The 127,611-nt window shown below is 42.1% G+C and overlaps 5 protein-coding genes and 1 pseudogene across 6 annotated transcripts; 1 reads left to right on the forward strand and 5 right to left on the reverse strand.

Moving 5' to 3' along the window:
• Positions 1–3,313: 3,313 nt before the first annotated feature.
• Positions 3,314–67,020, reverse strand: LOC146986453 (protein NLRC3-like; annotated as a pseudogene). The gene is made up of 9 exons (XR_015036052.1): positions 66,974–67,020; positions 66,179–66,257; positions 65,819–66,044; positions 63,877–65,665; positions 63,590–63,763; positions 9,697–9,870; positions 9,432–9,605; positions 5,067–5,113; positions 3,314–4,460 (listed from the first exon to the last, which is right to left on the reverse strand). The product of XR_015036052.1 is annotated as a protein NLRC3-like (transcript).
• On the reverse strand, positions 25,790–27,739 carry LOC146986454 (cytosolic 5'-nucleotidase 1A-like). Its single transcript, XM_085780633.1, has 2 exons — positions 27,580–27,739; positions 25,790–26,369 (listed from the first exon to the last, which is right to left on the reverse strand). The coding sequence occupies exons 1-2, from the start codon at positions 27,679–27,681 to the stop codon at positions 26,130–26,132; spliced, it is 342 nt and encodes a 113-aa protein (XP_085636759.1). The 5' UTR covers positions 27,682–27,739; the 3' UTR covers positions 25,790–26,129.
• Positions 67,021–79,574: 12,554 nt separating the features above from the next.
• LOC146986455 (GRAM domain-containing protein 4-like) lies at positions 79,575–99,572 on the forward strand. The gene is made up of 18 exons (XM_085780214.1): positions 79,575–79,849; positions 82,429–82,537; positions 84,231–84,351; positions 85,219–85,301; positions 85,407–85,539; positions 86,819–86,844; positions 87,390–87,481; positions 87,622–87,713; positions 88,547–88,595; positions 88,709–88,780; positions 90,212–90,255; positions 90,362–90,471; positions 91,442–91,596; positions 93,380–93,527; positions 94,515–94,608; positions 94,727–94,817; positions 95,579–95,647; positions 95,791–99,572. Exons 1-18 carry the CDS (start codon positions 79,640–79,642, stop codon positions 95,896–95,898), a joined length of 1,806 nt encoding a protein of 601 aa, XP_085636340.1. The 5' UTR covers positions 79,575–79,639; the 3' UTR covers positions 95,899–99,572.
• Positions 99,573–100,061: 489 nt separating this feature from the next.
• LOC146986456 (cadherin-related family member 5-like) lies at positions 100,062–110,218 on the reverse strand. The gene is made up of 14 exons (XM_085780477.1): positions 110,128–110,218; positions 108,431–108,603; positions 106,214–106,303; positions 105,964–106,053; positions 105,730–105,831; positions 105,437–105,616; positions 105,202–105,292; positions 104,995–105,092; positions 104,699–104,899; positions 104,493–104,603; positions 104,344–104,410; positions 103,483–103,674; positions 101,833–101,999; positions 100,062–101,102 (listed from the first exon to the last, which is right to left on the reverse strand). The coding sequence occupies exons 1-14, from the start codon at positions 110,216–110,218 to the stop codon at positions 100,548–100,550; spliced, it is 2,208 nt and encodes a 735-aa protein (XP_085636603.1). The 3' UTR covers positions 100,062–100,547.
• A 3,010-nt stretch (positions 110,219–113,228) lies between these two features.
• Positions 113,229–118,719, reverse strand: LOC146986457 (cadherin-related family member 5-like). The gene is made up of 12 exons (XM_085780478.1): positions 118,632–118,719; positions 116,180–116,352; positions 115,140–115,229; positions 114,937–115,026; positions 114,702–114,803; positions 114,409–114,588; positions 114,177–114,267; positions 113,970–114,067; positions 113,674–113,874; positions 113,477–113,578; positions 113,319–113,385; positions 113,229–113,245 (listed from the first exon to the last, which is right to left on the reverse strand). The coding sequence occupies exons 1-12, from the start codon at positions 118,717–118,719 to the stop codon at positions 113,229–113,231; spliced, it is 1,299 nt and encodes a 432-aa protein (XP_085636604.1).
• A 2,263-nt stretch (positions 118,720–120,982) lies between these two features.
• Positions 120,983–124,040, reverse strand: LOC146986458 (uncharacterized). The gene is made up of 5 exons (XM_085780231.1): positions 123,688–124,040; positions 122,616–122,716; positions 122,298–122,405; positions 121,592–121,735; positions 120,983–121,220 (listed from the first exon to the last, which is right to left on the reverse strand). Exons 2-5 carry the CDS (start codon positions 122,687–122,689, stop codon positions 121,133–121,135), a joined length of 414 nt encoding a protein of 137 aa, XP_085636357.1. The 5' UTR covers positions 122,690–122,716; positions 123,688–124,040; the 3' UTR covers positions 120,983–121,132.
• Between the last annotated feature and the right edge of the window lie 3,571 nt (positions 124,041–127,611).

Genomic DNA, 127,611 nt, shown 5'->3' on the forward strand with positions numbered 1-127,611 from the left:
TGAAGCTCTCAAGCAATTGGATGCTGATCGTCTGACTACGTTTTTGGCTGAGAAGCAGTGTGACTTCAGCATGAACGCTCCGCATGCAAGCCATGCTGGAGGCGTATGGGAGAGACAGATCCGAACGGTGAGGAATGTTCTTCGTTCAACTCTTTCACCCTCATCAGGCAGGCTGGACGATGCCTCACTACGGACGTTCTTTTATGAGGCAGCAGCTATTGTGAACAGTCGTCCACTCACCGTTGACAACTTAAATGATCCAGATAGTCCAGAGCCCCTAACGCCCAATCACCTGCTCACCATGAAACCCACTGCAGCCTTACCACCTCCTGGCAGATTCATCAGAGAGGATATGTATGCTCGGAAGAGGTGGCGCCGTGTTCAGTACCTTGCAGAGCAATTCTGGGGCCGGTGGAGAAGAGAGTATGTGTACAACATTGCCACCAGACAACGCTGGCATACTCCAAGGAGAAACCTCAAAGTCGGTGACATTGTGATGGAAAAGACAGAAGATCAACCTCGCAACGAGTGGAAATTGGCTAAAGTTGTAGAGACGGTGACTGATAAAGATGGACTAGTGAGGAGAGTGAAGATTCGTGTTGGAGATCAGAAGATGGGAAAGGAGGGACAGCGTTCTGGCAAGCCATCCATCGTTGAACGTCCAGTGCAGAAGCTGATCCTGCTCCTAGAGACTGTTTAATCACCCCCTTCACTCCACAACCTATCCTTTACAGTATGAAGAGTTTATGGACATTTTTGACTCAAGCACTAAAGGTTAAAGGTCACATGGTTTAGAAATCATTCATGCTTTACATCTAATAAGGGGATGAAAAACCAGTAATGATTTGGTGGGAGTGTAAATGACCTTTAATATGAGCATAGTATTTCTATAAATGTGTTCTTATGTTTATTCATTAACATTCTTTAAAGCCAGGCTTTTACTTTTTATATATTAAGCAGACGGATATTCAGGGCTTTTATTTTGAAAGCGTCTCGCCGAGACCTCGTACACATCCGGTGCTTCGGACTTTACCGGCAGAAGGAAAAGTGTGTCTGCAAGGCTAAAAGAGTGTCTTCAATGCTAAAAGCAAGCAAGGTGTGCCTAACCCACATGAAACGCCCTAGCACCTGGCTAATAAGGGGCACAAGGTTTGTTTCGTTACCATTTCATGCTATATTTATGTCCGGCTCGAGTTTGGTTGCCGTGGATATTTTCATGTGTGGAACGTATTGTGGTTAGCGGTAGCTACTATTAGCATCGGCGAGCTGCCGTGTCGGTCTGTATTGAAGTGAGATGAAGCTATAAGATAACTCATAGGTTGTTTTATTAATGCAACAGGATGTATTTTGTCTGGTTTATATAAGGTCTGCTAAGGTTAAAAACTGTTTAGTGGGTTAAAAACGAACGGTTAAAAATGCTAATGTCATGTTAATTATTGTTTTATATTGCACTCTATGGGAGGTTGTCTTTCAGTTAAAATGTGAATTTTCCTTCATGACTGTAACATCAATCGTAGCAGTTAAAATATAATTCATGGAGTAAAACCTGTGAGTCTACAATAAGTTTATTAGATAAAAGGAGAGTCAACTTACATGATTGTTATGTGATAAAGGCAGTTAAAGGGTCATTTCAAGTAAGAGTAAAGGTAACTGTATTTTGTTTTCTTCTTTTCATAGCTCTTACGGTGTGTTTACATTGAAACGGTCCAAGGAATAAAACATTGTGAACCATCAGTTTGAGAGTTCGACCATCATTTAGCTGGGGATGCTACAGGGTGTTTAGAAATAATTAGGTCCCGCTCGTCAAATCGGCGTACATTATATAATCTATGAATTTATATTTTAATATTTAATCACTTTCTAATCTCTCCCGGTCTGATGGAACTTGTGCAAGATGAATCAGTTTGGATTTTAGTGCAACGTGTGGCTGCATGGATTTTATTTCTGTGCCGAATTTACCACAAGTCACTCACGTCTCAAACTATGAGCTTTAATTGATGTTTGCTTCAAAAAAGAACATTATTATACTTAAAATCATGATTATTTAAACGGAGTCTGGTGCACAACTCTGATAAACAGCCTCACTCCTCTGGTTTCTGTCGGAGTTCTTCTGCAGATGTGTGAAATTCAGATCTCTCGTTGTGTTTGTGGGTGTGAGACAGCCCATAATAACCTGCCTCAGCCCCAGGTGAGTCTCTCTTAACTTACCTGCTTCACGTCCGTGTTCTGCACCGTGGAAACCATGTCAGCTGCGGCGCCTTCACGGCCTCGACAGGTTAAAGTTTCTTTATCTTTACCTGTTCACGGACACAACGACCCCGTCACCACAGCAACAACAGCAGCAGCAGCAGCAGCAGCAGCAGCAACTGTCTGTTAAAGTTCCCCCAGAAACACTCAACTGTTTAGTTCACTTCCGCTTTTCTGACGTGTGGCTTTAATGCTGCGTTCAGGACAACTCGGAACTGGGAACTCTTTCCCGACCTCCTACTTGAAAACGTGAAATTGAACGCCACCACGCCACCTCATGTCGGAGCTTCATCCATCCAGTCGGGGGAAAAAATCTAGTCCGTCTTCTCCGAGAATCAGTTGTCTTCTTTACAAAAATAAACAGTTGGAGATAGATAGATCTGAGGTGAGTGGCTACATGCAAAAACACAAAGTTTATACTGTTTATAGACTATTGTACACACTGAACAGGGCTCCAGACTAACTTTTTTGACTAGGAGCACAGTGGCCCCTAACTTAAAATTTTAGGAGCTCAAGCAGAAAATTTAGGGGTGCACACCAAAATCGACTTGCAAAGTAAATTTTCACATTTCCTCTAATTTTCACTGTATTATTGATAAATACTGCATGATTGCAGAAACTATAATGTTTTAAATTCACATTTTATTGTTAAACAGTTTAAATATTGAAAATATAAAGTTAATGTTTAGGCTACACTGACCAATAACAGAACAAGTAGACACACTACTTGTGGTAAACTCATCCTAGAACCCCCCCCCCCCCCCACCTTGGGGGATAAGGTGCCTGTGTAGGCCAGTCCTAAAAAAAAACATGGTCTTCAACATGAGTTCATGTTTATTTTATATTTTATTGTGTCAGCTTGAAACCAGACAACCATGTGTCGTCAAACAGGAATGTGCACGGCCAATCAAATCCCAAACAATGATCACTAATAAACGAAAATGAAGTCCTGAGTGTTAATTGGCTCCAGTTTCCAAGAGCAGTTAGGTAATAATTATAGAAATATATAATAAAAAACAATCAGTCTCAAAGTCTAGATAAATTTAAATCTACAAACGTCATGAATTCAGCGTCATGGTAACAGAAAAATCATTAGCTGGTAGGATTAGTAGCTGATGGTTTTTGTGCTGCAGGAAATGCACATTACATATAAAACTGATTCAAATTGTTTTATTTGATTCAGTAAAACCACAAAGAAAAATAAATCACATGTAATTCATTATATTCAGCGTCTCTACAACATGATGTTTGTTTCCAGTTGTGTTTCTTGTTGTGTCTGTTTACCTGTGACCAGCTCACAAACAGCCTGTAAAGTTGAACATGAACAGTGAATTTGTTTAAAATGTGTTTTTCTCCTCAGTGACGCTGGCGGCTCAGAGACTTTTAGCTTGGTGATATTAGGCCTCGTCCTTCATCAGCAGCTGAGTAAAAGTCACCGTGGTTTTTGTCCTGTAATAATCGACGCTTCCATCTTTAAAGGAAGAGGAAGAAGTTTACAAGAATCATTGAGAAGAGTTTAAAAAATCAACTGATTCAATCCATGAATGTGAAAACGTGAGTGAGAGACAGAGACAGACATGTAGAGACTGAACTGTCTGTTCAACAGTGAGAAGGTTTCTGTGACAGGAGGAGACTCTGATTCACTCAACACAGAGACACTGAGGAACCAGGTTTGTACCAGGGGAATCCAAACCCAGGATACAGAGGTTGAGTGAAGGTGGTGTTGAAGGTGTAGAGGTGGATCAGTGAGTCAGAGGAGACTCTGTAGAAGGACAGAGAGCCAGCAGGACAGTCCACATACACTGCTACTCTGTTAGAGACAGAGGAGGAGGAGGAGGAGGAGGAGGAGGAGGAGGAGGAGGAGGAGGTGGTGACGTCTGTCTGTTTGCCATTGTGACAGACGTAGTAACCACCATCAAAGCAGTTCAGACTCCAGGACTGATCGTTCTCTCCAAACACACAGTCTCCTCTGTCTCCTTTCCTGCTGATTCCTCTGTAACTCACTGATATATCAACGTCTCCTCTCCACTCGACCTCCCAGTAGCAGCGACCAGTCAGACCAGTTGAACACAGCAGCTGAGGCCAGCGGTCAAATCTGTCTGGATGATCAGGATATGACTGATGCTCCACCACACGTGTTGCCTTCCTGTTGTTGTCAGACAGTTTGATCTTTGTGTTCACTGTGTTTGTGTCGATTGTGAGTCGACAGGAATCTGATGGAGAGAACAAGACACAGCTGCAGTTATTGATCATGTGATCAGTTATTGACAGTTTGATGAAGACTCATGACGTCAGTGATGTGACAGTGTGAAGATGGTTGAATGTGCAGCTCAAAGTTTAGTTAGTTTAGTTTATTTATTTATTTCATTCATTTATCGAGCATAAAAACAAAAAATAAAATAAACAATGACAATACTGTAACTCTTGAATGAAAGGGGCAGAAAGAAGCAAACTTATATTGTCTACCCCTTGTTACAAAGAATTAATTCACAAATTAGATAGTACCTACATCCAAGCAAAGAAGAAATGGAAGAAGAAGAAGAAGAAAAACATCAACAAACAACGTTTACAACAAAAGTGACATAAAATAAATTGATGTATTTTCACACATACATGTACACACGCAGATACTTATGCACATGTATGTGTAATACACCTTTACGTGTGGTTTTATTACATTTACACCAGGTCATATTTCTGAAACATGTTATTTTTAACAGTTTTTTTTAAATAAGTAGTAAAAGTAGTAAAGTAAGTAGTAAAAATAAAGTAAAAAGTAAAAATAAGTAAAAGTAAAAATAAAGTAAAAACACACTTACACTTCCTCGGACCTGGTGACAAGAATCTGACTCCAGCAGGCTGCACCCTGAAAGGAGGAGGGGGGTCAGAGCAGCACGTTCTCTGTCAGCATGCACACATGGACATTACATGGCTCTCACACACACACTGTTTTATCACTGTGTTCACATGGAGGCTGGTATGTATGGATGAACACTGAGCACAGAGAAGAAGGAGCTGGAGTCTTTATCTAGTGATGATACAGAGCAGGAGGAGACGAGGAGGAAACACTTCATCATGTGTTTTCTCTCCATGTGATGTCACTTCAGTGTGAGACACACACTTTCACTCTCTGACTCTCAAGCTGCAAAACACACGTCACAGCAAAGAAGATGAAGACACAACAGGTGGAGCTCACCAGCCCAGATATCCCACAATGCACCAAGAAAGGCACAGGAGAAGACACGTTTGTTAGAGCTCAGTGAAACAGTGAGTTTAGTGAGAAACACTGAGTGTGAACACAACTTGTGTTTGTTTGAAGAAAACTCCTGAGGAAGCTGAAGAATGAGGCTGTGAGCAGGTTTCCACAGGAGCCACAGTCAAGGGCGTCAGTTTACTTTGAAAAGTGGTGGGGACAATGACCATATACAACCCCCCCCCCCCGTACCACCGCACCTGACACCGTCTCCCAGACCGCCATAGACTACCGTTCTCAACCAGACTCTGGTCTCCTGGTGGACCGGGTCTGGCTCCAAGTTTGAGCAAATAAATGAGCAAAGACCCGACCAGGTCTGACCAGTGTTGAAGCCTGGACCCTGGACCCGATGCGGCTGGACTCACAGGCATTTTTTTTTTTTTCTAATTCTCCGCTGGACCGCGGCAAAAAAAAGAAGAATTGAATTGAAGTCATTGAATTGTTAGACTACACTACAGTAGGTAATTTCAATTTTAGCATCTGTGTTTTTTCCTTTTTATTTTATAACTTTTATGCACATCGAGAGTGAGTGAGCAAGCGCGAGAGAAACAGCGGGTGCACACCAGATGATTGCCAACCGGCAAAAACTGAAACGAGACGGTTATAGAGAAAAACACAGAATATACTGTATGTCCCAAAGATTTTGTCCCGTCGTCACGATGAGAGTGAGGAAGGATCGAATGGTCGCTCAGGTTTAGTGATGAGGAACTGTCACTGTCAGCAGCTGCTCCAAACAGACACGTTACAAACTTTATTTTGAAGGGACAAATTAGATGTTGATTTCGTTAACAGTGACTTTGCACCCAAACAGGGGCGGGGTTAGGGGATGGCTACTTGGGCTCAAGCCCCGGATGTTTTTACCAAAGCCCCGAATGTTTTATAATAGGGGCAAAAAAAATCTCAACGTGGTTTATGTCAGTCCCCCTCCGCTGACCGCACCAGTCTGAAGTGTCGCCTCATGGACGTCGGACCTGTTTATTGAGAGGGGGGATTTTTATTGGGAGGGTCGGGGGAGAGACGCACACTTAGCAGTGATTATGTGATTTGAAGTTACTTTATAATAGCATACCGCATTATTACATCAAATACAAGCCGGGTCAAAAAAACAAACAAACAAACAAACAAACAAACAAACAAAAAAAACTAATGTGTGGGCTGTCTGTGAAGACTGACGGGAGTGAAGCCTCGTCCTCTGCTTCAGAGAGGGACAGCTTTGCACTGTCGGATCTGGGTCTCTGCTTTGTGTCCGGAGCTGCTCGGGACCGAGCAGCATGGACGTATTATAATAGATTCATGGACCGAAGACGGACCGCAGCGCACGCTGTAAAAATGCGACTTGAATGGGATTGAAGCGATACAGCGTAACGGAGACAGAGACTCAGGTCCGACAGCGCAGCGAGGAGAAAAGCACATGAAGAAGATGAGCTAATGAACGACGAGCTTGGTCGCTATGTGTAAAAATAAAAGGAGGGATTTAAAAATAAAGGCTTCCCTCAGATAAAAGCCTGCCTCCCATGAAGGCCGTCGGCCGTAGCCTACGTCACACTGAGCTGTCAGATGCAGCCACTATACCAGGTGCCAGGCTGCTGTATGGAGCCAGGCAGGCTGCATATCACATAGATCTATGCATTATATGAGATGCACTACTCACAAAAAGTTAGGGATGTTTGGCTTTTGGGTTAAATTTCAGAATGCACCTAAAATGCACTATAACCTTTACAGGTGAACTTAATTTAACCTTCTCTAAACGTTTGAATGCACATGTCCAATTGTTCAATGTTTCAGTCCTTATTGAATAACATGCTGTTCTCTACCAAGGTGATTAACTACAGTACAAAAATCACAAGCACCGTCTGATTTAGTGGTTCAGTTGTAATGTTCTGGTTCAATGACAATTTGTATCTTCTTCTCTCTCCCTCTCCTCTCCTCTCATGAGACCAAGAAAACACAAAGTTATTGAGACATTGAGATTTTTGTTGGGCTATAACCACCACTGTTGTTAGCTTTTGTTTGAGATAAAGAAATGACAATTGCATCCTTCTACTTAAAAGGCCTCATGATAGAATATCACTGTAGCATGAACTTTTTTATAGGGATATTCATATCAAATATCCCTAACTTTTTGTGAGTTGTGTAAATGTAAGTCAGACAAATTGAGTTTAAATTCAGATTCTTACCTTTTTTTTTTAAAGGGTAATGCTGTGGGTCATGTTTTATATTTTATTTTTTTATGATGTAACACCTGTTTGTGGACCCTTCAGGACAATGCTTTTGTCTACCTGACGTTGATATGTTGAAATTTCCAGTAGGCCTATCACAGTCAAAGACAAAAAAAAAAGGCAGATCTTTGTCTTTCCTTCCTCTGGGCTAGGCCTCGGATCTCCCATGAACCTAGATCCGCCCCTGCACCCAAACATATTAAGCATATATCGGATGCTGTCTCATCCGGTAGGCTACAATCCACTGCCGCGCTTCAGTTCGGCGTCTGTTCTATTTTTCACGCGAGCCGCGTCAAGCTGGATAGAACAGCTCGTAACAGACAGGAAGTCGGGCACAGAAAAGGCGAGAGAATCCGGTCAATTTTCAAAATAAAATGATGATTACCGGTAATGAAGTTGTTGCTTGTCCGTCTATAAATATTTGTCAGTTGCGTCTGCACATGAGACACACACACACATCTATACGTACAAAGCTAGAGACAGACCTGTGTGTGTGTGGAAAACCGAGTACAGACGAGTGGAGTCGATGTTTTACCGGCGCGGAGACAGCATGAAGCATGCTCCCTTTGCTACCTGCCTCCTTGTGGTGGGGACAAAATTGTTCTTGACAAAAAGTGGTCGGGACATGTCCCCAGCGTCCCCGGCGTAAAAGACGCCTATGGCCACAGCAGCAGTGAGTGGATGAAGGAGCTCTAATAGAAACCATCTGATCACAGTGACAGGACGGATCAGGGTCTCAGGATCAATGACTCTGTTCTTCTCTGCTCTTCACACAGATAAGCTGCAACACACTGACTCACTGAGATCAGTCACATCATGTGGAACAAAGCAGCCGTCCTCAGGACCAGTCCTGAGCTCCATCAAACCTGTCCACACATTTTTACTGGACTTGAAGTCAGAGTCCAGAGGAAGCAGAGAAACTGTAGAGCAGAGAGAACCAGGCTCAGCTCAGAGCACATGGACTCAGACAGGAAGTGAAGCTCCAGCTGATGGAGACTTTCAATAAGGACCCACTTTGTGGCTTCATCTGATCTGGAGTCAGACGTGTTTGAGCAGCACACACACAGTCTGAAAACAGCTGTTTGATCACACACACATTCAGCCACAAACACTGATTATTACACTGTTCACTACACTCACTCTCTTCTGATTGACAGCTCAGACTTCTCTCTGAAGCCACGCCTTCACCTTTACGCATACGTGGGTGAAGACTCTGATCGCGCACGCGAGAGAGTGAGAGAGAGATGGCAGCTTGATTGGGCATAGGCAGAACCAGACATGAAGGCATCTGATTGGTTTTTCCTTTTCGGAGCGAAAAAGCAAGATCTCTTCTCCTGAATATGACACAGTGAATCATGATGAGACACTGAAGTCATGAGGAGAAACTCCTGATCCCAGTAGTTCATCACTGTGACTGATGGAAGCTGCACAGCTCATGTTGGAAACACTCAAAGATTTTGGCTTCAGTATAAACTGTGTTGGGACGAGTCAGACTGTGACAGAGGATGTCAGTGGAGTGGGCGGAGCTTCACTGTGGCCTACACCACCTCTGGATATGGTCTCAGTGATCAGATCTGATGTTATCAATGCATCAATCACCTGAGACAGATGTTAATACCAGGTGTGACCAGGTGTGAACGGGGCCATAGAAAATGTTCCTGCTCCTCCTCCTCTATCAGACAGTGTGTGTGGCTGCAGCAGCCTCTCCATACCTGAGAGAGTCCAGTCTCCAGTCTGGATCCTCCAGTCCAGCAGACAGCAGCTTCACTCCTGAGGCTCCTGGATGATTGTAGCTCAGGTCCAACTCTCTCAGATGGGAGGGGTTGGAGCTCAGAGCTGAGGCCAGAGAAGCAAAGCCTTCCTCTGTGACCAGACATCCTGACAGACTGAACACACACAACAACACACAGGAAACCACTGTCAACACCTGGAGGTGTGTTCAAGTATCATCAGATAAACAGCTGGATGTATCCTCACCTGATAGTCTCCAGTCTACAGTGTGGACTCTCCAGTCCACCAGACAGCAGCTTCACTCCTGAGTCCTTCAGTTCGTTGTTACTCAGGTCCAGGTCTCTCAGACTAGAGGACTGGGAGCTGAGGACTGAGGACAGAGCTTCACAGCTTCTCTCTGAGAGGTTACAGTCGCCCAGTCTGAAGAGATGATCATGAGGAATTAAAGAAGAAAGGGATTTATTTTCTGTCCTGTTGAAAAGACAGAAGTGTTTTTATACAATGATGAATAAATCCAACTATCTCTACACTTACAGAGCTTTGTTAGAGGCTTTGACCACTGGCAGCAGCCTCAGAAGAGCCTCCTCTGAAGCAGCGTATTTCCTCAGGTCAAACTCATCCAGATCTTCTCCTGATGACAGTAAGATGAAGACCAGAGCCGACCATTGAGCAGGAGACAGTTTATCTGTGGAGAGACGTCCTGATCTCAGGGACTGTTGGATCTCCTCGACTAGAGAACGATCATTCAGTTCATTCAGACAGTGGAACAGGTTGATGCTTTTCTCTGCAGAGGGAGTCTCTTCAATCTTCTTCTTGATGTACTGGACTGTTTTCTGATTGGACCGTGAGTCACTTCCTATCTGAGTCATCAGACCTCGTAGGAGAGTCTGATTGGTCTTCAGTGAAAGACCCAGGAGGAAGCGGAGGAACAAGTCCAGGTGTCCATTTGGACTCTGTAAGGCCTCGTCCACAGCGCTCTGGTAGAAAGGTGTAGATGTGTCTCTAATCGACCACCGAGATGTTGTTTGTTGCTGTGATATCAGGTTGAGTCCAGAGTTGATGAAGGTCAGATGGACATGAAGAGCAGCCAGAAACTCCTGAACACTCAGATGGACGAAGCAGAACACCTTGTCCTGGTACAGGCCTCTCTCCTCTTTAAAGATCTGTGTGAACACTCCTGAGTACACTGAGGCTGCTCTGATATCGATGCCACACTCTGTCAGGTCTGATTCATAGAAGATCAGATTTCCTTTCTGCAGCTCCTCAAAAGCCAGTTTTCCCAGAGACTCAATCATCTTCCTGTTCTTTTTACTCCAGTGTGGATCTGTCTCAGCTCCTCCATCATACTTGACCTTCTTCAGTTTTAGATAAACTACCAGGAAGTGGATGTACATCTCAGTCAGGGTCTTGGGCAGCTCTCCTCTCCTTCTGGTCTTCAACAGTTCCTCCAGAACTGTAGCAGTGATCCAGCAGAAGACTGGGATGTGGCACATGATGTGGAGGCTTCGTGATGTCTTGATGTGGGAGATGATCTCTCTGGCCTGCTCCTCATCTCTGAACCTCTTCCTGAAGTACTCCTCCTTCTGTGGGTCAGTGAACCCTCTGACCTCTGTCACCATGTCAACACACTCAGGAGGGATCTGATTGGCTGCTGCAGGTCGTGTGGTTATCCAGAGGCGAGCAGAGGGAAGCAGGTTCCCCCTGATGAGGTTGGTCAGCAGCACGTCCACTGAGGTGGACTCTGTCACATCAGTCAGGATCTCAGTGTTGTGGAAGTCCAGAGGAAGTCGACACTCGTCCAGACCGTCAAAGATGAAGACGACCTGGAACTGATCAAAGCTGCAGATTCCTGCTTCTTTGGTTTCAGAGAAGAAGTGATGAACAAGTTCCACCAAGCTGAACTTTTTCTCTTTCAGCACATTCAGCTCTCTGAAGGTGAAGGGAAATGTGAAGTGTATGTCCTGGTTGGTTTTGTCTTCAGCCCAGTCCAGAGTGAACTTCTGTGTTAAGACTGTTTTCCCAATGCCAGCCACTCCCTTTGTCATCATTGTTCTGATTGGTCGGTCTCTTCCAGGTGGGGCTTTAAAGATGTCTTCTTGTCTGATGGTTGTTTCTGGTCTGTCTGGTTTCCTTGAAGCTGTTTCAATCTGTCTGACCTCATGTTCAGCATTGACCTCTCCAGCCCCTCCCTCTGTGATGTAGAGCTCTGTGTAGATCTGGTTCAGAAGGGTTTGGTTTCCTGCTTTAGAGATCCCCTCAAACACACACTGGAACTTCTTCTTCAGGGCAGATTTGAGTTTACGTCGAAAAACTGGAGCAAAATGTTCTGAATGAAAACACAAGATATCAGACCAATAAGAAAATATAACATGATTATTCCTCTAAATAACGACTTTATGAACATGTTTCCCTCCATGTGTTGATATCAGTGAACGTCATTTGTCCATCATGTTGAATCTTTACAGAAATCCCCTTACTGCTCTGCAGACGCTCAGCCAGCTCCTCCTGCTTCCTGCTCCTCAGTAGCTTCACTGTGATCTTCACTAACGCCTCTCTGATGCTCCTCTGCTCTTCATCCTCACCGTCCACCACCTCCTCATCCTCCCTCTGACTCCCTGAGCATTTTGGGTAATCTGGACTCAGAAACTTGTGGATCTTCTTCAGCTCGTTCTTCACAAAAGTGACCATGTTCTCCTCCAGCAGCTGGAACAGAAACTCTATGAGTGACAGCATCAAACTAAAACCTGACAAACTGACAATCCACTGGTATCAAAGTGCAGCATGGAGATGATTGCGAACACAACAGATGTAACAGCAGCTGTTGGACATGTACCCACCATAAACATGGAGTCCAGGTGTGTTTGATGCTGCTGGGCAGACTGACCACTGGGAACCTCTGAGCTCTCCTGGTCCACTCTGTGGAGGAATCAGTGTCAAGTGAACATCAGTACAGAGAGATAATGCAAGATGGACTTAATATGTCCCCTGAGGACGTTCACAACAGAGACACTTTGATTTCAGACCTGGTCCAACAACACGTCATACAAACTGGTTAATTTCTACAATAACCTGAGTCTGACTGTCAGTTACAGCTTACATCTGATCAGCTGATCCACGTCCTCCTTTAAATTCAATGAGCTTTCCCATTGACCGGTCGCTCTTTAAAGACAGACAGCTGGGTTCAGGAGAGTCTGGTCTCTGCTGCTGGATCCTGAAACAACAACACAACTGATGTTAAAAAAAAGAAAGAAAAAAGAAAATGGACACAGCAAAAACATGAACCGAAATAAAACAACAATGCTTGATGTAGTGTTGTTAGAATTAGGTAGTATCCCTTTAAGAGACTGAGGAAGTCATGTTGTGTTTACAGTCTGTGTTAGTTGTTGCTGCTGCACGAGCTGAGTGAATGCAAGAAGTTACCTGTGATGATATCACTGAGAGTTTATTAAAGCTTCAAGTCCAAACACACGAAACAGTGAGGACATTGAGTTTCTACACTTGATTTGTTTCCTTACTCTGTGACCTTTCTACAACAACCTGAGTCTGACTGTCAGTTACAGCTTACATCTGATCAGCTGATCCACGTCCTCCTTTAAATTCAATGAGCCTTCCTTTTGACCGGTCGCTCTTTAAAGACAGACAGCTGGGTTCAGGAGAGTCTGGTCTCTGCTGCTGGATCCTGAAACAACAACACAACTGATAAATCTGCACGTTGGAGAAAAACTGATGAAAAATATCTTGAATCTTTTAATAAATACAACAAGTGACTTTTAGAGAGAAAAGTCTGACAGTTTTAATTCTGACCTTTGACCTCTGGTCTGGCCCTGATGTCCCCCACACAGAGTGGTTTTAGAGGGAGGGGCTCCCTCCTCTCTGTCCTCACACTGATCCATGCTGCTGAGGTCACATCCACATCAGCTCACACACACTTTGTAGCTTCACCTGCAGAGGAAACACACATCATTCATGTGCACAGCAGCTCACATGTCCATCATGTCTCCAGCTGCTCCTCCACTGATTGGCTCTTCTTCTCTGCTTCATATCAGTGTCAGCTGAATGCAGTCACACAGCAGTGAGGAAGAGGAAGCTGCCATCAGCTGCTGTACTTCTACTATCAGTCCACTAGATGGGTCATTCCGCCAAAAGAGTGCCATTTGCTCATTGTAACTCTTAAAAATTAAACTTCATTTTTCATTCCATTTCAGTATAGAATTTTTTAATATACACATTTACTCATTCAAAATGAGTACTGGTCAATCTCAGGTTACTTTATTTAATTTTTTGCTTCTTTTATCATTGCATTTTTGAAGAAAAAGTAACAGCAATGAGGGTAACAGCAATGAGTTTTTAGCATAAAATCAGCAATTGTGTGAAATCTAGCCAAATAGCATCTATACTAATAGCTTGAGCACACAGAGCACATTCTTAGGATTTAACTGAATATTTTACTTTTGATATCAACAAACACTGTCTAGAGATAATTTAGGTAACAGGAATGAGTTTTAAGAGTGACGGACCCTGACATAGCTACAATATCATTCAATTTCAGGAAAAATAAATTACAGAATTTAATTTTGGTCTTCCCATGACTTTCAAAAGACCTAAATGATGTCACTTCCTGCAGAACATGTCACTGGTGGAATGTTCCAAAACTTTTAGAGTGTAGAATGTGTCCGGGTAACAGCACTGAGTGAAAACCTGGGGACGGGACTAAAATGTGAATTTTAGCCAAAATATAATTAGGTTTTAATTTAAAAAATGTTATATAAGTGTAGATATAATATAAAGTCACACTAATATGCAAAAAAATGAGATTTTAGAAGGATTTTATTCATAATGCATTGTGGTAAACTATAGCGTTTGGCTCTGGGGACATGCAACAAAGGCTATGTTTCAGTGCTTTGAAAGCCTTTTTATAGTAATTAAAAATTATATATCTTTAATTTCTACAGTGATTCATGTGTATGGTGCTTTGTTTATTAATTAAATGCAATTTATATTATATTATTACATGTTTTTATACATTTAATATGCTGGGGACAGAAATGGCACTCTTTTGGTGGAATCGCCCAGATGGCGTCATGAAGCTGCAGTGAAGTGAAGAGCAGCCCAGCAACATGATCCATGGACGACTGTTTCCATCTGTAACAGGGTTGTAAATAGCCTACTATATGAAGTTCGTCAAAATTTGTTTGTTTGTTTGGTCAAGCAAGTTATTGTGCTGCTGGCTTTTATTTTATTTCCATGCGAGGCTTTTTATGTTATTTATTTTGACAGCTGGTGGTTGCTTAGCAACGGTAAAGCGTTCGCTCGTCCCCTTCTGTGTTTGTCCGCTGTGTGACCGGTACGTACTGTAAACAGCTCCGTGTGTTTTTATTGATTATCATTTTTTTAATCAAAATTGGAGGAAAAACTTTACATAATACGTTTTGGGATTGATTTTGTCACATTTTGTAATGGTTTTTAAGTGTTGTCATCTTTTATTTTGTGTGTTATATCAATGTTTATCATTTCAGCCGTTACAGTCAGTCCTACTGTAACGGTCAGCTGTTCACCGTTCATTTCATATGGTTTCAGTTTATTTAGGTTTATTTATCGTATTTTATGTAATGTTCAGGGGGCAGGAGCTGTGTGTTGGCGAAGGAAGTAACCATCAGTTTTTTCTGTCAGGTATGTTTACATTTTGTGTACACTACAAAGTATCGTTTTGTTTGGCCTCGGCATGTTAACGCATGTAAACGTGTATGTGTGTGTATTTTCTTTTCTCTGTTTAGAATAGGTTCATGGTTGTTGTTGTTGTCGTTGTTAATATAATAACATAATTAATGGATTATTGTTTTTAAATATATTTATTGTAGAAAAAACCCACTATACGATCAAATGTGTTCGCTGCCCCTTCTGTGTTTGTCCGCTGTGTGACCGGGGGCAGGAGCTGTGTGTTGGCGAAGGAAGTAACCATCAGCTTTTTCTGTCAGTAAACGCCATGAACCTGACTGTGCCTGTGTGGTGTCGATTCTTCTACCCATGATATACCGAACAAGAGGGGTTACATCTGGTGCCGTGACTCCGTGACTTCAGAAGATCAGCCTACCGCTAATCTGACGTGGGTTACAGTCAGACTCCACATGGACATTCAGGTTTCACTGCTGACACAGTGATTTGTGAATCAAAGAGTTACCACAGCTATTCCAGCGTTATTCTGTAGCTACAACTTTGTTGGTGACTATAGTTGTCTGTCACACATATTTAACAGTGATTTGAACATCCTGCTATATTATTTTTATTTTTATTTGTGAACATTGCTTTGAATCTATGATCAGCTATTGTGGTTAACAAATAGAAAAGAACTGTTTTATCTTGATACAGCACACTGTTCTGTGCATTTTGGTAAATATTTGTTTTTTTTAAAAAAAGGGGATTTTTTTTTAAAATATCTGTGACATTTGAATAGACATGACAGAAGAGACTGATATACAACTTGATAACACAGAACTAATGAACATGGACACACGTCCTAGAGTCAGTTTTGGCAGAGGAGCAATGTTATCCACTAGATCACCACCTTTGCTAAGTTATATGGGTTCTCCAGGTTATGGCAGGGGAATTCCTGTTAACACTCATGAATGTGGGGCTAGTTTGTTGGTTGGCCAGGAAGCCCAGACTCCTTATACGTCTTCCCCAATTCATCCCCAACCCAGTGAAACAGACGCCACAATGAAACATTTGGGTGTTTTAATCACAGAACTAGGGAAACAAATAGGAGATTCAGTCACAGCAAGGCTACTGTCAGACAAAGAAACAATTAACAGCCAGAGCAAAGAAGGCAAATGTGCACAAGCTTGTGGCGCTACAGTAGATCTCACACAGCTCACCATGGCCCTTAAATCAGATGTTAAAGAACCCCCCATCTTCCGTGGTGAGGCAACTGACAAATGCTCTGTGCTTGAATGGGTTGATCTGATGTCAATGTATCTGAAAAAGAAGAATGTTAACATTACAAATCAGCCTGATGAGATTATGGGCAAGCTAATGGGAAGAGCCAGAGATGTAGTGAGAATAGGCATACGCAGTGACCCATCACTAAGTGTTGAACAGCAAACTGATGCAATCTATACCATCCTTAAACAACATTTTAGTGACCTGTCTTACTCATGCATGCCTCTCGCCGACTTTTACAGTACACTTCCCAGAGCTCATGAGAGTCCCATTGATTACTGGGTCCGTCTGAATAAAGCAGCTGATATAGCTGAAGAATGTCTCCAGCGTCAAAGAAAGAGCATGGGGAACATCAACAAAGAGGTCGCTATGATGTTTGTGAGACACTGCAACGAACCTTCACTGTCAGTTGTATTCAAAAGCAAACTAGCCGACAGCTGGACAGCTAAAGAGGTCCAAGAGAGGATTGATGAATATCACAGAGAGTTGAAATCCAGACAGAGTAAACCTGCAGCAGAACGCCACTCCAGACAAGCTGTGGCAGTAGTGAGCAATGACACACAGGAAGTAGGGAGAACTGAGCCTGAAGTTATGTTACATTCACACAAGCAGAATGTGAGCCAGCACCAGCAAAGTGTGGAATTGACTGCAATACAGAACAGTATGGATAAGATGGCTGAAATGCTTGGTGCTGTATTGAGTAGTCTGTCTGCTTCTCCAAGGCCTGCTGTCCCCCGAGGCCACAGTCACTCATTCCAGAGAAGGAGGGTCCCAGGGCCTAGAGGCTGCAGTATCTGCAATGACAATTCTCACTCTACCATCGCCCACTGCCAGATGCATCGCTTGTGTTTCCTGTGTCACCAGCCTGGCCACATGAAACTTCAGTGCCCTAACATGTCACCCTCTGTGGCTCAGTCTACCCCAGCCCCCCCTCCCCACCAGGAAAACTAAACAGGCCACATTTTGAGAGGGACAATGTGGACCTTAGTGAGAATTCCCTCAGTGATGATTTACAGTCAGTATATGAGTCAGTGTGTGAGAGTCTTCCCAGCCATAAGACAGTCATTCTCCAGAGCACACAGCGTTTAAATGGCAGTGATAGTTTGTTTTACACACCTGTAGTTATTAGTGAATGTGTAACCGTAACTGCTATGTTAGACACAGGTTCTATGGCATGTTCTGTGAGTGAGGGTGTGGAAGAAAAACTCATTGCTGCAGGCACCTTGAGCAGTGATGTTGAGCAAGATTTAGATATTGTTCTAATTGGATGTGGAGGACAGAGAGTCCGTCCAAAGAGAGTCTGTGAGCTGCAGTTTGAAGTTTATGGATGTACAGTGTCTGTGCCCACATTAGTTGTTCCTGGTCAAGTGGATGAGCTCATCATAGGGACAAATGTAATTAAGTATCTGACACGTAAACTCAAAGAATCAGACAAATACTGGGAAATTATTTCTGAAATGACTGGTCCTAACACTGGAGGGCATGATGACTTCCTTGCCATGCTTGCCGGTGTTCATCGGTGGAAAGGTGAAGATGAGCCTGACATCGTGGGCACAGTCAAACTCACCAGCGCTGTAACACTCTTGCCTGGACATGAACACCTGGTGTGGGGGAAGCTCCCAGAAAAGTCACGTGGGGCCCCAGGCTGCACTGTGGTTGTTGAGCCAACACAGTCTCGTTCCATCCCAAGAAATGTTCTTGTTGGCAGAGTGGTGACTCCACTGTGGGGTGATGGATGGGTCCCGATGAAAGTCATAAACCCCACAGATAAATCAATCACAATCAAGAGAAATGCAAAGTTGGCTGATGTGTACCCATGCCTGGCTGCTGAGGAACTTCAGCTCAATGACAGTTCATATCTGAAGTCTAACAGTCTACATGTTACAGCTGAACAGACTTCAGATTTGTCTGACATGGTTGAAGCCCTGACAAAATGCGGCTTGAGTGACTTGGATCTTGATTCCTGTGAGGTGTCAGATAGCTGTAAAAAAGAAATGTGCAAGCTTGTTCTAAAATATTCTGACATCTTCTCAAAGCACAGACTAGACTGCGGTGAAGTGAAGGACTTTGTTCACAAAATCCACTTAGTGGATGAGAGACCTTTCAAACTCCCTTACAGGCGTGTGCCGCCAGCTCACTACCACAAGCTACGCATGACACTGAATGAAATGGAAGAAAAGGGCATCATCAGAAAGTCATGTAGTGAGTTTGCTTCACCACTCGTCTTAGTCTGGAAGAGAAATGGAGAACTGCGCATCTGCACCGACTTCCGCTGGCTCAATGCTCGTACAGTGAAAGACGCCCACCCTCTTCCTCATCAGGCAGACTGCCTTGCTGCTCTGGGAGGTAATGCACTGTTCAGCACTATGGACCTCACATCTGGGTTCTACAACATTCCCCTACACGAAGAGCACAAGAAGTTCACTGCCTTTTCCTCACCTGTTGGCCTTCATGAGTATAACAGACTACCTCAAGGACTGTGTAACAGCCCAGCAAGCTTCATGCGCATGATGATGATGATTTTCGGAGATCAGAACTTCATGAGCTTGCTGTGTTATCTCGATGACCTGCTGGTTTTCGCACCTAGTGAAGAGGAGGCTGTAAAGAGGCTAGAGATGGTCTTTGAGCGGTTGCGTGCACACAACCTTAAGCTGGCCCCCAAGAAGTGCCACCTGCTGCGCAGCTCAGTCCATTTCCTGGGCCACGTCATTGATAGCAGTGGTGTGTCAACAGATCCTGCCAAAGTAGAAGCCATAACTAAGGTGTCCAAGACAGACTTAATGTTTCCTGATGGCCAAACACCATGCCCTAAGAAAATCAAGTCCTTCCTGGGACTAGTCATGTGGTACCAACGCTTCATTCCAAACTGCTCTACTGTGGCAAAGCCTCTCTTCGCGTTGACATCTGAAACAAAGAAAAACAAGACAAACAAAGGCAGAGGTCGTAAGCGTGTGGGTACTTACAAAAAGCTGACTGCTGCAGACTGGACCCCTGAATGTAACCAAGCTCTACAAAACCTTAAACATGCCCTGCTCAATAATGTCATATTAGCTCACCCCGACTTCTCCAAGCCATTCATCCTCTCCACCGATGCTTCATCTGATGGCTTAGGTGCTGTACTATCCCAAGTTACTCCAGGTGATAAGCGGGCTCGTCCCATAGCCTTTGCTAGTAAGACCTTGAACAAAGCTCAGAGTAATTACCCTGCTCACCGATTAGAGTTCCTGGCACTGAAATGGGCTGTCTGTGAGAAATTCAGTCATTGGCTAAAAGGTCATGTTTTCACCGCTTGGACAGACAACAACCCCCTTGCCCATATCCTCACCAAACCAAAATTAGATGCATGTGAGCAACGCTGGGTGGCAAAGCTAGCTGCCTATGAGTTTGACATCAAATATGTCCCTGGGCCAAAAAATGTTGTTGCAGACGCCCTTAGTCGAGAGCCGTTTGCAGGGAAGAGAATCAGTGAGCGTCTAATCAGTGAGCCATACACATGTCTGTTAAAGGAGTCTGAGAGCCTATCTGGAGGAGATATTCAAGAGGTCTTCAGGTGGTCAAATGTCCGTCAAGCTGTCCAGAAAACTTCAAGGAAAGGCAAAGTGGCAACGCCTGAGAAGTCAGCTCTATCAGTCAGCTCCCTGTCTGCAGAAGAGGTGTCAGCTCTCCTAGACTGTCATAATGACTGGGATACAGCTGTGAGAATAAGATCTACAGTGCTGGTTGACCATATCCAGAGTGTGATGTCCACTGGCCAAGACGTGTTGCCATCTATCTCCAAGCAAAATCTCAGAGAAAGACAGCAGGAAGACGCTGACCTAGCAAGAGTGATATTCTACGTTGAACGGCATCGTAGACCATCAAGAAGAGAGAGGGCCAAAGAAACTGTGGGCGCTTTGAGACTAATGAGGCAGTGGGAAAAATTGGTGATAGAAGATGGTATCCTGTACCGTGTGTCTAAAGATCCAGTCACCAGGAAGAGGAGACATCAGTACATCGTCCCTTCGTCACTAAGAGAGGATGCTTTACATGGTTGTCATGACGAAGCAGGTCACCAAGGTCAAGACAGAACCTTCTCTCTCGTGAAACAACGGTTCTACTGGAGTTCTATGGAGAGGGATACAAGAGATCACGTTAAGCGCTGTGCCAGATGTGTAGTAGGAAAAACACCAGAGCCAGATGGCCGTGCACCACTGGAGAGCATAAAGACAACAGCACCATTAGAATTAGTATGCATAGACTTTTGGTCAGCAGAAGATTCCAAGAACCGCCCTATTGATGTGTTGGTCGTGACAGATCACTTCACCAAGCTGGCACATGCTTTCTACTGCCCTGACCAGACAGCCAAACAAGTAGCACGGAAACTGTGGGATAACTTCTTCTGCTATTATGGATTCCCTGAAAGAATACACTCAGATCAAGGTGCCAACTTTGAGAGTGAGTTGATAGCAGCCCTCCTTCAGGTTTCTGGTGTAAAAAAGTCCCACACTACGGCCTATCATCCAATGGGGAACGGATCAGCTGAGCGCTTCAACCGCACGTTGGGAAATATGATCAGAACTCTGCCACCACGAGCAAAACATGTTTGGCCTCAAATGCTGCACACCCTGACATTCATGTACAATAGCACCATCCATGAGACTACTGGATTTCCACCTTTCTATCTTATGTTTGGCCGAGTCCCCCGCCTACCTGTCGACGTCCTGTTCAAATCTGCTCTGAGAGACGACAGTGAAGTTTCATTCCCACAGTACATTGAAGAGCTGAGAAAAGATCTCCATGAAGCCATAATGATGGCAGAGAAACATACCAGTGATGAGCAAAAGCGGCAGGCCAAAATATACAACAGGAGAGTCAAAGGAGTGGAGATTGAAACTGGCGACAGAGTTCTCTTAGCAAACAAGGGTGAGAGAGGCCGAAGAAAACTGGCAGACAGATGGGGAGATGTGGTCTACACCGTGGTCAGCAGCAATCCTCAGACCCACACCTTTGAGGTCCGCCATCCCATCTCAGGCCAGACAAAAGTTGTCCATCGTAATTTGCTGCTATGTGTAAACTTCCTGCCAGTCCTGCCTGAAGCTGCTGAAAGTGCCTCTCTGATCTCGTCCTGTGCTTCAGATGAAAATCACGCTGTGGATCGCTCTGAGCAACACTCACAACCTGACTGTGCCTCTCTCACTCCCTCCCGTGCTTCAGATGAGAATGAAGATGTGAATCTCTCCAGTGAGAAACTCACACCTGACTGTACAGTGGATCATACTGCCCGCACCCAGCACTGGGTCTCCCAGATTCCTCTGGTGCACACGCATCATCTGCCCAAAGTTCTAGTACCAACTGCAGATACCTGTGCAACTGATAATATCTGTGAAGATGTGAATGCAGATGATTCATCTTCAGTTAGAGGTGTCCTCCTGAGTGACCCAGTTCACACTTCTCAGACAGCTGTGCATGACTTATGTCCTGAGACTGTTACTACTACCAGGACTAGAGCTGGCCGTGTTGTCAGACCTGTCAATAGGTTTATCCAAACTATGAACACCCAGACACTGCACACACAGACTAATAAGCTGAGAACATGGGCAAATTCTTTGTTTAGTGTGAACACAGTGTAATTTGTTAGACCTCCTCCCCAGTGAACGGTTGAATGTTTTTTTTAATGTTTTTCTCTGTCCCATATCTCTGAGTCATAATATTGTAGATTAGTTTGGGTTTGAATTGAATACGAGAAGTGTATTCAGGCACTTTTTATGTCATCTGTGATGGGTTTGTGATAAGCGCTGCACTACCCTCCTGAGTTCTTCATTGAACAGCCTTATGGTTTGACAGGGCACATTTTAGTTGTATGTGTGTTATTCATTCAAAGTGTCACTTAAGAGATATGATGGGACTCATTTGACATATTGAAAATGTTATTCTATGTTTCCCCACATGCATTGTGTATGTTTTGTAATTTTGCCGAATTCAGGGGAGGAGAATGTAACAGGGTTGTAAATAGCCTACTATATGAAGTTCGTCAAAATTTGTTTGTTTGTTTGGTCAAGCAAGTTATTGTGCTGCTGGCTTTTATTTTATTTCCATGCGAGGCTTTTTATGTTATTTATTTTGACAGCTGGTGGTTGCTTAGCAACGGTAAAGCGTTCGCTCGTCCCCTTCTGTGTTTGTCCGCTGTGTGACCGGTACGTACTGTAAACAGCTCCGTGTGTTTTTATTGATTATCATTTTTTTAATCAAAATTGGAGGAAAAACTTTACATAATACGTTTTGGGATTGATTTTGTCACATTTTGTAATGGTTTTTAAGTGTTGTCATCTTTTATTTTGTGTGTTATATCAATGTTTATCATTTCAGCCGTTACAGTCAGTCCTACTGTAACGGTCAGCTGTTCACCGTTCATTTCATATGGTTTCAGTTTATTTAGGTTTATTTATCGTATTTTATGTAATGTTCAGGGGGCAGGAGCTGTGTGTTGGCGAAGGAAGTAACCATCAGTTTTTTCTGTCAGGTATGTTTACATTTTGTGTACACTACAAAGTATCGTTTTGTTTGGCCTCGGCATGTTAACGCATGTAAACGTGTATGTGTGTGTATTTTCTTTTCTCTGTTTAGAATAGGTTCATGGTTGTTGTTGTTGTCGTTGTTAATATAATAACATAATTAATGGATTATTGTTTTTAAATATATTTATTGTAGAAAAAACCCACTATACGATCAAATGTGTTCGCTGCCCCTTCTGTGTTTGTCCGCTGTGTGACCGGGGGCAGGAGCTGTGTGTTGGCGAAGGAAGTAACCATCAGCTTTTTCTGTCAGTAAACGCCATGAACCTGACTGTGCCTGTGTGGTGTCGATTCTTCTACCCATGATATACCGAACAAGAGGGGTTACACATCCACTGACACACACAAGGACTGAGATCCACTGAGTTGATGTGACACAGTCTCTGTGTGGACAGCGTCCCTGTAGAAAACCACTGGATCAAACAAGCTACAGCTGATTGTTACACACACAACAACTGGGCCTCAACTCAGCTGCAGTACAAGCAGGAAGTAGCACAACAAGGAAATACTCAAGGAAAAGTACAAGTACCTGACAACTGTACTGATGATAGGCAGTAACAGTACTGATCAATAGACTGTAGCAGCTGTTGAAGCAGGAGCCTCTGTGGTGTTCACTGTCTTTCTGAACATCATATTAAAAACCCTGTGAGCCGCTCAGCCCGCCACACTGAGTCCACATCAGTCCTGTAGTGTAAATCTAATGACAGACCACTCACCACAGACAAAGTCACAGCTGTTCTCCAGCGGCTGTCCGAAGAGCTCAGGCCGCGATCAGTGGCTCAGACAGCAGGAGAGCAGCGGCTCATCTCCACCTCCTCCACAGGCTGATTCAGGCGGTAAAGTTGCCTCCAGCTGCACACAAATAACCACTCTCTTCATGTAACTGCCACAGGAGACAATAAACTGCGACACAACTGTTGGTGTTAAACTATGAACTGTGACTCACCTGTTGGATATGATACTGTAATCTTATCTGGATAAATGAATCTGCTCCGCTGCACTTTGCTCCATGAAATAAAATACCCAGTGTACAAAGAACTTTTATCACAGACAATATTACAGACCAAAGTTACATGAGGGAAGTTCAATCAGGACAGACTATTAAGAATGGAATAGACGGGATGTGAATCAGAAAGACAATTATTGTGAACAAATAATATTTTGGTGCTTAGGCCCCAGGGAGCAGATCAGCTCAGAAGACAGTTTGATGAATGTGAAGCTTCTATCTGAAGAGGACTTCCCCCGGGCCCAGACACTGGTGGTGGTAGGGATGATGCCTGCTGAGTTTTTTGCGGGCTGTTTGACAGCTGAATGGGAGTAGAGAGAGAGAGCACTTTTAAACATGACAGATGAAAGTTGATTGGAGGAGGAGAGAAGGTGGCGGATTGTGATTGGATGAGGACACGTGCTGAGGTGTGGATTTAAGAGGGAAGCGGGAGAGATGAAATAGACTCAGTGAGCATGCTTGGAGAGATAGTCTCCCTGACCGAACTTTTGCTAAGCTTCATTAAGCTACAGTAACAGAAAATGACATGTACCCAGGTGAACTAAACAATGTACTATGGAAATTATAAAGCAATAAACAATTAATGAGTAACAGGAAAGGCACCAGCTTCATCAACTGCTCCACCACCACAAGGCCAAAGTCCATCTGCTGATAAGATTCCTGATAACTTATAGTAGGTGTAATAAGTGCAGCTCAGGAACAAAGATGACTCTGATGTGATTGTTTTCCTGGGTTTATTCACTACAGAGGTGGTGAAAACACATGAAAATAATACATACAGTCTCCTTGGTCTACCTCTATAACAATGCAGCACAGCACTGTTGCATTGGTCAATAGCAGGGCTGTGGTGGCTGCACTGTCCCAATCACTGCTGTTTGGCCTTGGAGAGAGCTTCACCTCAGCCCTGACTGGTTTCCCTTTGCCCCGTTTTTAGCAGATTTTAACATTTTGATGAGTAATTGTCGTAATTTGAACCTCTGTCTCTGCCTAAACCCTAAGCTGTATGTCAGACCCGAGTGCTTTCCTTTGATAATATTCCTAAAAATTATGTCACAATGAATGACCACGTGAGTTTGCAGGTGAGTGAACAGGTGAGTGAAAAGTTGTTGCAGACCTCACCTGAAGTATCTGAGAAACACACCACACACACACAGTAATTTAATACAACCTTAATGTGACAGTTGAGTCATGTGTCCGTGTTTGTTTGTTGTGTAATTGTGACAATAAACAGTTCACAGTGACAAACACCTGGGGGGTTCCTCCATCAAGCTCGCTTAGCTCAAAGTCTGGCTTCAACGACCGAGTCTCGCTTATTTTAGTGAGAGTTCAGTTCCATCAACATTCCCAGACTCGCTGCAGCGTGGACTAAAATGTTTAAAACTATTTGTTTTACCCACTGAGCTATAAGACACACCTAGAGTAAGGATTCATATGAGGCTGAAATAGAAGGAACTTTGTGCCACTTGTGCATTGATCCTGTCAGTCGTATTGTTCTAGACCTCCTCTGTGATGCAGAGAGTTGGACATTTCTCTGAGTTTTCTTTTGTATAGTAGTAGGTACCCCAAGATAGGGATACTGGGGGCACGACTAACAAGCAGCTGTGTAACGTTACCCCATGCGTTACCCACACCATTCATGATCAGTCATTTTAATAGTTTAATCATTGTTTTAACAGACAATCCATCTAGAGCAGTGTTTCCTTTTCTTCTTGTACAGTCCTTATATTCATCGTAAGTCTCCATAAATAACGTTTAATACATAATCTTTAATCTCTGTGCAACAAATGACAGAAACAAATGTAACAGTTTGGGTTTAACCATTTGTGCGTGACCAAACGTCGATAATAATAATAATAATAATCAATTATTTGATTTTCCTAAAGCATTAACCTAAAATCTTCTGAGTTCAGAGTTAATTCTCTCTTAAACCAAACACCGATCATAACCTGATCAGACCTGAACTCATCAATAGCCCAATCACCAATCAATAGACGAACAGTGAAAGTGAATCAGAGTCAAACAGCATTGAGTTCAGACGTGAGGTCATCGATCAGTGACCTCATCATGAACAATAAACAGAAACTCTGAGGTTGAACCTTTGACCTTCAGTCAGACTGACGATCTGAACTTTCTCTTAAAGACACAGTGAACGTTTCTTTGTGAGGTCATGCGACGTTGTGATGTCATCACTCCTCCAGGCTGCCGTCGCTGAGCAGGAAATGAGGTCTGACCAGCGACAGCATGGGGCCCCTCGGGGCCCCGGCCAGACAGTACGCCTCGTCCGGCCCGACGCCCCGAGACCGCAGCGTCCTCAGCGCGGCGCAGCAGCTCTCTCTGCCGCCGCGCGCCGTCACCATGACGAAGCTGAGCGGGCTGTCGACCATGCCGAACCTCCGCCGCATCTCACCGAGCCGAGCCGACAAACTCTGCAAAAGGAGAGAGACAGTGAACGCAACCTCCAGGTCAGAGCAGAGGACGACCAGACAAGGCCGTTTTATTTGTATCGCCCGTTTTTACAAACAGTTTGTCTCAAAGGGCTTCACATCCCATCATAACAACATCCTCTGCCCTTTGACCCTCACATCCACTGAGGAAAAACTCCATGGAAAACCCTTTTAAAGGACAATTCCAGGCAAATTCAACTCGGGGGTGTATTTTCCTAACGTTTTAGGTCTAAAAGAAGGAATCTGAAGATTTGCAGTTTAATTGCTCCTGTTTTGTGGTAGTTGTGTCTGTCCCCGCATCGCCACGGCAGCAATGAATGGGAGCGGATGCAAGTTCCGCTGTTTAGGCTGTTTAGGCTGCACTGAGAAGTTTATTTACTTCAAGCAAGCCGACATGTTTGTAAAACTAGATCTAATTCAAAGTCTCCCAGAGTCTCGAGTTGATGCGCGCGGTGTGTTCAGGTACAGTGGGAAAAGCTACCGTTTGTGTCATAAACACAGGAATATCAACTCTTGACTTGCTTCAAGTGTACATTTTTTTCCACAGACAGCATCAGGTGGCTACTCAAACATGCGCTGATAAGTTTTTTTTACTTGAAGCAAGTCAAGAGTTGATATTCCTGTGTTTATGACACAAACAGGAGCTTTCCCACTGCACCTGAACACACCGAGCGCGGCAACTTGGGTCTCGCGCGAGACTCTGGGAGACTTTGAATTAGATCGAGTTTTACAAACATGTCGGCTTGCTTGAAGTAAATAAACTTCTCGGTGCATGTTTGAGTCGCCATCTGACGCTGTCTGTGGGAAAAAATTGCGGCTTTGAGGGATGTAAACAGCCTAAACAGCAGAACTTACATCCGCTCCCATTCATTGCTGCCGTGGCGATGCGGGGACAGACACAACTACCACAAAACAGGAGCAATTAAACTGCAAATCTTCACATTCCTTCTTTTAGACCTAAAATGATAGGAACATACACCCCCGAGTTGAAGTCACCTGGAATTGTCCTTTAAAAGGGAAAAACTGGAGAAACCTCAGAGTGAGCAACAGAGGAGGGATCCCTCCCCCAGGACAGGCAGTAGATGTCGTATACAGACAAGTTTATACTGTATACAAACAGTTTATAACATGGAATATGGGAAAGGTTAACAAGAGCTGATGAAAGAGGCAGCTGGCGGCGGCGAGTAGCTACCTGAGCGGCCCGTTGACACGCCGACGCCGGGCTGACGTCGGGCTGGACGACGGCGTCGCCACAGAATAAAACTCTGAGCTGCTCAGACGAACAGGAAGCCATCTGCTGGTCCAACAGCGCCGAGAGGACGCCTGGACCGAGGACAAGGAGGATTCACCTTCTGACACCACACTCACCAATACACCGTCAATACATGATTAGAGCTGCAACAATGAATCAACTAATCGAACAATAATTGATTATTAAATTAATCATCAACTATTTTGATAATCGAATAATCGGATGGGTAGTTTTTTTTAAAGGGACAGTTCAACATTTTGGCAAATAGGCCCATTGCCATAATCCCTTTAGTCATAGCAGTAGGTTCGTTACCTTTAATTGTCGGTGCAAGCTATTTTTAGAACGGCGGAGCAGAGCCGCGAGCTGCTCAAAGCTACGCTACGGAGGATCATGGGATTTCTTGGTTTCCCTCATCAACCTCATCAAATACACAATCCAACAACTCCAAAACGCTCTGGTGGACAAGTTGTGACCTGCACATTCACCACGCTATGAGATAATAACACAACGTTATGAGACAGAGTTGTTTTAGAGGTAAATGCAGAGACTGCTTGATGAAAAACTGTCCCTAAAGGCAACGTGCATCTGCGGTTTTGCATTTGCCTCGAAAACAACTCTGCACTGACAATTAAAGGTAACAAACCTACTGCTAATAAGGGATTATGGCAATGGGCCAATTCGCCAAAATGTTGAACTGTCCCTTTAAGAGAAAAAAAGTCCAAATTCTTTGATTTCAGTTTCTTAAATGTGAATATTTCTGGTTTATTTGTTCCTTTATGACAATAACAAACAATAAACTGAGTCTCTCTTTGGTTTGTGAAGAAAACAAGACATGTGAGGACGTCGTCTTGTGGTTTGGGAAACACTGATTTGGCATTTTTTAACATTTTATTGACCAAACAACTAATCGATTAATCGTTTATATAATCAACAGATTAATCGATGACAAAAATAATCATTAGTTGCAGCCCTATACACGATCAATCCATTACCAATATGTTAGCAATGGAGGGGAACTTCATCATATTTTAAGTTTTAATCATCCTGCTGTGAAAACGTGGCGTCGTCGTGGCGTCGTCGTGGTGACGTCGTCGTGGTGATGAAGAAGAGACGAAGCCTCCTCACCTTTCTGCGACGCCTGCGACGCCTCGTCTCTGTCCGTCGTCAGGAACAGCTGCACGTTGTTGTCCAGCAAACAGTCGGTGAAATCCTCCTCAGCCGAGAAACAGAAGCTGCCGACGTCCAGACCTGCAGCAGAGCGACGGTGACCATGACGATGACGATGACGATGATGATGTCACAACAGGAAGTGAACACTGACCCGTCACTGATCGGATAAACTCTTAAAAAGTTAAATTACCGTAGCGTCTGGTGCTGCTGATGATGCGGGAGCTCTGCTGCTGCTGCTGCGCATCAGTGGTCACCATGACGACGTCAAACAGCAGCGTCTCCGTGGGATTCGCCTCCAGCAGACGCTGATTCACTCTCTGCAGAGCCTGATGGAAAACAAAGTCCAGCCCTTCATGTGTCGTCTTCAAAACAACAGCTCACACATTGTTCCCTCTGTTGTCGGGGACTATTTTCTGTGGCGGATTAATTCACATTTGGTGAAATTTAGGTGAGATTCGGTGAGATCAACTTCAGAAACTGAGGAATTTTGGTTATTTATCTATTTATTGACTCGTTATTTATTCGACTGTGATTGTTACAATGTGGTGGTGCTTATAACCTCCTGTTGTCCTACTGGGTCAAGGAAGGAAGGACGAAGGGAAAGATGGGAGGAAAGAAGGAAGGGGAAAATGAAAGAAAGATAGATGGAGGAAGGGAACAGATTGGGTCAATTGGGTCAAAAAGGAAGGAAGAAATGAGGACGAAGGGAAAGAAGGAAGGAAGGAAGGAAGGAAGGAGGGAAGGAAAAGGGAAGGGAAAAAGGAAGGAAGGAAAAAAGATGGAGGGAGGGAACAGATTAGGTCAAAGAAGGGAGGAGATGGATGGATGAAGGGAAAGAAGGGAGGAAAGAAGGAAGGGAAAAATGAAAGAAAGATAGATGGAGGAAGGGAACAGATTGGGTCAATTGGGTCAAAAAGGAAGGAAGAAATGAGGACGAAGGGAAAGAAGGAAGGAAGGAGGGAAGGAAGGAAGGAAGGAAGGAAGGAAGGAAGGAAGGAAGGAAGGAAAAGGGAAGTGAAAAAGGAAGGAAGGAAAAAAAGATGGAGGGAGGGAACAGATTAGGTCAAAGAAGGGAGGAGATGGATGGATGAAGGGAAAGAAGGGAGGAAGGAAGGACAGAAAAATGAAAGAAAGATAGATGGAGGAAGGGAACAGATTGGGTCAATTGGGTCAAAAAGGAAGGAAGAAATGAGGACGAAGGGAAAGAAGGAAGGAAGGAAGGAGGGAAGGAAAAGGGAAGGGAAAAAGGAAGGAAGGAAAAAAGATGGAGGGAGGGAACAGATTAGGTCAAAGAAGGGAGGAGATGGATGGATGAAGGGAAAGAAGGGAGGAAGGAAGGACGGAAAAAAGGAAAGGAAAAAGGATTGTGGAAAGAAGGAAGGAAAGAAAGATGGAGGGAGGGAACAGATTGGTTCAATTTGAAACCAGAAAGACAACAGGAGGGTTAAAATACATCATGTATAATAAATACTGTGGTATTTCAATAATAAAACTGTAACATTCCCAGAATAACTTTAATATTTTGAGATAATGTAGTTGTACTTTGAAAATAAAGTCGTAGCATTTTATGATGAAAAATATATATTTTAAAAGGAGGAAGTTATAATATCTGAGGAATAAAGTTGTATTTCTGGAGTCGTAACATTTCCTGAATAAAGTCACAAGAATAAATTCATAATTAAAGGATAAACAAAAGAAATGAAGGAATAAAATCACAGAATTTCAGAAATAATGCAGCTGTAATTCAAGGACAAAGTCGTAGTGTTTCAGGAATAATGTAGTTGTACTTTGTATTTTAAAGAGATTTTTTATTTTTATCTTTTATTTATTTTTTTAGGGAAAAAATTCTAATATTTTTATAGTTGTAACATTTCTAGAATAAAATTAGTGGACACAAATATTCTGGAGATAAGATTGATTATCTATTCTTGTCAACAAAGTTCATATCTTGATACCACAGCTCACAAACCAATAATAATATTCATCATTTATGGACAAACTGAGGCGTCACCAGTACACGGTCTGTATGACGCTGCAGTTTCTCCGTCTCTAGTGAAAACTCTCTCTTATCTGTATAGAAAGAGAAGTGGAGGCTACTTGGTTATTACATGTGCTGCTCAGTGTTTTCCAGGTCTCGTCTATTTTTATGCGCTTGTCGTCTGTAATGAGAAACCTCAGACGACTCAGTGAAGGTTTAAATCGTTCACCTCCTGCTCCTCGGAGAAGCAGCTGACGCCTCACGTTCACATCGACGTGTCACTGAGTTTATATCATAGTTCAACCTGAAGGAGGAGGTGAAGAAGGTAGAGAGAGATAGATAGATAGATAGATAGATAGATAGATAGATAGATAGATAGATAGATAGATAGATAGATAGATAGATAGATAGATAGATAGATAGATGGATAGATAGATGGATAGATAGATAGACAGACAGACAGACAGATAGATAGAACGATAGATAGATAGATAGATAGATAGACAGACAGACAGACAGACAGATAGATAGATACAGTAGATAATAGATAGATAGATACTGTTGATAGATAGATAGATAGATAGATAGATAGATAGATAGATAGATAGATAGATAGATAGATAGATAGATAGATAGATAGATAGATACTGTTGATAGATAGATAGATAGATAGATAGATAGATAGATAGATAGATAGATAGATAGATAGATAGATAGATAGATAGATAGATAGATAGATAGATAGATAGATAGATAGATAGATAGATAGATAGATAGATACTGTTGATAGATAGATAGATAGGTAGATAGGTAGATAGATAGATAGATAGATAGACAGACAGACAGACAGAACGATAGATAGAACGATAGATAGATACTGTTGATAGATAGATAGATACGTAGATAGATAGATAGATAGATAGATAGATAGATAGATAGATAGATAGATACGTAGATAGATAGATAGATAGAATGATAGATAGATAGATAGATAGATAGATAGATAGATAGATAGATAGATAGATAGATAGACAGATAGATAGAATGATAGAACGATAGATAGATAGATAGAACGATAGATAGATAGATAGAATGATAGATAGATAGAATGATAGAATGATAGATATATAGATAGATAGATAGATAGATAGATAGATAGATAGATAGAACGATAGATAGATAGAACGATAGATAGATAGATCGATAGATAGATAGATAGATAGATAGATAGATAGAACGATAGATAGATAGATCGATAGATAGATAGATAGATAGATAGAACGAACGAACGATAGATAGATAGATAGAACGATAGATAGATAGAACGATAGATAGAACGATAGATAGATAGACAGATAGATAGAACGATAGATAGAACGATAGATAGATAGAACGATAGATAGATAGAACGATAGATAGAACGATAGATAGATAGATAGATAGATAGATAGATAGATAGATACATAGATAGATAGATAGATAGATAGATAGACAGATAGATAGATAGAACGATAGATAGAACGATAGAACGATAGATAGAACGATAGATAGATAGATAGATAGATAGATAGATAGATAGATAGATAGATAGATAGATAGATAGATAGATACTGTTGATAGATAGATAGATAGATAGATAGATAGATAGATAGATAGATAGATAGATAGATAGATAGATAGATAGATAGATAGATAGATAGATAGATAGATAGATAGATAGATAGATAGATAGATAGATAGAACCATAGATGATAGATAGACAGATAGATAGATAGATAGATAGATAGATAGATAGATAGATAGATAGATAGATAGATAGATAGATAGATAGATAGATAGATAGATAGATAGATAGATAGATAGATAGATAGATAGATAGATAGATAGATAGATAGTGTTGAGGCTCTTGTGAAACGTCTAAAATTTAAAACAGACAGGAAGTAGGAAGAGGAGTGAAGAAACATCTGGGAACGTCTCTTCAAATCTTATTTCTTCTCGATCATCTGGATTTAGTTCTGTCTGAGAAGCTGCTTGACTCAGAGTGTGAGTTTAGAGTTGGAGAGTTGTATTTATTTGATGTTTTTCCATGAATGTAAAGTGTTTAATCATCATATTGCTGAAAAAAGAGACAGTTTTCATTGTGCAACGAGTTCAGTTTCACTACAGCTGAGTGAAAATCTGACAGTTCATAGATGCTGTTGTATTAAATAGTTGAACAGCAGTGAGATCGATGATGAAATAAACACATTAACTCCTCCACACACCTGCAGCAGCGGGAAGGCCAAGCCCTCTTCGTACGCCTCTTCACCATCGGCTCCACCTTCCAACACCGACCGAGACGTCACGGCAACGACCACCGCACGATCAGCATCTTTCTGCAGAAGAAACACAGGACATGAGTTATATACGTATAGTGATAGGAAATGTAAATCATATTATTAGATATTGATTATTGATTAATTCCATAATGTGACAGTGAAGGTGAAATGAGCATCAGTACAGTTTCATCTTGTCTTGACCTACAAAAACACATCAAATATGTTTAGGCTATATGTTTTTTATTGTGTGTTGATTAAAACAAGTTTCTTATGTGCTGATAATATCTTGTTTTATATTATCAGATAAATGTGGCGAAGTCAAAACTTTTAGGATTAATTATAGTAGAGTATAAAGTACCAGAAATTGGAAATACAGAACTAGCATGGACATGGATTTTTTTTGTTTATTTATTTGTTTCATTCATTGAAGAAATAAAATTAAGAGTTTAACCAGAGACCTTCTATTTGGTTTAACACAAAAAAATAATGCAACTTCTGAATGAAAGGGGGCAGAAAAGCAAACGGACCTTTTAGACATCATTATAAAACATTTTAACTTCTGTTTTCTAAATCATAAAGATCTTAAAATATAATTCTGCTTCGTTTTCTCTCAGTCTTTGCAGAAACTGACCTGAATTTCAGCCTCTTATTCATCGATCCGGATCTCCACTAGAAAACGTGCAAGTTCACATTTACGTCACTAATCTGCGACAGAAGTGTCACAGGTAAATAAATGATTATGGGTGTTTAGAAATAATTAGGTCCCGCTCCTAAAATCGGCGTACATTATATAATCTATGCATTTATATTTTAATATTTTAATCACTTTCTAATCTCTTCCGGGTCTGATGGAACTTGTGCAAGATGAATCAGTTTGGATTTTAGTGCAACGTGTGGCTGCATGGATTTTTTAAAATAATAATAATAATAATAATAAATTTTATTTGTTGGCGCCTTTCAAGAACCCAAGGTCACCTTACATGTAAGAATGAGACAAAAACAAGAAACAAAAACAGGTATAAATACAATAGCACATACATGAATACAAAGAAAATACAGTGTGGTTAGAAACACAGATAAGGTGGATAAAATGGTTAGGGGACAGAGCGTTATAGGGAGTAGGATAATTTAAAAAGGTGTGTCTTGAGGTGGGATTTGAAGGTGTCGATGGAGTCCAGAGTGCGTATGTGTAGTGGGAGTGAATTCCAGAGTCTAGGTGCAGAACAGCTAAAAGCCCGAGCACCAAGTGTGGTAAGTGAGAAAGAGGGGGTGGAAAGCAGGGCGGCGGATGAGGAGCGGAGTGAACGGGGTGGGATATAAGGATGAAGCAAATTAGAGAGATATGGGGGGGCCTGGTTATGGAGAGCTTTGAATGTTAGCAGAAGGAGCTTGTAATGTATACGTTGATGAACAGGGAGCCAGTGAAGTTGCATGAGGACTGGTGTAATATGATCCGAGGACTTGGTACGGGTGATGATTCTGGCGGCGGTGTTCTGGATAGTTTGTAGGCGGTGGATGAGTTTCTGTGGTAGACCGGTGAGGAGGGAGTTGCAATAATCCAAGCGGGAAGTGACCAGGGCATTTACAAGGATTTCGGTGGAGTGCTGGGTGAGGGAGGGGCGGAGTCTGGAGATATTGCGGAGGTGGAAAAAGGCTGTGCGTGAGATGTTGTTGATGTGGGATGTGTATGAGAGGGTACTGTCCAAAATAACACCGAGGCTTTTAACTGCGGTTGAAGTGGAGACCAGACAGCCGTCAATGAGAATACTAGGGGGGTGTGATTTGGAGAGTGATGATTTGGATCCGATGAGGAGAATTTCACTTTTATTGCCGTTGAGTTTTAACTTATTGTTTGACATGCAGTTTGTGATGGTTTGCAGGCAGTCGATAAGGGCAGTAGGTGGTGATATAGTGTCCGGTTTGGTGGTGATGTAAATTTGGGTGTCGTCAGCATAGCAGTGAAAGTGGATACCAAAGTGACGGAAGATATTGCCAAGAGGGAGGATATAGATGATGAAAAGTAGGGGGCCGAGGACAGAACCTTGCGGAACACCGTGGGGGAGTGGTGAGGGTGATGATCTGGAATTTACTCCTTGAATAAACTGTGAACGGTCAGACAGGTATGAATGGAACCACTGAAGAGGAATACCAGAGACCCCAGTGCCGGCCAAACGCTCTAAGAGGATGGTGTGAGATATAGTGTCGAAGGCGGCACTGAGGTCTAAAAGTATGAGGATGGTGAGTAGGCCAGAATCCGCTGCTAAAAGAAGGTCGTTTGTAATTTGAATGAGAGCTGTTTCTGTGCTGTGATTGGGACGGAAACCAGACTGGAAAGGCTCAAAGAGGTTATTGTTTGATAGATGGTCTTGGAGTTGGCTGGCTACTGTACGTTCAATGATTTTTGAGATGAATGGGAGGTTTGAGATAGGGCGATAGTTATTGAATTCAGTGGGGTCTAAACCAGGTTTCTTTAATATGGGTGTGACTGAAGCGGTTTTGAGTAGGGAGGGAACAATACCATTTGACAGGGAGGAGTGCACAATTTCCGTGATGAGTGAGGAGAGTGTGGGGAGACAGACCTTGACCAATGTGGTAGGAAGTGGATCGAGTATAGAAGTAGCAGACCTGGAAGACATGATTAGTTGAGATACCTGTTGATTTGACGGAAGATGGAAGGCAGACAGGGTAGTGGTGGGCCGGACAGTAGCATTGAGCCAAGGCGTGTTTGACTGAGAAGACAGGCAGGGGGTGAGATGGTGATGTATGGAGTAAACTTTGTGATTGATAAAGTCCAAGAATTGCTGACACTGAAGGGCTGATGTGAAGCGTGTGGCAGTTTCTTTGGGCTTGAGAAGTTTGTTTACTGTGGAGAAAAGAGTCCTGGTGTTGTTTCCGTCGCGGTGGATGATGTTGGAGTAGAAGGCAGATTTGGCAGCATTTAGAGCAGTCTTGTAGGAGGTGATGTGGTCCGAGTACATTTGAAGGTGAACAGTGAGTCCGGTTTTCTTGGCAAGGCGCTCAAGGCGGCGGCCATGAGTTTTAAGCTGGCGGAGATCTGAGGTGAACCATGGGGCAGTCCTAGGGAAAGTCACTGTGCGGGTTTTTATTGGAGCCAGGGAGTCCAGTGCGGTGAGTAGTGTGCTGTTGTAGTGGTCGACAAGTTCAGTAACAGAGAGAGGGTGTGGATGAGAGATTGACATAGAAATTAGACTGTTAAGTTCTGTGGTGTTGATGTTCTTAATGTTACGGAAGGACATGATACGGTCTTGACGGAATTTGGAGACAGGAAGGTTGACATCAAAAGTTATGAATTTGTGATCTGACAATGGGAGTTCTGTACCGGAAAGATTAAATGGGACAATACCAGAGCAGCAGATCAGATCTAAAATATGGCCCTTATTGTGTGTTGGAAATGTGACATACTGTGTGAGGTTAAAGGGATAGTTCAACATTTTGGCAAATTGGCCCATTGCCATAATCGCTATAGTCATAGCAGTAGGTTCATTACCTTTAATTGTAGGTGTAAGCTATTTTCAGTACGGCGGAGCGCAGCAGCTGGCTGCTCAGAGCTACGCTATGGAGGCTAAGGGAATTTCTTGGTTTCCCTCATTAAACTCATCAAATTCAACATCCCAAAACTCCACAGCGCTTTTGTAGACAAGTTGTGACCTGCACAACCACCACGCTATGAGATAATGACGGAACGATACGAAACGGAGCCGTTTTCGAGGTAAATACAGGGTAAATACGGAGACTGCTTGCTGAAAAACTGTCCCTGAACGCAACTCGCATCAGCGGTTTTGTATGAATTTACCTCGAAAACGGCTCCGTTTCGTATCGTTCCATCATTATCTCATAGCGTGGTGGTTGTGCAGGTCACAACTTGTCTACAAAAGTGCTGTGGAGTTTTGGGATGTTGAATTTGATGAGTTTAATGAGGGAAACCAAGAAATTCCCTTAGCCTCCATAGCGTAGCTCTGAGCAGCCAGCTGCTGCGCTCCGCCGTACTGAAAATAGCTTACACCTACAATTAAAGGTAATGAACCTACTGCTATGACTATAGCGATTATGGCAATGGGCCAATTTGCCAAAATGTTGAACTATCCCTTTAAGACTATCCAGTGTGGAGATAAAGTCAATGGAGAAAATGTCCTTAGGATTGTCAACATGAATATTAAAGTCCCCTGTTAAAATGATATTTGGAGTGATGGCACATAGATCTGCTAAAATAGATGAGAGTTCAGTGATGAAGGTGGAAGAGGCCTTAGGTGGACGGTAAACAGACACAATAATGGTGGGTACAGGTCCCTTTAACTGCACAGCCAGCACTTCAAATGATGGTGAATCATTCACAGGAATGGGGAGTATTTTCAAACTCTCGCGATAGATCAGGGCCAGGCCACCGCCCCTACCGGAAGTGCGTGGTTTAGCAACATAAACATACCCATGCGGCAAAGACTGGTTTAAATGAAAAAAGTCACTAGGCTGCTGCCAGGTTTCCATGAGACAGACAATGTCCAAATTAGAGTCAGCAATAAAATCGGAAAGAAAGGTTGCTTTGTTCGTGAGAGACCGAATATTAAAAAGGGAGAGCTTGAGAGTGACGCTGGAAAGTTTCTGAGTCCGTAACACCGGGATTAACACAGAGTGGTCAACCGACCTCCTAACTCGGTTTGGCTCACGTGATCTCGCCGTCCAAAAGGGGGAAATGGCGTGGCTGTTATCATCCCCGGAGCAAGGAGTGATTGTTCGATGATTTATTATGAGTGTGGGAGAGAGAGAAAAGGAGAGAGCAGGCGGACAGGTGTGCCGAATTGAACACAAGTCACTCACGTCTCAAACTATGAGCTTTAATTGATGTTTGCTTCAAAAAGAAACATTATTATACTTAAAATCATGATTATTTAAACGGAGTCTGGTGCACAACTCTGATAAACAGCCTCACTCCTCTGGTTCCTGTCGGAGTTCTTCTGCAGATGTGTGAAATTCAGATCTCTCGTTGTGTTTGTGGGTGTGAGACAGCCCATAATAACCTGCCTCAGCCCCAGGTGAGTCTCTCTTAACTTACCTGCTTCACGTCCGTGTTCTGCACCGTGGAAACCATGTCAGCTGCGGCGCCTTCACGGCCTCGACAGGTTAAAGTTTCTTTATCTTTACCTGTTCACGGACACAACGACCCCGTCACCACAGCAACAGCAGCAGCAGCAGCAGCAACTGTCTGTCAAAGTTCCCCCAGAAACACTCAACTCTTTAGTTCACTTCCGCTTTTCTGACGTGTGTGACGTAGCCTACCGCTTTAATGCTGCGTTCAAGACAACTCGGAACTGGGAACTCTTTCCCGACCTCCTACTTGAAAACGTGAAATTGAACACCACCTCATGTCGGAGCTTCATCCATCCACTCGGGAAAAAAAATCTAGCCTGTTTTCTCCGAGAAACAGTTGTCTTCTTTACAAAAATAAACAGTTGGAGATATTTTGGACATTAGAGAATCATCACAACAAGAAAAAAAGTGTTTGTTTGTGTGGTGGGGAGAGCTAGGCGCTCTGCGATCGGATTTCCAGGATGTTCCACAGTTAGGCTATCTGAGGTGAGTGACTACATGCAAAAACACAAAGTTTATACTGTTTATTTTTTTCGACTAAGAGCACAGTGGCCCCTAACTTAAAATTTTAGGAGCGCAAGCAGAAAATGTATGGGTGCACACCGAAATCGACTTGCAAAGTAAATGTTCACATTACCTCTAATTTTCACTGTATTACTGATAAATACTGCATAAATGCAGAAACTATAATGTTTTAAATTCACATTTTATTGTGAAATAGTTTAAATATTGAAAATATAAAGTTAATGTTTAGGCTACACTGACCAATAACAGAACAAGTAGACACACTACTTGTGGTTGTAGTATATTATCCACCTCAACTCTTTTCTTTATTGTCTTGTATTATCTTATGTTCTTCTTTGTGTATTTACTAGAGTAAAGAGATGTGTAGACTAATGCCCTGCTTCACAGGTTCTTATATTTAACCCAGAAAGAATCTGTCTTGTCAGGTATCTTGAGACATGTGTTTCTTGTCATCTACCCATCTCTGTGGGTCATAGTTTCTGGGATACTGGACACTGTCTATTCTTAAGTTAGCTTGGTCAAGAGGTTAAATGTCAGAAAGCTAAGGATAAATTCTGTTTTTAGATCCTGTCTTTGTCTGACCATCCTGGTCAGTTATGTCCTTCTGTGGGAGAAGGTGGAGTTTTAGAAAACGTATATAAGGTTTGAGATTTCAGGCCAAGAGAGAGTCATCTCAATTCTTGGCACCAGAGATGCTCCACGATTCGGCATTTTTGTACACTGTTCTTCTTCTTGTAATAAACTCTTTTTGAATGCAAGAAAAGACGTGTCGGCGGTGATCCCTTCTCTTCATCAACACATCAATATACCACATTTTTGGCGTCACGAACTCGGACGTGTTTGAGGCCTCAGCGTTGGCTGGCAGCTCCACTGGGTCGACTACAGCAACGGCCGGCTTTTATTAAGGGTGAGTTTGTCACATTAGAGTGCGCTAGTTTGCTCGAAGGAGCTGCTGTCTGTTTGCTGTTGGGTCTCACCGTTAAAGAATCTTTGTGTGGGAATTTGTTGCTTTGTTGAATTGAAGTAGACCGTTTTAAATTTTTTACTTTACATATAGGGTGCCTTAGGCCTTTGTTTGTCTTGGTCTTTTGTTGTTTGTTTTTTGGTTTTAGGATTTTGTTTGCGTTATTAGCAACGCAAAAAGGGGGAAGGGGGTGAAGCGTAATGGTTACAAGGTGGTTGAAAACATTTTATAGTGGGATTTTTTGAGTAAGAAGAGGGAAAGTTAGAAAAGGGGGTGACGTAATGATATAAGGTGGTTTATCTAAATATTTAATAGTGGGAAGGGGGTGACGTATTGATTAAAAGGTGGTTGTAATATTTTTATAGAGGGAAATTTAAAAAGGGGGATAAGAAATAAGGAAAGAAAAAAGTTTAAGATATAGGTGATCACATTAATGTTTTGTGTTTGTTGTATGTTATGTTTTGTGTTTGTTGCTTTTCGTTATGGCTAAAAGTAATCGATTATGTTAAATAAGTTATAAAGATAAATAAAAAGTTTGATTTAGTGATAATATATATATATACAGTATTTTTAAAGTGTTAACAATGATGAACATTTTGTAAATAATAATAATACTGTGATAAAAGGTTAAAAGTTTGACTAATAGATAATGAAAACAAGAGTAAAAAGATTTAAGTGTTTACATTGATGAGGCATTGAACTATTTGTCTGTCTTCCTTTCATGGTGCGAGAGTTCAAAGAGGAGGCAAAAGGACAAGGGGTGTGTCTGGAGGCGAAAGGACAGCTGGTTTGCATCACAAGGACTGAGGCTTGCGGACAACAGCGCTTGCATCCGGATCCAGTGATAAAGGCCAGTGTGATTTTATCCACAAACTCTTACTGATAAATGTACCTGCATTTATACCTCTGTGCACACATTTACAGTTCATACTGTTGATGTGATTTGATTGCTGAATAGTACTTTCAATTACATTTAGTGCACACACCTGTAGTCCTACATGCATCATACATATGTTGTAGTTAATTAGAAGAAATCTTGGTAACGGACTGATCATTTCATTATAGAGATACTGGGGCTTGGTTTATGTGAAGATTTTGTTGCTGGCTTATGATTTAATTTGGTTATTACTAGGTAAAGATTATTGATTCTGTAGTTGAAGAGCTTCGCGTGTGGACCTGGCGTTTTTACCTGTAGAACTTTCTTTTGATTTTTGTAGTTGGCAAATCTTTTTCATCTGTTTTTCATTAACTGTGGCAACCAAAAGAGCATAAAGTAATTAAAATATAATTCATAATAATTCATTAGATTTAATAAAAAATTTCAACAAAATAGAATAAAGTTAATTTGGTTAAAATTAAATTAGAGAAGAATATCAACATGTCAAAAATAGATAATTTAAAAGTAATCACTCCCATTGAAGTTGTCCAAAAGAATAATCCGTTAATTAAAGGTTTAGTAGGAATGTCAGAGAAGTGGCATAAGCGTTGGTCTGATATTGATCAACCGTGGCCAGTCGTAGGGACTTTTAATCCAGAGGTGCTTGTGTCTATTTATAAAGTAGGTGAGAAAGCAGGGAAAAAGGGAGAGAAGCGTAAGCAGAAGAGACAGATGGAACTTGAGATGCTCCAGCTGTTTGAGATTGAGGGACAGCAATGGTCAAGGGCTAGAAAAGAGGAGAAAAATAGGGTTCAAGGAGAGATAGAAAAGAATGCAAGGAGTGTAGAAAAGCTAATGGTAGAAAGTAATGTACCCTTCTCACATTTGGTCCCAGTACAGAGACCCCCACCTTATGAGAAGGAGGTAGAGCTTAGAGAACTTTATCCTCAGCTCCCAGTTATTACTCAGGAAGGAGATTATCATATTACAGATGATAATGATAAAATAGTAGAGATAGGGAAAGCAGAAACAACTCTAAAAATGTATCCCGGCTCCAAAAGAAAAAGTAAAACTGTGCATTTCAAAGCTAAAGATAAAATTAGAGTTAGAAAAATTGATTTTGAAGATGATGATCAAAGTGATCTGGAAGGAGCTATCGGGGGATACGATCCTGCGGTAAAAAAGATTTTAGCTAGAGCAGAGAGGAAAGGAGCTAAGTCAGGAAAGAAAAAGTGTCCCACAGATGACAGCGAGAGTGAAGGGGAAGATAGTGAGGAGGAGTTAGGAGAATTGAGTCCATCATATATGGAGTATCTAGAGAAAAAATGCCTTGAGAGAAAGGAAGAAGAAGATAGACAGGAGTGTTTAAAATTAATCAATGAGGAAATGGACAGCTGTATTTCACGCCTATCTGTAACATCCACACCTAAAGTAAAAGAGTTTTTCAAGGATAAACTAGAACAATTACAGGCTCAAAAAAGTGATCTGGAAACCCAAAGTGCTGAAAAATCAAAAACAGGATATAACTTCCGTTCGAGGACAAAAATCAAAAAGTTACAATACCTATATTGGTATCACAACACACACCGATTGCACTTTTGGGAAGAGATGCTTTGTGTAGATTGAATTGCATAATAAAATGTACTCCAGACGGCTGTCTGGTGGAAATGCCAAATGATACTGTTCATCAATTGTCAATGAAGACAGATGTCGAAGCTTCTTCTGTCTTTTGGATTGGTGATCTCAGTGCGGGACTTTTGGAGCCTGTTGAAATCTGGGAGAAGTTTATCGCAGCAAATATGCCTGATGCGAAGCCCCCAGAGTATCCATTGCATTGCACATTGAAGTATTTTAAAGATGCTTCTCAGTCAAATTCTGAAAATTGGTTGAATCATCAACCAAAGCAAGTTGAACTCATTTCATGTTGTATTATTATGGGCCCACAAGGAGCAGCTATGATGATTGATATGAATGAGTATGTGAGTGAAGAATTTGACATTTAAAAGAGTGTGCCGCATGTGACTTTGATGGTGTCTGAGGATTATGAACAGAAACATATAGGCAGAAGATGGTGAATCGCATGACTGTGTCAAGGAAGCAGAGAGATATTCAAGGCTGAGGTCAGACTTGCAAGCCCTCCCACTGTGTGAGGCAGACTTGGAGTACTGGACTGATGGATCATGTTACCGTGTGGGAGATAAATTGAGCGCTGGTTATGCAGTGGTCAAAGCCCAGGGAACAGAGTTTGTGATTGAAAAGGCTGAAGTGGTGCCTCAACCTGCATCAGCACAGCTTGCTGAATTTGTAGGATTAACTGAAGCATGTTTGTTGGCAGAAGGTAAGCGTGTAACAATTTACACTGATTCTGCCTATGCTCATAATGTGTGTCATTTGTTTGGATCAGTGTGGAAAAATCGAGGTTTTAAGAAAACTGATGGTTCCCCAATCCAGCATCATGCTCAGATCATGAAACTTTTGCATGCTATGATGAAACCGAAAGAAATAGCAATAGCAAAATGTGCAGCACACAAACATGACATGTCAAGAGTCACCCAAGGTAACAAAGCTGCTGATGAAGCTGCCAAAGCAGTAACAGGAGCGGACAAAATAGGCAAAGTTCTTTTAGTCACACATGAAGTACATCTAGAAGATAAAATAACACTCACTGATGTAATCATGATGCAGGAAGCAGTTTCTGCATTAGACAAACAATTATGGATGGATAGAGGTGCCACACAAGATTCCACAGGTCTTTGGAGAAATCATGAAGGTCTGATAATAGCACCTCCTAACTTGTTGGGATTGATGATCCAAGAGGCACATGGTTTGGCCCATGTAGCAAGGGGGGAGGTGAGAAGAAAGATCATCAAAGAGTATGGATTTTGGGCACCATACTTATTAGAACAAATTGATCACATTATAGGCAGATGCACTATTTGTTTGAAAAATAATGTTCGAAGAGGTGTTACAGTTCCACCAGGTTATATTCCAACGCCAAGGGGTCCAATGCGAGAGCTGGTAATGGATTTTGTTGATATGATAAAACCAGTTGAAGGTAAAAGATATATGCTGGTAGTTGTAGACAGATTCTCTAGATGGCCAGAAGCCTGTCCAACCAAGCGAAAGGATGCTCAATCACTTGCCAAGTTCACCAAGTTTTGTCAAATTTTTTGTAAGGTTTTTGCTAAGTTTCTGTGCAGAGAGGTCATAAGCAGGTGGGGACTTCCTGATCGAATATTCTTAGACAATGGATGAGAGTTTGTGAATAAAATTGCAAAAAAAAAGAAAAAAAAAAATTTGATTTTGTAACAATAGAGATATAAGTCTAATGTGTTTATATGCGTTGGATGTTTTAATGAGTAACTGTTGTTTGTCGCAAAAGATACTGCTGTGTTTTTTTTTATCTGTCTTCTTAGGATGATATTGGAGGAAGACAACCATAAGAGTGATTCTTCAGGGACCCTGAGTTCCTGAAAAGATGCTGATTGCGGACAATGAAGAATGGACTGAACGTGAACTAATGAAGTCTACAATGGGAACCGGACGCTGCGAAGGAGCTGCAGTGTCTTGATAATGTGATTTTATGTTTTTATGTATTAAAGTTGTCATTGTCCATGTTAGTATGTGGATATATTGGAATCTCAGATGTTTTCTTTTCTTTTTTATGACGTTTAGGGTAAGTAATGTTAGGCAGGGATAGGTCCGATGGAAGGTCCGAAGGGTTGACCAGCCTGAAGTTGGACATTGTTTTGATTTTATTTCTCTGAGGTCTTCATATGTATCTACTAGAGTTATTCCTTATAAGTTTTAAGAATTCCTTCTTTTTTGATTTGGAGTACTACAAAGTGGTTGCCTAAGGCAGAGGGACCGTGAGGGAATTTCCTGTCTTGATTGTTTGATGGAAATTTAAGAAAGATTGGCTGCCTGGCAGGTTTTCGCTCTCACACTCCATAGATTTAATATATTAATCTTTGTTAATTTTTTTATGATAGTTGTTAAGGTTTATACTATCTTTTATTTTGTCGAGACCCTACGTGCCTCGAAGGGGGGAAATATGTAGTATATTATCCACCTCAACTCTTTTCTTTATTGTCTTGTATTATCTTATGTTCTTCTTTGTGTATTTACTAGAGTAAAGAGATGTGTAGACTAATGCCCTGCTTCACAGGTTCTTATATTTAACCCAGAAAGAATCTGTCTTGTCAGGTATCTTGAGACATGTGTTTCTTGTCATCTACCCATCTCTGTGGGTCATAGTTTCTGGGATACTGGACACTGTCTATTCTTAAGTTAGCTTGGTCAAGAGGTTAAATGTCAGAAAGCTAAGGATAAATTCTGTTTTTAGATCCTGTCTTTGTCTGACCATCCTGGTCAGTTATGTCCTTCTGTGGGAGAAGGTGGAATTTTAGAAAACGTATATAAGGTTTGAGATTTCAGGCCAAGAGAGAGTCATCTCAATTCTTGGCACCAGAGATGCTCCACGATTCGGCATTTTTGTACACTGTTCTTCTTCTTGTAATAAACTCTTTTTGAATGCAAGAAAAGACGTGTCGGCGGTGATCCCTTCTCTTCATCAACACATCAATATACCACATGGTAAACTCATCCTAGAATCCCCCCCGCCCCCCCACCTTGGGGGATAAGGTGCCTGTGTAGGCCAGCCCTTGTTGGCCTCCTTGTCTGTTGATTCTGACTGATAATTATGTAACATTACGACACATGAAGCAAATACTTGGAACTACTTGGAACTACTTGTGCTTTTGAAATCCCTCCGCCCAGCAGCCAAAACGACTCGTACCTGCTGTCACCTGCTACAGTCAGACGTGCCAAATAAGAAACATGGTCTTCAACATGAGTTCATGTTTATTTTATATTTTATTGTGTCAGCTTGAAACCATACAACCATGTAGTGTAGTTGAACAGGAATGTGAACGGCCAATCAAATCCCAAACAATCCATGAACCAATCAATGATCACTAATAAAGGAAAATGAAGTCATGAGTGTTAATTGGCTCCAGTTTCCAAGAAACAGCAGTTAGGTAATAATTATAGAAATATATAATAGAAAACAATCAGTCTCAAAGTGAAGATAAATTTAAATCTACAAACGTCATGAACTCAGCGTCATGGTAACAGAAAAAATCATTAGCTGGTAGTATTAGTAGCTGATGGTTTTTGTGCTGCAGGAAATGCACATTACATATAAAACTGATTCAAAAAGAAAAAGAAATCACATGTAATTCATTATATTCACCCGCCCGTACAACATGATGTTTGTTTCCAGTTGTGTTTATTGTTGTGTCTGTTTACCTGTGACCAGCTCACAAACAGCCTGTAAAGTTGAACATGAACAGTGAATTTGTTTAAAATGTGTTTTTCTCCTCAGTGACGCTGGCGGCTCAGAGACTTTTAGCTTGGTGATATAGGCCTCGTCCTTCATCAGCAGCTGAGTAAAAGTCACCGTGGTTTTTGTCCTGTAATAATCGACGCTTTTTTAAAGGGATAGTTCAACATTTTGGCAAATTGGCCCATTGCCATAATCGCTATAGTCATAGCAGTAGGTTCGTTACCTTTAATTGTAGGTGTAAGCTATTTTCAGTACGGCGGAGCGCAGCAGCTGGCTGCTCAGAGCTACGCTATGGAGGCTAAGGGAATTTCTTGGTTTCCCTCATTAAACTCATCAAATTCAACATCCCAAAACTCCACAGCGCTTTTGTAGACAAGTTGTGACCTGCACAACCACCACGCTATGAGATAATGACGGAACGATACGAAACGGAGCCGTTTTCGAGGTAAATACAGGGTAAATACGGAGACTGCTTGCTGAAAAACTGTCCCTTTTTATTTATTTTTTTTTTTTTTATGATCAATTTTTTATTGTTCTTTTCCATGTTAGTATAAATAGACAGATATGAATAGAGTAAACAATGGCAGCTGTATCCGGCCCAACCCTTACCACAGCCCTCCCCCCAACCCAGGTGGTATGCCCAAGGCAAGGCCTGCACAAATCTCTTCAAGGCAATAACCGCCATTACAGCAACAGATGTAATAATAGTAAACAAAGCAAAATGACAACAACAACAACAACAACAAAAAAACTAAAACAAACAGAAAAATTACTACAAACAAAACAAAAATATATAGAAAAATCTTACACACACACACACATTCATTCACTCACACCCCTTGCCCCTCCCCTCCCAGGGATCCCAGCAGATGATCTTAGCATGAACATCATACCAAGTACACAATACTACAACAAATCACATATCCTTTGCAGAAGCCTTGACCAGCAGGAGACATTTTGTGCTTTGGCATGGCGAAGTTGTGCAGTGGATTGCTCCATCTGAGCAATCTCCTTGTAGCTCAAAAGCCATTCCCTCACTGACAGCATATGTGGCAATTTCCAGCGACAGGCTATGATTCTTTTTGCAGATGTCAGTCCAGCCAACAGAAGTCGTTTTGTGTTTACAGTGAGCTTTAATGAAGAAGTATCATTAAGCAGGAGCAAATGCTGTGAGTGAGGGACAGATATATCCAGAAGATTGGACAAGGTGCTAGTAACATTTAACCAAAATCTATCAACCTCCGGGCACTGCCAAACCATATGAATATAGGTACCCATTTTATTGTTTGAACAAAACCCACAATAGGGATCATCTCTAAGCTTCATTTTATGCAATCTCTGCGGAGTGAAATAAGATCGATGGATAAAGTTGTAATGTATCATCTGGTGGTTAGCATTTCTAGATGACAAAGTTACATTAAGCCAAATGGTATGCCAATCTATAGCTAAGGAACAATTTATGTCTTTTCTCCAGACATTATCAAGTGGGAGAGATTTGTAGGAGGCCACTGCCAAGTACTTGTAGAGGGCCGAGATAATTCCACCTTTTTCCCTATTTTTGCTCAGCAATACATGCAGGGGATGATTTTCCAGAGGTGCGCCCCATGGTACGCCCTGAGTCCGCATAGCTGCACGTAACTGCAAATAAAAAAAGAATGACGTGCCCGGGAGGTTATAAGACTTTTGTAAATCATGGAACTCACGAAGACCTTGTTGTCCCACAATATCTTGGATTTTGTGAACCCCTTTCTCAGACCATTGTGGAAAAACAATTGGTTTACCATCTATTAAAAGGAAATGGTTATGAAAAATAGGGGACTGAAAAAAAAAAGTATTACAAATGTTTGCTAGTTTCTGCACTTTGTGCCATACGGTAAACATATATGCAATAATTGGACCAAAGACCCGTTTTACTATCTTCTGTGGTGTGTTTGAATAAATAAGAGTTGCTAGATTGTATGGATGTATTAATTGCTCCTCAATAGGGCGCCAGGACACTTGAGATGCTGAATTTAGCCAAACGGTCAATGGCCGCAAGGCAAAACACCATGCATACCATTCAAAATTAGGAAGGTTAACACCACCTGCCGATTTCTGTCTCTGCAGAGTAGAGGCCTTAATTTTGGGTTTTTTCTTATTCCACAAATAACTGCTAGTGAAGGAATTTAACTTCCTCCAGAAGCCGGTTGGTGGGTCAAGGGGTAACATTGCACTAATAAAATTAATACGAGGTAATATGTTCATCTTTACAATAGAGAGTCTCGACTGAAAAGAGGTAGGAAGTTTGCTCCATCTCTTCAAATCATTATGAATATCATTAAGTACTTTATTATAATTTTTATTAATTACAGCTTCCAGAGAAGAAGAAATATAAACCCCTAGATATTTGAAGTGGTTAACAACAGGAATGCTAGAGGGAAGTATATTATCATTAGAGTCCCCCAGAGGCAGTAATGAAGATTTCGTCCAATTAATTCTGTATCCCGACAGATTGCCAAAATCTTGAAAGATCTTAAGCAAATGAGGCAATGATTTAGATGAATTTTTTGTAAAAATCAAAATGTCATCCGCATACAAAGAAATGGCATGTGGTGTATCACAAATCATCACTGGCTCCAATGCCTCTGACTGTCGAATAGCCTGTGCTACGGGCTCTAAGGAGAGAGCAAACAAAAGGGGGGATAAGGGGCAGCCCTGCCGAGAAGATCTGGAGACTGGAAATCTGGATGAGCACATGTTACCAGTTAATACCACCGCACTCGGATTATTATATAATAATTTGACCAAAGAAATAAAACCTTCACCAAGCCCCATATGTCTAAGCACTGCCCATAAATAATTCCACTCTAGCCGATCAAATGCCTTCTCTGCATCTAAAGAGAGGATGGCTGTATCATCTGATCTTGAGGCTGAATGAATAAGATGGAGAAGGCGACGGACATTATCAGATGCATATCTAGACTTCATGAAGCCAGTTTGGTCATGGTGAATCAAGTGAGGCAAGTAATTCTCCAAGCGACTTGCCAAAATCTTGGCGAACAGTTTAATTTCACAATTTAGAAGACTCAGTGGCCTATAGGAGGAACAGTCAGTGGGCGATTTATCCTTCTTCAACAAAAGAGTTATCACCGCCACATTTGAGCTGGTCGAAAAGGAACCCTTTGAAATGGAAAAATTGATCATGTTTAGCAGCAGTGGGCCTAGTCGAGACCAAAAATGAATGAAAAGCTCTGGGGGTAATCCATCCAGCCCAGGTGATCGATCTTTATTCATTTGTCTTATAGCCTTTTCCAGCTCTACCAAAGTAAAGGGTGCCTCCAGAATATTCGTTGCCTCTGAGGTCAATTTTGGTAACTTTAAGGACTCTAAAAAAACATTACAGGCTTGTTCATCATGGCTAATCTCTGAGTTGTAAAGATCTTGATAAAATAATTTGAAAGTACTATTAATTTCTATGGGGTCAGAGGTTAAGATATCGTCATTGGTCCTGATTGCAGCGATGTTTGCTCTGTCCTCATTTGTTCTTAATTTGAGAGCAAGGAGGCGGCTGGGGCGTGCACTATTCATATAGTGATTCTGTCTAGTACGATGGATTATGAATTCTGCATTCTGTCTCAATAGGCCACTGAGTTCGTCCAATAACTTTCGGCGCTTATCTATATTTTCAGCTGAGTTGTTATTCAATAATGCTTGCTCAGCAGCTACAATTGCAATCTCCAAAGATTCAATGCGATGTTTCCTAGTTTTGTTCAGATTTGAAGCAAAGGAGATAGTTTTATTTCTGATGCAGCCCTTGACTGCATCCCACAATACTCTGGGATCATCAACTGAACTGCCGTTAATTTTTATGAATTCATCCAATTCAGCCTCAAGTTCTTGTTTGAAGGTCTCGTTTTGAAGTAAGGTGGTATTAAATCGCCAGCGTGGAGCTTTTGATTTGACAGCTCTCAAAGAAAAAGTGCACAGAACAGCTCTATGATCAGACAATGATATTGGGATCATATCAGTGTTACAAATATCACAAAAAAGAGTTTTAGAAGCAAAAATATAGTCAATTCTTGAAAAAGTCTTATGTCGGGCAGAAAAGAAAGAAAATTCCTTAGTGGAAGGATTCATCATTCGCCAGACATCAATTACTCCATGATCATTAGCTAATTTCTGCATCGCAATTGATGCTCGCTGCTGCTCTGCACTTCCTCTTAGGCCTGTACGGTCAATATCATGGAGCCATACTGAATTAAAATCCCCACCTATCAAGAGTTGGTATTCTGGGAGATCTAGCAATATAGAGGCCAGCGAGTCGTAAAAATTCTGGTCAAAAGAGTTAGGGGCATAAACACATATTAAAGCTATTTTAATGCCATCTAACACTACTTTGCAAAATGTAATACGACCATCATCGCTTCCACCTGAACCTAAGATGGAAAAATTTAAATTGCGTTTTGCAGCGATGAGGACACCTTTGCTTTTGGTTGTATGACATGAGGAGGCAATCACATGATAATGTTTGTTTTGCAATCTACATACATCAGCCTCCAAAAAATGTGACTCTTGGATAAAAGCAAAATGGACATTTTTCCTGTGAAGCATCTCGAGGGTGCTTATGCGCTTCTGAGGAGAATTAAGGCCCCGTGAGTTCCAAGACAGCACTGTAATCTTATTTATAGCCATTATTATTCATATGTAGAAAAACTGACACCAAGGAAACCTGTACCCCATCCACCCCCCTCCCTTCCACACGCACACACATCCACACACAAAAACGCAGATAAAAAAGAAAAGAATCAACAACAAAAAAAAACAAAAATACTAATACATTTTCCCATCCTGCCTTAAGCAAACCCTGCCCCCACTCTTCATTCAGAGGGAGAGCAGTCCCATGACCCCAAAACAAAAAAAGTACACCAATGTCCATGAAGGAGCAGACTTATTCGCCCCCCCCACCCTCCATACGAGTTTCATTCAGACTACATGGCAGCAGTAAGTAAACTTTTCTTTTCTTTTTTTTTTTTTGTTTTTTTAATTTGTTTTGTTTTTTTATTTTAGCAATAAGCCCACTGGCCCACAGGGAACCCCCATTATGACGACATGTCAGATTCAAAGTATCAAATAAACGATTAAATCCACAGGCCAAAAAGGGAAAAAAAAAAAAAAAAAGGGGGGGGGGGGAATCGTAAATACAAACAGTTGGCCATATACATAAAAAGGTAAGTGAAAGAATAAAGGGGAAGACAAAAAATAAAATAGAACAGGCCTAAATAATAAGGGGAAAAAACTGCTTAAGGTAGTCCACTCCTAGAGGCAAACAAAAAAAAGAAAAAAAAAAAAGAGGGAGAGAAAAAAAAAAAAAAAAAAAAAAAAAAAGGCAGGAAAAAAGAAGAAGATCCAGCCTGAAAAACCCGAAAAACTGTCCCTGAACGCAACGCGCATCAGCGGTTTTGTATGAATTTACCTCGAAAACGGCTCCGTTTCGTATCGTTCCGTTATTATCTCATAGCGTGGTGGTTGTGCAGCTCACAACTTGTCTACAAAAGCGCTGTGGAGTTTTGGGATTTTCTATTTGATGAGTTTAATGAGGGAAACCAAGAAATTCCGTTAACCTCCATAGCGTAGCTCTGAGCAGCCAGCTGCTGCTCTCCGCCGTACTGAAAATAGCTTACACCTACAATTAAAGGTAATGAACCTACTGCTATGACTATAGCGATTATGGCAATGGGCCAATTTGCCAAAATGTTGAACTATCCCTTTAAAGGAAGAGGAAGAAGTTTACAAGAATCATTGAGAAGAGTTTAAAAAATCAACTGATTTAATCCATGAATGTGAAAACGTGAGTGAGAGACAGAGACAGACATGTAGAGACTGAACTGTTTGTTCAACAGTGAGAAGGTTTCTGTGACAGGAGGAGACTCTGATTCACTCAACACAGAGACACTGAGGAACCAAACGACCAGAATCCAAACCCAGGATACAGAGGTTGAGTGAAGGTGGTGTTGAAGGTGTAGATGTGGATCAGTGAGTCAGAGGAGACTCTGTAGAAGGACAGAGAGCCAGCAGGACAGTCCACATACACTGCTACTCTGTTAGAGACAGAGGAGGAGGAGGAGGAGGAGGAGGAGGAGGAGGAGGAGGAGGAGGAGGTGATGTCTGTACGTCTGTCATTGTGCCAGACGTAGTAACCATCATCAGAGCAGCTCAGACGCCAGGACTGATCGTTCCTTCCAAACACACGATCTAAACTGTCTCCTTTCCTGCTGATTCCTCTGTAACTCACTGATATTTCAACCCCTCCTCTCCACTCGACCTCCCAGTAGCAGCGACCAGTCAGACCAGTTGAACACAGCAGCTGAGGCCACAGGTCAAATCTGTCTGGATGATCAGGATATGACTGATGCTCCTCCACATGTGTCGCCTTCCTGTTGTTGTCAGACAGTTTGATCTTTGTGTTCACTGTGTTTGTGTCGATTGTGAGTCGACAGGAATCTGATGGAGAGAACAAGACACAGCTGCAGTTATTGATCATGTGATCAGTTATTGACAGTTTGATGAAGACTCATGACGTCAGTGATGTGACAGTGTGAAGATGGTTGAATGTGCTGCTCAAAGTTTAGTTAGTTTAGTTTATTTATTTATTTCATTCATTTATCGAGCATAAAAACAAAAAATAAAATAAACAATGACAATACTGTAACTCTTGAATGAAAGGGGGCAGAAAGAAGCAAACTTATATTGTCTAGCCCTTGTTACAAAGAATTAATTCACAAATTAGATATTACCTACATCCAAGCAAAGAAGAAATGGAAGAAGAAGAAGAAAAACATCAACAAACAACGTTTACAACAAAAGTGACATAAAATAAATTGATGTATTTTCACACATACATGTACACACGCAGACACTTATGCACATGTGTGTGTGTATACACCTTTACGTGTGGTTTTATTACATTTACACCAGGTCATATTTCTGAAACATGTTATTTTTAACAGTTTTTTTTAAATAAGTAAGTAAAAATAAAGTAAAAACACACTTACACTTCCTCGGACCTGGTGTCAAACACTGGACTCCAGCAGGCTGCACCCTGAAAGGAGGAGGGGGGTCAGAGCAGCACGTTCTCTGTCAGCATGCACACATGGACATTACATGGCTCTCACACACACACTGTTTTATCACTGTGTTCACATGGAGGCTGGTATGTATGGATGAACACTGAGCACAGAGAAGAAGGAGCTGGAGTCTTTATCTAGTGATGATACAGAGCAGGAGGAGACGAGGAGGAAACACTTCATCATGTGTTTTCTCCATGTGATGTCACTTCAGTGTCAGACACACACTTTCACTCTCTTACCAAGTTCAGACTGCCAGCCAAAATCCGATTTTTAGCCCATCCAGATTGAAACCGGATGGCTCTTTTAAAGTTTTAACAATCACAAATCACACAAAGTCAGATTTTTGCAAACCAGATCGAAACCACCTTTGGGAGGTAGGCTACTTTCATATTGCATTTGGACAGATGTGTCTCAGTCTGAACAGCTCCTCTGACTCTCAAACTGCATAGTGAAGAAGAAGAGTGCAGCTGTGAACAGTGGATGGTTTCAGTGTTTGATGAGGAAGGAAACACACTCAACACGTTTGTTAGAGCTCAGTGAAACAATGAGTTTAGTGAGAAACACTGAGTGTGAACACAACTTGTGTTTGTTTGAAGAAAACTCCCCAGGAAGCTGAAGAATGAGGCTGTGAGCAGGTTTCCACAGGAGCCACAGCAGCAGTGAGTGGATGAAGGAGCTCTAATAGAAACCATCTGATCACAGTGACAGGACGGATCAGGATCTCATCAATGACTCTGTTCTTCTCTGCTCTTCACACAGATCAGCTGCAACACACTGACTCACTGAGATCAGTCACATCATGTGGAACAAAGCAGCCGTCCTCAGGACCAGTCCTGAGCTCCATCAAACCTGTCCACACATTTTTACTGGACACTTTGTGGCTTCATCTGATCTGGAGTCAGATGTGTTTGAGCAGCACACAGTCTGAAAACAGCTGTTTGATCACACACACATTCAGCCACAAACACTGATTATTACACTGTTCACTACACTCACTTTCTTCTGATTGACAGCTCCAGGCCTCTGGACAGTGATGACATCTGGATGTCACACTTGTGATTTACTGTCTCCTCAACACAACAAGAGATCTCATCAGGACAAGATCAGGATCTCAGAGAGACTGAGCTGACTATTGATCATCAATATCTGACCAGACAGAGAGGGTTGGAGATTCTGGAAAAACAGTTTAGGACAGATTTTGAAAATACACAAGTCAAAAGTCCCAGCTCCTTTCCTCAGACTTCTCTCTGAAGCCACGCCTTGGCCTTTACGCAGACATGGGTGAAGACTGATCGTGCATGTGAGAGGAGGGAGAGAGGGAGAGAGATGGCAGTTTGATTGGGCGTAGGCAGAACCAGACATGAAGGCATCTGATTGGTTTTTCCTTTTTGGAGCGAAAAACATTGATTGGTCAGAGTTTTGTCAGTCCCGCACTATGGGGTGAAATTACTGCCAAAAGTCCACAAACCCGCAAAGCATGCTTTACTCACGCCCAACGATTCACAAACAAACTCAGTGTGTTTTGCAAATACAAAACATAATTCACAAACTAATGCATTTTGTTTCACAAATAAGAAATGCACCTATCGAATAAATACACCATGCTTCAGAAACAAAAAACATATTTCTTCAAGTAAAAGAAAAAAAATCCTTCAAGTATAAAAACACAATTCTACAACTACAACTACAACTACAATTCTACAACTACAAACACAATTCTACAACTACAACTACAATTCTACAACTACAAACACAATTCTACAACTACAACTACAATTCTACAACTACAACTACAATTCTACAACTACAAACACAATTCTACAACTACAACTACAATTCTACAACTACAAACACAATTCTACAACTACAACTACAATTCTACAACTACAAACACAATTCTACAACTACAACTACAATTCTACAACTACAACTACAATTCTACAACTACAAACACAATTCTGCAACTACAACTACAATTCTATAACTATGAAACTGTCACGTTTTGGCAGTAATATTCCACCCTCCGCGCTGATCCACACACTTGCACTCACAGCCAGACCTGTAATTCGCACTCCACAACAACAGGTGGTGCTGCTGAGTCAATAGGCCTATGTCACGGCACAGCTGATAGCCGGAAGTGCTGTGTACCTGCTCAACCCAAACAGATGACAGATCTCCCAAAAGTGGGGTCCAGACGATGTGGTGCAACTTGAAAACGAACAATAAATAGTTATAATAATTGTTATGAATTAATATAGGTAGAGTGTGGCGTTTTGTTCATGCAGTTTGTAAACACCGGCAACTTTATGTTGTAACAGACATGAGAGCCGTTGTGGTGGGCTGGGCTCCTGCTAGCACTAGCACTAGCCTCAGCCTCCTCGCACTAGTCCTCACAGTTGAACAAGGCGTGAAACTGACTGCTGATTAATCTGATTCTCCCCAAGCTGCTCCAGGGAAAGCAGCTAAGCAGCTGGGTGTAGCACTGGGTTTTAGCCTCTTCCACCCACTTTGGAGCCGGGTAGGCCTACTACTACACCGGCGTCCGGCGAGAGGAGGCTGCCTTTTAGTTTATTCCGTAACCAGGGTGACTATCGGAGGTGGGTGTACACTGCTAGGCGATTTTGGAACGTTAAAAATCCCTGGTAGTGGGGCGGTGTTTAGCTCAGTTGGTAGAGCACCCGCCCCATGTGTTGAGGCTATAGTCCTCGCTGCAGGCAGCCCCGGTTCGAGTCCCGCGTCGGACGGCCCTATCCTGCATGTCATTCCCCCCATCTCTGCCTCCCATTTCCTGTCACACTCTCAACTGTCCTATCGAATAAAGGCATAAAAAGCCAAAAAATATACTTAAAAAAAAAAAAAAAATCCCTGGTAGTCACCCTGGTTATAGACCGAATCGCCTTGTTGTTTACATTCTACTTCCGGGTAGAAAACCAGCACGTAATTTGAATGAGATCAATAGTAACGAACGAGAGTTTAGCTATCATATTTTTTACGCCCTATCACCGTTTAGACAAATCTGAAATGATTGAAGAAACATTACTATTTCTGTGTGTGTGTTTTGTGTTGCTATGTGTTGTATTTATTCAGTTTGGGGGAATCACGGTGTCTAGAAAGCATCAGTGGCTGCAGCTGACGGACAGCTGACGGCGGTAGCTAAGCTAACACCAGGACATCAGCTGTTAAAACCCTCCCGTTGTGGGACACGACATGAAACTACTCCAGTTAGCTCAGTCATGTTGTAACTCAGATATCCGCTGGAGAAAATATTTTTTCATGGACCGTGAGTCACTGAGTTATAAAAGTTAAACAGGTAGCATCCGTTAGCCCGGCTAATCTCTGATAACCATGACTAATTACAAAAATGTGCACACATAAATAGTAATGTTTGTCCAATCATTGGTTTTATAAACTTTACAAACATCAGATTAGTCTAAACGGCGATATAGTGACATGAGAAACTAGATATAGCGAAACTCTCGTCCGTCACTATTGTTCGAATGCTGGTTTTCTACCCGGAAGTAGTTGTAAACAACAAGGCGATTCGTCCTATATCCACCACTTTCCGGAGAATGACGCTGGGTGTCACCATGACACCATTCCACCGTTACTGTATTGTTGATAGCATAGACTGGTTGATAGACATTGGCCGTGATGACTTTATTTATAATCATCACGTAATTTTAATGAGAACAATACGGACGAGTTTTTAGCTTTATGTCACATTTTCACGTCACTATATCGCCGTTGCGACTACTCTGATGTTAATGAAGTCTATAAAACGAATTGTTGAACAAACATTTTAGATTAGCTGGGCTAACCGTTAGCTGTTAGCCGTTAGCAGTGTCAATAAACAATAACTCAATAAACGGCCCATGAAAAAAATATTATTTTCCAGCGGATATCCTAGTTCCAACATGACTGAGCTAACTGGAGTAGTTTCATGTCGTGTCCGACAACGGGAGGGTTTTAACAGCTGACGTCCTGATGTTAGTTTGCTGCTGCTACTAGCTGTCAGCAGCAGCTAAGCTAACAACTACGACAACCATGACTAATTAAAAAATGTGCACACAGAAATAGTAATGTTTGTTCAATAATTCGTTTTCTAGACTTAACAAACATCAGATTGAGTCACAACGGTTTTGGCAGCCCGGAGCCCCCACATTTGGTGCCTACACTGGTGGCTAACGCTACCAGCTAGCCGCTAACGCTACCAGTTAGCTGCTAACGCTAGTTAGCTGCTCGCTAGAATGCTACTAAAACCGACTTCCGTTGTGGTGTGACGCAATGGATCATGGGGAAATAAAGTGGTGGATATATAAACTAAGGCAGCCTCCTCTTGCTGGACGCCGGCGTTGTTGTGGTGTACCGGGCTCCAAAGTGGGTGGAAGAGGCTAAAACCATGGCTCAAACCCAGTGCTACACCCAGCTGCTTTCCCTGGAGCAGCTGGGGGAGAATCGTACTTCCGGCTCTACTTCTGGCTATCAGCTGTGCCGTGACATAGGCCTATTGACTCAGCAGCACCACCTGTTGTTGTGGAGTGCGAATTACAGGTCTGGCTGTGAGTGCAAGTGTGTGGATCAGCGCGGAGGGTGGAATATTACTGCCAAAAGTCACGTGACAGTTCCATAGTTGTAGAATTGTAGTTGTAGTTGTAGAATTGTAGTTGTAGTTGTAGAATTGTGTTTGTAGTTGTAGTTGTAGAATTGTGTTTTTATACTTGAAGGATTTTTTTTCTTTTACTTGAAGAAATATGTTTTTTGTTTTTGAAGCATGGTGTATTTATTCGATAGGTGCATTTCTTATTTGTGAAACAAAATGCATTAGTTTGTGAATTATGTTTTGTATTTGCAAAACACACTGAGTTTGTTTGTGAATCGTTGGGCATGAGTAAAACATGCTTTGCGGGTTTGTGGACTTTTGGCAGTAATTTCACCCCATACGCAGCTGCCACAGAGTCTGTTTATTTTCGTTCCTTTTTCTGAACACATAATGTATTGACTACTCTCAGGATAGAACGACCATTTCACCCAGTAGAACAAAAAGTATTTCTGAACATGATTACCAACCATAACTTTAAACCAGCTGCAGCTGAAATGTTTCCTGATACACTCTGAAATAAAGTCTGATTTAAAAAAAAAAATCTGGAGCGACTCAGAGCACAGCTGCCAACAGCTGGTTTAATCCCTGACATCTCTTCTCCTGAATATGACACAGTGAGTCATGAAGAGACACTAAAGTCATGAGGAGAAACTTCCGATCCCAGTAGTTCATCACTGTGACTGATGGAAGCTGCACAGCTCATGTTGGAAACACTTAAAAGATTTTGGCTTCAGTATAAACTGTGTTGGGACGAGTCAGACTGTGGCAGAGGACGTCAGTGGAGTGGGCGGAGCTTCACTGTGGCCTACACCACCTCTGGATATGGTCTGAGTGATCAGATGTGATGTCATCAATGGATTAATCACCTGAGACAGATGTTAATACCAGGTGTAACCAGGTGTGAACGGGCCATAGAAAATGTCCCAGCTCCTCCTCCTCTATCAGACAGTCAGTACGTTTACATGCAGAGCTTAATCGAGCTATGCTCAAAATTCGATTTTGGCGTCAAGTTGGACTTCTGTCCTTGTCTCAATATACATCCCAGATAGCACACATACGTCGTGCCGACGTATTCCCGACGCATCAAGTTCCGTCGCCAAGACGTCGCATGGATAGCGTTTGCTCATTGGCAAGATATCGCCGAGACGTCGGCCTTTGATCGAGCTCGACCACCGGCCGACGTCTCGGCGATCAATAAAAGCAGGAGCGGGAGCGCCAGGCGCTCCATATATTTAGCCTATAAATAATTCATACGACCTTTATTCATTTAGGTCGGGCCTTTTGAACTAGGTAGCCTACAATATATATTACAATCCTACGTAATAAATAAATAAATTATAATCCCTGTGTGCTGCATGTACAATTAAGAGGCAAAAGTCAAGTTTAAAAAAAACTTTATTCATGCTTCACTCAGGTTAGGCTACAAAACAGCATAAATTCAATCAATAAAACCGTCATCAATAGATTATAACTTGTGAGTCCTCTTCATCAGCATCTCACTCCTCGAAGGCTCCGCTGGCCCCTGACGAATCAAATGGCATTAGGCTCCCCCCTCCTCATTTCATCTGCAGAGGCTGAGAACTGCGGTGAGGAAGAAAAAGAGGAGAAAGATGAGGAAGAGATGTCAGGGCCAGAACAGCAGAGTCACGGAGTGTCTACACGTACAAAGTATGTGTGTGTTAACGATTAGAAATGACTGAAGAGGGACAGGTTTTATGGATATGACGTGCTCAAATAAATCAATAACAAAGTCATTCAAAAAACACACTTTTGCGTGTCTGGTTAGCGCAAGCACAATGGTCTACTATGAGTAATATGCTAAATGACAACACGCGCAAACCGCAGTATTTAAATGAGGGTTTTGCGCGTAACCGTTTCCGTCATGGAGAGAGTGGACAGAGAGCTGGATGGATACAAACGCAGAATAAAAATTTGATCCAACGCATTAATAGAGAGAGGGACAAATAAACATATTGTGGAGCTGCAGCATAAGAAAACCTCAGCAAAGGGTGAGCTGCTCTGATCAGTGTTGAGCAGCAGCTGCAGGTAACTGGGAGACCTGCTGTCATTCATTGAGCTGGAGCTGCGCGCTATGGCACAGAGCTCAGGTGTGGGACACTCAGGCCACTCGGATCTAAACGCGCTGACCAGAGGGATCACACAGCCCCGGTCCCAGAGCTGAGCAGCCCGGTAGGCTACTGGAGAGGGAGGAGAGGAGAGGAGCGCACTGGACGAGAGAGATGCGGCGTGCGTAACGGCGCTTAAATTACTTTGATCGCATGATCAACAAAGCTATTTAACCATCTGAACACAACTACTGGGCTCATCATTCATCACATATGATTATGTAACAGCTTGGCCTGATGGTTTTATATCGCAAAGCAGCAGAGGACAACGATATCGCTGCTTTCCTGTGCGCACTGCGCAGCTCTCAATTTAAAGGGCAAGACGGCGTTTGGCCTTTAACTCGTTAATTATTCCATTAGTCCAGTTTCTCCGCGAGCCGGTGCAGGTGTCGCAACGCATCACCTGACGGCGATTTTTACAAATGTATTGACTGATCGATAACATGTTAGAGGCTATAGACTATAACAAAAACAAAAAATGCATCAAATTTTTGGGTATGCCAGCTTCCTCTGTGGGTGGCACTGGCACACTCGTGGCTACGCCATCTCAGCTGCCTACAGCTGTTGCTGTTACTGTTTTTAACAAAGACAAAAACAGCGCTTGATTTCTGAAAGGCAAAGCCCGTGTGGCGCTGCAGCGGCCACAAATAAGGACGCACTCACACGGGCCAGTTGTTCCGTGCTGAAGCCCGAATGCCCCCTCCCCTGTCCCCCGCTGGCCCGCACTCACACCACCTCCAACCCAAGCTGCTCAAGCACTGTTGCTTCCGTTGATATATAGAGGGATTAATTGTTTGCCAACACGGTGGATGTGCGCTTTAAGCTGACTGCAGAAAGAACGGAGCCTTTTAAACACCAGCGGTGATGAGGCGCTGACATCAAGGTGGTTGTGTCCACACACCCGTTCTGGTTTATGTGACTTAAGGTGACATTTCGGCGCAGGAGGGAGTGGGAGCGTGGATGCGAGCCAGTCTCCTTCAACCATGCACGGAAAAGGGGAATGATAGGAAAGGTTTTTCTAATTTAATGAGAAACGATGCCCACGTCAGCAATGCATGACAATAAACATGTGGTTCATTTGTCCCCTCAAGTTACATAAACCAACACAGCGTGGACACACACAACTCCGCTGACGCCGGTGATGTGTAGAAAAAGTGTTTCCATTACACTTTTGCGATACAAGTTTGTATCGATACGTCTCAAAAACTAAAAACTTTTTTGCGATATTTGAGAGTTTTTTAGAAATGTAGGTGTTTCCATTACCAGTTTTTAATTTCGATATTTAGGTTTTGCGCATTTCAAGGGGTAATGGAAACGCACCTAGTGACAGTTTCCTCATCACTAAACTTGAACCACCATCCTCCCTCACTCACGTCGTGATGACAGGACAAAGCCTTTTGGACATAGGCTACCTACCTTATATTGTAGCTGATATGCTGTGTTTTCCTCTCTGTATGCCTCTCGTTTCAGTTTTTGCCCCGGTCAATCATCTGGTGCGCATCCGCTGTTTATCAGGTGCTTGCTCACTCGCTCACTGCTCTGCAAAATAAAAAGGAAAAAAACACGCCGCGGTCCGGCGGAGAATTGGTAAAGAATTAAGGAGTGCTGGAGTAAACAATGTGTCTTATTTAATGACCAGTGAGATGACAAGTCTTCGTGGTTGCTGCTCTGTGCAGTGTCCGGTCTTGTCATAAATCACTGACAAATCAACCTGATTAAATCTCAGCAACAATCACACTCTCAAGCCCTTTCCCTCTGCCATCGTGTAAAACTTCACTTCCCTGCCTGCCACTTCTTTCTGTCATTTTGATAAGCATACACATTTGTTTTTACCAATTTCAATTGTCTCAACAGTTAACCAGAGTAGCCTGATATCATTCTCAAGTCAGCTGCCAATCTGCAGGGACAGCGCGTGTCATAAGCGCGAGGACAAAAATGTAGCCTACAGCGTCTGCAATGTAACCATGGTGAGCTCCAGAGACCGAGTCTCCCTCCTTCACTCATCCGCACACCAGCGCCTTGTGCCCGGGCAGCAGGCCGGCCAGCCCCCCTCTAGTTCTGGAGCTTTTTTTTTTTTTTTGCTTTGACAACGGCTTACCGGTCCCGTCACTTCTACCTTTTTCCAGCCAGATAACGTCCAATAGAGGGAAAAAAATAGGACTTAACATTTTATTGGTGTCGGCTGTAACCGTTAGGATAACTAACGTTAAGTTAAACTAACGTTAACGCCAAATACAGTTATAAATAAGCTGGCACCTGTGCTGGTAGCCTATTATTTCGACCGCGTTGTACCTCGCCACTCACCGGAAACCTTTAACTTTTACAAAATAAACGAAATAGGCCTAACTTTTCTTTTTTTTTGGCAATATATCCCAAGTAACTTACCTGAAACGCACTCCGTCGACGTCTCTGGACCAAACTGACAGGAGGTCCCGCCGTCTGTGGGCAGGTCTGCGGCCGACTTAAAGCCGACGCACCAGAGACGTTTGATGAGCTGGCACAAATGAGTATCAAATTTGAAGATATTCGCCCATGGGCCGATGCTTGACAGATGTTATAAATTATAGGGCCGACGTCCAACCTCAGGCCGACGTCGGCCAGACGTACGTGTGCTATCTGGGATGCAACTGAGAAAATCGAATAACTGATGGGTCCGCCCCCTCATGCGGTGTCACCCGTTGCTTCAGCGGGTTAATACGCCCCCTGTCCTGTTGACTTTTCTGTCACCTCGTAAAAAACTGAATATAAACAACGTAGTAAACTTAATAATAAATTCTCAACTGCAGTTCCTGACCAGACGCGCCAGTCTGGGATGGATTCGCGCTGAGAATAGGATAGGCGGGCTTCCTTTTTTCCTCTCTCTCTCTTTTTTTTAAAAATAAAACACTCTTGCTGGTCGCGCTGTGTGAAATGCATTGAACTGGCGCTGACGGGCGGCTTCTCTGCTCCACTTGGTGCCGTCTCTACTGTTGTGGAGCATGCGCACATGCATTGTCCAGTTATACTCCGACTAAGGTGTATACATGACGGAGAAAATCGAATTCCAATCGCATTATCTGGGTGTCTTAATCGGAGTTCTCAACTCCGATTTCAGTCGGACTAAGGTGTTTACATGCACTTCAGTTGTCCAGTTATAGTCGGTGTAAGAGCCATTCTGGGCTTTTATTTTGGTATGTATTTTTGTGTCTTATTTTGTAACTTCCGCCCACACAGGAAGTGAGGTGGGGCATATGTCACGGGGGCTTATTTAAACCGAGCTAACGATCGGCAGGTGTTGCTGATTGGAAGCAAACAATTCTTTGACCGTGACATGCTGTGCTGTGACATGAAGACCTGTTCCACTGGTTTGTACGAATAAATCCCTTTTTTATGGTAAACTTCGCTGTGGCAATTGGTTTACTGGCACCATGCACGCGTCAATTAAGCTAAACATCAGCACCAAGTGAGTGACTTTCTTTCGTTGCTTTGAGGAGGAGAAAGGTCACTACAGTCGGATTAAGGCAATAATTCGGTTTTTTCAAGTGTCATGTAAACGTACTGAGTGTGTGTGGCTGCAGCAGCCTCTCCATACCTGAGAGTCTCCAGTCTCCAGTCTGGATCCTCCAGTCCAGCAGACAGCAGCTTCACTCCTGAGGCTCCTGGATGATTGAAGCTCATGTCCAGCTCTCTCAGATGGGAGGGGTTGGAGTTCAGAGCTGAGGCCAGAGAAGCACAGCCTTCCTCTGTGACCAGACATCCTGACAGACTGAAGAAACACAACAACACACAGGAAACCACTGTCAACACCTGGAGGTGTGTTCAAGTGTCATCAGATAAACAGCTTGATGGATCCTCACCTGAGAGTCTCCAGTCCACAGTGTGGACTCTCCAGTCCACCAGAAAGCAGCTTCACTCCTGAGTCCTGCAGGTTGTTGTTACTCAGGTCCAGGTGTCTCAGACTAGAGGACTGGGAGCTGAGGACTGAGGACAGAGCTTCACAGCTTCTCTTTGAGAGGTTACAGCTGCTCAGTCTGAAGAGATGATCATGAGGAATTAAAGAAGAAAGGAATTTATTTTCTATCCTGTTGAAATGACATAAGTGTTTCATATAATGATAAATAAATCCAACTATCTCTACACTTACAGAACTTTGTTAGAGGCTTTGACCACTGGCAGCAGCCTTAGAAGAGCCTCCTCTGAAGCAGAGTATTTCTTCAGGTCAAACACATCCAGATCTTCTCCTGATGACAGAAGAATGAAGACCAGAGCAGACCATTGAGCAGGAGACAGTTTATCTGTGGAGAGACGTCCTGATCTCAGGGATTGTTGGATCTGCTACACTAGAGAACGATCATTCAGTTCATTCAGACAGTGGAACAGGTTGATGCTTTTCTCTGCAGAGGGAGTCTCTTCAATCTTCTTCTTGATGTACTGGACTGTTTTCTGATTGGACCGTGAGTCACTTCCTGTCTGAGTCATCAGACCGTGCAGGAGATTCTGATTGGTCTTCAGTGAAAGACCCAGGAGGAAGCGGAGGAACAAGTCCAGGTGTCCATTTGGACTCTGTAAGGCCTCGTCCACAGCGCTCTGGTAGAAAGGTGTAGATGTGTCTCTAAACCAACGAGATGTTGTTTGTTGTTGTGACATCAGGTTGAGTCCAGAGTTGATGAAGGTCAGGTGGACATGAAGAGCAGCCAGAAACTCCTGAACACTCAGATGGACGAAGCAGAACACCTTGTCCTGGTACAGGCCTCTCTCCTCTTTAAAGATCTGTGTAAACACTCCTGAGTACACTGAGGCTGCTCTGATATCGATGCCACACTCTGTCAGGTCTGATTCATAGAAGATCAGGTTTCCTTTCTGCAGCTGCTCAAAAGCCAGTTTTCCCAGAGACTCAATCATCTTCCTGCTCTCTGGACTCCAGTGTGAATCTGTCTCAGTTCCTCCATCATACTTGACCTTCTTCAGTTTTAGATAAACCACCAGGAAGTGGATGTACATCTCAGTCAGGGACTTGGGCAGCTCTCCTCTCCTTCTGGTCTTCAACAGCTCCTCCAGAACTGTAGCAGTGATCCAGCAGAAGACTGGGATGTGGCACATGATGTGGAGGCTTCGTGATGTCTTGATGTGGGAGATGATCTCTCCGGCCTGCTCCTCATCTCTGAACCTCTTCCTGAAGTACTCCTCCTTCTGTGGGTCAGTGAACCCTCTGACTTCTGTCACCATGTCAACACACTGAGGAGGGATCTGATTGGCTGCTGCAGGCCGTGTGGTTATCCAGAGGCGAGCAGAGGGAAGCAGTTTCCCCCTGATGAGGTTGGTCAGCAGCATGTGGACTGAGGTGGACACTGTCACATCAGTCAGGATCTCAGTGTTGTGGAAGTCCAGAGGAAGTCGACACTCGTCCAGACCGTCAAAGATGAAGACGACCTGGAACTGATCAAAGCTACAGATTCCTGCTTCTTTGGTTTCAGAGAAGAAGTGATGAACAAGTTCCACCAAGCTGAACTTTTTCTCTTTCAGCACATTCAGCTCTCTGAAGGTGAAGGGAAATGTGAAGTGTATGTCCTGGTTGGTTTTGTCTTCAGCCCAGTCCAGAGTGAACTTCTGTGTTAAGAGTGTTTTCCCAATGCCAGCCACTCCCTTTGTCATCACTGTTCTGATTGGTCGGTCTCTTCCAGGTGGGGCTTTAAAGATGTCTTCTTGTCTGATGGTTGTTTCTGGTCTGTCAGGTGTCTTTGAAGCCATTTCAATCTGTCTGACCTCATGTTCATCATTGACCCCTCCAGCCCCTCCCTCAGTGATGTAGAGCTCTGTGTAGATCTGGTTCAGAAGGGTTTGGTTTCCTGCTTTAGAGATCCCCTCAAACACACACTGGAACTTCTTCTTCAGGGCAGATTTGAGTTTACGTCGACAAACTGGAGCAAAATGTTCTGAATGAAAACACAAGAAATCAGACCAATAAGAAAATATAACACGTTAATTCCCCTAAATAACAACTATATGAACATGTTTCCGTCCAGGTGTTGATGTCAGTGAACGTCTCATTTGTCCCTCATGATGAATCTTTACAGAAATCCTCTTACTGCTCTGCAGATGCTCAGCCAGCTCCTCCTGCTTCCTGCTCCTCAGGAGCTTCACTGTGATCTTCACTAACGCCTCTCTGATGCTCATCTGCTCTTCATCCTCACCGTCCACCACCTCCTCATCCTCCCTCTGACTCCCTGAGCATTCTGGGTAATCTGGACTCAGAAGCTTGTGGATCTTCTTCAGCTCGTTCTTCACAAAAGTGACCATGTTCTCCTCCAGCAGCTGGAACAGAAACTCTATGAGTGACAGCATCAAACTAAAACCTGACAGACTGACAATCCACTGGTGTCAAAGTGCAGCATGGAGATGATTGTGAACACAACAGATGTAACAGCAGCTGTTGGACATGTACCCACCATAAACATGGAGTCCAGGTGTGTTTGATGCTGCTGGGCAGACTGACCACTGGGAACCTCTGAGCTCTCCTGGTCCACTCTGTGGAGGAATCAGTGTCAAGTGAACATCAGTACAGAGAGATAAGACAAGATGGACTTTATATGTCCCCTGAGGACGTTCACAACAGACAGAGACACTTTGATTTCAGACCTGGTCCAACAACACGTCGTACAAACTGGTTCATTTCTACAATAACCTGAATCTGACTGTCAGTTACAGCTTACATCTGATCAGCTGATCCATGTCCTCCTTTAAAGTCAATGAAGCGGTCATGTGACGAGTCGCTCTTTAAAGACAGACAGCTGGATTCAGGAGAGTCTGGTCTCTGCTGCTGGATCCTGAAAGAACAACACAACTGATGTTAAATAGTTTTAGGTTTTCAAAAAAAAAAAAGAACATGAACACAGAAAAAAAAATAAAATAATAATAATAATAATAAAACAATGCTTGATATTATTCCTGTGGATAAAATCTGTAAACAATGATCATGAAGATTTTTTTTTTACCTCAGTAAATGCCACTTATCTTTTTGTTTTGTTCTGTAGATGAGTTGAAGTTTCTATCTTTACCTGAGTTTTGCTCGTTCTCTCTCTCAGTATTTATGGACGTTTGTTCGTCTGCTCCTGTAAAAAGCAGCTGCTGAGATTCTGCTTCAGCTCCTGTAACTGATCTGATCCTCTGTCTCTGCTCTCTGTGTCTGACGTCACTCTGAACTCACTAGAAATCACTGATCGGCCCCTCGCCCTGTTGCACACCTCAAAGCTGCCACCAGGAGGCGACTTGATGCAGCCAACATCACCATGTTCCTTCTACCAGCTGGAAACAAGACCATTAACATTTAGAGCTAAAGGGATAGTTCACCCAAAATTCAAATTTCACTCATTATCTACTCACCCTCATGTCGACTAAGGGCTGGGAGAAGTGTCAGAGTCCTCCGTGTCTTCTCTGAGTTACAGCGGGTCTCCGCGCAGCACTGCATGTCCATATGACGGTTGTGAATGGTGCTCACTTTTCTTCGTCCAAAAAGACACACCAAAAAACATCCAAATACCTCCATACTGCTCGTCTGTAATGTCCCTCTTGTATTGAAGCCCCGACATGAGAAATTGTTCAGAGGAAAATTAAATAAGTCTATATTTTAAGCTTGTTTGTAGCGGAAGCTCGCAGTGTCTCAGTTCACTGCTCTTCCTGTGTCCGTCTGTCTGTTACTCGCGAGATTTGCTCCGGTGTCAGTGCAAATCGTGTGAGATTTGCACTGACAAAAAAAGAGCAGTGCTACAACAAGCTTAAAATATAGACTTATTTAATTTTTTTCGAAACAATTTCTCATGTTGGGGCTTCAATACAAGGCGGACATTACAGACGAGCTGTATGGAGGTATTTGGATGTTTTTTGGTGTGTCTTTTTGTAACGAAGAAAAGTGAGCCCCGTTCACAACCGTCATATGGACATGCAGTGCTGCGCCGAGCCCTGCTGTAACTCCGAGAAGGCACGGAGGACTCTGAAACTTCTCCTAACACTTACATTAGTGGACATCAGGGTGAGTAGATAATGAGTGAAATTTGAATTTTGGGTGAACCGTTCTTTAATGAAAAAATGATTCTAACACAGTGGTTACTTCCTGTTTTAAGTAGATGGTACTGACATATTTCCTGTTGCTACTGGGCTGCACTGTGAGAATTACTGAACATTAAAGGACAAACTGCATTTTTTTACAACCTTATTTCTGGCATAAAATACAGTCGATGACTCACCCATATAACTTTGGTGTCATTCGGATGATATTCAGATCCATTCGAGAGTCACGTATATCCATATAGTGGGAGTGATCAGGGCACCAAAATGCAGCCTCTAAATAATGCATTATCTGCCGCGAATCTCATTCATTTCACCATTATTTTATTATGATTGACAAGTGCTTTTCCCCTCTGACCCTGTAGTTGCCCGTTATCATCACCCGGGGTCTGTATATTGACCTAACCACTGAACTGGATGACGTCATCTCTGAGGCTCATTCACACTTTTATAACTAAAATACCCCTGGCTGACCAATACTGTTCTGTATATAACTGTTAATAAATCAATAATAAAAATAAAGGCTCATTCACTCTGCAACAGTCAGGCTTGTTTACCTGTAATTTGCTACGGCTAAATATCGTCGAAAGGATTCCTAATGACACCAAAGTTACATGGGTGAGTAAATGTAAATGAGTAAATGGCCAGGAATAATGTCCAGGTTGTAAAAGATGTCACTTGTCCTTTGACACATGGATGTTCAGGTAGAGACAATGTGTGTCTGAGTTATGTATATAACTCTGACTCACAGGAAGAACGTTAAACAGAGTGAGAGAAATGTTTGAAATTTAGTTTTGTCTTACATCTGATCAGCTGATCCACATCCTTCTTCAAAGTTAATGAACCGATCAGGTGACTTTCTGTCTTTCTTTAAAGACAGACAGCTGGGTTCAGGAGAGTCTGGTCTCTGCTGCTGGATCCTGAAACAACAACACAACTGATAAATGTGCATGTTGGAGAAAAACTGATGAAAAATATCTTCAATTTTTTAATAAACACAACAACTGACTTTTAGAGAGAAAAGTCTGACAGTTTTAATTCTGACCTTTGACCTCTGGTCTGGCCCTGATGTCCCCCACACAGAGTGGTTTTAGAGGGAGGGGCTCCCTCCTCTCTGTCCTCACACTGATCCATGCTGCTGAGGTCACATCCACATCAGCTCACACACACTTTGTAGCTTCACCTGCAGAGGAAACACACATCATTCATGTGCACAGCAGCTCACATGTCCATCATGTCTCCAGCTGCTCCTCCACTGATTGGCTCTTCTTCTCTGCTTCATATCAGTGTCAGCTGAATGCAGTCACACAGCAGTGAGGAAGAGGAAGCTGCCATCAGCTGCTGTACTTCTACTATCAGTCCACTAGATGGCGTCATGAAGCTGCAGATCTGAGTGGAGAGACTGGTGTTTTTACTGCAGTTTATTTCTCCCACTGAACCATAAAGGTTTAAAATATGACACAGTAGAAGAACTGTGACTCATGTTTCTATGTTGTACCAGATGTATCGGCCAGGGTAAGTAGCAGTAATGAGCTGCCTCATATAGCCTACTATACAAGGTCACTGCTGTTTTTTGTGCCCTGTTTTTGTCTGAAAGCACGTTTTGGGTAAAATAAAATCCTTTACATTGTATTAAAAAAAGTTCATATTTAACCATCCACGGGGAAACCACGAAAAAAAGTGAGGGGCTGCAGGTGTTCACATGTTAGGCACCTTAGCTACGTGAAGAACTTTGAATGCAAAGTTTGTCCCGGTGTAGGTAGTAAACTTATAGCTTCATTATCACAACATTCAGTCATTTCACTCACTCGAAATTCAGAGAGAGAAAAAGACTCTTCATCGTCTGCTCCATCAAATGTCAGAAAACACAGACAAATGATGTCTCCAAGTTCGTGTCAGTCTGAGGCCACGTCTTCAAATGTTTTGTTTTATTATGGCAATAATCAAAGAGACAAAAATATTCAGCATACAAAAGAAAACAAGGAAATCTTCAGTGTTTGAGGCTGAAAACTGAAGATTTCTGCTTGAAAATGTAAAACTGTTGCAGCTCTAAAAAAAAATTCTTCAGAACAATATTAATGATTTGTGTCCAATAATCAATAACCCAGAGTATTTGCTGTGTGTAACCACAGACATGAATGGTGGGGACACAGAGACAGTGTTTTTAATCTACAACCTGCAGCTGGAAAGTGACCAGTAGCTTCACCTGTCAGGTACATGAGCTGCAGTACAAGCAGGAAGTAGCTCAACAAGGAAATACTCAAGGAAAGTACAAGTACCTCACAACTGTACTGCACTAAATGTACTCAGTTACTGTGAAGAACCTGTTGCTGAACATTGATAAATACTGGAAAATCAATAATCAGTAAAGTCTCAGGGGAACCCTGATAACAACATGAGGTGTTCAGTATTGATCTGTGATAGGCAGTATTGGTATAAGATAAGCCGTCTGATTTTGGCCCGACCAAGGACAAAAGATCAGCCGAATATTGACCGTTTCAATCAAAAGTCATGTGTGTGAGACGTGAGAGAGAGAGAGAGGGGGGGGGGGGGGGGGGCCGAGGAGAGAGAGGGGGGCGGAAGGGGGGGACTTGAATCATTTTGGGAAAAATGACAACATAAAAATTCATGTAGGCTACAGTATTTTTTTGTTTGTTTGTTTTTTCATCAGAGAATCACATTTCAAGTGTTGTTCTTCATACATTGGTTGTAACAGCATCATTGCTGCTTTTGAAAACACCATGTAAAAAGGGTTAAGTACTTACCTACTTCTGCAGGCTGGGTGGCTTTACCCATAGTTTGAAATACATTTATGACAAATAAGACTATAATTCTTCTGTTTGGTCTCGGTCTTGGACTTGGTCTCGCCCCTCCACGGTCTCGGCCTTGTCTTGGTCTCGGGTTAGGTGGTCTTGACTACAACACTAAACGCATTCACACAATAATTTTAAAACACTGGAAGTTATCGAGAAAACGCCATCTAACAGTCTGTATTAATTAGTGATAGGCAGTTACAGCCCATATTGATCAGCGATCAAACATTTTAGCTTTTACCTTACCTTAACAGGTGAAAAAGAACTGCGACAAACAACGCTGGCTCAAAAGTGAAAGTAAACTACAGTGGGGGAGGGGAGGAGGTCACATGATCTGAGTGGAGAGATGGTGTTTTTACTGCTGTTTATTTCTCCCACTGAACCATAAAGGTTTAAAATATTACACAGTATAAGAACTGTGAAGTACAGACTCTATGTTGTACCATACGGCTGCATTAATAGGATAAGCAGCAGTAATGAGCTGCCTCATGTTTTTGGTATGATTATATTGTACAAGGTCACTGCTGTTTCTGTCTGAAAGCATGGTGTGGGCGAAATCAAATCATTTTCATTGCATTAAAAAACGTTCCTATTAAACCATCCACGGGGAAAACACGAAAAAGAGTGGAGAGGAGGGACTGCAGTTGTTCACATACGAGGCAACTTAGCTGCGTGAAGCACTTTGAATATGAATTTGAAAGTTTGTCCCGGTGTAGGTAGTAAATGTTTTTGGTTATTTATTCTTTTATTATTATTATTATTATTTATTTTAATTTTATGTAGCCTACTTTGACGTCCTTTTTATTTTTGTTATTCTGGTATGGTGCGTCTCTTTGAACGCTTTGTAGCCGGATATGGGAGTTTGGGACTGTCTGAATTCCGAGTCGTCTCGAACGCAGCATGAGAACGCGACGTCATTGCGTCACATCCTCGTTCGGGGCTACGTGCCGTGCGTCGCTGTCCCCGCCCACCGCGGGTGATTATTGTGTGTGTGTGGTGTCAGGTAGTGAAACACGGTCTCTCTCTGTTGTTTCGCCCCAGAAACGGCCCCGAAAACCCGGACTAATCACCGGGGAGGAGGCGGGAGGTCGCAGCGGAGCGGGTCTGGGAGGGACTCGGACCGGTTCGGAGCGGATTTGAACCGGTTTGGAGCGGGTTCGGCTCGGAGAGAGAGAGACGGGAAGCAGCAAAGTTTGGTCCGGCGGCGGCGTCGGTTCACGGTGAGACGAGACACACCTACTCTGTCCCCTCGCTTCCTCGCTTCCTTCCCTCGGGACCTCGGCCTCCTCTAGGGGGGAGGAGGAGGGGGGGTCCACCCGGGTCCAACCGGGCCAGACAGGTCCCGGTTCGACCCCCCCACGAGCTCCGCAGGTAACCGGCAGGTGACCGGTCCAGGTGGCAGCGGCTCTACAGGCCTGAGATCAGCTGCAGCACACTGAAGGAAGTGTTGTTGTTTATTAATTAGCTCCATGATGACGTGGCTACATTCATTATTATTATTATTATTATTATCCCGGGCAGCAGCCCTGTAGCTCCACCTGTCCACAGTCCTCCAGGTGATTGACAGGTTTAATTTAATTTAAAGCAGAAGTAAGCGGAATATTTGTGTTAATATAATTAGTCTTAAAGGGACAACGAGGAGTTTCTATTTGGTTATAAAAAAGTCTCACGGTAATGTGGATGAATCTACGCTACCCACACTTGTTAATGGGCCCATTTTCGATAAATAATATATCGTTTTGTCTCTATCGTTGTTTTGTTATTATTAGTGGTGGTGGAAATGCTGGTCGAGCCGACCAGCATTTCTTTACTTTAGGTTTTGCGACGAATCATGAGAATAACTCCGCTGAATCGCCGTTTATGGTCGGAACTACGACGGTATGTGATCGTCTTCGAACCTCTGACTTTAATTCTTGATGAATGAAAACATGAGTCTGTCTTGCGCCGGTCAAAGAATTTCACGGTGCGCAGAGGCTCATAAATGTAGTGAAAACACTTTGCTTTTCCAAAACTCCTCGTTGTCCCTTTAAATAGTTCTATCTTCCGACAGCAATCACTTACATAGAGTGTTTGGTCAGAAACACGCGGGTCTGTCAGTCACTCTGCTCTGCTGTAAGCCGAGGAGAAAACGTCTTGTATACTTCCTTGTATCCTACAAGCTTTATCCAATGAGGAGAGAGAACGGCATGAAGGGGCAGTCCTCTCTGTGTGTGCAGCCAAGGGATGCGCGTGAATGTGGTGACGTAGGGACGAGGACCAATAGATCCATGACGAGGGCGGGGGCTGCTAACTCCATCGGCTGACAAGAAGTTAGCCAAAACCACCGGATCGCTTACTTCTGCTTTAATTTAATTTAATTCAGTTTATTTGATAGGGACAATGCAGCTTAACATAGTGACACTTCCACTCATTACAAACAAGTCAATGTGACTGATGTTCTGCATACAGAGATTATAGCTAAAGCTAGTTTCCAACTCCCGTCCCTAGTTAGGCTTTTAGTAGAAAAAAAAAATGAAGGTAAGAAGAAAGACATCAAAGTTACATAACAACATTATAAAATGTACATACCAAGTCATGACACGTTAAAAATGCATACAATTCTGATTTTGTTTCAGCCAGATTTTAACCTTTGTATTAAAAGTTCTAATGTCTCGGGTTAGTTTTATTTCGGTCGGTAGAGAATTCCTCTTATGTCTTAATGTCGGTCCGACACCGACCTCATCATGGTGACGTCAGGACTCTACAGCTGCAGGTGCTGATGACTTTATACTCACTCAGTCACTCAGTCAGTCTGCTACCTGCCACCTGTCACCTGGTAGTCATGGTAACAGTCACCTGTCTCACCTGTGCAGGTAAAGAATAACAATAACCATTAGAGGCGGTCGGACCAGTCTGTCGTCACACTCATAACAATAATACAACAATGTAAAAAAAGACACATAGAACATCATCATCAGCTCGTATTGATTAGATATAAATCAGACGTACTGAGGTGATTATTTAATTTTTCATTATTATGAATTTTTTTTTTTAAATAATATGAGACTGTAAATTATTCACTCACTAACTTTAATAAAACATGGACAGATCTCTGTCTGGACCTGCTTAACGACTGGAGTTCAGTCTGCTCCTAAAAATACCATTTAACAGCTTTAGTGTTGTTATTATTTGGGTCCCTGAAAAACTATGTATAAAATAAATGAATTATTTATTAATGTTGATATTATATTATATTATGTCCACAATATCTGCTCTTATATGTCATATTGATTTCCTATCTTAACCCTCAAAACCAAGTGTTAAGGGCTATTTTGTTACTTAGTAATGGGACACCCCTTATATGCAGATACATATTCAGACTGTGGACTATCTGTCAGTTATTACTTTGGGTATTAGTTTTTTTTTGCAGCCTATAAGTTGATATTCAAACAAATAGCCTAATCTGTATAAATACCACAACCACGGACATATTCAGCTGAAAGTCACTGCATACCACGGCTTATTGAAAGGTAAACACCAGCTGTAACTATCTCTAGATAACTCTGCGGCTACGGGAGATGACATCAGCCCTGTCATAGGCTGTATCTTGATTAAACAACTTAACTACATTACCACTCAGAAAAATGACCATTTTGTAACTAAACCACAGCAACACGGCTTGTCCGCCCCGGCCGGCTACTGACAAAAGATTGTAACATAAAAGATAGGCTAAATGTTATGCAACAATGAGGTAAATAAATAATCCATAAAATGGGCCTAAACTAAGATAATACAATGGTTTTCATGATATTTATATCTATATAACAAAGAAAACACTGCATTCTGGGTAGCCCTTGCTCCCACGGGTGTCGGTCGGAGAATCTCAGTATTGAGGCGATTCAGCCCTTAAACTGAGCGTGCATTTTTGAGATTGAGGGTTAAGATAAGAAATGGAATTCACTCCAGCTCTGACTTGTAAAGTTACCCGGCTGTTTTTAAAGGCATCTATAAATATCATTATTATGATATATATAATTGAATTTGTGAAATGATTGAAATGAAAATGATTTTTCCCCTTCTTCTTGCATATTTGCAGAACCAGATAACTACACAATCACAGTCTTGTTGTTGTTGTTGTTGTTGTTGTATGGTTGTTTTCCAGACAGACAGTGTTAACGATTAGATACAGAGTCAGTTTCCATGTGAAGCGGTCGGACCAGTCAGACGACTCGGTGACCGACGCTCTGTCTGAACACCTGAACACACCTTCAGCTGTCACGCTGTCGTCGCTGACGACCGTGGAAACGACCGGTGACATCTCTGAGAGTCGGTCAGAGGTCCAATCCTCTGGACTTTGAGTTTAATTTCCACTCAGGAATGATGATGATGATGATGATGATGATGATGATGATGATGATGATGATGATGATGATGATGATGATGATGATGATGTTTGTTGAGTCTTGGACCCGAACAAACTTTGACCCTTGATGGTTTGTTGTCCAGGGCGTCTCCATAGCAACACAACATTAATGATGCTGACGAGTGTGATTCACATATTGCACTTTGATTTATTATGACTTCAGTCATTGTGCAGCTCCAGATTTGATTGTAAGACACACACACACACAGAAACAAACCACCTCACACACACACACACACACACACACACACACACACACACACACACACACACACACACACACAGAAAAACACACACACACACACACACATATACACACACACACACACACACACACACACAGAAAAACACACACACACACACACACGTTCAAACCTATAATATGTTTTGTCAACACAAAGTGTTTGGACTATGGGAGGAGGAAGGCGGAGATCAAACCTGCAAGGTGACAGCTCACTATCCACTGATCCACTGCACCACCACGCCGCCACTTGTGAAATGTAAAAGTTTGTTAATCCAGACAATTATATCACGTATTTTTATTTATTTTTAACTCTTAGTCAGGATTTTACACAAATGTAACACACATCATGGAGGCAGATTCCAGCATATTGATCCTTGACTAATCAAGTAAATGACTAAATAACTTACTAATTAGATAAATAACAAGGAAAAACAAAAGGTAATGGAAATTATGCTTATTCTATTAATTATGAACAACAATATACAGTTTAACACATGTGAGTCAGGCACCTGAGCTCAGCTGTATCATTTTCATCTGGTTTCTACTCATTATTTATAAATTAATCTGGAGAAATCTGTTTGTTTATTAATTTGTTTGCCCTAAAATATTGAAAAGTGACACTTATTAATAAGACCAAACCCTAAAAACACAGTTTATGATCATATCAGACATCCATCCATCCATTGTCCGCCGCATTATCCGGAGTCGGGTCGCGGGGGCAGCAGTCGGAGCAGGGATCCCCAGACTTCCCTCTCCCCGGACACTTCCTCCAGCTCTTCCGGGGGGACCCCAAGGCGTTCCCAGGCCAGCCGAGTGACGTAGTCACTCCAGCGTGTCCTGGGTCTTCCTCGGGGCCTCCTCCCGGTGGGACATGCCCGGAACACCTCACGAGGGAGGCGTCCAGGGGGCATCCTATACAGATGCCCGAGCCACCTCAGCTGGCTCCTCTCGATGTGGAGGAGCAGCGGCTCTACTCCGAGGTCCTCCCGGGTGACAGAGCTCCTCACCCTATCTCTAAGGGAGCGCCCCGCCACCCTGCGGAGGAAACTCATTTCGGCCGCTTGTATCCGGGATCCCTTTCTTTCGGTCATGACCCAGAGTTCATGACCATAGGTGAGGGTGGGAACGTAGATCGACCAGTAAATCGAGAGCTTTGCCTTTCGGCTCAGCTCCTTCTTCACCACGACGGACCGATACAATGACCGCATTACTGCGGCCGCCGCACCGATCCGCCTGTCAATCTCGTGCTCCATTCTCCCCTGACTCGTGAACAAGACCCCAAGATACTTAAACTCCTCCACCTGAGGCAGGAACTCTCCCCCGACCTGGAGGGTGCAAACCACCTTTTTCCGGTTGAGAACCATGGCCTCAGACTTAGAGGTGCTGATTCTCATCCCAGCTGCTTCACACTTGGCTGCAAACCGCCCCAGTGCATGCTGAAGGTCCTGGCTCGAGGGAGCCAACAAGACCACATCATCCGCAAAAAGCAGAGATGAAATTAAGTGGCTCCCGAACCGTACCCCCTCCGGCCCTTGGCTGCGCCTAGAAATTCTGTCCATAAAAATAATGAACAGAACCGGTGACAAAGGGCAGCCCTGCCAGAGTCCAACACGCACCGGAACAGGTCTGACTTACTGCCGGCAATGCGAACCAAGCTCCTGCTCCGATCATACAGGGACCATACAGCCCTCAGCAGAGTGCCTCCGACCCCATACTCTCGGAGCACCTCCCACAGTATGCCACATGGGACACGGTCGAAAGCCTTCTCCAAGTCCACAAAACACATGTGGACTGGTTGGGCAAACTCCCATGCGCCCTCGAGCACCGTGCGGAGGGTGTAGAGCTGGTCCAGTGTTCCACGGCCAGGACGAAAACCGCATTGTTCCTCCTGAATCCGAGGTTCGACTATCGGCCGAATTCTCCTCTCCAGCACCCTGGAATAGACTTTCCCCGGGAGGCTGAGGAGTGTGATCCCCCGGTAGTTGGAACACACCCTCCGGTCCCTCTTTTTGAAGAGAGGGACCACCACCCCGGTCTGCCAGTCCAGAGGCACTGTCCCCGACTGCCACGCGATGCTGCAGAGGCGTGTCAGCCACGACAGCCCTGCAACATCCAGAGACTTGAGCTACTCAGGGCGGATTTCATCCACCCCCGGTGCCTTGCCACTGAGGAGCTTCCGGACTACCTCAGTGACTTCAGCTTGGGTGATGAATGAATCGACCTCTGAGTCCTCAGCCTCTGCTTCCTCGATGGAAGGCATGTCAGTGGGATTGAGGAGATCCTCGAAGTATTCCTTCCACCGCCCGACGATATCCCCAGTCGAGGTCAACAGCTCCCCCCCTCCACTGTAAACAGTGTTGGCGGAGCTCTGCTTCCCCCTCCTGAGGCACCGGATGGTTTGCCAGAATTTCCTCGAGGCTGACCGGTAGTCCTCCTCCATGGCCTCCCCGAACTTTTCCCAGACCCGAGTTTTTGCTTCCGTGACCGCCCGGGCTGCCGTCCACTTGGCCTGCCGGTACCCGTCAGCTGCCTCGGGAGTCCCCCGAGCTAGCCAGGCTCGGTAGGACTCCTTCTTCAGCTTGACGGCATCCCTTACTTCCGGTGTCCACCACCGGGTTCGGGGATTGTCACCGCGACAGGCACCGGAGACCTTACGGCCACAGCTCCGGACGGCCGCGTCAACAATGGAAGTGGAGAACATGGTCCATTCGGACTCAATGTCTCCGGCCTCCCTCGGAATCCGGTCAAAGCTCTCCCGGAGGTGGGAGTTGAAGACCTCCCTGACAGGGGATTCTGCCAGACGTTCCCAGCAGACCCTCACGATACGCTTGGGTCTTCCAGGTCTGACCAGCTTCCTCCCCTGCCAGCGGATCCAACTCACCACCAGGTGGTGATCAGTTGACAGCTCAGCCCCTCTCTTCACCCGAGTGTCCAAGACATACGGCCGGAGGTCAGATGACATGACTACAAAGTTGATCATTGACCTCCGGCCTAGGGTGTCCTGGTGCCACGTGCACTGATGGACACCCTTATGCTTGAACATGGTGTTCATTATGGACAGACTGTGGCTAGCACAGAAGTCCAATAACAAAACACCACTCGGGTTCAGATCGGGGAGGCCGTTCCTCCCAATCACACCTTTCAGGTAACACTGTCGCTGCCCACGTGAGCGTTGAAGTCCCCCAACAGAACGATGGAGTCCCCGGTTGGGGCACTTTCCAGCACCCCTCCCAGGGCCTCCAGGAAGGCACTGCCGTTCGGCCCGTAGGCCACCAGGAGTTGGGTTCCAGAGCCCAGGCTGTGCGTGAAGGTGAGCCCGACTATCTCTAGTCGATACCTCTCAACCTCCCGCACGAGCTCAGGCTCTTTCCCCCCCAGCGAGGTGACATTCCATGTCCCTAAAGCCAGAGTCGTTGTCCGGGGATTGGGTCGCCGGGGCCCCCGCCCACGGCTGCCACCCAAATCACACGGCACCGGCCCCTTCTGAACCCTCCCGTGGGTGGTGAGCCTACGGGAGGGCGGGCCCACGTCATTTGTTTGGGCTGCACCCGGCCGGGTCCCGTGGGCCAAGACCCGGCCACCAGACGCTCGCCTGCGAGCCCCGACCCCAGGCCTGGCTCCAGGGTGGGGCCCCGGTAACGCCAGTCCGGGCGACGCACACTTCCTTGATTGTTTCTTCTTCATAGGGGCTTGGAACCGCTCTTAGTCTGACCCGTCACCTAGGACCTGTTTGCCTTGGGAGACCCTACCAGGGGCATTAAGCCCCAGACAGCATAGCTCCTAGGATCATTTGGGTGCTCAAACCCCTCCACCACGGTAAGGTGGCGGTTCAAGGAGGGGATAAGTCCAGTATTTAATAATATTGTATTTAATTAATTAATTTGCAAATAATGGTGATCAATTATCCAACCTTTTTGTGAATCAATCCTCCACTAGAAGACACAATAAAGTTCAGTGAGTTTCAAAATAAAAGCTCTGGAGACGTTCAGAGGTTAAAATGTGTTGCAGCTGCAGGAATCCTCTCAACATCTGAATTCATTTTAATCTTGGACACTTGTATCTGTTCGTGCTGATGCATTTCAGATTTGATTGATTGATTGATTGGTTGGTTGGTTGGTTGGTTGGTTGGTTGGTTGGTTGGTTGGTTGAACAGTTTCTGAACATGTTTTTATTGGAGCTGATTCTTTTTTGTTCGTGTAGAATAAAGTTACGTTTGAATAAAGCAGCAGGTCTTAATTGATTATTTAATGATATTATATATTTGTGGGTCCTTCATTGATCAGTGCTTCCTGTGTCTCCGCCCCCTCTGCTCAGTCTCTGCAGCTGATTGGTCGGCGGCCATGTCCCGGTAGAGTGCGGTCTCTCGGCGACGCCCACCACCACTACGATGCTGAAGCGTCTGGACAAGATCCGGTTCCGGGGCCAGAGGCGGGACGAGTTCCTGGATCTGGCCGAGTCGCCCAACACGTCGGACACCGAGGGCGCCGACGAGGGGGCGGTGGCGGCGGCGGCGGCGGCCACGGTGAAACATCGTATGTCCATCAGAGAGCCGTCGGAGGAGCTGAGGGACGATGGAGAGCAGCAGAGTGACGCCCAGGTGAGGACACACACACACACACACACACACACACACACACACACACACACACACACAGTTACAGAGAGCCGAAGCGGAAGCAAGAAGTAACGTCGCCAAAATTTTATTTCATGACCCGATTGAATTGTGCCATGAGAAAAATATCCGACCTCTACCTGTTTAAAACATCACGTTTCATGCCAATAAATCAGCAGTTTGTTGTAAAACGGCAACAGAAGAATGTATTTTGTGTAGTGTTGTCATGATACCAACATTTTGGTACCGGTATTGGTACCAAAATTTTTTTCGATACTTTTCGGTACTTTTCCAGGTACTTAATAAGAGAACACAAAAAATGTCATTATTGACTTTATTTTAATAGAAAATCTTAGAACTATATAATCAGTAAATAAATAAACAATCACTGCTGCTGCAGGATTAAAATTGAAATTTCCATCCACATTAAAGCAGAAGTAAGCGATCCGGTCGTTTTCGCTAATGCTGCGTTCCAGGCAGGCTTTTGAAATCGTAAATTACAGCTTCAAGTCACAACTTACGACTTTGTAGTGTTCCAGGCAACCCACTCGTGTTTTTCCGACCTGTTGCCTGTGAAAGTCACTATAACGGCCACTCGTAACTTCCGACCTGTGAACTCATACCAGATCAAACTGGTACGACTTCACAGGTCGGAAAAACACGAGTTACGAGTTGCCTTGAACGCACCATAACAGTCCTCGTCCCTGCGTCGCCACATTCATGGCGTTCCTTGGCTGCACACACAGCCCTGCATGCCGTTCTCTCTCCTCATTGGATAAAAACTGTAGGATACGATAAATGTTTTCTCCTCGGCTCAGAGCAGAGCAGAGTGACTGACAGACCCGTGTTTCAGTCCAAACACTCTATGTAAGTGATTGCTGTCGGAAGATGTAACTATTTAAGACTTAAATTAACACAAATATATCACTTACTTCTGCTTTAATCTGAACTCTTCCTAAATTAAATCATTAGTGGTCTGTTTAAAAATGAATATCAACTGCATTATTTGAGGTCTGAAAACACTGCATCTTTTTTTGTTATTTTGACCAGTTGTAATTTTTTGGAAAAATTGTTATAGAATGAAATGAAAATGAAACACACACCTATCATTTCCCATACGTAGACCAATGTGTGGTGCAACGCCACAGAATCAAGACCAAGCCACAAATTGACTCTGCTTTTTTTTCTTCCATCAACTATATCGTTCCGTTAATTCATCTCCGCATAGCGCTCTTTCACTGTGTTCACACACTAACACAGAGAGAGAGAGAGAGAGTCACTCACTCACTCGCCTCGGCTCAAATTACAATGCGTCGACTTCACGTGGCGACGTCACCGCTGCCGGCGGCGCAAAATGAAAGTACCGGTCCCATCTACGCGCAGTATAGTACCTTTTTAAATGCCTCAGTACCCCGGTACCAATCTAGTACCGGTATACCGAACAACCCTAATTTAGTGTGACGACTGCTCTACGGACTACAGATCTGGTGTCCCACAAAAAATACGTCACCAACTGACACGGTAGTTTTACAACAAACTGCTGATTTCTTGGCATGAAACGTGATGTTTTAAACAGGTAGAGGTCAGATATTTTTCTCATGGCACAATTCAATCGGATCACGAAATAAAATTTTGACTCCCAAGATTTTTTCCGAATCGAGGTCCCATGGCGACGTTACTTCCTGCTTCTGCTTAGTTCTCTCTATTTTTTCAGTTTCATCAGTCGATATCGATATATTTCACGATAAAACTCAAATTACTATTTTTGTCAAGTTTAAATGTTCTCTTATACTCACAAGTGAAATTAAAGAGATGGATAGATAGATAGATAGATGTTACGACCCCATTCAACCCCTATACACTATTCTACGGGAGGGTTAACATAAGCACGGAAACAGTAGCTTGCAATGCGGCAGAGGGGGACAATGTGATAGATGGATGGATAGATGGATGGATGGATAGACAGCTTCTTCCCACTCCTTTTTCGAACATTTGCATATTATTTCGAACATTTGCATATTATGATTTGATGATGCTTAGATTATTAATTTTTGTTGAGATATATATATATATTTTTTTTTTTTCTTTCTTCATTTTAGACACATTCGTTCCAAATAAATTCATTCATTCATTCATGTTTTAAATATTTATTTTCTGTCAAAAATTGAACATGACAGATGTAATGACGAACATTATACAACAGTTTCCGACACATAAAAGAGGATGGCCTTTTATAACACCATACTATATACTATATAATTTATATTCAAGCAGCTTTCAAAGACAACATAATAGATTTACGGTCTGTAAACATGACGTTGACATGTTTTGTCACACATCTGAGTTCTCCTTCACATTTTCTTTCAAAGCAACTCTCATAATTGGTTATTATTTGTCTTGTCTGTCAAAACATGAATGAATGAAACCGATCGACTTTCTATCCTTTCTATTGAGGAAAAGTTACTTCATGGTTTATTTATGGTTATGGTTTTATCACTCAGCCCGACACACACACCTGTCTGTCTGTAAACTGGTTCTGATTCTCTGCTCTGATTGGTCGACAGGCCGGTCCGGGTGCGTTCTCTGCGGCTCTGCAGGACGACTTGAGGACGACGGACCTGAACGAGGTCAAAGGTCACCTGGAGATCGCCCTGTTGGAGAAACACTTCCTACGTGAGTGAAACTACTTTAGGTCAAAGATGTAAATTCATTCTTTATTTATTTATTTATTTCTAAAAAGCAGAGAGAGTGTTGTCCTGTTTCTAATTTGATGGTTTCAGAACAAAACGCCTCGGAGCACAGCGGCATGCTGGGTAATCCGTCAATATAGTTTATGTAACACACACACACACACTCACAGCTATTAATAACCTTGACGACCTCATCTGACACACACACACACACACAGGCGAATAAGGACATTGTGTTTCTTTCTATAAAATTATTAATAGTATTTAGAGCAATTAAATCAAGTCGGTCGTTATAAAACAGGAGTAGGAACCTGTGATGATGATGATGATGATGATGAAGAGGTGATGATGTCATCGTGAAAAAAGGGTCGTTCACGTTCAAACATTAAACTCTGAGTGAAAATAATTTATTATTTAAACACTTATTCATTTTTTATGAGACTTTACATTCACAGACGCGTCGGCACATAAAGTTCCTTTTGAATCTCAGTACGGTTGTAAATATGAACTCACACACACACACACACACACACACACACTGCAGCTGAAGAAAACACACAAAGACACACACACACTATGCTGTAAATTCAGAAATTACATAAACTCTCAGCAAAACTAAAATGTGTGTGTGGAGGAAACTAACAGTCGTTCTGATCAATAACATGGTCTGTGTCTGAAATCAATCACTATATACTGACGACGCCATTTTGGTTCATCTCAATAAATGAGAATATCATTGAAAAGTTTATTAATGTCAGTAATTCAATTTAAAGAGTGAAACTAATACGTTATATAGACCCATTACACACAATATGAAACATTTAATGTCTTTATTTATTTAATTAAGTATATTATAATGACAAGAAAAGCTTGATAGATAATTTATGAATAAGGGGTGGAAGTAAATAAGTTTTACTTCTTCCCACTCCCTTTCGGATATGAAAAAAAAAAAAACAAACAAACAAAAAAATCTAATTATCTTTATTTTCAATTATTTTATTTTTGTTCATGTGTTGTCTTTGCAAAGTATTTATTTGTTATGTCTGTCCATTACTGTATTATGTTTTATTTCTCTTAATATGTCCGAAATAAACTAAAACTAACTAACTAAAATTACTTTTAATTGTAATGACTTTTTACAATTTAATTAAGACCAAAAACTCAATATGAATATTACAAAAGACCAATTTAAAAAAATATATGCATTTTTCATATGTAAATGTCGGCCTTCTGAAAAGTATGTCACACTCCAACACTTCCTGTTGTGCTGTGAGTTTTAAGTTGTAGCAGGTTTGTGTGTTTACATGTGTTTTCTCAAGCTGCAGTGAGTTGAGCCTTCAGGGCCACCGTAGATCAGATTGATCATAATAAATAAATGCAAAATAAAAACAGAATTAATCAATAAAAATAAAGATAAAAATAATCTTTTTAGAGCAGTTGAATAAAATAAAAAAAAATATGTAGCTTTGCCTCAAATTGAATAGAATGTCTTTATTGTCATTGCACAAGTACAACGAAATTGGGTGCAGTCCTTAAAGTGCAAGTTAGGAAAAATATAAAAATAAATAAAACATCTATAATAAATAGATAAATAAAATCAATTAAAAACACATAGAGAGTGGGTACCTGGGGGGGTGATGTCATCAACGTGTGACCGTGTGACCGTGTGTTCCCAGAGGAGGAGCTGAGGAAGCTGAAGGAGGAGTCGAGCGTGGAGGCGCTGAAGCAGGAGCTGGAGAAGGAGCGCGGCCGCCGCCTGGAGCTGGAGCAGAGGGTCAACGACGCCCTGAGAGCCAGGTGCTTCAAAACACCAAACTTTATTTTTATGGTTGTAATTAGTCTCAAATCTCAAAATAATTGGTAACATTCATTCCGACATAGAGAAGTTAGTGGAGAAGTTTCTCACCGCCAACAGCTCCCGAGTCAGTGTTTTCTCTTTTCCGGACTTTTTATGCATTTATTTTGAAAGGACAGCTGGAAAGAGACACAATCCAATGTTCATGTAGCAATCACTTTACCTTAGATCACATACAGTAGGAAAGTGGGTAAAATTGTCCCTATAACCCTGTGTAATTGATGTGGTGTTTTTTTCCTATTTTTTCTGCATTTGTGTTTATTATGAAGTTGGTCTTAAATTTCATTTCAAGTGGCATTAAAAAAGTCTTAAAAAGTCTTAAATTTAACCTGGCTTAAGCTGTAGGAACCCTGGATAGATAGGTAGGTAGGTAGATAGATAGATAGATAGATAGATAGATAGATAGATAGATAGATAGATAGATAGATAGATAGATAGATAGATAGATAGATAGATAGATAGATAGATAGATAGATAGATAGATAGATAGATAGATAGATAGATAGTACTTTATTAATCCCTTGGAAGGTTACCCTCAGGGAAATTGAGGTTCCAGCAGCAGCACAGTACTGATCATACATAAAAAAAAACAGATAGATATAAGAATATAAAAATATAAAGTGAATTCAGGGCTAAAAGAACAATAATAAACAACAATACAACAATAATAAATACATATTATAGATACATCAATCCTAATCTTCCCCATCCCCTCTCCAACCACCCCCCCTCCCCCCATCCCCCAGTGCAGCTGCTGGTTTACACGTGACATCACTCACTCACTGATTCATTGATTTTTTTTCTCTAAGACTTGAGGACTCGCCGTCTCTGCCGCCTAAAGCCCCGTCCCCGTCCCCTCCCCCTCCCCCTCCGCCTGCAGCCGGCGCTACAGGTGAGCTGCACCAGCACCTCACACCTGAAAAGTGAAAACATGAATAAAGTCTAAACGACGATAACATTTGTTCGTTTGTTTCGTTTTGTTTTCGTTCATCCTCAGAGAAACAGAAGGAAACTCTGTCCGACAGTTTCCTCAAGTGGCTCTACGAGCGCGTCGGCGTTTACATCGAAGACTTCCGCTTCCAGCCGGAGGAGAAGACGGAGGAGACGGACGAACCGCTGAGCGGGAAGAGGTGAGAGACACGTGGAGGAGCTTCTATCAGACCTTTTTAAATAGTTTGACTAAATATTTGGTTCTTTATTCTTGTGAAGATTAAAGGGATAGTAGCATTTATTTAAAGTGGGGTTGTATGATCTACAAATAGCCTCTAAGTATTTTAATTGCAGTAGAAGACTCTCTGCACTCCTCCCGTTAGCAACGCCAGCCCATAATAGCCCTGCCCAGAGATTTACAACATACATTGTTGTGAATGGACCCAAAGAAACGGCCTATTTTCACGGCCTAAAACCAACTGCTGATCGGCGGGCGCTAACCCTGGGCGGAGGGATACGTGAGTTAGTTAGGTCCAAATAAAAACTGTGTTTTTCCTGCACTTTGAGGGGCTGGAAAAAATTATATTATAGCGAACAATGGAACTGTGTATTTTTTTTTTCAGGTAAAACCTCTTCTAGGCCGCGAAAATAGGCCATTTCTTTGGGTCCATTCACAACAATGTATGTTGTAAATCTCTGGGCAGGGCTATTATGGGCTGGCGTTGCTAACGGGAGGAGTGCAGAGAGTCTTCTGCTGCAATTAAAGTACTTAGGGGCTATTTGTAGATCATACAACCCCACTTTAAATAAATGCTACTATCCCTTTAACTTTTCTTTTAGTTTTGATTTTTCTTTAGAATGTATGTTTTGTTGTTTTGTCTCGTCCTTTAATTTGGTTGCTAGGGTTTTATTAGGGATGCACAATAACTATCAGTACAGATAATTATCGGCCCAATATTGGCTGATAATAATTGGACAAAATAATTTTTTTACCGATCACTAGAGCCAATTTTAATGAGCCAACATCGCCCTGATTTCACCCGTTTTCAGTCTTTTTGAAACAATAACAAATGTTGGTTTTTGAAGAGTTATAACTGTTCTGTTGGTCTGTTGGTTTGGTTATATTATTGTGTTGAGTCAGAGGCAGAACTTTAAAGTTAAATTCATCTTTACTCACCACGTCTCAGCCTTTCTAAACCTCAGGTGTGAATGTAAATGTTAATGGTATTGGCATCGGTAACAAGAAGCAGGAAGTTGTCGGTTATTGGAGCAAAAAAAAACAAAAACAGTTATTGTTCATCTGTAGTTTTTATTTCTTGTTGTGAAGCTCTTTGTATTTCAGTTATGATAAGTGCTGTATAACTAAAGTTTATTTATTTATTCATTATTATTATATTATAACAACAGCAGGTACACGTCACCTGAACCTGTAACTGTTTGTGTTTGATAATGAATAATGAACTAGTTTCTGTTTCACAGATTGACTGAAAACATGAGACGACTCAGTGAGTACTTCTTTAAATTATTATAGCTTTTCCTTGTTTATCTTGTATTTATGGGCTTTTTGTCAATTTTGAATAAACTAAATGAACTAGAGGCCCCACGATACAATATTATTACTATACCTATAAGTCTCAGTATGTTATTATGACTATTTAATGATCCTTCAGAAACATTTTCAGACACATTTTGATTATTTTTCTTTTTTTTGAAACTGTGAATAATCTGAGAGGGAAACTGTGATGGACTTTAGATTTCACTTGCTTCAAATTTCAATTCATATTTTGTAATTTAATCAATAAATCGATTCTTTGTGTTTGTCAGTTACCACAAAATATCACAATCCTGCGCTGCACTGATACTGGTTTTCCCACCTTTACCTGCTTCAATGTTTCTGTCAGAAATGAGGAAACTTTTGCTTTTCACTCTCTAAATAAACACCAACACCTGGGTCACGTGACGTCGTTTTAGATTTTTTTTAGAAGTTTCAGTGTCAGTTTCAGTTCCTCGGCCTCTGATTGGTCGGTTTGTTTGTTCCTCCTGTCTGTAGAGCGAGGATTCAGACCTGTGACCAACTTCACGAGGAACCTGTCTGCTCTGTCCAGCTGGTTCTCCGTCTACACGTCGGCCATCGCCTTCATCGTGAGGACACACACACACACACACACACACACACACACACACACACACACACACACACACACACACACACACACACCTGGCCTGAGGCTCAGTGTTTGTCTTTGATCTACCAACACAATGTATTCTCTGTGTGTGTGTAGTTCTACATGTACGCGGCGTGGCACGGCTGGGTCGTCCCCATGTTCCTGTTCCTCGCCATCCTGCGCCTCTCCTTAAATTACCTCATCTCCAGGTCAGTGGTCTAAGCCCCGCCCCCTCTCTACCTCGTCAGCCAATCACAGAGTCGATACTTCAGTGGGAATCTGTACTTTTAAAGAGATATTGCCGTTTTTTTTACAATCTGGACCTTATTTCTAGCATAAAATACCATAATTTACTCCCTCAGATAACTTTGGTGTCATTACAAGTCGTTGTGATGAAATTAGCTCCAGCCGAGAGCCGCGTATATCTGTATAATGGAGTCTACAGGGCAGCAGAATGCAGCCTCTAAATAACACATTATCTGCAGAGAAACTCGTTCATTTCACCAATATTTAGTTCTGATAGGCTAGTGCTATTCCCCTCTGAGTCCGGGGTTAGCTGTTATCAACATCCGGGGTCTGTAGGTGGACCTACTGACCTCTGACCTGGATGATGTCATCTCTGAGCGCTGCGCGGCTCATTCTGATAATAATCATTCTGCTTCGGCATTCGGGTCAGAGGTCAGTAGGTCAACCTACAGACCCCGGATGTTGATAACAGCTAACCCCGGACTCAGAGGGGAATAGCACTAGTGTATTATAACAAAATATTGGTGAATGAAGGAGTTTCATGGCAGATAATGTGTTATTTAGAGGCTGCATTGCGCTGTAGACTCACATTATACGGATATACGCGGCTCTCGGCTGGAGCTCATTTCATCAGAACGACTTGTAATGACACCAAAGTTATCTGGGTGAGGAAATGATCGTATTTTATGCTAGAAATAAGGTCCAGATTGTAAAAAACGGTAATTATCCTTTATTAAGTGTTTCGTTGTTGATCTCATGTGTCCCCTGTCCTGTTCCCATGATGCACTGCTGCCAGAGGCTGGAGGATCCAGTGGAGCATCGTACCGGAAGTGTCGGAGCCTCTGGTGAGAATCCGTCTGTCTGTCCGTCTGTCCGTCGTCATGGCGCCTGCTGGACAGGTCACTCAGTCACAGGTTATTGATCAGATCTGATCGATCGGCTCCGTTTCTCTCTGCAGGAGCCTCCTAAAGAAGATCTGACGGTGTCGGAGAAGTTCCAGCTGGTTCTGGACGTGGCTCAGAAAGCTCAGGTGAGGAGTCCATCATCAGCATCAGCATCAGTTACCATGGTGATAAGGTAACAAGGCCGGGGATGCAATAAAGTGAAGGACGAGTCTGTAGCAGGACTGAAAACCCAGAGTTAACCCTGAAGTTAAAGGAATAGTTCACCAAAAAATGAAATTCAGTCAGTTTTTTATTCCTCAAAGTGCATCTGGAGACCCGGGAGGCCGGTTCGTTGTCCTACAAAAACTTTATATGAGGAATAATTTAGGCTGTAAAAATGTCCTAAATGACGTTGTTTCCAGTAAACTCTGGACTATCTCCCTTCAGGACACTTGGATTGCAGCGGACGAGCAGTGTGGAGGAATATTAAATGGTTTTTGTGTAGTTTTATGGACGTTTTTGTGTCGGGCCCTATTGACTTTCATATAAAGTTTTGGTTGGACTAGGAACCGGCCTCCCGGGTCTCCAGATGCACTTTGAGGAATAAAAAACTACTCCGGAGTCTTCATCAGCATGAGAGTGAGACACTAATGACTGAATTTAATTTTTTTGGTGAACTATTCCTTTAAATCCTGCTTCATATCTCAGGTATCAAACAAAAAACAAAAAACAAAGACATTTATGAAACTTATATTATATAAACTTACATCCTGAGGGCACAGAGGACGTTTCTCCAGAGGTTTCAGAGTTTGTGGATGAAGTTGTTTTAATCGTTGTGATTATATCTCAGCTGTGGAACAAGATAAACAACATGAAACAGGATGTTTATGATGATGTTGTAAACAGGAAGATGGTTTGTAAACACCTGAAGAGGGAGAACAAGACGCAGCAGAATTTTAAAGAGCAGAATAAAACCAGAAATTAGCTTCACAACACAAGTTAAAACATGTATTTTCTACAGGTAATACTCAGAAAATTAGAATATCGTGAAAAAGTTCATTCACTTCCCCATGATTGCGAACTGTACTGAACCAGACAGAGAGCTTTTAAAGGCTCAGGAACCCTTTGCAGGTGTTTTGGATTAATTGGCTGACGAGGCTGTGACAATTTGAGCTACAACATTGAACTTTTTCACGATATTCTAATTCTGATTTTGGGGTTTTCATAAGCTGTAAGCCATAATAATCAAAATTCTAACAAATAAAAGCTTGAAATATCTTGCAATGCCTGTTATGAGTCTAAATAATATATTCATTTCACCTTTTAAGTTGAATTACTTAAATGAATTAACTTTTTCACGATATTCTAATTTTCTGAGTATTACCTGTAATCTAAAAACTGAAAATAAACCAAAAGTTTATTTATCCCAACATAAGTTAATAAAAAAAAAATTAAATCTTTTGTTTGTCGTCGTGACTAAAACCTCTCGTTAGTTTCCTCTGTTTCACGTCGGACTCAGAGATCTTCGCCTCCACAGAAACTCAGATGCTGTTTTTGTTGTTTTTGTCGTCACACAGAATCTGTTTGGGAGGATGGCCAACATCCTGGAGAAGATCAAGAAGTGAGTTCACACACACACACACACACACACACACACACACACAGAGGCATGATGGTGCAAACATACACACATCTAATACCGTGTGTGTGTGTGTGTGTGTGTGCAGTCTGTTCATGTGGGTGCAGCCTGAGTTGACCCAGAAACTGTACGTGGGTCTGTGGTTGGCCTTCGTCTCCTCCTGCCTGCTGCCGTACAAACTGCTGGGATTCTTCATCGGTACGTTTCCCTTTTCACAAAAAAACACGTTCAGTTTATTACTGTCACACGACCTCACACGACCTCACACGACCGTCAGTTGTCCTCTCTGACATCACAACAAAATGAACATCAACAAAAACGACGTTTTAAATAAATTCCTCCTTCTTCTCCTCCTCTTCTTCCTCCACTTCTTCCTCTTCTTCCTCCTCTTTCTTCCACCTCCTCCTTCTCCTCTTCCTCCTCCTCTTTTTCCTCCTCCTCCTCCTTCTCTTCTTCCTCCTCTTCCTCTTCTACTCTTTCCTCCTCCTCCTTCTCTTCCTCTTCTACCTCCTCCTCTTCCTCCTCCTTCTTCCTCCTTCACCTCCTCTTCCTCCACCTCCTTCCTTCTCCTTGTCCTCCTAATCCTTCTCTTCCTCCTCCTCTTCTACCTCCTCCTTCTTCCTTCTCTTCCTCCTCTTCCTCTTCTACCTCCTCCTCTTCCTCCTCCTTCTTCCTCCTTCTCCTCCTCTTCCTCTTCTACCCCTTCCTCCTCCTTCTCCCTCCTCTCCTCCTTCTTTTCCTCTTCTACCTCCTCCTCTTCCTCCTCCTTCTCCTCCTCTACCTCCACCTTCTTCCTTCTTATCCTCTTCTTCCTCCTTCCTCCTTCACCTCCTCTTCCTCCGTCTCTTCCTCTTCTACCTCCTCCTCCTCTTCCTTCTCCTCCCACCTCCTCCTCCTCCTCCTTCACCCCCTCTTCCTCCTCCTCCTCCTCCTCCTCCTCCTCCTCTCTCCTCCTCCTCCTTCACCCCCTCTTCCTCCTCCTCCTCCTCCTCCCACCTCCTCCTCCTCCTCCTCCTCTCTCCTCCTCCTTCTCCTCCCACCTCCTCCTCCTCCTCCTTCACCCCCTCTTCCTCCTCCTCCTCCTCCTCTCTCCTCCCACCTCCTCCTCCTCCTTCACCCCCTCCTCCTCCTCTTTCTCCTCCTCTCTCCTCCTCCTCCTCCTCCTCAGCTGTGTACGCAGGCATTAAGTTCTTCATCATCGACTTCATCTTTAAGAGTTGTCCTAAGCTGCGTCAGCGCTTCGACACGCCCTTCATCATCTGGACCAACCTGCCGACCGACCTGCAGCTGAAGGAGCGAGGCGGCGCCACGCTGAGCCGACGGGTCAGTACCACAGAAAAACACACAGTAAACATCATTAAAGGTTAATTACACCAAAGTTCATTTTCTATAATATAAAACAATTCAAATAGTGCATTAAAAAACTTATTTAATCTGTAACGTAGAAGTTTACGATGTTTTAAAATACAGATAAAATCCAGTTTGATCTGATGTTACAATTTGATTTTTAATAAAACACAGTCCTCAGTTATTTTAACATGTATTTACATTTACATTTATTTGTTTATTAAGACAGGACAATGCATAATAATGGACACTGAGTACATGAGTGCTCAGTGTAAATACACCGGACCGCGCTGTTGCTAGATTTCATCCCCAAACATCCCCAAACATAAAACAGTTCGCACAAAAAGTCCATAAAAACAGAGGACCGATAGATAACAAGTATTAAATATGTAGATTTACATGATTGTGGAACAACAAGATGTCTCAGAAAGTTTAAATTTTTGAACTTCTTTTCTCAGAGAACGACGTTTTTAACTTAAAATGACGTGAAAAACTCATTTAATGTAAAAGAAACATCAGAGAAAACGGTCACAGTTTAATAATTCAAACCAGTTGAACTTTATTGATCTGATACGTTACAGTCGCTCCAAGAACAGAGAAGGTGAGGATGAAAAATAAAGGTTTTTGTAGCTATTCATGTACAAATATACAAGTTAGTATAAGATAAACGAAAAATGTTGTGATTACACTGTAAAATACCAAAAAAAATAGAATTAAAAAAAAGTTATTCATAATAAATAAGCGGACATCCAGTGAGTTGAAGTTCAGTCCATTGTTTCTGAGTGTCAGGATCAATCACAACCAGAACCTGGATCATTGATCTCTGCACCGGTTCCAACTGGTTCTGACTGGTTTCACGTCTCTGAGCTGTTGTGTTTTTCCTCTCACAGCTCTCTGAGTGTGAACAGGTAGGATGATGCTGCTGCTGGTGTGTGTGTGACGGTGTGTGTGTGTGTGTGTGTGTGTGTGTGACGGTGTGTGTGTGTGTGTGTTCACAGTGTAGAGTCAGTCGTAGTTTGTACTGTAGGTAGTTTACCGATAGTGGATCAGACCGATCAGCTGCCAATGATCAATAATAGTGATCGTGAACAACAGAGTGAGACCTCCCGTCGTCAGTCCACCTCCTCTTTGGGCCTTAATGCCCCCCCACCCCACCTCCTACATACCCCCCTCCCTCCCCCATCCTGTAGCTCCGCCCCCCAGGACAGACTCAGGTTTAGACAGTCAGATCCACCTGAGGTCAAAGTTCAGGTAAGACGGGACAGGTTCCTCTCCTATTTCCTCCTCTTCTTCTTCTTTTTCATCTTCTTTCTCTTCTTCTTCCTCTTTTTCTTCTTCTTTTTACTCTTTTTCTTCTTCCTCTTCTTTTTTATCATCATCTTCTTCATATTCCCTTTCTTCGACTTCCTTTTCATCTTCTTCTTTCTCCTCTTGTTCTTCTTTTTTCCTCTTCTTCTTATTCCCTTTCTTCGTCTTCCTTTTCATCTTCTTTCTCCTCCTCTTCTTATTTTATCTTCTTCTTTCTCTTCTTCCTTTATCTTTTTTCTCTTCTTCCTCTTCTTCTTTTTCATCATCTTCTTATTATTACCTTTCTTTGTCTTCTTCCTTTTCATCTTCTTCTTTCTCCTCTTGCTCTTCTTTTTTCCTCTTATTCTTTTTTTATCTTCTTCCTCTTCTTCTTCTTCAGCAGCTTCACTCTTCAGCACTTTAGCTGATTGGCTAATCCCTCCCCTCCCCTCCTCCCTGTCCACCTGTACAGGTCACTAGTGGCGGAGGTCGAGGCAGCGTCAGTGTAGCGGCTCCTCTGGGCGTCGGCAGAGACGAGGACGGAGGACGATACTACAGCACCAAGAGAGGAGCTTTTCATGAAGTCTTCAACCTGTCGGAGAGTGAGCGCCCCCTACCAGGTGAGATGATGAACACCTCAAAGCTCAGGTAGATGTTTGTGTTAAAGCTCCATACAGTATAAAGGTAGATGTTTGTGTTAAAGCTCCATACAGTATAAAGGTAGATGTTTGTATTAAAGCTCCATACAGTATAAAGGTAGATGTTTGTGTTAAAGCTCCATACGGTATAAAGGTAGATGTTTGTATTAAAGCTCCATACGGTATAAAGGTAGATGATAAAGGTAGATATTTGTGTTAAAGCTCCATACAGTATAAAGGTAGATGTTTGTGTTAAAGCTCCATACAGTATAAAGGTAGATGTTTCTATTAAAGCTCCATACAGTATAAAGGTAGATATTTGTGTTAAAGCTCCATACAGTATAAAGGTAGATGTTTGTGTTAAAGCTCCATACAGTATAAAGGTAGATGTTTGTATTAAAGCTCCATACAGTATAAAGGTAGATGTTTGTATTAAAGCTCCATACAGTATAAAGGTAGATGTTTGTGTTAAAGCTCCATACAGTATAAAGGTAGATGTCCATGTGTAGTGTGATTATAAAGCAGCTCTAGGTTCTATATTAATACTGTGAAAGTATCAAAGCCTCAGTCCACAGAGAAATGCACACAGCCTGTATTCAGAAACTGAGCCTTAAAACCAGTCGTCAGGACTTCCTGTCACTTTGTGATGTCACAACTAAGCCCCGCCCCCTCACCACCTGGACCCACCATCCAACAACTTGCAGGATTTGGTTTCTCTGAGTGTTTTATTCTGAAATCTGCTCTGTTTTTTAATTGGATCACTCAGAAAAGTCAGCCAATCAGAAGAGAGGCTCAGAGCCTCCTCCTCTTCTCTGATTGGCTGACACCGACCTGTTGTTACTAGAGCTGCAGAGACGAGATGGAAAACTACACACAGATGGTTTTTAGATCTTCTCATGGACCAACCATTGAAAATAAAACACAGACAAAGAAAAAACTGTAAAACATTTTTTTTTATTTCTGTTTCAGTTTGTGAGAACGGTTGGCGCTGCTGCCTCATCAACAGAGACCGGAGGACACCGACAGACTACATCCGCAACGGCGTCCTCTACGTCACGGAGAAGTGAGTCCGTTATTTAACTGCACTCTGATCACAGTGTTTATTATTATATGTTTAAGTTTAAACTAGTATTGTTTAAGATACATCTGTGCAAACTGAATCTCCTCCTCTGTATCTTCAGTTATCTGTGTTTCGAGAGCTCCAGCTCCAGGTCGGGGTCGTCCAAGAGGAACAAAGTCATCAAACTGGTCGATATCAAAGAAATCCAGAAGGTACAAACATCAAATAATCTGTTCTCCGTTTACTGACTCTTGTTTTATACAGAGATTAAACAATACTTCATCATAAATAACAAAACATGTGGCCTGTCAGGTCTAATTGGTCCTAATCAAGTTTTGTTTTTGTTTTCTAAAACTACAACTCCCATTGAAATTTCACCATCTCAGGTTCTTACGTCATCTTTATAGGTTGGAGCCATATATATAAGAAGACTAATTTGATATTGCCACACGGCCGCCATCTTGGCTCAGCCCGCTCGCTCCCTCAGAGCATTAAGCCTATAGTTCATGTTCTACTTAAATAACCAGAAGTTGCTCAGTCTTTTTGACCGTTTTTCAAACAGTTTGGTTTGTTATGAACGTCAGAAATGCAGTTATGATGCTGCATACTTAAAAACCACAAACAATTTTAATCATGTACTTTTCTATGAAAGTAACATTGTGCAAAGAGTAAAAGTAATATCTATGTACGATCAAAATTTCACAGAGTCATAAGGAGATTTTTAGTGCAGATGACTGGATCGTCTACTTTACTGCAGCCAGAGTCGGAGTGAGTGAACCGAGGCAAGATGGCCGCTGCGCGTAGTCCGCCTTTAAAGTACTTCTTTGTTTTTAAATTTAATTTTAGTTCAAGACCTGAATCTAGTTTCTGAGAGGACGAGGAAACTTCTCTGTCACTGTCTGATTGATGTTGATGGTTCGTGTCGATAAAGTTTGCGTGGATTTGAATTTTTTCCCCTCTCTGTTTCTCTCAGTACAAAGTTTTGTCGGTGCTGCCAGGATCTGGGATGGGCATCTCCATAGCAACGCCATCCACCCAGAAGGTAAGAAGAGAGGGGTCAGACGACGCTCTGATGTGACAAATAATGAAAGCAGCTTTGTAACAGACTTGAGTGTGTGTGGTGGCTTTAATGTTGCTATGGCAACTAAAATAAAATGATTTAAAGTGCTTTAACGTCCGTTTCAGCCGATGGTTTTCGGCGCCATGATGCACAGAGACGAGGCCTTCGAAGCCATCTTCACCCAGTACAACAAGATCCTGGGCGTCGCCGCCGCCTCCAGCCCAGACACGTAATGACGCCTTGCCAAGATGGCCGCCCCCACACCCGTGTCACTTCCTCTCTCTGTCTCCCTCTCTCAGCGGTGACGTCACTCCAGACTTAACACTGACACACAACAACCTGACTCCAGCCAATCACCGACTTCACATCAGAATCACTCAAACCAGGAACGTAAAGTTAAAAGTCAGAGGAAAGAACTTTTTAAAAAATTCTTAAACATAGGCTTCTTTTTAAATTATCATCATGTATGGTAACGAACACTGAGGAGGGCTGGGATTATTACATGACATTTCATACACTCTGCTGAAAACACTCTTTAAAACTCTCTCACACACACACACTGGTGATTTCTTGTTGCTCCGTTTAATTACGCTAAATGAAACACAACCCTTCACAATAAAAGCCTCTCGGCAGCTCACAGGGCATAATCTGTCGCCCCTTCTGTCACTTTTCAATCGCGCTTTTATTGTGGAAAATACCTGCAGGGAAGTCGTTTTTCTTAATCTCGTTTGTTCACATCGGAAGAATCAGCGATTTTAACAAAAAAAATTGCATTAAATCTTAAAAAGTTTACTTTACAATCGCTCAGTCATACGAACAGACTCATTGTGAGCCATTTAAAATGATTTGTAGCTGGAATTGATGAATAAATTGATAGACACATGTACAACCAACTTCATGCAAAGTTAAAATCGTCTTCCCTGTATCGCTGTAGCAGCCAAGTTACTGAGAATATTTGTAGATTTTGTTTTTTTCTATCGGCAGATGTCGTCACTGCAGCTTCCACGTTTCTCTCCCTCCTCAGGGTCTTTGCAGGTTTTTTTTTTCTTTTTGTCCTCGGGTTAAAACACCTGACAGAGTCACATGACCTGCCGTACGTCACAATATATCCTCCAAGTGAGCATTTATCCTCCTGTAGCCTGAACAGATGCACTGTAAATGTTATTATTGTTAGTCGTGACTTCATGTTTCTGTCTTTTACTGACCTCCAACAGCAGACTTGAAGCTTCGAGGTTTGTACTTTTACTTTTAACTCGTATGTTACGTGTTCGTGAATGAAAGGCAGCCTTATATGATGATCATTGATTATGCTAATGAGTTAAATATCCACCTGAGCATTAAACAGGTCGGGTTCATGTGTATGAAACGAGAGAGTTTGTTGAATCAGACTTGAAATATGAAACTTTTTTTTTTTTTTTTTACATTAAATTATATAAAAACACAATTACAACAAAAACCAATCACAGATAAAATATAAATTAAAGTTAAAAAAGCCTGAATATGGTCGTAGCGTGTAAGAATTTATTGCTTTCTCTGTTTTACATCATTGTAAACTGAATATCTTTGGCCTTAAGGACTGTTGGTTGGACTACGGGAAACTGTGATGGACATTTTTCACTATTTTGACATTTTATAGACTCAACAATTTGGAAAAAGTACTTAAAAATCAATTGACAGTGTTCTTATCCTTATCAGTTTCTAAACATACTGAACTTAAACTAAATATTATTTTTAAAAATCATGTAGCTGGTCATTTTCTCAATAAATATACAAATGTCCATCATCAGGCAGTGACATTTTGTTATAAAACAGAGAAAAGCAGGAGGAGCTATAACTGCAGAGATTTCTTTTTCTTTTTCTATTCGGTGAAAATAAATTAGTAAATAAATAGAAAACGACAAATCACAGTGAGATTTCCTAATACCAATAATGTTACATTGAAATTCATTAAAACTCTTTATATTTCAGCCACATAAAATAAAATAAAATAAAATAAAAACTAAGGACTTTTTTCTGGACAGTTGTTTTTACAGTGTTGTACTCAGATAATCGTGTTTAAACCTCATTGATTGATTTACATTAGCGTCTTCAGGGAACTGTAAAAACTTTATGAAATGACTCTGTATTGTATTGAACAGCTAAGCCTTACAATCAGCTCATATTACAGCGTGTTGTTGTTTTTTTATGTGATGGCAAAAGACTGTTTGGTTTCTATGTGAATGTTTTATGACTGTTTCCTGTGCAGCAGTTGATGTAAACCAGAGCATAAATGTCAGCTTTTTTTTGTCCGCGTTAAAAGCTAAAACGTAAGCGCTAACAGAACAAATAGAACCTGTAGCAAATATTGAAGTTTCATTTTGTTAAGCTTTATACTTTTTTTTTTTAACTTACAGGTTTCTTTTTAAGATCAGAGAAAGCAAATTGATGAGAAGAAGATAAATTAAAAAAACAACAACAACAAAAGCCAAGGTATTTTTTCTTACATAGCCAATAAGCTAAGGTGCTTAAAAAGCTGAAGTATTGAAGTTTCTGTTTAAGATATTTTGATCTCAAAGCTCAACAAGTGGTTTTCAGATAGCTTTTAGGGTTTAGCTTTCTTTCATAACAAATAAATATTTTAGTTTTTTTTCTGTTCTGTTTTAGCCTCTGATTTAAATCTTGCTTTGTAAAGGTAATTGGCTAAAGCTAAACGTGCTAAAATATTACATTGTCTTTTTGCTTTGGCTTTTGTTCTTTTTACTTTTTCAGCAGGTGTCATAAAAAACACAAATTGTTGCCGGTATTGCCATCAATCTGACCTAAACGAGACTCTTAGATTTAAGTCTTTTCATTTATATTTTTAATTGAAATGTACTTAAGGTCTTAGTTTTCAATTCTTTAAGATATATGGTTGTGATAGCACAGATATTTTGTTATAATTTCCATGAAATCTGTCAGGGTTGAAACACGTTTTGCAGCAGCTAAAACACTGCTGTTTAAATCCTGAAGATAAAATCTTTTCCGTCCCTCAATATAACATTATTCTGAAAGCTGGCACACAAGCTTTTTATCTTCTATTTCATGCCAAATTCACTTCAACAATTTACTATCAAGTAGTAATAGTAGTTATAAGCCAGTTGTTTTTCAGTCACTTAATCGTTGGTCCATAAAACATCAGAAAATATTTCCTCAAGTAAAAGTTGACGCATCAGATGTTACCAACTATTAAAATATTCACCTTCTCAACACATGAATGTTCGACAGACTGTAAAATGATTGTCAAAAAAGTTGCTGACTAACATTCTGTCAATTGACTAATCAATATATTTGGCTATATTTGCACATAATGTAGTATATAGTATTTGCGGATGCAATTTCTATGAGATAGTTGAGTTCAAAGACAAACTGTCCGAACTGGAGGAAGTTCTCCTTTTTAGCTCAATGAACTTAATTATAAAACTAAAGTAGTTAAAAATATAATAAAATGCATTCACCAAATAAAACATTTGAAACATCCAGTTCAACCTTATATCAAAGTTTAGATTAAAAAGTACACTGATAAATAATCTTTCTAGTGTGATCAGGGGCAAAGCTCTTTCATTGCCAAATCTTTTGTAGTATTTAATTTTGTTTCTTGTTAAAATGTTTTAGAGTTTTCATTTTTTGCAGTTGTTAATGCCATGTTGCCTCGTTCAGACTTTTTGTTTGGTGCGATTCCTGAACGTCTGTTTTAAAAGGTCCTGCTCTTCCTCAGTTTGTGCTTTTTTCTTTTCTTTTCTTTTTTTTTGAGGTACGTAACAGATGTAAGGGTTTTATAAAATGGTGTCATTGTACAAATCGGTGTAAAGTTTTTAAATGAAATGATATTTGTTGTTAAAATGTGTTGTACATTTTTTTTATTTAAGTAAAATCAAATGTCAAACACTGACACTGTCTCCTCCTGTTGGTGTTGGTGTTTGGGTGCAGTACCGGCTTCAGCCTGTTTGTGTCACCATATGTCAACAATAAAAGCTGGACGACAGTAAATTCAAACCACTTTATTCCTCAGTTTAGGATTTTTTATTAATATCTGTACAGTATTTGGTGTGAGCCAAACATAGTTATTTGCACTTGTTTACTGCCCAATTCGTGTTAATTATTCTGGTGAAACAAACATTTATGTTATTGAGGTTCAGAGTTTGTTTCTGCCATAACGTTTTACAGTCGTCAATATCAGCAGGGAGCGTTTTTTACGATCGAACACAGTAACAGTAGTCATGTTCCTCTTTTTAATCATTTGCTTTTTCTGTCTGTGTATCCATGGCTTCGTACAGCAGTAAACAACCAACACAGCTGGTAAATAATTTACCCAGAATGCCATATTATACCACAGTCCTTCCCTTTTACACTTACATGCAATGTTTACCAGCAGCTCCATTTTTATAATACTAGACACGGGTAAAAAGTCACTCAGTTTTGTTTAAACTGTGCTCCTCATCATATAAAATCCTTATATATGCACAATACCTTCAAAATACATGTTTGATTCTGCTGAAAATAAATCAATGAATACAAATTCATTTCAAAAATCTTCTATCAACTCCTTGCAGTACCACTACAAGGAGTCAAATTCCTTTATGTAGATGACCATAATGTTCTCATCAGGATAAACTACATTAATTATGACACAAAGTATTTACATAGAGTATAATGAACTTAAAATCTAAACCACTTAAGACAGAGTGAGGCTTACTGTTTAGGACTTTTGAGTAATTATTACTTGTTTCCCATAATCTTTCCATGAGCTGTGTTCAGTCGTGGTTTATTTGACTGCTGCTCTGTCACAACTGATAAGAACCAACAGCTGATGTACGATCATTTAGTTTTATTATAGGTGGTTCCTATTATACTGTTTTACGGGACTTCACAGATCAGAGGTGAGTACCACGTCACCGTCTGAGTCTTCTGTCGAATCCCCCATCTTCACCCCGAGTCCGCTGTCCAGATCTGCATCAGCAAAGCCGACCTTTGGGGCTTTCCTGCTGGATGACTGTTCCTTTTCCTCCTCCTCGTCCTCGTCCTCCTCCTCCTCACTGTCGTCCTCTCTGCTGTCTGGGATGATGAGCACCTCCTCCCTTGCGTTGGGGTCAATGTCCTCCTTAAACCAAACGGACTTGTACCCTTCCTCCATGCGCCTGTTCTTGACCAGGATGGGGTTCACCTCTTTCTCGCTGCCGGCATCGTCTGAACCTGCCAGGCTGGTGTCGTCAGGCAGGAGGGCGTGGAGCGGTACCGCAGTAGTCTTTGCGACGGTCTCTTGCTGCTGGATGGTTTCTGCAGCTTTTTGTGGCTCCCTACCAGTCGATGCATTTCCCCGGTCTGAGTCACTGGAGCCCACGCTACCTTTATCTTCATCATGCTGAAAGGCCTCGTTGGTGTACTGGATACCCTCCTTAGGACCGGCTGAACCGTGACCCAGCTGTGAAAGGACAGTAAAAGTCAGCGGGAGAAGAAATTTCACGTCCAACCAGAACCTGTTTGGGCAAGGTTCGTCTGTATTTGGCACTACCTTTAAAAACTCAATTTCTTCCGTTGGGGCTTCTGTCTTAATTAAGGTTACAGGTGAACAGAACAGGAGTAGGTAGGAATTGAAACACCAACCCCATTGGTAATGGTCAACCTGTTTTACCTCCTGAGCTGCAGCCACCCCCAAATTGATTGGTTGCACAAACTTTGCATAATGGCCACTTGTGTGTTTCGGGCTACTTCAGGTAAGTACATCTCTTTATCCAGTGATAAAACACTATTTCTGTTATTACTGGGCCACCTGCTCTACCCACATACACTACAGGCAACCTTCTGTTTTATTGGTAAGTTGAAGGAAAGAAACAGTTATTTCAACCTGGATCTTTAAAAATTCAATGTGAGCTCATGCACACCTTTAGGAAGTTTTATGGACAGGTGCGTAGGAAAAAACAAGAGCAGATCAAAAACAGAAAAAGATTCCTGCACACTGTAAATTTGCAAAGGGTCTTTAATTCTGGACAAAGCAACGTTTCGGTCTATAAGAATGACTCTGCCTGACAAAGGTCGTATAGACCGAAACATTGCTTTGTCCAAGATTAAAGATCCTATGCAAGTTCTCTTTTTCTGTTTTCAACCTGGAACTTTAGAAACTGTACTTAACAAACTTAAACCGTTGAACTCACAGAGCTTCTAAACAAGTTGGTTTCATAAATCTTCCTCCAGTCTGCTTTGCCTTTCCGCATGCGACAGATGAGCAACCCGATGACCACCAGACAGATAAACAGCAGGACACCAAGGGTTGCACCGAGCACTGCCATATCCACCACATAGTCGCCAGAAGGTACTTTCACTGCAAGAACAAAAAGGTCAGTAAATAAAGTCTAGTTCGGGCGGCAGCTTCTTGGAAGTAATTCCTCTTTGTGGTTGGTCTGTTTGAATGTCAGCAAGACACCATTTCTGGTCAAAGTAGACAGTTCTTGAATGCTTGAGATCACTGAGAACTACCTTTACATGAACTCAGAAACTAACTATCATGTCTTATGGCTTGGCTGCCATCTTGTAATTCACAGAACTACAAGGGGTAGGGTTAGTCTTTAGATGGCCTCTGCTTAAAGGTAGGGTAGGAGATCCTGGAAAAACAGTACAAGCAGGCCACATTTTGAAAATACACGATTCAAAAGTCCAAGCCCCTTTCCTTACATTTCTCTCTGAAGCCACGCATCCAGAGCTCAGGAACGCAATGCTGCACTCTAGTTCAGACTCTAGTTTGAAGCCCCACTACATGCGACAGTATCACGGGAAGCTGCGTTGCTCACATTGGGATTACATTGGGCCTAAGGCTAAGGTGATACCTTCGCTGTGCTAAGCATGCAGGGATACATGACAGCGTGACCCAATGTAATCCCAATGCGAGCGACGCTGCTTTCCGTGATATAATGGGGCTCATTGAAGACTGAAGCACACGTGCGATTAGTGCACGAAGAGCGGTACGCGCAGAGGAGGGAGGGAGGGTCAGAACGCAGTTTGGTTGACACATAACGATCCAATTGACTTGAACATGGTGCTCAAAATGAGTGGATGGTGTTTTTACAGGCTTGTCCGTTCCACAGGTGACTGACTTTTCTTTATTTTTGTGAAAAAGCATTACATTACTTGATGTGAAGAGCATTTCAAGCAGATCAGTAAAAAATGCTCAAGAAAGAGATCTCCGACCCTACCTCTAACTGGGTTTCAGGTAAGTTTTTCATATCCTGGGGATGGTTGTGCACACCTTTGTTTCTAGTCAGACTCCTTAAAAGTCCAGTGTGTAAAATGTGAGGAAAATCGTGATATCTAACATTGAGATTCTAGTTTGCGGTGCTCATTCACTCGCTCGCTCGCACTCACTCGCTTGCTCGCAATCACCCCACCCTTCGGGTAGGTGACCATGACCTCTGAGGACAAAAAAGCCTGTTTAGCATGACTGGGACGACTGGGAGTATTTCAGGGGCATGAAGCGATGAGGCGAAGATCTAAACCATTTTACGATATGTCTGCTGCCGTGAAACTCGCGAAACGTGCTCTCTGGCTGGCTGGATTTTCCATTCGGGCCGCTACATGGCGGCACAAGATAGCAACACTCTCTAAAGCAAGACGTATATATAAAAGAATAATTATAAGGCTACGAAAACCAAACACATTTTATTTTATAGTGATTATACACTTATAAAATATGTATCATGGGTAGTATATTCAGATTTTGCCAGTAAACCTCGCATATTATTACACACTGGACCTTTAAAGGGAAAATATTTAAATTGATAGAGAAGCTGCGGCAAGAAACATATGACCACCTGTTGGAGGGGGAGCTGTGCTGGCGGTGGAGACGCTTCCTTCACTGGTCGAAATGGGATTACTAGACGAGACGCTGCTGTCAGTGGACATAGTGGGGTCAGTGGTGGACACAATACCTTCGGTGGTCTTGCTGTCGGTGGTGGATTCCGCTGTGGGTGTAGATGTCATAATTTCTGTGGTAGTGGAGAGACCTGGGAGGAGAGCACACCTGGAAGCTTAATGGTTTCACCTCGATTTACTGTTTCCTACTAACCTTAAAGGTGCGACAGACGGGTCACCAACTAAATTATTGCTTTGAATTAATACCAAAACCTGACCTGCTACAAAAGATCAGATTTTCCTGAAGTGCATAGCTTTATGAGGGTTAGGGTTAGGGTTAACTCATAGGGGTAACTCATGCTGCTGCTGCTGCATCTTTGGTTTGGTTCTTGGCTCTTGGTTCATTACAAACAACTGCACTAAGACCAGAAGAAAAGATCTTTATCCACATCCAGGTGGACTCTGTTGAGGTTTTTGGGGACATCCAAGTAGACCAACCACTGGATTTTGTTATTGTGTGCATGCATGTTTTGTTCGTAAGTCAAAAGCCGGGTCAAAAACTCAGCCTCTGTCTCTGTTTCTGTCTCAGGCATTGCCCAGGTACCAGATTTACAGCCTGACTTCTTAGGTAAAAATTCCTGATAACTTTTCATCAATGTTCATAAAATTGTTCTTGGAGAAGTCCTGTGGTAGAAACTGGCCAATCTTGATGAAAACAACAAGGCATCAGTGGATCTTCTCATCTGTACTGGGTTGATGATAAGGCGAGTCAGAGGGTTTTCAGTTTTCAGTAGAGAAATCTGTGACAGTTTGGTTCCTACCTGACGTCACCTTCACTGACAGCCGAGCTGTATCTGACTCATCGTTGGATGTGTCTTTTGCCTCCACCTGTAAGTGCAAAGGTGAAATCAAGTGAAAATATCCAATCCAATATCTAATCAATTACATTTCCTGAGATTTGTTAGCTCACCTCCAGGGATAATGTCTCCTCTGGGAGAGGTTTAATCATGAACAAATGGCCTTCAATGATGGAGAAATCATTGCTGCCAATAACGGAGTAGGTGATGTACGGATTCATGCCCTGTTTGAACAGAGACGAAAAAGTTCACACTGCACATGGTGCTGTTAACAGGAAACTGAAATACCTTGACTTAATGAAATAAGTGAGTGTTTTACCCCAGAGGAAGCATAGTCTTCGTCCGTAGCGATGATCTTCAGCGGGGTGTCCGTTTCCGGGTCCATCGCCATGGAACCCACTCTTGTGATGACGGCTTCATAGCTTGGCTTCGGAAACTTAGGAGGGTGGAGGCTCTTCGGCTTAACAGTGATTGTGACAGTGGTGTGTGCAAACTGGTGACTGTTGGTCCTCTGGGCCGCCTAGGAGATGAAAACTTAAAACTTAGAATGATGCTTTTATAGGCTCCAATGGTATGAACGGGTTAGGAAAAGGCTTGTGAGCATTTTGTTTTTACCAGCACTGTCAGAGTGATTGTGCCCAACTCGGTGGCTGCCTTCAACATGGTGATGTTCCCAGTGTCTGCGTTGATTGCAAACAGGCCAGCATCAGTTCCTGTAACACAGAGAGGACTGAGCTGCTTCGACCTGCCAACAATCAACATCTTGTGTCTGCAGACTGATAATGGAAACCACTTTCTTATGTTATAATGTAAGATGCTCACCACTCAGAATTGAATACGTTATCGGCTCTTTTAACCCAGAGTCTCCGTCGATGGCGTGAAGTGGTCCTGGTTTCAGTGGTAAGACTCCGGTCTGCAGGGGAGAAAACACAATCAAGAGACTGCTCTGAAGTATTTGTACAGTAAGTACTAGACATGGTTGACCACAGGTCAAGATCAAACCCAGTCAAACCCAAATTTCGTTTTGATATCTGTGATGGACTTTGTGGATCCACACCTCTTGCTCATTTAAGTTAACACTGCCAGTGTAGCTGGTGTTGTAGCAGACCACAGCCTCCCCTATCTCTTGCATGGTACAAGGTTGGAACCACGGCGGCCTGTTGTCCTTGTCTAAGATGGTGACTATGATGGTGGTGGTGGCGGTACGCGGGGGATCTCCTGGTATCGATGGTGTGTCCTGATGAAAAAATAATATTTAGAACAATAGTCACAAAATCTCCTATATGAAACAAGTACAACAACTCTTTAAAAGATGATCAGTGTCAAGAAGCGGCCTTCGTCAGTACTCACCACAGCAGTCAACACCAACTGGACACTTTTGACTTTGTCATAGCTGAGAGGTGTCTTAACCAGAAGCTCTGGGTTGGAAGACGACCTTAGTTCAAAGGCGTTCTGCCGAAATTAAACAGGAGGGTTTGGGTAAACAGATCCAATTACTCCTGCTTCCAGTGTTGTGCTAAGTTGACTAAACACATCCCTGAAGTTAATGTCCCTAAGAAAACTCAAATTAACATGCTGTCTTACAGATGCAGATGTCAGTGTGTAGGTGAGTGGCTGTTTGTCCGCATCTGTTGCAACAAAGTTGCCCTCCACGGGTGTTCCTACAGGAGACAACTATGACAAACAAAAACAAAGAAAACCTATGTAAGGTAATGTATACGTAGATTCTTAAAAGTTTACAATGAAAATGTGCTGTCAAATAACAGATAAAACAAAACAAAAACAGAAATCCATTGATTTAAACATGTTCTGTTTTATTCAAGTGGATTCTTACCTCAGGGATATTAGCATGGTAGGGGTTCTCCGCAAAGACTGGGCTGTTATCATTCAAATTTAGCAAATTTACAACAGTGACGATGGTGAACTGGAAATAAAGAGACACAATGCACCTTTTAAATTATGCATATATTGATGACATTATCTTATTTTCTGTTACAAACAAAACAAAGACAAATAATTCTGGCCTCTCAAGAACCAATATCAGCTCCACAAATTGAGAACTTCCTCAACCATCTGGTTCAGACATCTGTACAACCTGTTTGTTTTCCTGAAACACCTGGAGAACCAACCCAACCCTAACCTCAACAAGAATTTGCACAGCATCCAACATACTTCCCAAGCTCTACATCTTCAAGTTAAACACTGTGAGCAATGAGCAGGATGAACCAGGATATCCATTTTCTAAATCAGCCACTCCACGTAAGCTTATCAAGGACCTAACAACCTCCCAGAAGCCCAGAAACCTTGACAAGACCTGGTACAGCCTCACCAAGAGACTCCGTAAAACCCCCAATACACTGTAAAAACTTTCATATACCCTCTAAACCAGGGGTCTCCAACACGTCCTTTCCCAGTAGCTCGCGAGGATTAATAGCAACATTTGAAAACTTGATTGGTCACTCGGCAAACCTGCACCTATATCCAAGATTTTCCCTGCCTATGGCGCCGCCTTGGTTGAAGCGTGTGCACGCATAGGGCCATACAGATGTAACGTGTATGTGCGTCATGTGTGCTCACAACCAAAGCGACGCTGTAGCGGGCGGCACACAGAGGAAAGATCTCAACTTTTTGGGAGGCAGCGAGCGCACCGCATGTCGTGTGATAAGAACCCCCCCCACCACCGCCACCGCCGCCGCTCACTCTCCCCTTCACACACGCACACAGCAGGCAGGTCTACACACCCTCCTCATCACTACGTGAGTTAGTTGTAGACTAGTGCATAACAATATTGTCGCTACAGTAGGCTACGCATTACTGTAATGTTGGCCGTCTGATTATTAGCCATTAACGTTATCAGGCAGGGAGACCAAACGTCCTCTTTTGCCCGCGGACATGTCCACTTTTCACGTCCTGTCCGGGGCGTCCGTTTTTTAATTTTTTTTTATGAAATCATGAATATGTCTGGTGTTCATTGTTTTTCACGGGATCGCGCATCGCGGATCCTCTGACGGATTAAATTACCAGATGCGGTATGACGCACAGGGCTGAAGCCCGGACCTGGCCCATTGAGAACTAACATGTAGGAGCCCAGACAGATCCATGGTCATGTAGGAGCTCAGAAGAACAGACAAGCAGCCCACTGCTTCAGAGCCCAGTAGAGAGGCAGGTGTGTGTGTGTGTCTGTGTGTGTGTGTGTGTCTGTGTGTGTGTGTGTGTGTGTGTGTGTGTGTGTGTGTGTGTGTGTGTGTGTGTGTGTGTGTGTGTGTGTGTGTGTGTGTGTGTGTGTGTGTGTGTGTGTGTGTGAGAGAGAGGGAGAGAGAGAGAGAACCTACAACCCCCACCCCCCCTCTCCCTTGAGCAGATCAGAAAGTAAAGAAGCAGGTGAGAGAGAGGGATTTCTCTCTCTCTCTTTTTTTTTTATCCCTGTGGTATCGAATATGGTATCGAGTATCGAGTATCGAGTATCGAATATTTTCCTGAGTGCCGGTATCGAGTTGAAAATTTTAGTATTGTGACAACCCAGAGGAGGGACAATAATAATTGACATTAGAGGCTTAAAACATAGGCTACTATTTTCATGAAGAGTGGGAAACACAGTTTTGTTTTACGAACGTAAAGAAATAATGTTACAAAACATGAGTAGCTCTCGGCCATTTTCATTTTGTAAAAGTAGCTCTCAGAGGAAAAAAGGTTGGAGACCCCTGCTCTAAACCTTCCCTAAACCCCTAGACTCTCTGGAGGTACCAGGAGAACCTGGCCAAGAACAAGTATAGGCTCTCCAAATACCTCTACAACCTCTTCAGGGAGAATGCCTCACTCACTAATACAGTACATTGACTTTCCACAATAACAAAACACCACTGAATTAGTTTGAGATAAGTTTTACCGGTTGAGTTGCTGGCTTAGTGCACCTCAAATGGACTGTGTAGGTCGTCTTTGCCTGCAAACAAAACAAATTTGAAGCTCAACAATCAGTTTTTGTTTTTTACATTTTATTTTTTAGAAATGTTGGGATCATAACTGGGACCTAGTTTCTGCTGCAGTACTGTACCTCGTAGTCCAACACCTCTGCAGCGACCAAATTGTGTCCGTCAATCCTGAACCAGGTGCCGTCACCAAGCGGATCGATCGTGATGACCACCCCTGATTCAGCAGTGATGGGTGTTACAAGTTGACCCACTTCATTGTTTTCTTGAAAATCCACACTTGTAGGAGCAGAACAGACTGTTCGGAGAGAAGAACAAGACAAGTGCCACAGTTAGAGGAGTTTCATGCATGTGTCCCGTATGGCAAAAACTCAAAAACCAGAAGTCCACATGGTCACACACTGAAGCAACATTATTCTTCCCAGCGATGATTCTGGTGAAGTTAGTCCTATGGAAATAGAAACTATGCTGATTTTATCTAAGACTCATGAGAAAATGTGAGGAAAGAGTTGAGTTTGTTTTTAAATGGGAAACATCTTACTAACACAGGTAGAATCAGGACATATGAGTGGATTAAGAACCATCACTAACATCAGAATAAATCGGAAGAACCAAAACATACTCGTCTTCACTAATGCATTATTGTGTATTATTAATTTTGATGTTTCAGCTGGTTATTACATCGTATATTTGCTTTACGTTTCTCCACCATGACACAGCCCTATTTTTTTGCATTGCTGATTTGAATCTGCAAAGTATTTGAGTGAATGTACCTGTTACTTTCCAGCAAAGCTCATTTACTCAACTGTGAAAGGTTTTTACACTTTTAAACAGCTGTCAATTTAAGTTTAACATCTTCACAAAAGATCAATTTTAGTTAGATTTCCATTCTCTGTATTGATAATCATTTCCTGTCTGTTGTTTCTTGTTCGTTACGCGTGTGAAATAAACATTTTTATTTCAATTTGGTTCAAAATTAAAGATTAAAGTCCAGTTGACGTGTTGAGGACACACAGGTTACATAACCACAGAAACATGGAGGGTGTTTCTGCCTCAGAGAATCTGATGGTGGATTTACTTTTATAAACACAAACTTCTCTTTTGTTTTCTTGTTCTGTGATTACATTGCCAATATTTAAAAAATATTAAATACTACTATACTTAACTAAAATACTTAATGTGACTAAATAATTTTGTCATTTTTTATTTTCTATCACTGCATTTAGATTGATCAGTGACCTTTTTATTGGCATGTGTCATAAAACAAAAGAACATAACATTTAGAATTTGTAAATAAACTGAATAAAAAGAAACATGTGGCATTTTGAATGTTTTATAACTCTAATGTAGGTGTAATCTGATGATGGGACAATTGAAAATTTATTGATGTACAATACCTTGCGTTTTACTACTCTGTCCTTATCTGTTTGTACTGTACATCATCGTTGGTTTGCATAGCTGCTAAAAGCTGCATTATATTTTGTTATAAAAACGTACGATCGTCACACACAATCGTGCAACTGACTGAAACAAATCCATAGATCAATTGATAAATGATCATGACTTGAACTTTGATCATCAGCGTTTAATTTAACTCGTCTCCACCCTCCTCTCTTCGGTCTCCACACTCAGACTTTCCACTGTTGAACTACTTCCTGTTTTAGTCACTTATAGGTTCTATATTCTATATTATGTATTTATTTATTTATATATTTACATAAATCTGTAGTTGTACCAGGTCTATTTATCCCAGTAGACGTCCCTAATGACAGTTTTCTGTGTCAGATTAAACAAAGCTGGATCAGTGGAGGTCAGTACTCACGTTGTTGGGCCTCGGTGGATGTTTGAAGCAGGATCAGGAGCAGAAAAGTTAGAGACGTCCTCACGGTGAAGTGTCGGTGAAGCCCGTCCATGTCTCCTCCGTCTGTTTCTCTGTCCTAACTGAACTGAACTGAACTGAACTGATCGTGCTTTCTGCTTATCTCCTCGGCTTTATGGCGGCAGTGGACTTTTCCCCGTCATAAAAAAACACAATAAACACGTGTATTTGCTGGGAAGTCATATTAGATTCTATCTCTTTTTTTTGTGACCAAGCGTTTTTTTTCTCCATTGCTTTAAATTTAACACATCACTTTACCACCTGTATTGGTACGATTCTTTTTAAAGTTTTTAACTCACTTATTAATCCTCATACACATGATAATATTGTGCCATCATTTTCACTGTGCAAGAACTTTCAAAAAAATGTTGTTGACAAAGTTGCTGCCCTCAGATCCCCACCCACCTCCCCCCTCCGAGACCGTTCTGTCCCTCCTTTGTGCTCAGCTGTCCTGAATCAGTTTGAGCCCATCTCACTTTGCACATTATCTGAGGTCGTCAATCACCTGCGTCCTGCAAGCTGTCCTCTGGACAGCCTGCCCTCAAACTTATGACGCTTTTAACACCATTGGTCCATGTGTCTTAAACATAATTAATACCTCTATCATTTCAGGCTGTGTTCCAACTTCCAACTGCCTTTAAACAAGCTGCTGTGCAACCTCTCCTCAAAAAAAAACAACCTTGACCCTTCTGTACTCTCCAACTTCAGACCAATCTCCAAGCTGCCCTTTCTCTCAAAAGTCCTGGAGAAAGTAGTTCTTAACCAACTTCAACCATTTTTAGATAATTTTAGCATTTGTGAAAAATTTCAGTCGGGTTTTAAAGGGACAACGAGGAGTTTTGGAAAAGCGAAGCGTTTTCACACTACATTTATGAGCCTCCGCGCACACCGTAAAATTCTTTTGACCGGCGCAAGACGGACTCATGTTTTCATTCATCAATAATTAAAGTCAGAGGTTCAAAGAGGTTCACATACCGTCGTAGTTCCGACCATAAACGGCGATTCAGCTACGTTATTCTCATGACTCGTTGCAAAACTGAAAGTAAATCTCCGCCACCACTAATAATAACAAAATAACGATAGAGACAGAATGATATATAATCGAAAATGGGCCCATTAACAAGTGTGGGTAGCGGAGATTCATCCACATTAACGTGAGACTTTTTTATAACCGATTAGAAACTCCTCGTTGTCCCTTTAAATCGCGCCGTAGCACTGAGACGGCTCTTTTACGAGTTTTTAATGATCTCCTTTTAATCTCTGATGCTGGGGATCCTGCTATTTTAGTTCTTTTAGACTTGACAGCTGCTTTTGATACTGTGGACCACACAATTCTTTTATCACGCCTCGAACAGTGTGTTGGCATCAGAGGTAGCGCCCTCAAGTGGTTCCAGTCGTACCTGGCTGACCGAACCTTCTCCGTCCACCTTGGTGAGTTCTCCTCATCTGCTGCCCCTTTATCATGTGGAGTCCCCCAAGGTTCCATTTTAGGCCCCATTCTCTTTGCTTTATATTTATTGCCTTTAGGATCAATTTTTAAAAAACACAACATCTCCTTTCATTGTTATGCAGATGATGTCCAAATTTATCTCCCACTCAAACAAAACAACAAAGATTCACTGGAGCCTCTTAGTAACTGTTTGGAGGACATAAAAACATGGTTGCACCTAAACTTCCTGAATCTCAATGAAAGCAAGACAGAGATTGTAGTGTTTGGGCAATACCTGAACAAGGACATTGCACTTGGCCCTTTAACCAGCTCAATTCAGCCATCTGCTAAAAGTCTTGGCGTGATATTAGACTCTACATTCAAATTGGACAAACAGATCAGTTCTGTTGTTAAAACAAGCTTTTTTCAGCTACGACTCCTCGCCAGAATTAAACCGTATCTGGTTTTTAGAGATTTTGAGAGTGTTATTCATGCTTTTATTACTTCAAGATTAGATTACCGCAACTCTCTGTATGCTGGCCTGGGGCAGTCATCCCTCCACCGACTCCAACTCGTTCAAAATTAAGCTGCCCGTCTTTTAACAGGAAAGAGAAAAAGGGACCATATCACACCAGTTTTAGCCTCACTACACTGGCTTCTTGTTCAATTTAGGATTGATTTTAAGATTTTATTGTTTGTTTTTAAGATCTTAAATGGCTTAGCCCCACCCTATTTATGTAGCGTTTTAAGTTTTGAAGTTGCACCCAGAGAAACAAGATCAGCAAATACGCTTCTCCTGGGGGTCCCAAGAACAAGATGCAAAACTAGAGGTGACAGAGCTTTTGCGGTGGCAGCACCCAGGCTCTGGAACAGGCTTCCTAGACACATAAAATCTGCTGAAGATGTTGTGCAATTCAAGTCCTTGCTCAAGACCTACTTTTTCTCGCTGGCCATCAGTGTGGGTTAATATGGGAAACTATGTTTACTATATATACTGTGGAACTGTCTATTTGTGCTGAATGTGTTTGATAATATGTCTGATATGACTTGTACAGCACTTTGGTCAACAATGGTTGTTTTTAAACGTGCTATATGAATAAAATTGAACTGAACTGAACTGTATTACATCTTTGCACTCACAGCGAAATAACCAATGATCACATTAATGAACTTGTATATGGTCTAAAGCAGCCATTGCCAAACTAAGGAATGCCATGGTCCACTTCAAAATCTGTAAATCCTCCGAGTTAGGGATTAACCATTATCCTGACTGTTTGCACGTTGATGTTAATGAAACACATGCAATTATCAACATGAAAAAACAGACAGAAAATCATGTCAACTTTCAACTTCACACATATAAAACACATTTAACAATAAAATTGATAAATATAGACCAGATGAATGCAAACTGATACAAAATGTAATCAATCTTGTTTTATTAGTTATGATTACTTTTTAATATGAATATGGGACTCGCAGGTCAAACATCAAAGATTTACAGCCTGACTTCTTAGCTAAAAATTCCTGGTAACTTTTCATCAATGTTCATAAAATTGTTCTTGGAGAAGTCCTGTGGTAGAAACTGGCCAATCTTGATGAAAACAACAAGGCATCAGTGGATCCTCTCATCTGTATTGGGTCATTGAAGCGAGTCAGAGGGTTTTCAGTTTTCAGTAGAGAAATGTGACAGTTTGGTTCCTACCTGACATCACCTTCACTGACAGCCGAGCTGTATCTGTCTCATCGTTGGATGTGTCTTTTGCCACCACCTGTAAATCCAAAAGTGAAGTCAAGTGAAAATATCCAATCCAATATCTAATCAATGAGTCACTTTATGTTTCCAGAAATTTGTAAGCTCACCTGCAAGGATAATGTCTCCTCTTTAATCATGAACAAATGGCCGTCAATGATGGAGAAATCATTGCTGCCAATAACGGAGTAGGTGATGTACGGATTCACACCCTGTTTGAACAGAGATGAAGATGTTCACACTGCACATGGTGCTGTTAACAGGAAACTGAAATACCTTGACTTAATGAAAGAAGTGAGTGTTTTACCCCAGAGGAAGCATAGTCTTCGTCCGTAGCGATGATCTTCAGCGGGCTGTCCGTTTCCGGGTCCATCGCCATGGAACCCACTCCTGTGATGACGGCTTCATAGCTTGGCTTCGGAAACTTAGGAGGGTGGAGGCTCTTCGGCTTAACAGTGATTGTGACAGTGGTGGTTGCAAACTGGTGACTGTTGGTCCTCTGGGCCGCCTAGGAGATGAAAACTTAAAACTTAGAATTATGCTTTTATAGGCTCCAATGGTATGAACGGATTAGGAAAAGGCTTGTGAGCATTTTGTTTTTACCAGCACTGTCAGAGTGATTGTGCCCAACTCGGTGGCTGCCTTCAACATGGTGATGTTCCCAGTGTCTGCGTTGATTGCAAACAGGCCATCATCATTTCCTGTAACAAAGAGAGGACTGAGCTGCTTCGACCTGCCAACAATCAACATCTTGTGTCTGCAGACTGATAATGGAAACCACTTTCTTATGTTATAATGTAAGATGCTCACCACTCAGAATTGAATACGTTATCGGCTCTTTTAACCCAGAGTCTCCGTCGATGGCGTGAAGTGGTCCTGGTTTCAGTGGTAAGACTCCGGTCTGCAGGGGAGAAAACACAATCAAGAGACTGCTCTGAAGTATTTGTACAGTAAGTAGACATGGTTGACCACAGGTCAAGATCAAACCCAGTCAAACGCAAATTTCGTTTTGATATCTGTGATGGACTTTGTGGATCCACACCTCTTTCTCATTTAAGTTAACACTGCCAGTGTAGCCGCTGTTGTAGCAGACCACAGCCTCCCCTATCTCTTGCATGGTACAAGGTTGGAACCACGGCGGCCTGTTGTCCTTGTCTAAGATGGTGACTATGATGGTGGTGGTGGCGGTACGCGGGCGATCTCCTGGTATCGATGGTGTGTCCTGATGAAAAAATAATATTTAGAACAATAGTCACAAAATCTCCTATGTGAAACAACTACAACAACTCTTTAAAAGATGAACAGTGTCAAGAAGTAGCCTTCGTCAGTACTCACCACAGCAGTCAACACCAACTGGACACTTTTGACTTTGTCATAGCTGAGCGGTGTCTTAACCAGAAGCTCTGGGTTGGAAGATGACCTTAGTTCAAAGGCGTTCTGCCGAAATTAAACAGGAGGGTTTGGGTAAACAGATCCATTTACTCCTGCTTCCAGTGTTTGTGCTAAATTGACTAAACACATCCCTGAAGTTAATGTCCCAAAGAAAACTCAAATTAACATGCTGTCTTACAGATGCAGATGTCAGTGTGTAGGTGAGTGGCTGTTTGTCCGCATCTGTTGCATCAAACTTGCCCTCCACGGGTGTTCCTACAGGAGACAACTATGACAAACAAAAACAAAGAAAACCTATGTAAGGTAATGTATACGTAGATTCTTAGAAAGAAATCCGTTGATTTAAACAACATGTCCTGTTTTATTCAAGTTGATTCTTACCTCCAAGACATCAACACGGTAGGGGTTTAACGCAAAGACTGGGCTGTTATCATTCAAATTTTGCAAATTTACAACAGTGACGATGGTGAACTGGAAATAAAGAGACACAATGCACCTTTTAAATTATGCATATATTGATGACATTATCTTATTTTTTGTTACAAACAAAACAAAGACAAATAATTCTGGCCTCTCAAGAACCAATATCAGCTCCACAAATTGAGAACTTCCTCAACCATCTGGTTCAGGCATCTGTACAACCTGTTTGTTTTCCTGAAACACCTGGAGAACCAACCCAACCCTAACCTCAACAAGAATTTGCACAGCATCCAACATACTTCCCAAGCTGTACATCTACATTCAAGTTAAACACTCATTGAGGGAGAACGGGGAGTAGAGTACCTCCAGAAGAACCAATAAAAGCTCCTTAAGCAAAGGAATGAGCAGGATGAGCCAGGATATCCATTTTCTAAATCAGCCACTCCATGTACCTTCTCAGGGACTTCTACAACCTCCTCAAGACCCTGTAAGTCATCCTGGAAGCCTCCTCAAGCATATACAGGTACCTCAACCATCTGTAGAAGCTTATCAAGGACCTAACAACCTCCCAGAAGCCCAGAAACCTTGACAAGACCTGGTACAGCCTCACCAAGAGACTCCGTAAAACCCCCAATACACTGTAAAACCTTTTCATATACCCTTTAAACCTTCCCTAAACCCTGAGACTCTCTGGAGGTACCAGGAGAACCTGGCCAAGAACAAGTATACACTCTCCAAATACCTCTACAACGTGTTCAGGGAGAATGTCTCACTCACTAATACATTGACTCTCCACAATAACAAAACACCACTGCATTAGTTTGAGATAGTTTTACCGGTTGAGTTGCTGGCCTAGTGCACCTCAAATGGACAACGTAGGTCGTCTTTGTCTGCAAACAAAACAAATTTGAAGCTCAACAATCAGTTTTTGTTTTTTAAATTTTATTTTTTAGAAATGTTGGGATCATAACTGGGACCTGGTTTCTGCTGCAGTACTGTACCTCGTAGTCCAACACGGCTGCAGCGACCAAATTGTGTCCGTCAGTCCTGAACAGGTTGCCGTCACCAAACGTATCAATCGTGATGACCACCCCTGATTCAGCAGTGATGGGTGTTACAAGTTGACCCACTTCATTGTTTTCTTGAAAATTCACACTTGTAGGAACAGAACAGACTGTTCGGAGAGAAGAACAAGACAAGTGCCACAGTTAGAGGAGTTTCATCTCCATGTGTCCCGTACGTCAAAAACTCAAAAACCTGAAAGAGCAACTAAAGTCCACATGTTCACACACTGATGCAACATTATTCTTCCCAGTGATGATTCTGGTGAAGTTAGTCCTATGGAAATAGAACCTATGCTTATTTTATCTAAGACACATGAGATGAGTTTGTCTTAAAACCATAGCCTATTTATTAGGCCTCTTCTTGAAAATTGCATATCCATAATAGAATGAGTATATCTCTGCAACCCCCCCCCCCCAAAAAAAATAAATAAAAAAAATCATATTTTAGATGAGTGTCCTTCAGAATGATGTCAAATGATTGTACAATGTATGAACATTATCTCTGCAGTGGTGATTGATTCTGATAAAGTGAAGCAGTAGAAAATTATAGAGATTTCACTACAAAATATTCAGGCAAACTTTCCAAAATGTCCATTTTTGGCACAGCTTGGAACCACCTGCCACTATAAACCATTGTTTCATCTTTATTTTCACACAATTTGCATAAACTAACTAAAAAACCGGGACAAAATAACAACTACTTTCTAGGCCCTCTGTGTCCCTCTGCGTAAAGCTGCCCTGACATGCTTATTTGGGTGCAGTTATGCCTGGCTCTGTCTCCGCAGCAGATTGGTTGATCCGAGTGATTGACAGCTCATTCAAACCGTCCAGACCGATTTAGATGTAACACCGGTCAAAGTTCAAACTGGAAATATTGTGGATTTACCCATAAAACTAAATTTTCCGAGGCTAGAAACAGCAACAATCTAGCCTCAAAGAACAACTACTGTTCACAAGTGGCAAGTGACTCCAACGACTGTCGTTATAACACAATAGGGCACTAACGAAGTCGAAACCAACTTTCCATCAAAGACAGTCCTTTAAACGACGTCGTTGGCACTTGGAGCACAAAAGGGAACCAGTGACATCATCACCCTTGTGAACGCCCACACAAGAGGTTAAATAGTGAGTCTCCACACCAGATAGTTGGACCAGTCCCAGCCTGGTCAGATGCGTACATGAACTGATGAAGCCTCTTGGATGAGAGGTGAAACGTTGCTTTCGATTTAACCTCCTTTGAAAAAAAAAAGAAAAAAAAAAACCTGAATAAATCTGTCTTTTTGAATGTTTTATAACTCTTAATTGAAAAATTATTGATGTAGCCTATAATACCTCGCGTTGTACTACTCTGTCCTTATCTATCTGTACATCATCGTTGGTTTGCATAGCTGCTAAAAGCTACATTATATTTTGTTATAAAAACGTACGATCGTCACACACTCAGCTCAGAATTTACAATTCGTGCAGGTGCAACTGACTGAAATAAATCCATAGAACAATTGATGAATTATCAGGATTTGCACTTTGATCATCAGTGTTTTGTGTAACTCGTCTCCACCCTCCTCTCTCGGCCTCCACACTCAGACTTTATATACTGATTGACTGATAGATGAGTTAACTTACACTAGTGTTAAGACCCACGGTTGGCTCAAATTCAATTTTCTTTTCTGTACAGCTTTAAAGGGATAGTTCAACATTTTGGCAAATTGGCCCATTGCCATAATCGCTATAGTCATAGTAGTAGGTTCGTTACCTTTAATTGTCGGTGTAAGCGATTTTTAGAACGGCAGAGCGAAGCAGCAGGCTGCTCAGAGCTATGCTATGGAGGCTAAGGGAATTTCTTGGTTTCCCTCATCAAACTCATCAAATACACAACCCAACAACTCCAAAACGCTGTCGTGGACAAGTTGTGACCTGCACATTCACCACGCTATGAGATAATAATGGAACGTTACAAGACGGAGCCATTTCAGAGGTAAATTCATGCAAAACCGCTGATGCACGTTGCGTTCAGGGACAGTTTTTCAGCAAGCAGACTCTGTATTTACCCTGTATTTACCTCGAAAACGGCTCCGTTTCGTAACATTCCGTTATTATCTCATAGCGTGGTGAATGTGCAGGTCACAACTTGTCCACGACAGCATTTTGGAGTTGTTGGATTGTGTATTTGATGAGTTTGATGAGGGAAACCAAGAAATTCCTTTAGCCTCCATAGCGTAGCTCTGAGCAGCCTGCTGCTTCGCTCCGCCGTTCTAAAAATAGCTTACACCGACAAATAAAGGTAACGAACCTACTGCTATGACTATAGCGATTATGGCAATGGGCCAATTTGCCAAAATGTTGAACTATCCCTTTAAACAAAGCTGGATCAGTGGAGGTCAGTACTCACGTTGGGCCTCGGTGGATGTTTGAAGCAGGATCAGGAGCAGAAAAGTTAGAGACGTCCTCACGGTGAAGTGTCGGTGAAGCCCGTCCATGTCTCCTCCGTCTGTCTCTCCGTCCTAACTGAATTGAACTGATCGTGCTTTCTGCTTATATGCCTGGCTTTATGGCACCGGTGCGGTGGACTTTTCCCCTAATAAACACGTGTAGTTTCTGGGAAGTCATATTAGATTATTAGATTAATATTAAAGGGATAGTTCACCCAAAATTCAAATTGCACTCATTATCTACTCCCCCTCATGTCGACTAAGGGCTGGGAGAAGTTTCAGAGTCCTCCGTGGCTTCTCTGAGTTACAGGGGGTCTCGGCGTAGCAGTGCATGTCCATATAACGGTTGCAAATGGATACCACTTTTCTTTGTAACAAAAATACACACCAAAAAACATCCAAATACCTCCAGGCTGCTCGTATGTGATGTCCCTCTTGTATTGAAGCCCCGAAATGCGAAATTGTTCCGAAAAAATTAAATAAGTCTATATTTCAAGCTTGTTTTGTAGCGGGTCCGTCCAAATTGGATGAACCAGGAAGAGGAGCTTCTGCTACAAAACAAGCTTGAAATATAGACTTATTTCATTTTTTCGGAACAATTTCACATTTCAGGGCTTCAATACAAGACAGACATTACATACGAGCAGCATGGAGGTATTTGGATGTTTTTTGGTGTGTCTTTTTGTTACGAAGACAGTTGGTATCCATTTGCAACCGTTATATGGACATGCACTGCTGCGCCGAGACCCCCTGTAACTCAGAGAAGCCACGGAGGACTCTGAAACTTCTCCCAGCCCTTAGTCCACATGAGGGTGAGTAGATAATGAGTGCAATTTGAATTTTGGGTGAACTATCCCTTTAATATTAGATTAGATTATCTCTTTTTTTCCCATTGCCTTAATTTGAGACACGGCACTTTACCACCTGTATCTTTGCACTCACAGCGAAATAATCAATGATCACATTAATGAACTTGTATATGGTCTAAAGCAGCCATTGCCAAACTAAGGAATGCCATGGTCCACTTAAAAACCTGTAAATCCTCCGAGTTAGGGATTAACCATTATCCTGACTGTTCGCACGTTGATGTTAATGAAACACATGCAATTATCAACATGAAAAAACAGACAGAAAATCATGTCAACTTTCAACTTCACACATATAAAACTAATGTAACAACAAAATGGATCAATATAGACCAGATGAATGCAAACTAATACAAAATGTAATCATCCTGTGTTATTAGTTATGATTACTTTTTAATATAAATATGTGACTCTGCAGCTGGGATGTTAAACTCATTTTGGTTCGGGTCCAATTTGATCTCAAGTTTATGGACTATCCTTTCACAAAACATATAATGAACAGCCTGAAAAATATGTGCAATTTCAACAATATGATGCCTCTTCTTTTTTCTATGTAGGTTTCACAGTTGGCAGATTCATCCTGCGGGCCGAATTGGACCGTTTGCCGGGCTGGTTTTGGCCCACGGGCCGCATGTTTGACACCCCTGTTCTGCAGGTCAAATGCCACCTGCAGTACCTTCATTGACCACCAGGGAGCTGCAGCCAAAACCCTAACCCTAACTCTAAATCCTCCATACTATAATATAATCCAGGGGTGGCAAAAGTGTGAAAATTACAAAGAAGACAGAAGAGGCATAATATTGTTGAAATAACATATTTTTCCTCGAGAAATTCCAGGTTATTAAAGATCTTTTGTAAAAGAATTGTTATTAATTGTAAACATTTTATACTTGTACTTCTTTGCACTAAAACAAAGGGAAACGTTTAGAGCTCTCGTTATTTATAGGTTATCATGCTATTATTTTAATCGTCTTGATATTGAATGTGGCTGCTGAACTAAAATGAGTCTCACACTCCTTATATAGATCAACATGTTGAGTCATTTTTATGAAATATAACATAAACATCCACTCATTTTATTTCCGATCAATTTCATGTCCTTTAATTTAATTTTCACTCTGAACTGGCCAAGAAGCCGATACAATGTTTGTTGGAGCAGCTACAGCTACACCTGACCTGCAACTGTATAAACATTTAGTGACCATTCATCTCCACGTAGGAGCTGATTCATGTTATGTAACGTGTTTCAACGTTACATAACGAGGCTGCATTTGAATTTATTGAACACTTGGTTCTTCAGAGTTTGAACATTTTTGCATTTGAATGACCCTGCGGCCTTTTTTTGTCTAGCGAGTGCCACCATCAAGGTGGAAATGCTTGTGCTTTTATGTTGACATCCACTCATCGTCATCATCATCATCATCAATCACAGTGAACACTTGCCATACTTGATAAAACGTCTTTTAATAACAAAGATATCCACATGTTTCCACATTACATATGATCACAGCTGCAAACAAAGACCTTTATTCAGAACATCAGTAACATGTTTGTTGTCTTCACATCTCCCTCTCTCTCTCTCTGCTGTGTGCTGTTTAAAGGTCGCTCGGCCAGTTGTTGTAGGACGGACACATGTACTGTTTCAGCAGCAGGTTCACCCTCTCCATGTCTCCTCCCACCCCGCTGTGGACAAACAAACACACATAGCCTATGTGACGAACACTTCCTGTAGGGTTCATTAACATATTCTAATAATATCAACATAAATATATGTATTTAATTCGCTAATTCTACTTATTTTTTGATAAAACTGTCATTTCAGTGGACTATAAATGATAACATAGATTTATATAATCACATTAAACACCATTTTCTCTTATTTGATGAACATGTAGATGAGTTTTTAGTGTTTTTTTTTTTACTGCCCTCGGTTTTGCCTGCAGGCACAATAACCACCACCCATCATCAGAGGCTGGAGCTGCAGCCCCGAGCCTCCTGATTATATTTAGCGTGTGTTATTGTGTAATTCTGAAAAGCATGCTGGGTAATCGCACCTCTTCTTGACACTCTGCATGCGGCGCAGGAAGGCGCACATGGAGCTGTGTTTGGCCTTCGACCTCAGGAACTCTGCGTATCTGTTGGAGAACTCGATGTCTCCGAGCTGCCTCCTGCGGTCCAGACCAACAGACAGCAGCTGCCTGAAACACGACGACCGCATCGTCATTTTAATCATTAAAACAACTTTATATTGAAATAAAATGAAGCTACATGCAGGTAAAAACCTTGTTGATTCATTCACATAATAATTTCACATTTGAGACATCATTTCTGTGATAATTTTTCCTCAGCAGCTTTAAAGGACACATATCATGCTCCTCTTCCACAAATTAAAATAGTTCCCAGTGTCTTAAAGACATGCTTTGGTCAAAATCCCCCAAGGATCAAACATCACAGCTCTTTTCATCCTCTCAAAACAGCCCTGTTCAGAACGGCTGGTTTCAGTGCCTGTCCCTTTAAATGCAAATGAGCCACTGCTTGCCCCGCCCCTTTTCTTTGAAGATTTCTTTGTCCATTCTCACATTTTGGGGGACAGAAGGCAAATATCCAAATAAAGAACCTTCAAAAAAAGTGATAATTATATAATACGTCCCGTTTAAGTGACACACCAAAGCTCTACAGAGACATGAAGATTCAGTTTTGCACCAAAAACTGCAGAGGTTTATTCATTTATTCGTCTGTTTCCAGGTGAATCTACTGTACCTGAGTTGAGCCTCCAGCAGAGCGTCTTCAGAGGTCGTCCCTGACAGAGACCACGGTGCATTCAGGTGTCTAAACTCAGTCAGGAAACTCTCCACTTGATCTTCATCCCTGAAGGTCACAACATAAAAATGAAATAAGAAAAGAAAACTTCAAATCTTCAACCAAACAAGACGATAAAATCTTTCAATTATTTTTTTTAATCCAGCTGCTTTATGTAATGAAAATGTAATTGTTGCTATGAGACAAATTGTGTTGGTTAAATGTGTTTTTTTTTTTCTTTTACATGTTTTTGAGAATTGGTTGAGGTGAATTACACACCTGACAGGAAGTGATGTGGAGAGGTGGAGCAGCGCCGACAGCAGGAAAACCTGAGTCACTCTGACGGATGGCATCGTGAGGATGAGGAGGGTGAAGATTTCCTGAGGAGACGAGTTTGTTTTATGTTTAAAAAATTCAAATATAACAATACACTATTTTTTATATTCTCTCTCTATATATGAATCTATCGTAGGTCAAATTGTAAATCAGAGACTTGTTTATAACAAGTAATTTTTATTAAGACGCTGTTTAAGAGAAACAGGTTTAGTTGAGTTTAAGATCACATTTAATTTAATTTAATTATCATATTATTGATTGATTTGCATTTTGTATGATTCATCTTCTGCTTTGAGGACATTAACATTTTCACTGTTTATCTTATTTTATATTATTTTGAAATGAATGGATCTCACAGTGGCCTTTCTACATAGTATCTGTGTTTCTACAAGAAAACTAGGCCACATTAAAAACAAAAAGTTCTGCAGTATTAGTTTTAGTTTTATGAATTTGCACCATAAAAATCAAGGACAATTACAAAAACAGAAATGAAACAAGAACAGTAAGTGCAGGTTTAAAACCCTATGGGCTTATACAAAATACCTCCTTGAAAAATATCTGTATGATATGTGATCATTTTACAATCTGAGGAGTTAAATTAAAAGTTTAATCATCTACAACTAATAAGACATTATGTTTTTCAGGGTTTTTTGTTAAATTTAAAAAGTAGGCTACTGATCAATAGAAAAATGAATACTTTTGAAGAACGGATAATTTAAGAATATTCTTAATAAAAGTTTGATAATTGTTTAATTGGCTGAAAAATAATGAGCCGCTTTTGACATTAGTAACTTTAACATTGCAATAAATTGAGAAAATAAAAAAAATCATTAGCGCTGAGCTACAACTCTAAATCAACAGCTTTTATTCTTAAAGGCACAAAAATAGAATAAAATAAAATAAAAATATTAAATAATAAATATATTTAAATAAACGTCTGACTCTCTGGAATAAAAATGTTTGAGACTCACCTGGACAGATCCGTCACAGAGACCAGAGAAAAACCAGATCTCACCTGCAGACTGTGTGTCACGGTCCGGCCAGCCTCCTTTTGTACCCCGCAGGTATCAAACCCCCCAACACACACACACACACACACACACACACACACACACACACACACACACACACAACCTCCTTCTGTCTTTATTGCTCCGGTTATTTACTGATGCGTTTGGAGCCGCTCACTTCCTGAAGTCTTAATGAAATTACAGTCTCTCACTTCCCTAACGAGCTCTAATCGCCTGTGAGAGACGGCTGCTGTTTGCTCACCTGAGATCGATGCTGCATCAGAGCAGAGCATCGATCCGCAGACTCACCGCCTGATTGTTTTATTGCCGTGATTTGTGTTTCTGTTTTTTGCTCCATCACGACTGTTCCCCAGTGGAAGAGCTCTCTGACCTTTTATGTAATGGTCGCCGTTTGCTTCCTCTTTTTGGGTTCAGACTTCACAGACAGCTGAGCTCATAGCCTACTTTGCCCCTGTCAGTCTGTTTCCATGGTTCCCATCCACCTGTTCGCATGCACATTTTCAATTAGTGCAATAAAAAAAAAAGAACAGAGAGTGAAAATGTTGGCAAGTTTTGGAAAGAGGAACCAGCACAAACAGGAACAGGGATTCAAACCCAGAAAACTTCTTGCTGTCATGTGACACTTCGACTGCCCCTGCATACCTGTAACTATGTCAAGTCAGAAAAACACTATATGGGTGAATTCCAGTTCCCCCCGTAGCCCTAGCTCTTGGCCCTACCACTTAGTTTTGCGCGTTCACGTGAAGTGGTAGGGGTGTCCAGATTCTGGTTCAGACGAGAGTTAGGGGGAAGTGGTAGGGCTATCTCGCCCTTGAAACGGAGATTTTTTCAGGGGCACACTACAAACAGAGGGCTATACAAGTTTCCCAGAATGCATCTTGCGGCAACCGGCAAGGCAAGGCAAGGCAAGGCAAGGCAAGGCAAGGCAAGGCAAGGCAAGGCAAGGCAAGGCAAGGCAATTTTATTTGTATAGCCCGTTTTTACAAACAGTTTGTCTCAAAGGGCTTTACATGGCATCGTAACAACATCCTCTGTCCTTAGACCCTCCCATCCACTGAAGAAAAACTCCATATAGAAAACCCTTTTAACAGGGAAAAATCGGAGAAACCTCAGGGTGAGCAACAGAGGAGGGATCCCTAAGTTTATGTCACAGAATGTGTGAGATATGGAAATGTTAGCAGGAGTTGATGCAGGCGGCGGCTGGTGCAGAGAGATGGAGCTCCGGTGGATCTGCGGAAACACAGAGAAAGTGCGAGACACCAAGGCCAAACTACGAAGTACAACAGAAAATGACAGTTCAAAAATATACTGAGGAGAAGAGAGGAGGGGAGAGGAGAGGAGAGGAGAGGAGAGGAGAGGAGAGGAGAGGAGAGGGAAGGAGAGGGGAGGAGAGGAGAGGAGAGGAGAGGAGAGGAGAGGAGAGGAGGAGAGGAGAGGGGAGGAGAGGAGAGGAGAGGGAAGGAGAGGAGAGGGAAGGAGAGGGGAGGGGAGGAGAGGAGAGGAGAGGAGAGGAGAGGAGAGGAGAGGAGAGGAGAGGGGAGGGGAGGAGAGGAGAGGAGAGGAGAGGGGAGGAGAGGGGAGGGGAGGAGAGGAGAGGAGAGGAGAGGGGAGGGGAGGGGAGGAGAGGAGAGGAGAGGAGAGGAGAGGAGAGGAGAGGAGAGGAGAGGAGAGGAGAGGAGGCGAGGAGAGGAGAGGAGAGGGGAGGAGAGGAGAGGGAAGGAGAGGGGAGGGGAGGAGAGGAGAGGAGAGGGGAGGAGAGGAGAGGAGAGGAGAGGAGAGGAGAGGAGAGGAGAGGAGAGGAGAGGAGAGGGGAGGAGAGGAGAGGAGAGGGGAGGGGAGAGGGGAGGAGAGGAGAGGGGAGGAGAGGAGAGGAGAGGAGAGGAGAGGGGAGGAGAGGAGAGGAGAGGGGAGGGGAGGGGAGGAGAGGAGAGGAGATGGGAGGAGAGGAGAGGAGAGGAGAGGAGGCGAGGGTTGGGCTGTTTTATTTCTCGCTGTAGCGCTGTTATTACGTCATTTCGTTAAGTTTTAATATTTAAGTTTGAATTAAAAGTGAAGCTTCATGTGTGTATTGGACACAGGAGCAGCACTGCCTGGGGGCTCTGGAGCCTACGTACAGAAATCACCACATTTACATCAATAAATAAATGTTTTACAATGAACCGATCAGTCTGCATCAAATTAAATTAAATTTTATTAAGTTAACGTGGTTTTGAATAAAGGATTTGTGGCAAAAGCTCGTCACGTCTGCTTATGTGAAAGCCAGCAGAGAATGATGACATATGTGATTGTTGAAGGGGTGTCCCAATTCGTAGGGGTTGACTTTCAACCCCTACCCCTTTCACCGCTCCGTTTCAAGGGCAAGGGTTAAGGGCTAGGGGTAGGGATAGGGATGAAAAATAGAATTGGAATTGGGCAAATGTCTCGGTGATGCTTCAATGAAAGATTTCTTAAAATCTGGTCCAAATTTGGACTTCAAAATGTGCTTAATCACCAGAGTTTAAAGTTTCAATATCACTGTGACATCACAAAACACAGTTTGGTCCAAGAGCTTTACGTGACCTTGTGACACAATTCAACAGAAATCTCGAGTCTCATCGAGTGACATTATAATGTTGCTCAAAAACACCTCTGTCCGTCATTCAACACTGCAAATCGATCAGGAATCAAACATTTTTATTGTTTGGAATAAGTCACAGAGCTCAGTTAATAACTACATTACCCACGCTTGTTAATGACTCAATTTTCGATAAATATATTGTTTTGTCTCTATCATTATTTTGTTATTATTATTAGTGGTGGAAATTCTGGGCGAGCCGACCAGCGTTTCCTTACTTTCGGTTTTGCGGACGCTGCCCGGCGGGTCATGAGAATAACGCCACCGAATCACCGTTTATGGTCGGAACAACGACGGTATCTGATCGTCTTCGAACCTCTGACTTTTAATTCTTGATGAATGAAAACATTCTTGACAAGATGTCCGTCTTGCGCCAGTCCAAGAATTTCACCGTGCGCGCGGAGGCTCATGGTGTGAGAACACTTCGCTTCCCAAAACTCGTAGTTGTCCCTTTAAAAGACAGTGAACGTCTAAAAATGAAAAACGAAAACAACTAAAATTTTACCAAGAAAAGTAAAAGGCAAAGGTTTTCAGAGTTGATTTCTATTTGTTTTTCTTCCTGTTTTCTTTCATTTATTCATCAGATTATTTTCACATCAGTACCTTGAAGATGAGAACACCTGTGTTTTAACTGCAGTACAGTCATGTTACCAGGAGATGGCAGCAGAGGATGGACTCACCAGATCTCACAGACACTAACAGGAGGATCATCATCATCTGTATAGAGTTAATAATATTCATTTAATTTAGAGGATATCCCAGGAACATTTTTTGTACTTCATTTAACTTCATTAAAGTTTTGATCACTAATTCCACAACAGGATAAACCACAGACTGTGTAAAAACTGCTTTCCAACCTGAGGGGTCATGAGTTGGTTGATATTGATTTTTATTAAAACACATTTCATACCATTTTTAAACCTTAGTGACTGTTTTCAACTTTTATATCATCACATCATAATAAACTAGTGTAAACAAAAAAAAGGAAAGGAAAGACCCCATTATTTCATCAATAATAAAATAACATGGATGAAGATGTTTTAAACATTTGTTTAATAACTAATTACTATATAATAGTATTTATTTATTATAAAAATAATATTTTTCACATTCATCAGGTCATAAAGCTCACTTGATAGCATGCAGCTAACTAGTGCTACAAAAAACTAGTTTGATAAATACAAGATTAAGACCCTTTATTTATTTATTTTTGCATTTGCTGTAATTTTTCTGGGAGATTTGCAGCCATAAGATAAAGCTACGCAGGGACATTAGCATGAACATGTTTGGGTCT

Source organism: Trachurus japonicus, chromosome 6 (genome assembly GCF_045865225.1).
Source record: "Trachurus japonicus isolate A0001 chromosome 6, Traja_1.0".
Lineage (NCBI taxonomy): Eukaryota > Metazoa > Chordata > Actinopteri > Carangiformes > Carangidae > Trachurus > Trachurus japonicus.

Coding starts and splice junctions, on each gene's coding strand:
- LOC146986454 (XM_085780633.1), bottom strand. CDS start 27,681: ATGGCTTCCTGTTCGTCTGAGCAGCTCAGAGTTTTATTCTGTGGCGAC. Junction 26,370..27,579: donor CGTGTCAACGGGCCGCTCAG/GTAGCTACTCGC, acceptor CTCCTTTTGCAG/AGTTTGTCGGCTCGGCTCGG.
- LOC146986458 (XM_085780231.1), bottom strand. CDS start 122,689: ATGCCATCCGTCAGAGTGACTCAGGTTTTCCTGCTGTCGGCGCTGCTC. Junction 122,406..122,615: donor TCCACATCACTTCCTGTCAG/GTGTGTAATTCA, acceptor TGTGACCTTCAG/GGATGAAGATCAAGTGGAGA. Junction 121,221..121,591: donor ATGCAGAGTGTCAAGAAGAG/GTGCGATTACCC, acceptor GTTTGTCCACAG/CGGGGTGGGAGGAGACATGG.
- LOC146986456 (XM_085780477.1), bottom strand. CDS start 110,218: ATGGACGGGCTTCACCGACACTTCACCGTGAGGACGTCTCTAACTTTT. Junction 104,900..104,994: donor CAATCACTCTGACAGTGCTG/GTAAAAACAAAA, acceptor TTCATCTCCTAG/GCGGCCCAGAGGACCAACAG. Junction 102,000..103,482: donor CACAGCTCCCCCTCCAACAG/GTGGTCATATGT, acceptor TTGTTCTTGCAG/TGAAAGTACCTTCTGGCGAC.
- LOC146986457 (XM_085780478.1), bottom strand. CDS start 118,719: ATGGACGGGCTTCACCGACACTTCACCGTGAGGACGTCTCTAACTTTT. Junction 116,353..118,631: donor AACATCCACCGAGGCCCAAC/GTGAGTACTGAC, acceptor CTCTCCGAACAG/TCTGTTCTGTTCCTACAAGT. Junction 114,804..114,936: donor ACACACTGACATCTGCATCT/GTAAGACAGCAT, acceptor TAATTTCGGCAG/AACGCCTTTGAACTAAGGTC.
- LOC146986455 (XM_085780214.1), top strand. CDS start 79,640: ATGCTGAAGCGTCTGGACAAGATCCGGTTCCGGGGCCAGAGGCGGGAC. Junction 87,714..88,546: donor TTAAATTACCTCATCTCCAG/GTCAGTGGTCTA, acceptor CACTGCTGCCAG/AGGCTGGAGGATCCAGTGGA. Junction 90,472..91,441: donor ACTGCTGGGATTCTTCATCG/GTACGTTTCCCT, acceptor CCTCCTCCTCAG/CTGTGTACGCAGGCATTAAG.